We start from the raw sequence: 135,936 nt of genomic DNA on the forward strand, positions 1-135,936 counted from the left end.
AAGGGTTCTGCTGCTCTAGCACAACAAATCTAGTTTAAGAATATGATTTTTTGCAGTTTGGAAAATGCATTGAAAAAAAGGGTGAATGAAGTACTAATAGGAAGTTATATAAACAACCTACAAGTAAATAAGGGTGAATGCAGGACAAGTGCTTTGCAAGCAAATCAATATGGATGCTCAATAAACAAGTTGCTTGGAGTGGTCCTAAGTTCAGAACAGAGAAAAAGAATTTCTATGTTACACATAATAAAAGATAGAAATTAGTGGCCATCACCACATTCTCTGATAGTGAATTCTATCACTTTTTAAAGAGAGAGATGCATGAAATATAGGTTTATCAGCAGCTATTAGTCATAGTAGCAAAATGGAGCCTTCATGTTCAAAGCTCATGTACCACTAAATAACAAGGGGCTCAAGAGATACAACAGTAATGGCTGTTGCCCTTTTCACAGGATTCCTTGAGGTTGGTCTCTGTTGATAACAGGATGCTGGACTGTCTCATCCCCGTTCTAATCCAGCAGAGCTCTGCTTGTGTTGTTGCAAAGCCACAACTGAAACCTACTCTGAGGATATAACTGCAAGGTTCTCGCACGCCACTTCTGTTAAGTGCTTTGATACAAAATCCTTGTGGCTGCTGTGGGGTGGATGGAGGGAGAGGATGCAGGGAAGGGAGGAGGGACAGCTGCCAAGGCCCAATTTAAAGGACCAACGTTTTTTGAGAGTCGCGCCCGGCTGCCGGGGAGTGAGTAAGCCAAGGGAGCGGGTGCATGAGCAGGAGGAGAAGGTAATTAAAGAGGGAGGCACTAGCCACAGCAAGTTCCCACAAATGAAGGCCCCGGGGCTGTAGACACCAAACAACAAAGGACCAAGCAATTATTTGGCTCCAGTGGAAGGTGCTGGTCCCAGCGAGGAGCTGGTTTTAGCTGGCCACCCTGGGGCAATGCTGAGGTTTGGCGGGGTGTGTGTGTGTGTGCGCGCGTGCTTGGCTACGCAGCAGGGCCATACACAAGTACCCTGTCTACTGTGGGTCCCTCTGCAGCAGCAACCCAATTAGAAGAAGGAGGTGCCCCAAACTCTACGCCATACGAAGGGCATTCTGAAGGCCTCCAGGGTGTTTGCAAATCCACTGCAAGCTCCCAGTCAAAAAGATTTGGCGTTTTTAATTGTACAAACTTGCGTGCAACAGCGGTACCTCGGGGTGGGGGGTGGGGTGGGGATGGGACAGCAACTTCAGCACCTGTTTTATGCGTGTTTTGTTTTTACCTTAGATCTCACCCTATATTTTAAATTATCTGCATCACCACATACTTAAAACCCTTTTGCCAAATGCATGTAGCATATGCTTGGCCTAAATGGCCTAATGGGCAAAATGGGGAGGCCTGGCACTACTAATTAGCCCCCCACCTGCTGTAAATATATGCAAGGAGCACCTTCTCCAATACCAGCCATTTTGATGGTGGGTGGGAATTTGCTCATAGAGGAATTCTGATGAGGGGATATGTAGAAGATTATTCTCTTAATAGGGCCCTGACTTTGGAATGATCTCCATCTGGAGTTACATCTGCCTCACATGTTACTGGTTTCAGATGTCGATTTAGGATGTTTTTATTTACCCAGGCTTCTGTGGTTTGATGATGAAGAATTGTATTCATTTTCATACTGAGATGTTTAATCCTTAGCAGCAAAACGTGAGCCTGGGTTTTAATGGTTTTGTTCTTTAATGTTTAGCCTGCATGTGTGTTTTATTGAGGTTTGGTGTATTTTGGTTTTGTTCTTCTTGTATATTGCTCTGGTTTCCTTTTTGAGGAAGGGTGATTTGTGAATACCCTAAATGAGTAAAAAAAATGTGCATGAACCACCTGCCCCCCTGCAATTGCTTTGGATGATACATTCAAAAAAAATCTTCTTAGAACCAAGTGTCATTTTTCTGCAGGTTTTTGGCCTCACACACTCTCATATTTATATAGAATATAATATAGAAAAATATAACATGGAAACAGCAATGTATGATAGTACAAATGGGCAGGTGCATAAAATGAGAAATCTCAGTACAAGTTGGAAAACCCTTTGTCACCCCCCACCCTTAATTGATGGTGTGTGGATAAACTCTAATAGCTACTGGCACAGAGGTTATGTACCTCAATTCCCCACATGTACATAGCAAACTGTTTTTGACAGCAAACCTATCCCAGCAACTTTTCCTAGAATGACCTATCACAGCCTGCTCAATACTTCCTGCCGATTCCTCTTTTGATGCCATTAACCATGTAATTGTTGCATCCTGAATACAGCAGGTCAGACTTCCAAAGTCCCTTCCAATTCTACTTGGGTGGCTGTTTCTAGATTGTTATTCATAAAATTATTGTAGCTTTTCATATACTATAGATTTGAACCTGACTTAATTATAATGGCTTACTTAATGCTGGTCATTGACCATAATAATAAAGATTTGATTTGACACCAGCTTCTTCCAAGGAACTCGTGGGTATCCGGTGTTGGGAGATTCAGGATGGATGGAAGGAAGTGCTTCTTTATGTAGCTCATCATTGAACTGTGGAACTCCCTCCACAAGAGACAGTGATGGCCACCAACTTGGACAGCTTTCAAAGAGGACCTGACAGATTCATGGAGGGAGAGAGGGCTGTTGATGGCTGCTAGCCAGTTGCCGAAAATCGCAGGAGAGCATATGCTTATGGTCAAATCCCTCTTGAGGGTTTCCCACGGGATCTGTGAGAACAGGATGCTGGGCAGGCCGCAGGCCTGCTATATACAGGTACCTGCTGTGATTGACAAGACATATGACCCTCACCTGAATCTCATAGCTCTCCTGACAGGTGATTTGGTCTGCACTCTATTATTCAAATTAGGCCCCAGTGTTTTTCTTACAATCCCCTTCTCAATGAATTAATCAATTTTAATCTAGCATGTAAATTCTCAAAACTTTATTTGTTAATTCGAGCAACTACTGCTCTCACTTCATTACAAACAGTATTTCCACCTGCAACACATTTGAGAAAACCTGCTCCTCTTCCTTTCACAGATATTTTGTTTCCATTTGCAACTGTAGCTGCCTCTGACGAGTTATCATTTAACTCTTTGCGGAGGAATTACCATCAGAAGTCATGTGCATGGAAGTTGCCAAATCAATTAACCAACTAGAAGGGTTAATAGCACCAGTTTTCCTATAACTTGATATTGCTGGATAGTTCTGATGAACTGCAAAAGTATTTTTAGTTTGCTTTCTGTTGCCACCCTGGCAGGGGCGTAGCAAGGGGGGTGGGGGGTGGCCCGTCCCGGGTTCCAGGGGAGGGGGGTGACACTTTGGCTGCCCTACACCCCGCCCCGCCGGGCGGGCCCCGAACGGGGACATGCCGCCTTTCCCCCCCTTCCAGCGGCTACTTTTTGGCTCGAGGGACGGGCCAGCGAGGAGGGGGCATCATGCCAGGGACAAGCGTGATGCCCCCTCCTCGCTGGCTCGCCCCTCGCACAGAAAAAAAGCCGCTGGAAGGGGGAAAGGGGGAGGCAAAGCAGGCGCTTGAACGCGCCTGCTCTGCTTCCCTTCCCCCCAGTGGTTTTTTTTCAGCAGGGGGGTGGGCCAACAAGGAGGGGGCGTCATGCCAGGGACAAGTGTGACGCCCCCTCCACGCTGGCCCACCCCCCTGCCAAAAAAAGCGATGGAAAGGGGGAATTTTCCCTTTTCAGTGGCATCCACGTGCGTCGTGACGTCACGGCGCATGCGTCGTGCCCCTCCCCCTGGGGGGTGCCTCTGCGCCGCCACCATCCCCGGCAGCGCAGAGCCTTGCTACGCCCCTGCACCCTGGAACTTTTCTTTATTAGTGCCACTTTGTTTTGTACGATTCCTTCCAAATGAAGGAAAACAACTTTTCTGCTTGTATATGTTGATAATATAATTTTGATTACTGAGAACAAAGAAGGTTGTACAAAAACAAGATTGGGTGCAGGCCTGGCCAGGACATAGGCGTCCTGGCTGTGACAAAAGTGACCTGTGTGCTTGCTTGTTTGATTAACAGCTGTTGGGAACTTCAAGGTCCCTGCTCTCCCTCCTTATAGTCTTTGTATTGGACCTGGAGACTCCAATAGAGAGCATTCCATGTCAAAAAGGAGGGCAAGTGGGCACCCTATCAAGTGACAGGGCAGGAGCTACACAGAGCAAGGCCTTTTCACTGGTGGTGCCCGTTGTATGTCTCAGTCTTCCCAGACCTGCTCTCTTTTGGCCTGTATTTTGGAGCTTTATAATTTAGGAAGACTTTGGAAGAACTGATTGACAAGTTTTATTAGTCGCTGATGTATGAGTGGATTTTATTTGGTGCTATTCTGGGCTCTTGGTACACCGGCATAACAGAGTTGGCCAGGACACCAGAAGGGATACAATTCACAAGCTTTCTCCATTATCTGCACAGCAGGGGGTGTTCAGTCAACCGTGCAAAGGCTGAGCTGAAGCGTTTTCTGCTGGTTACCTGCTTTCAGCAATAGGGGTCGCTGTTTGGTAGTACCCGATTGGTTAGCTGTCAGATTCTAGAGCTCGCTATTGGTGGCTCTTAGGTAATTCCAAAAATACAGAGTCCATTAATAAAACACAGTGTTCATTCATAAAGCAGTAACACAAATCTCCATTGCTACAGAAGAAATGGCTGCTGGTGGGGGGGGGGAACAGTGTTGCTGCCTCTGGCATCTGCCACCTGAGATGATTGCTTCATTTTGCCTAATGGTAGGGGTGGCCCTGTACTGTAGATATAACCCTAGATACCCTCACCACAGCTGAGCAACCTGGCTGAGGCCACTGCTTGACTGCAAGAGAACCTCTTAAGGTTTTTACAAAAATATGAAACAAAGCATTAAAAAAAACAGGTGTTGTTTTTTTAATACATTCAAAAATTATTCAAATTAACCGTAGCTAAAAAGAGATAAAACATGTAACTTATACATGCCTGGACAGGCTTGCCTAAACAAAAGTGGTTTTAAGCAGGTCAACAGGCAGGGAGTTCCAAAGTGTAGAAAAGATAAAATTTATTACATAAAAAAGATAAATTTATTACAAATGTGGAATAAATATCACACGCCACCTGCACCAGTTCCGCAAATCAAAGCGGTCAAGTGTGTGTGTGTGTGTGTGTGTGTGTGTGTGTGTGTGTGTGTATATATATATATATATATATATATATATATATATATATGGGGTAAAGCGTTCCTGCAAGTAAACCTATTGCAAATAAATTTCCCAATCTTTCCAATATCTGTCACGGCAAACATGCTATAGAAATTATCCCTATAGCCACCATAAAGTTCAACTGCCCTCAAGGCCTCACAACAGCCTCAAGTGCTAATGGCCTAACCAAGCTAGGCCACACTTGTTGCCATAGCAACTTGGCCTAGTCTTACCTCTGCTCCTTAAAAAGCTTGCCTTCATTACTCCCATCAGCAGCCTTAAGCTACTTCCATTGCTTGTTATAGCAAACCATATGAAATGGTACCGTGTTATAGTTTATACTGTCCTCCCCTCAACCCCCACCCCACTTGGCTACTACTTATTTCTCTTGTCAGCTTGCCCCCCTGGTTCTCCCCCACCCCGAGCCCCACACAAGTCTGCTCAAGCAATTGAATATATTCCCATTCCTCCCTCCATACCCCCCCTTCTCCCTCCCGGCTGAACGGAAGCCGAGACACAGACAGATAAACACAGGTGCGGGACACAATGAGCACTGGTTTATTTATGGTATGGAATCCACCCATGGCGACGGGATTCCTACATTACAGTCCCTAATCTGTCCAGTCGGAAGCCAAGTATCCCTTCATTCCATCTTAACTTTTGAGCCAAACAGGACAAAGAGGAGGGACAGCAGCATCCTCTGCCAGCCCCAGTGTAACTGATGGGTTTCTTCCTCTTCTAAATCTCTCCCTAGCAAACTTTTCCTTGTCTGTGCGGACTATTTAATGTACAGACATTTTGAAACATGGAACTCTGCTTGGAAAGAACTCTGTTTTGAAAGGCAGAATTGAAATTCCTAAATAGATAAATGTGTTGAATGTTGATTAACGTCATTGACAACAAGGGCACTTGCAATAGGACACCATGAGGACACCCCCCCCCCCCGGTGTGGCTTTGTAGAAGTTAAGAATATAAAAAAGCTACTTTAAACCAAGTCAGACCACTGGTCCCCTCTTGCTCAGTATTCCTTATCCTGGCTAGCAGCAGCTCTTCAGTGTTTCACGTGGGGACTGAACCTAGGAACTTCTACGTTAAAAACAGTTGCTCTATCACTTTGCTTACAACCCTTCCTCCAACATTATTCTGTTGAGTTGGAGAGAGTGGATTAAAAGGCATCTAAACAAATCCTCTGCCCAAAGGACATAATACTGAAAAGGTGCTCATATGATGAAAAATAGGCCTAATGTGAGGAAACAGTGCGCAGGAACACAGTGCTTCCACCCAAGGTGGCTGAGGCCAAGCCAATAACTCTCTCTCATTCATTGGCTTATTTATATACAGCGGTACCTCGGTTTTTGAACATCTCAGAAGTCAAACGTTTCGGTTTTCAAACGCCCAAAACCCGGAAGTAAATGCTTCCGTTTTCGAACACGCCTCAGAAGTTGAACGGCTTTTGCTGAGGTTTTTTTTTTCCAATTTTCTCTATTGAATTTGCAGACCGCCCTTTGCGCCTCAGTTTTAAAACGTTTCGGAAGTCGAACGGTCTTCTGGAACGGATTACATTTGAAAACCGAGGTACCACTGTACTGCTTTTGAGACCAAAGGCCCCCACTTCACACCAGAAGTGGATAACATCAGACCCTGGGAGCCAAATGTGGCCCTTCAAGCCTCTCTGTCTGCTTCTCTGTTCTCTCCCAAACCATACTCCTCACCCACCCAACTCCCTATTTTCATTGGAGAAATGTTGGAGGGTATGTATGCCCCACCACCTTGAGCACTTTGGACAGGCTGGAATGTGTCCCAGAGTTGTGACAATGCCTCTTGCTTACATGAATGGATGACGGAGAGATGTGTGGGTGTGAAGAAGCCTCTGATGTTTTTGCATCATTCCTTGGCCCTGTCCACTCTGGCCTCTGGCTACTAATGGTATGCATCCCTTGGAAAGTTGCCCACAAGGGAAGGTAGTCCGCAGGCTTTAAAAGTTTCCCCACCTGTACTTCACACCTTGCTTGCCCTCCTATAGGCAAGCAATCCATAAAGGTATAGAACAGGTTGTACCTGAGGGGAAAAGGTGAAGCTCAGGTAGCCTTCCCATCAGCATGAAGGAGCAGCATCCTTTCTGCATTGCACACTGAAGAACTGTTGCCTTCAACAGCCCCCCCCCCCCAAAAAAAAACTCAAATGTGGGTGCATAACTCAAATGTGGGTGCATAACAGAGCTTATGATAGTTAAAACATAATAAGGCATAATACTTTGTGTCGTCACTTGCATGTGCCTGGCTGGTTACTTGCAAGTTCTGAGGCTGAGCTCTTGCAGTGAAGCTGGGCTCAAATCATTGCACTTCACTGCAAAAGAAATAAAAGTGTGTTGGCCATGGAAGAAGTCACAGGAGCTATGTGTGCAACCTCTTCCCTTACCCATCCATGGTCTACTGTCAGAGGACCAACCATTGCCCCCTGCTGGTAATTTTCAACCTTGAGTAACTTTTTCTAATCAAGGTAAACAGGAGGTACAGATTCTTAATTATAAATTTGCCACTGGCTTTTCATTATGGGGCATTATGGGGTTTCTCTAGTCCTTTGCAAAAGCAAGCCAGACTTAAGGCATGCCTGGAGGAAGACACAACAATATCCTTTGAAAGGACTCACGCCTAGCTTGATCTTATGGGTCAACTCCCCAACGTGCAAGGTCAGAATTAGGGGGTGGTTGCTACTTTTCTTCTGACAGGGCCTCTGCATCTTTAAAAACTGCATGAAATGCTAGTTTAGAGTGCTTCACCCAAAATAATGGCTAGTGCTGGATACAGGGAGAATGTGAGACACCCCCCACAACAGCACAATTCTTACCATGCATATTCAGACAAAAGCCCAACTGAATTCAGTGGGACTCACTCTCAGGGGTTAGGGCTGCAGCCAACTGGTATAGAACAGGTTACCAGTCCATTTCCAGGTTGGTTATGTTTTCACAGTTCAAAGAGCAGCTCATGTCCTACAATACTCTACATGTCTTAGGATGGGGTTATCTGAAAGGTTGCATTCTCCCATACAAACTGTCTGGGATTTAAGATGATTGTGAGATCCTTGGAAGCCATTCTGTCTGAAGCGCATTTGTTGTTTTATCTGTGATTTTTATTTGTTTTGTATTACTGCTTTATAGCATTTAATTAAATTGATTTGTATTATTGTTGTCATCTGCCTTGAACACCATGTGGTTCAAAAGTAGGATACAAGATTCCCAAATCAATGAATAAAACAAATAAAACCAGAAGATGTGTGGGCTTTGGCACACACATACAGGAGAGAGGGACAGGGAAAGGGTGTCCCATTTAGAATTTATTGCCAGAAGCAGAAAACAGAATAAATTCTGTTTTCACCTGGCTCCACTGGGCTGTGGATTCTATGTGTTCTAGAAATGGTCACAGTTTTGATGGAGCCATTCGTGGCAAAACCTGGCCTACAATCCCAGAAGCCTGGGCTGCGTACACGTGACTATACAATCACTTTGTTTTACATGGCAAAGGGAAGTGGAGGCAAGGCAGCGGAATCCTAAAGGGAACTTGGGGTGTCTTAAAATTTAGACAAACACCAACAGACAACGCTTACTGCTTATGCGTATGATTTATTGTTTCAATAAACACCAAGAGACAACACTTGTTGCTTATGCATATGATTAGTTGGTTTAATAAAAGTATAATCTTACTTGCTCTGTAAGATAAACACAGCTGCTAAGAACTAAGGCTCCGATCTACATGGAACCTAGTCAGGAGAAGTCTGAGAATTCCTTCCTGCTTTTCATTCTCTCTTCCTCTCTTTTCCTGAACAAGTTTCTAGCCCTTAGGGTGGGAGAGGAAACCCCAGAACCATATGAGCAATTTGAACAGATAGCTGGGAAACCACAAGCGTCCCCTGCCGGCAGTTGCTTGGTCTGGAAGGTTTAATCCACTGCCAAATCATCATTTCCCTGGAATATTAAGCGAATTATTCCAAAATTGCTTCTTACCCAATCCTTTTCTTTTAGTGGTTAGCAAGGGAGCTAGCTCTAGGCCTTAGAAGATCCTGGTGAAGTTCCACATTCTGCCGCCCATTTCCAAATGCAGCCGTGCATGCGCTGTCTTTAGTTGTTTTTCCCAGAAGAACAACAACCACCCTAGTTTCAAGGGTTAAACGCAACAAATGCAATCTCTTGAATATGAAAATAGCAACCGGGATCTGCTGTACGAGGGGTGGGGTGGGATTTAAGCTAGGGGTGGGAAGACTTCAAACTTGCAAGAAATAATTCCCCCACTCCCTAGAACTCCAATTCCAACTAGCTGGAGCTAATGTGAAATAGTTGCTTTGAAGGGCAGATATTGAAGGAGCAGGGCACTTCTGAGAATATAGCAGCCTAGGAATTTTTTGTTAGTGCCAGACCTGAGTTCACAGTCCTATCATACAAGAATCCACTCCTGATTTTCCTTCTAGATTTCTTTCAGTAGCCAAAATTTGTTCCTGCTGTTGTTAAACAACTGAGTCCTGCTTGCAATATTTTCCCTAGGATGGCCAGATGCAAGAAAGGACAGAGCTACTGCATCTTTTAACATCTGAGAAGAAGATGAAGGATCCTTCCAGTTGTCCTTTTTATTGTGCATTCATGTGTTGTGCTTATGAAAGTATCAGGACGGCCACATTGTTTGTGCCTGCAAAGTTTTTGAGGTGGTTGCGCTGCTTATTTTCTAACCAGTGCATACCTCGTAACCTCCTGCTGAAATCCCGTAGCTTTTTACACCACAAATGTGCAGAGGAGGCCAACCAAGATGATCAAGGGTCTGGAAACTAAGCCTTATGAGGAACGGTTGAAAGAGCTGGGTATACTTAGCCTGGAAAAGAGGAGACTGAGAGGAGATACGATAACCATCTTCAAATATCTCAAGGGCTGTCATGTGGAGGTTGGAGCAAGCTTGTCTTCTCTTGCTCTGGAGGGTAGGACTCAAGCCAATGGCTTCAAGTTACAAGAAATGAGATTCCAACTAAACATCAGGAATAACTTTCTGACAGTAAGAGCTGTTCGACAGCAGAATGGACTCTCTCGGGAGGTTGTAGATTCTCCTTTGGAGGTTTTTAAGCAGAGATTGGATGGCCATCTGCCACGGATGTTTTAGTTGAGATTCCTGCATTGCAGCAGCTTGAAATAGATGACCCTCGTGATCCCTTTCAACTCTATGATTCTGTCTTCTGGTTTGTTTTTGTTCTGCAATTTGTTGCACCACAGCTCCTCCGGACAGCAAGAAGTAGCATTGGGGGAGCACCACAGAGCAAACTAAAGCAGAACAAGTCTGCCGCTAATGCACTGTCATCGTGTCAAGATGTTGCAGAACACACATAACAGTACCAGTGGCATAGGAAGGAAGCTGCTCGGGCACCCGGAGTGGCAAACATGACGTGCACCCGAGGGTGGGGCATCGCTACGTAGCACGCATGCGTAGCGTCGCTACGTACGACACATGCGTCATACGTAGCGACGGCGCACATGCATGCTACGTAGCGGGTTGCTGGCACCGGCACTCCACCGACGTACGAACAGTGCCGGGATCCTCTGCACACAGCTGCAGCCGCATGTGGAGGATCCTCCGTTTGCGGCTGCAGCCACAAGCAGAGGATCCCAGCACCATCCGTACAGCGCTGGAGAGGCGGCATCGGTAACCCGCTATGTACAGCGCATGTACGTGGCGATGCCACACATGCGCTGTACATAGCGGGTTGCCAGCGCTGCTGCTTCAGCGCCATACAGACGGTACAGACGGTGCCGGGATCCTCTGCTCGCGGCAGCAGCTGCAAATGGAGAATCCTCTACATGCGGCTGCAGCATAGCTATCAACTTTTCCCTTTTTTAAAGGGAAATTCCCTTATTCCGAATAGGATTCCTCACAAGAAAAGGGAAAAGTTGACAGCTATGGGCTGCAGCCACGAGCAGAGGATCCCGGCACTGTCCGTATGGCGCTGGAGCGCCGCCAGCGGCAAACCGCATGCCTTGTCACCCCTGGAGATGTAGCACAGGGATCGGACCACCCCCCCCCCGCATTGCTACACCACTGAACAGTACAACACCAGTCTGAAGGTGCCCAGCATTCCAGTTGGTTCAGCAAGCTACACCTGCTGAAATTCTCTTTTCTACACAACAATAAAAGGTTCAGGAGCCCCACCCTCTCTTGCATCTGACCACCTTAATTACATCCATTTATTCAAATTAATCAGCTCCCACCTGCCTGTGCTATGATGGATGAGTGTGAAGGCACTGCAATAACTGGCAAGCACTTGGGAAAGAACGACAAGTACATTTTCATTCATTGAAATAACTTGGGATAAGTTAACAGCCCGGCCCCATGCATAACTACCTGGAAGTAAGTTCCCTTGTGTTATCTGAAGCCTTCTCTCATGTAACAGGACGGGAGCCTTGGGCTATGAAAGGTGGTGCCAATTGAGACTGGAATCCTGGAAGCCTACTACCTTTTTGCATGACCACCACATATGATAAAATGTACCCACTTTATCTTTACACTTCCAGCACACATTAGATAAATTCTTACACATTTTTGCTAGCTTTACTGGAGATAAATACCATTGGCTTCTGGGAAATGATTTATAATGAAATGAAGAAAATGTTTTAAAATGCTATAAAACCAGAGGCCTATTTATTAGGAACAGCAGGTGAAGACTATTTATATATGCAACTACTGTACAGCAGCAAGGATGCTACTTGCCCAGAAATGGAAAGAAGGGAAAGTTCCAATGAAGGAGGAATGGATAACTAAGATGATAAACTATGCCGAAATGGCAAAGATGACCGGGAAGATCCAGCATCAAGATGAAAAAAAGTTTATACAAGACTAGACAAAATTTATAGAGTACCTTAAGGTTCGCTGTAAAGATTAAAAAAAACATTAGCAGGATTGATATAACATCTGTGAAGTAATGTGAATGAAGGTTATAAATGGACTTGAATTTGAATGGAAAAGTTAAGATGTGTAAGGAAACAAAGGGGAGAAATTGGAAGGGGGGAGTCCAGAAGGGATAAATAACTAATTAGCTCTTAATTTGTGTTATGTTGAAAACTTTTAATAAAAAATATTTCAAAAAACAAAGAGGGAGAGACTGGAATCCTGGAGTAGCTACAGCCAAACCAATGACAGTTGGAGCTAACTAATTCCTGTTTTTGTCCCATCCTCCTCCCTGGTGAGTTCTCTAAAGGCAAAACTGAGGCTAAGGAGGCCGGAAGTTGACGGCCAGGAGGACCTGTAGGAAGGCAGGTGGGGTCTGGCTGAGGGCAGACTGAGGTCGATGGAGCAGTGTTCCATTTGCTCTAACAGACCAGCCTCCGCTAGTTAGCTGCACTTACAATTTTCATGTTTTGCATTGGCGATATGATTCTCTCCCTGCAGTGAACACTGGGCTTCTCCCTCACAACATTTCTGCCTGAGGTACACCTTGGATAGAGCAAAAAGATCACCATTTCAGGTGTGTACGCAGCCACACAGTAAGCTGCGTGTCCCACTCCCTGACGATTATTTCAGAGATGCAATGACTCTCGTCTGGCCTGAGAGCCAGCTGAGTCTCCCATGTAATTTGATAATTTACTGCAATTAAAGACTCGGAAAATATTTATAGCCAGCCCGAGATTTGCAGGGCCAACCCTGTTCAGCCAAGCACACACCGCACTGCCCGGCAAGGAGAGAGCTTATTAATAAGAGACGCCATGTACAAAACGCAAACGGGCAGGGTGCATGAGGCCGGGTTGCCTGGCTTTTTATGGGTGAGCCCATGGAAAGCAGGGTGGGGAGAGATGACAGAACAGCAGCAGTTTGGTTCCAAAGATACTCAACTGATGGTATGGGACTGGGTTCATTATGGGACAGCTTGAGTATAGTGAATCTCTCAAGCTTAGTTTCAATAAAGCAAAGTAAGCCTGCATGCACATCGTACGTTCAAAGCACACACACCCAAATCCTGGGAACTGCAGTTTGCACCTCACTGAACTACAATTCTCCGCACCCTTAATAAATTATTTGGGGGTGGGGAATGTGCTTTAAATGTGTGGTGTGTGAAAAGCCTTAGTTTCAATGAAGCAAAGTAAGGCTTTAAAATTGTTCTCCTTGAGGCTGGAAAACTAATCTCTCAAGAGTTTTCAGTGCAAAGAAAAGTGGGGGTGGGAATCCCAGGCTGGCCCTATTGGCTCTAAAGGGATGTCGTTTCAGTTTCCTGTGACGGCCCAGTAGTTAATCTGTGCTTAATCACGGAAAGAAAGAGCTGGCAAGAGGGTTTGATCTTGTCACACTGAAATTACTCTTAAACCATATGTACTACTGGTGACCATCTAAGAGACCACCAGTACCCAGAAGGGCTAACAGCGGCATCTGCTGGATGTTCTTTGTTCTCTTTTGCAGGCAAAATTAAGAGCCCCCAAATGGCCAGGGATCTGTTCTCTCCAAGACTTTGTACGCAATCCCAGTTCTTCTTTAAACGCTCTCATTCTGTTTGTTTGAAGGAATACCAGCTTTTAACAACAGCACTGTACTGAATGCTGTATTTTGTGTGTTGATTTCCCTCCCCCCTGCCCCCTTCAGAATTATGTGTACTGTATCTGAAATGATGGCCATCTCTGGCTATTTGCTTGGGCAACTTGCGCCTTCGAGAGGAGCACCTTTAACCCTAGATGCTGTGGCCAGTTACTCAATGGTAAGAGAAATGCAGTCTGTGCAGGGATGGTGACAGGATTTCCTGGGCTATGTACACTGCATGTGGATTGACACCCCCTGCCCTGCAATCTATTGGCAAGAACTTCTGCATATATTAATTTAGCCAAGCCTACCTTACAGGGCTGTTGCAAATATAAAAAGGGGGAGGGTAACATACACAGCCTTGATCTCACTGGAGGAAAAACAAAATGTAAATCTATAATGCCAGAAAATCAGCTCCTCTTGGTTTAACTGCAACATTTTTTTAGCCCCGATTCTTACAGCAAAATACCACCACCACCCCAAAAACAGTTTAACAACCCTGACAAATGAAAACAAACAACAACAATATATGTGCAGTTTTACAGATTTAGTATTTGCTCTATCATCTCTCAGCCTAGCATACTTCACTGGGCTGTTGTTGGGAGAAGGGAAACCCATTTGCACAGCCTTCAGGTCCTGGTGGGAGAGGCAAGCAAGATACAAATATATACTGCAGTGCCATTCATGTAAAGAAAAATAAATGTGCACAAGCTACAAAAGTAGCTCCCTCTATTCTGATAATTTACATCAAAATAGCAAAAGAAAACGAAAAGCATTCTAACACTGTGTATAATAATTCATTATCAAAACCAGTTGGTTAGTGCAGATAATATATCTACTTAAAACAGCATAATCCTAACCATGTTTACTCAGAAGTAAGTCCCATTGAATTCCGTGAGGTTTACTCCAAGGTAAAGGGGATTAGGATTGCAGCCCTTCTGGCAGAAAAATGAGCATTGGATGCTGGGAAGGACCAGATTCAATATTCAATATGAATCCCTGTTCAGCAACCCAGGACAAATTAAACTTGCATAACTCTTTATGTTTAGAAAATGACGATCAACACTCCAGTCTGAAACCCTGCCTGGAGAGCTCCTGCACACATTACTGAGCTAATATGTGTATGTTGGGAGCTAAAATTCCAATCACCCATACCAAACTACAGTTCCCAGGATTATTGGGTGGGGAATGTGCTTTAAATGTAGATTGACCAAATGATCTGATGGTATAAGCAGGCTGCTAATTACTTAAGGTCTCGAGACAGATTTGCATACGATTTGCAAATGCTCTTTCAGATGTATTAGCCTCTTGACTAATTAAAATGATGGGTAGCTGGGGTTTCGCCAGCACTGCGTTTTGCAGTTCACCCATCTGTCCTGTAAGTGAACTAATTAAAAAATTAATGATTTTTTATTTTTTTTTAGGAGAGGGAAAGGGGCAGGAGAGCCAGGGCCCATTCCCAAAGATCTGAGGCTTGGATCCCCTGGGCAAACATCTAATAATGCCCGCAGATATAAGACAGTTTCACATGTATATAAAACATGTACAGTACTGTATATAAAACAAGTTCTGGAGCTAAGCTCTGGTGAGCCTCCTGGCTCAGATCAAGGCAATGTGTGCATCATATATTTAGAGTACATTTAAAGTGCATGGCTTCTCCCCCCACCCCAAAAGAACCCTGGGAACCCTAGTTTATCCATCACATAGTTACCATTTCCAGCAAACTACAGTTCCCATGATTCTTTGGGTAGAAGTCTTGTGTTTTAATTTGTTTTGTTGTTTCTGTTTTGACTATTTATTTGTGCTTTTTATATTGTGTTTTTAATCTTGTGATGAAGGGTGGTATATAAATTTTAATAAACAAACAAACAATAAATTTGCGGTGCAAGCCCTGAACTTAGGTCTACACACTTTCTATGCCGCTCATCTCCGGGCATACAATATATACACCACAAACTTATTGGGAATTGTATATTGTAAACCTCATGTCGGATATCTGTTGGGCCCCCCGTGAAGGATATACTGCCCCCGAGTTCCCCAGAAATAAGGGGAGACAGTTAAACCGGCTTCGGCCTGTAGCATATTCTCTGCTCTGCGATTCCAACGAACCTCTGCCTTGCCTTCCAGAAGTGCTTCGGGGCATTGGAGAAGATTTATTGCCCATGCGACTTCCTCCCCCTCGGGAAGGAGAAAGGGAGAGGCAAAGGGTTGGCAGCTCTGTGGGTGGGGTCAAATTTATAGCCCCTTGTGCAACAAGCAGAGGATGAGGAATGTATTCCTCCTGGACTTCTACGAAAGTATTCAGGGCCAAAAGGGTCTTTAGAAGATATTTCACTTTTGGCGCACGTCCAATTCCACCCTACAACGAACCGTCAGCAGTGGAACTCCCCTCTGTTTTCTAGGCCCATATATAATGGCCCTCCCATGTTGTTCTTAAATGCAGAAGAGGAAGGATGTGGGCAGGTGGCGGTGGGAGAAGTAACTATTTCAAAGGCCCCTTTTGCTTAACCCTTCTCCAGGTGCTGTGCTCAGGAGCCTTTGAATCCAGGTATTTCCCCAGCTTGGGGAGGGGGAGAAACCTTAATCTGCCTGTTCCGCCCACAATACTGCGCCACATTTGAAACTGTTTCCCTCTTCAAGCACTTGTGTTTTTTAAAAAAGCTCAAGTTCACCAGTGTGGCATAAATGTTGGTATTTCCACTGTGACACGTCTTGCTGACTCCTATACACCTTGCAAAACAGACAACGCTCTTTCCAAGCAACAGGTGGCATCTACAGTATACAACTTAAAGCACTTTTACACCTCTTTAGCAGTCATTGCTGCTCCCAAGGAACCCTGGGGGCCAATGTGGTTTGTGAAGGGCGCTGAGAGTTGTGAGGGGAGGTATCTCACAGAGCTACAAGGCCCAGCACCCTTAACAAGCTACAGCTCCATGAGGCAAGATGAGGGGGCCGCCTCTGGTTTCCTCCTAACCACCCACCCCCAGATGTTGATTTTTATTACCCCCTTGTTCCTGATGCAGAACCTCACTCACCCCTTCTTCCCTGGCAGGGGGTGGCATTTTGTGGTTTGCCTCAGATGCTAAAATGTCTCAGGTGCCAAAATGGCTCCCAGGATTTTGTGGGGGGAGCCATGATAATTAAAGTGGGAGAAGAGTGGTTAAAGGTATAGGATGGATGCGACCTTATTTCTATGAAGAACATCCCCATGTAGTGTGAAGTGGTCTCGATGCTTTTACACCCAGTAATTTCACAGGACTTTGCAGAACTCTGCTGAGCAGAGTGGGGAATTTTTGTCAATGCAAGGGCCACATCCCCTTATGCGGGGGGCACATACCAGTGGTGGGTGGGGCCAGGGCAGCAATGAGTGTAAATTTTGCCTTTGTACAGTAGGCTAGTTTCTACATGTACTCACACACCCCTCTTCCATCCAAGCAAGCAAGAGTCATTGTCAGAGTTCAAGAATACATTCCAGCTGTGCTTTTTCCTCCAGGAAAAATAGGTGCCAGAACTCACCAGGACGTTGTTCGAGTAAGTCACCCTCTTCAAATATCTCAAGGGCTGTCACATGGAAGAGGGAACAAGCTTGTTTTCTCCTGCTCTGGACGATAGGACTCGAACCAGTGGCTTCAAGTGACAAGAAAGGAGATTCCGACTAAACATCAGGAAAAGCTTTCTGAAAGTAGGCCCTACCAGGTAATCGCTGTTTAACAGTGGAACGGACTCCCTCAGGGAGTTTGTGGACTCTCCTTCCTTGAAGGTTTTTAAGCAGATGTTGGATGGCCATCTGTCATGGATGCTTTAGCTGAGATTCCTGCATTGCAGGGGGGTTAGACTAGATTGCCCTCAGGGTCCCTTCCAACTCTACAATTCTATGACTCAGGGCAGCCCTGAACAGATGCCGGTTTCACAACAGCCATGTTCACCGCCTGTGGAGGTACTAAACAGTACGGCAAGCTGTCTGCCTAGCCTAGCTGGTTTGGGGGTCAACCCTGGTTCTGGTGCAGCTCAAATCAGTCGGCCCCTCCTACCTCCCTTGTTCTCTGACATTCAGGCAGATGGCTAGGGCAACTTGGAAGGGCCCTTGTGGAAATGTGCATGTGTGCAACGGTAGAGGGCCTGGCTGGAAAGCTTAAATCCTGCCACCACTACACAGGAGGTGGATTGAAGTAAAGGAAATATGAACTGGCCCCACTGCTTAGCTTAACACCAATCATGGCTAGGAGCTAGGTGGAGTCATAGATCTTTAAAAAGTGTAGACTCGCACACGCTGGCCAGCTTCCCTTTTGACTTGAAGGGTTCGTTTTAGGCTTCTCAGAAGTACGTAAATGCAAGAAGCAGGTGGGCGGAGCGTCAGCCTGCAATGGCGCCCATGTGAGAGGTGCCGGAACTGTGATCCAGCTGAAAAACAACAACACTGCAACGGACAGATACAGAAACCGGGAGGGCACTCAAACTCAGCTCCCATTATCTATTGCAAGGGTGTAAATTGCCATAGACTCTCATGGAAGAGCTGAAATTCAGCGGCAGGTCACATGGTTTGTACACAAAAGGACTCTGCTTCCATCCCAGGGAAAGAGGCCTGTCTGAAGATGTTTGGGGAGTTGCTGCCAGTTGACATAGAGGCAATATAGATCCACAGTCTGACCTGATAAAAGGCAGTGTCCTATATTTCTCTCCACCTTTGCATCTCCCTTGGCGACACGTGGTAGAAGGAACATGTGGCAACAGGACATCATCATTCCCCCGCCTCCTGCAAACTGCAGCTAATAAAGTGAAGCTGGGCTGGTGAAACAGGGAAGGCGATGATGCTGCCACATCTCCTCTGTCTTTCGCCAAATATTTTCAGGGAGAGAAATGTGGGAGCCGATGCCAGCCCCATACTGTGGAACTAGGCCTGAAGCTGCCTCTTTATTTTGCCTTGTCTCTTTGCAGTAGGCTGTATACCTGTAAAGCACATTCAAATCATACACACATACACTCCCCACCAACAAATTCTAGGCACTGTGGTTTGTCAAGGGTTGTTGGAAACTGTAACTCTGTGAAGTGTAAACTACAGTGCTCAGAATAATGTGCTTTGAATATGCTTTAAAGGTGGAATGTATTTTTTGTTTTTGTTGTTCAGTCGTTCAGTCGTGTCCGACTCTTCGTGACCCCATGGACCAGAGCACGCCAGGCACGCCTATCCTTCACTGCCTCTCGCAGTTTGGCCAAACTCATATTAGTAGCTTCGAGAACACTCTGTCCAACCATCTCATCCTCTGTCGTCCCCTTCTCCTTGTGCCCTCCATCTTTCCCAACATCAGGGTCTTTTCTAGGGAGTCTTCTCTTCTCATGAGGTGGCCAAAGTACTGGAGCCTCAACTTCAGGATCTGTCCTTCTAGTGAGCACTCAGGGCTGATTTCTTTGAGAATGCATAGGTTTGATCTTCTTGCAGTCCATGGGACTCTCAAGAGTCTCCTCCAGCACCAAAATGGAATGTATATGTAGCCTTATTAGTATATTTTCTAAATCTAGCAATTTCAGGTAAGTGCATGTAGAGTATTCTTTTGAAAACTCTGGGCTTTCCAAAGAATATGTGTCTACCCTGCCACAAAATGTGTAAACAACTTCAGGGATGGGAAGAAATTCAGTCCTAAATTGCACATCACGTAACAAGATATGAACTGAATTCCAGCTATCCTTTGAAATGCACACTACTTAGAATTTTGCATGCAATGCAGGGTTTTTTTTAATGTAAGAAGTGCATTAATTAAGGGAAATTGCTTGCAGAAATGTGTATGTTAGGCTGCAAAACTGCATATAAGGAGAAATATTAGGATGGATTTTAATGATGACTTAAAAAAAAAAAATTTAAGCCACCATGAAATGATGGTATATAAAGGAAACATGTAAATAAATGCAGTGAACTGAACTTAAGATTGGAGAAATGAAAACTGACAAACCTTTCCACCTGTACTTTAAACCCTTGTAACTGGCTGGCCCCACAACAGGGTCTTTGTCATGTCCACAATGCAACCTATCTCTCAACCTCATAGCTTCAGAGCAAGCCAGAACTCGCTTAGTGTTCTCTATACAGATTGTGAAGTGGGGAGGAGAGGGAGAGCGGTAGGTCTGTAAAAATAAGAAAGAAAAGGCACCCAACCATAGGCTCCTCTTTTTGTTTAAAGGCAGATCAAAGATTCTTAGTAAACTCTCAGCAACGCTCTGTGGTCTACATGAAAGAGCAACTGAAGCATCTCAAAGACTATAAAAGGGACAAAGATTCTCAGTGAAGCCACGCTTGTCAGTGCCCTTTCCTGGTTTGATGATGTCCTGGTTTCACATACACACCCCTAACGTAAAGGGGAAGCAAACAAGAGGAGGGAAATTCTCACCAATATTTGCACATAGACTCTCAAAATCCCAAAGGTTCAAAGCTTATATTTGTGTTTTGATGTTCAAATGTATAATCTGCCTGGGTGAGAACGCACAATTGCTTTTCCAAATCACAACTAGGACCTGCAACAAAATGCTGCAGTGAATCCTCACTTCACCTGCCACACATTTCTAGATTCCAGACTCCCCCCCCAAAAAATCATTATTTTTCAACGGACACTCAACATTTTGTGGCTTCCGAGCATGCTCAGTCCTTGCATATATCTCCCTCTAATTTCCCATTCATTCTATTTGGTACCCAGGGCCGTCTTAAGGAGATCGGCTGCCCTGGCGCGGCTATCCCTCCGGCGCCCCCACCATGCCGCCTCTCCGCCGCCTCCCTCCCGCGCTTGCCGCCCCTTGGGAGGGGGGTGGGCGAGCGGGGGATGAGGGGCGTGGCACTGGAGCGGCGCGGGGCTCTGCGCGCCCTTCAAGCGCTTCCAGTACGGGAGGTGAGGGCGGCCGGCTCGTGCTCCTGTGCTCTGCCGGGCAGCCAGAGGGCGTGGCCGGCCAGCTCCCTTGCTCTGCCGGGCAGTTGGAGGGCGCTGCTGGCAGGCGCTGCCAGCGGGGCTGGAGGGCGGAGGTGCCCTCCAGGCCATTGTGCCCTGGTGCGCCGCGCCACCAGCCCCAATGGATGAGACGGCTCTGTTGGTACCTGTGCTATTGGCACTCAGCATCTGAGTCTGGTATTAGAGGGAATGATATCAAGGCCCATCTAATCTAGCCCTCTGTTTTCAATAGTCGCCAGCCAGGGGGCTCTGGAAGCTGGGCATAGAGATGATGGCATGCTCTTGCAGTCTGTCCCCAGATAGTCAGAGGTACACCTCCTATAACTGCTGATAACTTTTAACCATTACAGTGGTACCTTGGTTCCCGAATGGCTTAGTTGTCAAACAAATTGGCTCCCGAACGCCGCAAACCCGGAAGTGTTCCAGTTTGTGAAAGTTTTTCGGAAACTGAACATCCGATGCTGCTTCCACTTGAGTGCTGGAAACTTCTGCAGCCAATCGGAAGCTGTGCCTTAGTTTTCGAATGGTTTCGGGAGTCGTACAGACTCCCAGAACGCATTACGTTCCGAGAACCAAGGTACCACTGTATTTAAAAAGCCATTTAAGGCCCTTCTACTCATACAACAGACTAAAGAGGGGTTTGTGGAAGAATGAAACGTACCAAAAGAAAACCAATTTGCCCAATCTTCTTTGTGACAGGCAGCCCATCATATATTTGAAGATGACTATCATATCGCTTCAAGAGTCTCTTTTAAAAACCAAACTGAATGCATAGGCTTAATACTCAGAGACCATAACTGCTGCTGTTCGTGATGCATTGCAATAGCCTCGATTTTCAAACCCTCTTGAGAACTAGCTGCGTACATACCATGCATTTAAAACACATGGCTTCCTGCAAAGAAGCCTGGGAACTGAAGGCTGCTGGGAATCGAAGCTCTGTGAAGGGTAAAGAATAGTTCTCAGGCTTCTTTGAGTGAAGTCATGTGCTTTAAATGAGGCATGAACACTCACGAGGCACAGGGCTGGCTGCTGTCTACAAATGCTGTCATTTGTAGAATATTTTCCACAGGTTGAACTCCCTCTGGTTTACTCTAGCAGTGTTTCCCAAACTTGGGTCTCCAGCTGTTTTTGGACTACAAATCCCATCATCCCTAGCTAGCAAGACCAGTGGTCAGGGATGATGGGAATTGTAGTTGAAGACTCAGCACTGCAGGCATCTTTGACTTTGCAGATTCTGCTTTTTGAGCTCAGTCCGGTGCTGATAAGCATTCCCTCCGTTTCTGATGCCAGGTGTTTATTGCCGTCGCTTATGTTGCCAAAACAGCACCACCCACACATACGAGGGAAATGTCAGCAGGCTGAGTGCCAGCATGGAGCAATGGTTAGAGTATTAAGACTACAACCTGGAAGACCAGGGTTTGAATCCTCACTCAGCCATGAAGCTCACTGGGTGCTCTTGGCCCAGTCACTGCCTCTCAGCCTAACCTACCTAACAGGGTTATTGTGAGGATAAAATGGAGAGAACCATGTACACCATCTTGAGCTCCTTGGAGGAAAAGGTAGTATATAAATGTAATCAATAAATAAACCCCAAGGTTTTCAGAAGTACGAATGTCATTTGGAGCCGGGGACCCAAACCACAACAGACCAGCAAAGACTGGCCACAGTGCTAAGTGGCTCCTGAAGAGGGAGCAGAAAGCTGGAGGAAGGGTGGAACGGAGCAGCTGGAAGCCTGAACCATGCTACCATAGGTCCTGGTTGCAATCGCACTACTACCAAATGCTAAATCTAGAATATGTTGCAGGACATCTGAGCAGATGCTGGCCTGCATTGTTCTCAAAAGCATTTGGTGCCCCCTAGAGTTGTAAAGCATTTTGAAGCCTAGAGGTTTCTGAATGCCTGAAGTGGCAAGGCAAGTTGGTGCAAAATAAATGCTTGCATTTGCTGTGCCCAGGTTGTGTTTTTGATGTGGGGATATTAGGTGGAGCACACTCACTGTTGGATAAAACTATTCTGTAGATCTATTTCAAGTGGGCTTCGGGCCTGGCTTTGGAAACGAAACAGCCTTGCTGGTCCTGTATGATGATCCTTTGGTTCTCCTTGATCTCTCAGTAGCTTTCAGGTGGGGAGTGGGTAAGGATGGGGCTTCAAAGGAACAAATGAGAGTTTAAAGTGCATGCTCCGGTTATCTCCCGCTTGGACTACTGCAATGCACTCTATGTGGGGCTACCTTTGAAGGTGACCCGGAAACTACAACTAATCCAGAATGCGGCAGCTAGACTGGTGACTGGGAGTGGCCGCCGGGACCACATAACACCGGTCCTGAGAGACCTACATTGGCTCCCAGTACATTTCCGAGCACAATTCAAAGTGTTGGTGTTGACCTTTAAAGCCCTAAACGGCCTCAGTCCTGTATACCTGAAGGAGCGTCTCCACCCCCATCGTTCAGCTCGGACACTGAAATCCAGCGCCGAGGGCCTTCTGGCGGTTCCCTCATTGCGAGAGGTGAGGTTACAGGGAACCAGACAAAGGGCCTTTCGGTAGTGGCGCCCACCCTGTGGAACACCCTTCCATCAGATGTCAAGGAAATAAGCAGCTATCCTATTTTTAAGAGACATCTGAAGGCAGCCCTGTTTAGGGGTGTTTTTAATATTTAATGCTGTATTGTTTTAACATTTGTTTGGGAGCCGCCCAGAGTGGATGGGGAAGCTCAGCCAGATGGGCGGGGTACAAATAATAAATTATTATTATTATTATTATGAAGTGGGCTTCGTAGGAAGGTCGGGATATAAACTGAATGAATGAATGAACGAACGAATGAATGAATGAATGTGACCACATAAAAATACTGAGTAGAGTGGCCTAGTAGATTGAAATGCCCTCAGGCAGGCAGTACAGGGTGATCCATTTAGGGCAGTGGTGGCCAAACTCTGCCCTCCAAATGATTTGGGACTACAATTCCCATCATCCCTCACCACTGGTTCTGTTAGCTAGGGATGGTGGGAGTTGTAGTCCCAAAACATCTGAGGGGCCAAGTTTGGACACCACTGCATTAGGGCAAGTGGAGGTACTGCCCCACCAACTTCAGGCCGCCTCTACCTGCCTTGCCTTACATCCAGTCCAGGGTTGGTGTGCAGGGGAGACCCTGCCTGTCAGGTTCCTCCTCCTCAACCCCTGTGTTGTCCTTGGAAAACTTAGCAGAATCAGAAGAATCTGTATTTGCATCAGCCACTAGCCATAGCAATAAAATAAAATTTACTTAAGACAAGAGGTAAAAACTTAACTATAGAAAATACATTGGGGGGGTTACTTCAATAACCAAATAATAGATCTTATTCTAATTGCCCCCGCTAAAAACCTTGCTGTTTTTGCTGTCACCTGATCTTCTTGATCTGCTAAAACAAAGGAGATAGTAGTAGCAATGGTTGAGCGACCCGCATGGACAGTAGTAGAGGGGTGATAGATAACCTCACTGCTCAAATCTTTTTTTTATAAAGAGTGCAAGCCAGAAGCACATGACTCAATACTGCCATCTCCACAGGGACATAACCGTTTTTCAAGTGGATTTTTTTTTTAATCGACCCTCAACTTAGCGAGAGGGATGGGGACAAAACTGGACTAAAGCTATTTCTGCCTGCCTTTGGTTCTGGCTCCACCTGCTGTCGGGCTCGCTGCCTGCCTGCCTGCCTGCCTAGTCCATGAATGCTGCTGCCATTTACATGATTTGGAAGACGAGCCGCTGCTGTTGTGGCGGACGCTGTGCGCTACCAAAGGCCCAGGAATCCACCGCCTCCCATTTTCATGAATCAAAACATAAATCAAAATGTCTCCAGCTTCCAAGATGGCAAAGATGAGCTTGGAAACAGTTTGCTTTGCAGCTGCTTTAAGTAACAGAAAAACTGGGTCTCGGTCTTCAGTCGCCGCCTCTCTTCTATGGCCGCCGCAGCTTCTGCAGGTGCCCAAATGCAGCCGCCTCTGGAGAGGAGCCAGCTCAGGTATAGAATCCAAACGCTCGTAAAAAGATGTAGCGGAGGAATCACCCCCGTTTTCCTATTGGCCTCCTGTGAAGCCACTCTTCCGTCCCTTGACCAATCAGACTTCCCAAAAAATAAAGCCCGCCCCTCCTTGATTAAGGTCTCTGTGTGGATGTGTTTCTCTTCTCTCTTCTTCCTCGCGGGTCCTTTGCCTGTCAATCAATCAAGCATAGGCGCAACACTGCCCTAAGCTCCAATTGGCGATTGGGCTAGTCAATTCGTGATTTCACGCCAGCGATTGGGCTCTGAAATGACGTCTGTCATTGTCAAAGCCGCTCTTTCCCATTGGCTGAGCCCGACGTACCAGGGGAAGGGCGGCGATTGGCCAGACGCCGTGCCGATCGGAACGGAGGCAGCTACGCAGGCGGACGACCCGCACTCTGATTGATCAAACGGCGTAGGGACCGCGCAGGGATTGGTCGCTCTACAGCGGAGTGGGCGGGCCTCATAGGGCGGTGCCCGGGTTGCTGAGGAGGAGGAAGATGGCGCCGTGAGGGGGGTCCCAGCCGCTGCCGCCTCCTCTTTCTATCCGGTGAGTGAGCCCAGCGGGGCGGGCCCGGGGTCGTGAAGAAGTGGGAGGAGAAAGCAAGGGATGGGAACGCGGGGGCGTGTGGAGGAAGAGGAGGGGTCTGTGCTGTTGGAGGGGGGCCTTCGAGGGAGGGGGCCGAGCGCGCGAGCGGGACTGAAGCAACTGGGACCGGAAGGGGGCGGGGCTAAGACGAGAGCCCGCCTCCTCGGGGGACCCATAAGAGAGAGGGGGGGAAACAAGGCATGGGAGAGGGAGAAGGGGCTTGTGGTCGTCGACTGGTTCCTGGGGTCAGAGGGCATGTGGGGAGAGGGAGCAGACGGGGTTTGTTTGTTTGTTTTTTTCCCTGGGCTCGGACTTTTAATAGCAACCTGATATCAAGCAGGTGAAGCTTTCTGCAGGTCCTCTGCTTTCATGTTAGCAAAAAAGGTGCCTGTCTCTTGATAAGCTTCTGTATGTCAGGTTGCTTTTGAAGGTACATGAGTGTTAGTGGTAGCTGTTGTGGTGGTCGGTTTACTAGCCTTAACAATGGACAGAAAAGGGGGGCACAGCCAAGGGTATTTAGAAGGTGTGCAGGAGATGGGCAGGGACTGAGCAGGGGTCAGAAGAAGATAAGCACTGGATGCAAAGGTAGCTAGCAAGGGAAAGAGGAGCAGGGCAGGGATAAGTGGCTCAAGGGCAGGCACTGAGCAGAGACAATCTCCTGATTGTGGGCATGGATAAAGGGGGGAACAAGGTGTACAGGGAGACACGTGGTTATTGGGTTAAGTGACGGGGGGGGGGTCCTCATACCAAGGGAAAAATAGGTGAGTGAATTGAGTTGGGAGGCACTGGATAGTCATGTAGTAGAAAACAGAATTTGAATGTGACTAAGGAAGAGCAGCGACCAGTGGAAAGGTGCAAAGATAATTTGGTGGCATGAAGAAGGTTGGGTCCCATATGTTTGGAAGGGCCTAGGTTGTGCATTCAAAAGAAGGAGGTTGATGGCTGTTAAGTCAAGTAGCACAAGTAAAAGGTAGGTATGAGATGGTGCTTGAGGGTCGATGTGTTGGTGGCTGACTACTGGTGCACGTATGGGCATGTGGTTATAGCATACAGGAATATAGTTTACAGGAGAAAGTGTGGGTGGCCCAAGAGCAAGAGAGAACATGTGGTCATAGATCCAGGAAGGTATGGAGAGAGGTGGGAATGACATACATGCGGGACAGTCAGTGGTAATAAGAGGGTGGGCACATACTTAAATAATAGTGGGGAAGCAACAGGCATAAACAAGCGTGGATTAACAAGTCCATTGATGTTTTTGAATAAAAGATTGTATTTTTAATTTGTTGTGAGAATTATGATGTGTCTTTTTCAAAACAACAGTGCAGCTTAAAATGAAACAAATTCTAACATAAGCAACAATTTAAAGTCTACACTAACTAAAGCAATACATCGCTTAGGACCCAGGTATTTGCTGGATCCTCTTCTCCCATAGCAACCCACAAGTTCATTATGATTGTCACTGGAAGGCCTTTATTCTGGTGCTCCTCTCTATCTAAAGTGTTGTGGGTGATGACTGTACAGAGCCTTTTCTGTGGTGTTTCCTGACTTTTGGAGCATTCTCCCAAAGGAGGGCTCCTCCTGCCCTGGAGACTTGATTAGGCACCAGGCAAAAGTGTTTGTTTCCACAGACTTTTAAGAACTGCTGATTTAAGCATTTTTAATTTAGAACTGTTTGATTTTGCTGTTTATTTGAATGAGCTATTGCTGCTATATGATTTATTTATTTATTATTAGATGTGTTGTTTCTTACTGTTGGTCACCAGTCATCACCATAAATGCAAAATGTACATTATATAGATAAAGTAATACATTATAAAATAGAATCCATGGATTGTATCCAATGCTAGTCAGACTAGAGCCACTGAAATGATTGGACATGACTAATTATTATTTTCAGTGGGTTTACTCAAAGTAGAATTTAGTTGGATACAATCCCATGATACACTCAGACATGCTAAATTATAGAGGCCCCTAGGTATACTGAAGGTATGCCTTCTCCCTTTCCCCCCGGTCCCATATACAGGTATAGTATCTATCCTCTTTGTTCACTTTTGATTTTGTCAGTTCAGACACATAAAAAGTACACAGTAATAAATTGGTTAGTCTCTATGATGCTATAGGACTTGTGTTTGATACAGAACTACCCATTTGGAATTTGCCCCTGGACTTCCGGCGGCGACGCCATCGCGGGCGGTCGTGGGTTGCCTCGGCAGCGAGGGGACCCAGGCTGTCCCGGGGGTTGGAGCCCCGCTACTGCAAAGCGGGGCTCCGGTGAGGCGCGGGAAGAGCGTCCCGCGCCTTGGGCTCCCCGGCGGGCCCACTATGGCTCCGAACCCTTCCCCCGTTCCCCCTGTAAAGGGGGAGTGGGGGTGAAGGGACTACGGAGCCGGGCTATAGGGGAAATGCCCCAACCGGGACGGCGAAGCGGCGGCCGCCGCTCGCGGTGAGCGACAACGTTCTCCCTGCAGAAAGAAAAAAAAAGGAAGCCTGGTGGTCGTGAGTACTGAGATTGGACTTATTTCTGACTTTTTCTGACATTTAACGACCCGGGAGGTATTACGAAAAGGAAGCCTGTTTCCCTCCCTTCGGTGGAAAGAAAATAACTGTATTGACAGACTGTTGCTACAGTGATGGTTACAATGTTTTAACTTTTGACAAGTGAGATTGTTTGAATTTCCCTTTGGGGGTTAAGACAGTGGAAAATATCTCCTTTTGGATTTGTAATTCTTGCGCCCTGGCTCCAGGAAAAATGTCTGCGAAGGCTTGAGACTGAGTGGAAAAGTACTGGCATTAAGAGGAAAAACATTGAAATCTGACACCTATGCCCACTTCAGCCATGCTGGGTTTCGTTTTTGAGCTGGTCCTGGACTCTGGACTAACTGATGAACAAAGGATTATTTTTCTGAGGCTTGAACTGAGCAACCAGAAACTGGTGTTGCTGAACCGGGATATGGCAGAAAAGGTATTTCCCACAGAGGAGACTTTCCAGAATATTGCTGCAATGGAAGAGAACCTTGGCAAAGAGCTGAAGGGGATCATGGAAGAACAGAGCAAAACGGCTTGGCATCTCCGAGAAGATTTACTAACAAAAGAAGAATGGGATGAAGAAACGGAGATGCTGGAAGGTGAAGAATTGTGTACCCTGATGCTTTATGCAAGGATTTCTGTGAACTGTGTCTGGATCTGTGGATGTACAAGAAAAGAGGACAATTCGAGGAGTGGTCTTCAAGTAAGAAGGAAAAGGAAAATGGTTAGAAGTGGGATAGGATGAACTGTATTGTTAGCCTGAAGCTGGTGGGTCAAGTTATTTTTCTTTTAAGCTTTTAAACTAGATAAGGGATATTTCGTTTTATTTCTATATTAGCAGCAGTTTTAGAGAAAGAAGCTGTTTGATATGATTTGATCCAAGAACAATTTGTTAAGATATGAAGGATAATTTGTTAAGATATGTTAATAATATGTTAAGATACAAAGAATAATATGTTTTGTGATTAACTATATGAAGTTGCAATATGATCTGATTTTATACAAGATAAGGACAAAAATATTATTGTAAACTAAAAAAAAATAAGATTTTTTGAAGAATGTTTAGTTTTGAATTTTGAAGTGAATTTAATTTTAGAGATATGAAGTTATTAAAGTAAATTTGGAATAGGAACCGAAGGAGAGAAAACAGGGGAAGTCATAATGATGATTCGACCAAGATTTTTTTTTTTTTAAATAAGAAGAAGAATTGTTAGTATGTATGTATTTGTTTAGTCATAGTGGTGGGTAAGTGTTGGGGTTAATGTTGGTGAAGGTGATGGAGTGTTTTGTGTTATGAAAAACTAATAAAATCTTTATAAAAAAAAAAAGGAATTTGCCCCTATTCAATTCACTGGGACTTGCTTCTGTGCCGCCACAGTTAGGATTCCCCCTCCTCAACCACTTTAGACTAAGCATTCCCAGGTCCTCAGTCCTTTCCTTGTGCCTTTTTAGAGTCCGTTTCCCACTCTTGTGTCTGCTGGCACAACATGCTCTAAAATTGTACTCCTTGCTGTGGGATGTGGGATGGTGCAAGGAGAATCTTGAGAATCCTACCAATTGAATCCTACCAATTGAAATAAGTGATGTTGTGGTTTTTTTTAAGAGTCTGAGCACTAGTTACTATGTACAAATACTGATTTCACACACTTGTTAGTTATTCCAGTGGAATGAGGGGAACCAGCTCTTAGAACTGTCATTTCCCACCCCCACCCCAATATAAATGCTTTATGCAGTATACACACTAGACTTTCTGGGGGATGCCAGTCTTTCCTCTGGGGGAGCTCAAAACTACTAGCTATTGAAAATTTGGGAGTATCTCCCATAAGCATGGACCCCTTCTGCACTTAGGAAATGGATTCAGTGGTGACTTGGCTCAGAGCCTGCTAGTTCAATTATTTTATTGCTTTTTCTGTCTGAAAGTGAGAGGGGGGCATCCAGATCTTTGTGGTGCTCAAAGAGAAGCTTTTTACATCTGCTGACCCGTACTGTTTCCATAGCCTAGTCAGAACAAAGAGTGAAAGAGGACTGTTGCCATGATCTTGCATTGAAATATAATGTGGCATGCCCTGTTTCAGTCCATCAAACACTTTTTGTGTTTGTTCTCCACTAACTTCAGTGATTTCTTAAGCTCTGACTTGGGGTTGGTAGCTTTTGCTCATCGGTAAGTAGCAGACATGTTAATCCTGGCCATGTATCATTTAAATCAGAATTCAGGTTGAAATCCTAACCTCACTTGCCTGGAAGTAAGCCCCATTGAATTCAGTAGGACTTCTGAATAGGCATGGTTAAGATTACACTTTCATCACCACCGTCATGCTTTCCTATATCAAAATCTGTTCACTTTCACTCAGTTTGATGCAAACAAATTCCCACCTACTCACCAGCAAGACTTGCAATATACTTTCCTAAGCAGCTGCTAACTACTCATAGTCCCACATGGTGCAAACAGCAGAAGTTTAAAGCAGGCAACAGAGCAACCACCTCCTGCAGAAAAAAGAAGGGGATGTAGTTACTGGTATTTTAACAATGTACTGGGAGTCTAGGCCATGTCAGCTTGCTCTGCTCTTGTTTATTTGTGTTTGAGACTAGGGTGGATGCTACTTTATTCATGGCTACCATGCCAGTTGGCAGAGGTACCAACTTGAATAAAATATTGTGGGGGCCCAGGGTAAGCCCCACCCCACATAATCAATCACATGACACAGTGCACACACCCCATTTGAACGGAAATGCCCATCAACTTTGTGGGTGCCTGGCCCCCTCAAATATATTATTATGGGGGCCGAAGCCCCCACGGCCCTAGGAATTGGCTCCTATGCCAGTTGGAAACCATGCCAAGACTTCCACCAAGACTTTTGATTCAGTGTACCCTGTAAGAGATTTCTGGACTCTTGGGCATTGGTCACTTTTTGAAATGCTAATCATGCATTTAGAGGAAGTCTTTATACCAAGGGTAGGGAACCTAAGCCCCTACCAATGTTGCTGGACTACATCATCCTTCACTATCAAATCATGCTGCTTGAGGCAGGCAGGACTTAGAATCCGAACAATATATGGAGGACCACCAATTCCCCACCTGTGCTTTACATGGACTCTTTGACTGATGTGGGATCCAGTCCTAGAGACAGCTGCAAAGATACAAGTTAAGGTACATGTAAAGGGACCTTAGTTAGTACTCTCCACTGAGCAAGCATTGGCCTATATGGCTGAACTTTTTCTTTACTGGGAGAGACTTGCTTAGCTATGATGCTTTCTGGGGCCATCCTTAGGAATGTTTATGCAAACAGATTTTTGCTATCTGGGAAGTGAATTGCTGCCCATTTGTTCTCCCAGCATGCATTTGGATGTGAGAAAACTATTAGCTTTCCACAGGTCTTGGGCAAATTGGTGTTTCTCAGCCTAACCTACATGACAAGATTGTTGTGAGTGTACATGACATAAGAAATATGAAGCACCTAGTTCAGACTGCCTCTAGTTGTCTGTGGTGATTAGTAAGTTCCACTAGATGAGGATAAGAGTGGCAAACTTCATTTGCACTGCCAAGCCTCATTTTCCTGGTTCCCAGCAGCAGGCAGCCCTGAGATGGATATGCCTTGAGAGTAGAAATGCTGGATGGGCAGGATACAAATTTGTTAAATAAATCAAGAACACCGTTCTCCAGATCTAGGCTATGGATAAGATTTTTTTCTTAAGACTTCTTTCCCATATTTTATTCCATCATGGAACCCAGCGCTGCATATGGGTTGGTTCCCAGGAGGTCTCCCATCCAGACACAGACCAGAGGCAGACCCTGCTTAGCTTCTGCAAGGTAGCACATTTGTGTGCCTTCAGACCATACCTTAGACCTGTGATCAAGAGATTTAAATATGCTTTAAAAATAATAATAATCCTAAGGCTCTCTGATTTTTGTGGATATTGCCATTGTGGATGCAGGCCTCAGTAAACAGCTAGCCATCTTTCCTTTTTGCAGATACAGAGGACAGCATGGCTGCCACTGCTGCTGTCAGTCCCAGTGAATACTTGCAGCCTGCTGCTTCGACAGCTCAGGTAGGTCTTTTAAATTTTTGTGGCTTAGTGGTGTCGCTGCATGAGGAGACGATGGATGTTGGTTCCAGTTACAGGACAGCAATGCTTGTGTGGTAGGGTCCTGGGCTGTAAGTACCGGGTAAAGAAAGGCATTGACTGACCGGCTTTTGTAGAACTGAAGCTCAAAGGCAGATGATCCATCTGCAAAGAAAGCCTAGCTGACAGTCAAGTCCTCACATGTTTCCTTGATCTTTGATTACTAACTTGCATGTTCAAAAAAAGCATGTGGGATATTACTGCTTCAGAATTCAGGTGGCAAATGCTATGTTTTAATGCTCTCCCATGTGAAAGTGGTTTCTGTGTAGAAAACATGTCAGGGAAAAGGCTATGTCAGAATGCTCTCCTCTTTGTATAAGCAGGAATTCCCCCATCTCCTGTCATTCTGAAGTGGTACAGACCCAATTTGGCTACTCCATGTTTTCCTTTCTAAATGTGTAATTGGTCCCAATACATGTTTAATGCATACCCACCCTTCAGATTGGGTTGGATGCCCTATATAAATATTCCTTGGGTCAAGTAAGCACAGTTCCTGAACATTTGCTTGATGAGCTGTTAACTAGCGGAGGCGCTTTTCCCAAAGCCTTTGCTCCTGGCAACCCTTTCTTTCCCAGATGATAGCCTCTGCTTTAGCAAAAAATGAGGCAGAGAAAGGTATTTGCATTCTGTACGTCAAAGAAAAGAGAGGGCATGTACACCACAGGGATTTGGAATCCTATGTGAAAGAGATAATTATTTCATTGGTTTCCTGAACTCCCAGAGCACTGGGAGCCCGGAGCCACCCACTCAAAACACACAAAGGAGGTGGCCTGAAAAAAGCTTGCACTGCTGTGATTTGCTGTAGAAGTTAGAAAGGCCTTTTAAACGTGGAACTTTTTTAAAGTTTTTTTTTTTTTACAAAGCCAAGTTTAAGAAGTCTTTCTAGCAGCTGTGGCAATGGCACAGGCATTCACCTGACCACCTCACCCAGATTGCCTGGCTCTGAGAGAGAGACGGCAAGCTTCTGGCAGCTGCTGTGATTAGCTCTTTGTGGGGTGCTACCAATCATACAGATCCATCATTGCCATGTGGCTTTTCTCCACTGTTAGTGGCATGGAGGAGACCTCATGCCACTTTCTAACCCATGTGGCAAGCAGGGGTACCAACTTGAATAAAATATGGATGGGGCAAGTAAGGCCCGCCCCAAATAATTAATCACAAGACACAACACACCATTTGCATGGCAATGCCCATCAACCTGGGGAGGGGCAGCCCCATCAAATAGGGGCACCTAAGGGACCTTGACCCTTAGGAGTTGGCTCCTATGGTGGCAAGCTACTGTAGAAGTGCAGCTGTTGGGGGAACGACATCTGCCATGTAATTTCAGTTTCGGGTGACTTCTTTCTTGCTTGATATTTGTGTAAAGTTGGCCTGAGAGAAGCATTTTAGGTGCAGAATGAACAGGAGCATAGATACCCTCTGAAGCACAGTTAATGTTCCGATTCCAGCCCTCTTCCTTTGTGTGAATGTTTCAGGAATCTCTTTTGTTTCCTCGCCATCATCAAAGAGCATCTCTATTTGCACACTACAGGAAGCAGAGGTCTCTGAAAACTCCAGAATATCCCCTGACCTGTTTTCATGTGCTCTCTTGGCGATGGAGAGAAATCAGCATTTATATGCTCTTGTTCTTCAAACGTGTGTTTGAGCAGTATTGAGGGCAATGCTCCTCAGTAACCCCACAAAAGCTTCTGGTGTTATTCTTGAGTCTAGTAACAAGTTGGTGGGTCTTGCCAATGGGACTGAGGTTATAAAGGGTTCCTCTGTAGATACAGCAGGAAATGAAAACTTTGTTCTTTTTTTTTGGAAACGTTATAATGAGGAGTAAGGCATAGTTATATCTTAGCTTCCATTTGGGCCTCAGGGAGCCTTAATGGAAAGCAGAGGACAGGAAAATGCCTGTAGTCAATTTATCTGCAATCAAGAGACAGGGGAAGTCTGCCTACAATGTGGAGATGACACTGACTTAGCTTTATAGGAATGTTGGATTTTGAGACTATGTAGGTGGAGCACCTTAGGCACTCAGAGTGCAATATATTGTTATTCTTAGAAACTACACTAGATTGTTGAAGTCAAATTCAGTGGTGAGATCTGCTTATTTGAGAATGTGATACTGTGCACCCTTAGAACAAAGCCCCATATATTAGTTGTGGAAATTAAGACACTGCCCACACATTGGGCTTCCTTCCTTTCCAGCTATGCTATGCTGAATCTGAAACAACCTGTTTGTTGCCAGCCTACCTGTAACACAACTCTTCTGTTCCTGTAGGATTCTCAGCCATCTCCACTAGCCCTGCTTGCAGCCACATGTAGCAAAATCGGTCCTCCAGCTGTAGAAGCAGCAGTTGCCTCTCCTGCCCCTCCTCAGCCTGCTCCTCGGAAACTGGTGCCCATCAAGCCTGCTCCCCTCCCGCTGAGCTCCAGCAAGAACAGCATTGGGATTTTGTCATCCAAAGGGAACCTCTTCCAAATCCAGGGGTCTCAGCTCGGGACATCCTATCCCGGCGGGCAGTTGGTGTTCACTATCCAGAACCCAACTGTGATCAACAAAGGGGCCCGCTCACCTGCCAACATCCAGTACCAGGCAGTTCCGCAGATCCAGACGGCATCAGGGCAGACCATTCAAGTACAGCAGAACTTGGGCAACCAGATACAGATTATTCCCAGTACCATCACCCCTTCTTCCTCTTCCTCGTCAGCATCCTCCTCCTCCTCCTCAACAACTCATAAGCCTGTGCCAATCAAGCCAGCACCCGCTCATAAGACACCACCAACAGCTGTCCATAACGCGAGCAACGTGGTCAAGTTAACTGGCACCGGCGGCAACGTCACTCTTACCCTGCCAGTGAGCAACCTGGTGAGTGCCGGGGACACCAGTGCTCAAACTCAAATCGTCCCAGACAGCCCCTCCAAACCGAGCAAAAAGGCCCGGAAGAAAGTGGTATCCTCACCCCAGGCAGCTGCAATGGCTGTGACAGAGCAAGTGGAGACGGTCTTGATAGAAACGACGGCCGACAACATCATCCAAGCAGGGAACAACCTGTTGATTGTGCAGAGCCCGGGATCTGGGCAGCCAGCGATGGTCCAACAGGTGCAAGTGGTCCAACCCAAACAGGAGCAGCAGGTGGTTCAGATTCCACAGCAGGCTCTGCGCGTGGTCCAGGCAGCCTCCGCCACTCTCCCAACCGTTCCTCAGAAGTCCCCGCAGAACTTCCAGATCCAGACAACTGAGCCAATTCCCACTCAGGTATTTGGGGCTTTCAGTTGCAGGTCAAGTATGCCTGGAATTATGGGGTGAAATTGGGGCTGGGGTGGGAGAAATTACAATCTCCTAAGCATAGTAAAGTACATACTCAATGGATTTTTTGCTCATTTGAGTGTGTCTGTATGCATGTGCACACACACATAATGCATGCATATAAAATTTAGGGATTCCATTTTCTCAACCAAGATATAAAAAATGCTAAGGTTATGTGCAAATTATTTAGCAAGCGGTCTGATCCAGTAATTTTCAGTCGGCGTGAAAAAACATATTTCTGTAGTGGGGCCTGCAGTGCTTGGAGGTAATTGTTGTCCCCTGCCCCCCAACATCCCCAGACATGGGTACTAAGCTCTGGTTCCCCCACCTCACACCAATAACTTTATTTGGATCTAGGTCTGTTGGTTATTTTTTCACTTCTAAACTGCCCCATCTCTTGAAAATAAGATGTCTACTTTCACCAAACTCTTAAATCACATTTAATTTGTTTTGATTTATTTTATTTTACTTATTTATAGAATTTCTTCTTCTTGCACCCGGTGTGGCTTACAAATAATTAATACATTTTTTAAATAAAGCATCCCAAACTTTTTTTACTGCAACTAGGAGGCAAAGAAAATCAGTGAAGGTTGCATTTCTGTTGTGCCATATGGCATGTTAAACCTTTTAGTAGTAGTAGTGGTAGTTTTGGAGCCAGACTTCTTGTTCAGGATTAAAAAACAATTGAAGTTATCTGGTAATATTAATGTCTATATTGCAATAAAGTGAAATAACTACATTTTTTTTTGAAATTGCCAAAAGTGGAATGGTGACAAGACAAGTGTATAAGAGAGTACGCTTGGCATAAGGAATTATCACAGTGATAGGGATAAGGTATAATATAGGGAGGTGGGTAGCCCATGTTCATTATGATGAAGGTATCTATATTAATGAAAGGATAGAAAATGTGTCTGTATTAAGAAAGTGTTGCATAATCTACAAGAAAGCTATAAAAGGGTAATGGGAGACCACCAAAATGGGAAGCTGCAGACTGCACGCTTTTTCCTTTTTGTGTCATTCGTTTAGGTCTATTTCAAGACACCTTCCGGTGAGCTGCAGACAGTGCTTCTGCAGGAAGCCCCAGGTGTAACTGTGGCACCTTCTTCCACTGCCTCCTCTGCCACTTCCTGCAGCAGTCCTGCACCCCGCAGCTCCCAGACAGGAGGAAGTACCAAAAAGACCGGGGCTCGCAAAGAGCGCGCCCTGCCAAAGATCGCCCCTGCCGGAGGCATCATCAGTCTCAATGCCGCTCAGCTTGCTGCTGCTGCTCAGGCAATGCAGACCATCAGCATCAATGGGGTGCAAGTTCAAGGCGTTCCTGTCACCATCACCAACACAGGAGGTAGTGTATGTGATATGTAATGAACCTGTGATGAGCAGCATATCCAGATGGATATAGCTTTCCTGGAGGGATATGTGTTTTGTGTGTGTGTGTGTGTGTGTGTGTGTGTGTGTGTTTGAGGTTTGGAACAACACCAGGGAAACATGGAGAGAAATGGCATAGAGACAAGGGAGACTAGGACAGCCATAGAACAAAACCGAATTTAAGTGGAATTAATTTCTGAGTACACTTGCTTTAGGAATGGGCTGCCTAAAGAATGTCTCTCTTGTGCCCTGCAAATCTTGTTGCACATAGTTTACGGCACATATAAAAGTTGATATGGTAGGCAATGAAACCCTTACTGCTTGAGGTCTCTGTTTCAAGCTGCTTTTCATAATTATCTTCCTGGGTAGGAGGTGCAAGCTTGGGAATGTATTGACCTACTTACCCAGAATGAGGACAAGTTGCCAAATGGACGCAGGAGAACGGCTACTTCTGATGGCCAAAGCAGCCCCAAAATATAGTGGCAGTGCTGTTATAGCAGATGCTTTTAGTCTTCAGCCCCTCGCGCGCGCCCCCCACATGCACACTTCAGGAGAGTTATGCTCAAGAGTGCCAGAGGACCTTCTGGCTTTTGTAAGGCATCCTTATGCTATCTCAAATGCATGCGTGGTGTGTCCTTGCACATACGGCTATAATAGCACCACCACCCCTTTCTGCTTTTGTACACTTGCTGACTGGGGAAATAAGGAGTCAGGCAACACTTATTACTTCTGCTTCTCTGAGACTGAAAAGGTTATTAGAGGCTTGGTGTTCATAATACAGCAAGATGTCAGAGGAAGCAGTGGGATGTGGGAAGCAGGTAGGGCTGTGAAGGAGAACTCCAGCGAGAACTAAAACCAGGGGTGATAGAGCTGATAAGGCTGGGGAGAACCTTGGTGCCTGGTCCCAGGCAGGAACGAAATCCTGGCATTCAGAACCTTGGGTAGTTCTTCAAGCCCAATGCAGTACTGACATGTAAAAAGGCAAAGGAGAAAAGTTTAAATGAGGGGCCTTGATATCTTGGCCTAACTTTCTATGGAGCTTTAGTGGTGTAACTGTACCTTCCCCACTGAATTTGGGCATATCTTAGTATTGGACTAAGCTTCATCCATCTTTCTTCCTGCAGGCCAGCAACAGCTGACGGTGCAGAACGTCTCTGGCAACAACCTGACCATCAGTGGACTGAGCCCCACCCAGATTCAGCTGCAGATGGAGCAAGCACTCCTGGGGGACCTACAGCCCGGGGAGAAGAGACGGCGGATGGCTTGCACTTGCCCCAATTGCAAGGATGGGGAAAAGAGGTAAGGGAAGAAGCCCCAAGGTCTCTCAACAAATTGCTGCTCTGGCAATAAATGCTTCTGTTCCTGCATTAGGATTTGGGTGGCAGCGACAGGGTGGAGATTATTTCCAAAGGAGCAGCTGGTTGCTACTTGGTACCAGTTAGCAGTGTTGCTGCTATTTAAGTCATCCTTGGAGAGCTAGCATAGCTGTCAACTTTCCCCTTTTTTGCGGGAAATTCCCTTATTCCAGCGCCATTTCCCACTGCAAAAAAGGGAAGGTTGACAGCTATGGCCGTTTCCCAACGCAAAAAAAGGAAGGTTGACAGCTATGGAGCTAGTAATCTGATCACTGAGGTTTCACCAGGGCACTCTGCTTTGAAGTCAAGTTTTCCCAGGTCTTTGCACACAAGTTAAGACCACACATGGTTCTCACCCCTTTTATTTCCCTCCAGGCTGGGGGATCAGGGGAAGAAGAGGCACATCTGCCATGTGCCTGAATGTGGCAAGACCTTCCGCAAGACCTCCCTGCTCCGGGCCCACGTGCGCCTGCACACAGGCGAGCGCCCTTTCGTCTGCAACTGGGTCTTTTGTGGGAAGCGATTCACACGTAGTGACGAGCTACAGCGGCATGCCCGGACGCATACAGGTTGGTCACCTCTGCTTCTCTCTCCCACCTGCACCCCTGCTCTTTGAGTCGTATAACACTAATGGGTAGGGAAAGCACTTTATAAATCCTAATTACTCTAGCATCTTCTCTGAGTCATCTGTATGACAACCATGTAAGGCAGGCATGGCCAAACTTGGCCCTCCATATGTTTTGGGACTACAATTCCCATCACCCCTGACCACTGGTCCTGTTAGCTAGGGATGATGGCAGTTGTAGTCCCAAAACATCTGGAGGGCCAAGTTTGGCCATGCCTGATGTAAGGCAAGCCTATGAGGCTGGTGTTGTTTCACAGATGGAGAACTAAGGCTTGAGAGGCAGTGGCCTAGCTCCTGCTTTGATGGTGAGCCTGTCTTTGGGCTGTACTATTGCGGAGTGGGGTTTGCTCACCATTAAATGCTTCCTCATACAGACATTAATTCCTCATATAGAAAATTAGATCTAAGGGAGAAGTGTTCTAGTCTAGCTTTCCCCAAACCCACTTGTCTTCTGCGTGCTGGAACTTTATATAGAAAAGTGTTGAGTTATATGTGTCCCCACCTGCAGGCTGGAGTGGTGTAGCTCAGAGATGAGAGTTTACTACCTTGGAAAGGACTAAGCTAGATTCTTGCTTGAGGCCACCCAATGAGAGACTCATGGGCTCACAGGTCATGGTTATAACTACCCTGCACCAAATTCTTCTCTAAAGCAACTTGCCTCTGAGCTCACCCAAGCCTTAAACATGTTGCTGTTCAAGCATAGCTGTTTGCATCATAACTATTGCACAGCTACAATGGCCGTACGGTGGCTGTTACAAGTGTGGTGAAGATTTGGGGCTCAATATGTTGTTGGATTAAAACTCCCATCATCCCTGACTGTTAGCCATGCTGGTTGGAGCTGAGGGGAGATGGAGTCCAGCAAGGAGAACCACAGGCTCCCCACAACCCTAATGTAAATATCTGTTATAAGCTTTGCTTAAAGAAGGTACCCCAAACATCAGGCTGAGACTCCTGTATGCTCCCTGTAGCATACAGGACATGCTGAAGGTGATAAGCCATTCATGTTATGAATGTCTGTATATGCGGTTTTCATTTACTTATAAAAGCTGAAAGCTTCAGTCCATCCAAGCCAAGCACCTATCACCACATCTCATGTCAGTGAATCCTACCAGTTAATTTACACGTTTGTGTAAACTTGTATCGCACATGCCGACGTCGCTCTCGTTTCCTTCCTTTCGGCAGGCGACAAGCGTTTTGAGTGTGCCCAGTGCCAAAAGCGCTTCATTCGAAGCGACCATCTGACAAAGCACTATAAAACTCACCTGGTCACCAAGAACTTGTAGGGCTGGGTGCAATTGGAAAAGGAAAGGGAGCAGTGTGGGTGCCAGCGACCCTTTGCCATGAAGGATGGTCTCTGCGAAAGGACAGCGAAATGCCCAAGCAACCCTCCTGACTGGGACAACATCTGCACAAAGAAGGGAGTTAACAGCCGCTGTTCTTTCCATCGGATGACCTCCGCCTCCTTGCACACTCTGTCAAGGTGCATCAGACACTGTGGTTTCAGTCTGGGATGAAGGAGAAACAACATCGCTTCCAAGTGAATTGGCTAAAAATCAGCACAAAGCCCAGTAGCGGGCAGCGAAAAGATGGGGGCGGGGTGGGGGAGGGGGGAACAAAGCAAAGTGCATCCACCCAGTGGCCTGAGGAGCCCACCAAGCGAATGCCCTGCTCCGCTGCACCAAAGGGCCTCCTTGTGTGTTTGATAGTAGCACCAGCGAAACTATACCCCACTTGTAATCTTGATTCCCTCTTCCCGCCCACCTCTATGTGCTTGTGAAGCTTTTGAATGGTGGGCAGGGAAGCTGCCCAAAATGGGACTCTCTCTGCACCCCCAGCACATTCCTACTTTATATTTAAAATTATAAATATATATAAATATATATATCTATATATATTAAAAAAAACTAAACCTTAGGAAGCCCCCTGTTTTTTCTACGGAGAAGGTTGCCTTATATTTTCCTCCAAATTATGTATTGTGAGCAGTTTTTATTTTTTATTTAATGATTCCTCCTTTTTTTAAAAGAAAGTCTCACTCCAATGAAAGATGCAGGCACAGTCCCAAGCCCCTGTGCTAAGGCAAGAGCTCTGCACCCAGGCCTATGAATTAGGGGAGTGGGGTGCTCTTGTGTGTACACACAGCTTCCTATGGTGTGCAAGCAGCAGCACTTTGCTCAGGAGAGTGGAGAAAGTCATATGTGTGAACGGGATTCCTTGTTTGTTTGTAGCAGAACTGATGGATCAGAGCCATGTGCCCTGATTCAGACAGCCACGAGGGCAGCAGAAATCTGCTCTTAACACATGGAAGGCATTTGGCAAACCCTGTGGTGTATAGCATGCACTTCAGCACTGAACGAATGATGCTGCTCCATGTGTGGAAACAGATTGTTTTTAATGCATTGGGGTGATGGGCTGCAACCCAGTGGGAGGTTGCAGACTGCCGAGCCCTATTGAAGTGAGCTAATTATTTGTGTGCCGAAATGCAAGCATTGTTCTTCCAGAACTGAAGGGTGTTCTCTCGCCTCTCTCCTTCCCACTCACCTTATGTTCCATCATATTTCTTTCCAGAAAACTAGTGTTTCCTCCTGCTTTTTTTTCTAAAACAGAAGTCTGATGCAGCCCCTTTTGTGTATTATAGTGTATATTGTATCATAGACTATATATTGCGTTATGTGTTTCCTACATGTTTCAGAAGCATACGGCTTGTTATTTTTGAGCTTTTAAATTAAAAAAAAATCCACTTTATTTTTTAGTTGTAACGGCTTGAAGTATGTTTTTCTTTAAGTGGCAATTCCTTGCTGTTGTTTTTAATCAATGCTATGAAATTCGGCTGGCCAGTGTAACGGCAGCCCAGAAGGGGAGGAGTGGGGAGGAGGGGGGGGGAATCACATTTCTTGATAAATCCAATTGTCGGAATCAAATCCAGCTACAGTTTGGGAACAAAGGATTCTTTTGCTTTGCTGCATTTTAAAGAATGAAAGAGCAAGCACATTTAGGTGGCTTGTTGAGGTATAACGAGGTTTTAGAGAGGTGTTTTGAGACTATATGGAGGTGATTGCAAGGGCAGCTCCAGACTTTGTCGTCAGTTTAGTTTACAATGCAAAAGCAAAGCTTAGTTGGCCAGGATGTACATTTTGATTTTAAGTTTTCTCTCTTTCCTACCATTCCTTTGTGTACAGCATTAACAACATTCACAGGTACGTTTTATTAATTTCATGTATTGATATGGCCTGTGGCTGGTGTATACGTTCCACAGGAACACACAGTGCTGATGTATTCAAAATGTTGAGCATGTTGTTGTTGGACTTTGCACACAGTAGCGGCAGGGGTAAGTCATCATGGGACTCCCATTTCACACTATCCCCTGCCTATAAAACAAGCCTTTGACTGCAGGGCAGGCAAGGCAAACTTGCTTATACTTTGTGGATTCTTTCAGAGGCTCAAACCAGCAGGAAGTTCTCCGGCATGCATCTCACTGAAATGAACAGAAGGTATATTTCAGTGGGGCTTGTACAGAAGAACTTCCCAATGGATTGTATGCTCCAGTTAGCTGACAGGAAGCCAACTAATCTTCCAGTGTGGGAGCTCAGAATATACATAATTCTTCCCACCAACCTGAATCTCCGTCCTGTTGCCCTCAAAGTCTTACACATCAAGGCCTTTCCACCAACTTGGGAAAACAGCCGTTTTGAGAGGTAGGCAGGAAAGAGAAATAAAAGAACCCATGCTGTTACACTCCAGTTTGAAACTTGTCTTATTTACAAGAAATATAACATTTATTAGAAGCTAGCGTCTTGCCATGTTTTTGCTTCAGTAACAAGTGGCTTCCACAGTTGGCTGTCCAGACCAGTTTGCAGGAGATGAGGGTTGCAGAGGAAATGGGTGAGAGCTCAAATTCCCCCAGCGGGTGACTCTTTAAATGGATATCTGACTTACCTTCCCACCTTCATAAAATAATGGTGATTGAGAGGACCGTGGGCAATTTACAAAGCTAGTAGCACCAAACAGTTTGCAGCTGAAGGTAAAACTGAGTGTGAGCTAGTAAACTTAAAAAACAAGTAGGAGTGAGGTGGTCCCATTTTGGGAGATGCTAGTGGATAAGAAATTAAAATTATGGTTCCCAGGTAACAGAATAGGGAAATCTGTTTTCAGATTGCTTAACTGTTCTAGACAAACACTTAGCTGAGAAAATACTTGGGAGTCAAGTTCTCATCCAGACTATTCAAGGCTTCCTGAAATGAAGAGTTCTAAGGTCATTCCACTTGCTGAGATTTCCAAGAGAGACATGACAAATTCCATCCTCTCTTCCCTGTCCCCTGTACTGGCAAGTTAAGACTCAATCCATAGGAACCTGGTCTCTTCATGATCTCCATCTGCCACTATTGCTGCACATGAAGGAACCCAAATCTGTGCCATCCTGGTCTCAAAATGGATTACTGTGCTACCCTTTGAGGGGTTCTTGGAAAATAGTGGTTGTAACGCCATTCGGTCCACTTTGACAGTCCGGGTCAATCATTTTCTTAACTGCCCTTCGGGAGGTCCCACATTTACTGTTGATCACCGCGTTGAAATTGCAGCCTCTGCCGCATGTTTTGGTGACGTACTCTGTAGGTGGGGGTGCAAGCACAGTGAGAGAACAGAAGCAGAGGCTTAGTTCAGTGTTATTCCTGGTGATATACACTGGAAACATCAGTTCAGCTTGTATGATTCCAAACTAGTCCAAATTCTTTTCCAAGAAGAATAAATGCAAGTGAAGCACATGGATCTTAACATGTTTTCATGATCAAAATTTTCAAAGAATTGGGAATTTTCTGCAAAAGCCAACAGTAAGGAAGGTTATACAGAGGGTTTTGTTTGTTTTAGTGCAGCCAGTTTATTTGTAAAGCTTTTTTTCTGTGACCTTTAAAAAAAAAATCTTGTATATTTAAAGAAAAAGTTGAGAGAGGTCACAGAAAGGAAGCACTGCACCAAATATTACAACACAAGCTTACAACCTTTTTGTCGCCCTATAAACTCCTGCTGATGATTCAATAATGATATAAGCCAAGTTCACAAATGTCCCAACGGTTTCCGTGGCTGCACATTATCTTGGACCGAAACACGACAAAAAAATTTTTTCTCAACAAACCTATTTTCTTGTCTTCCCTCATCCTAATAATAATTGCAGTTTCACAAACCAATTAATCATACAGCGTAAGTTCAAAGCCCAGTGTGTGCAGACTCCAGCTTTGTAGGAAACATTATTTTAAAATATAAACTAAACTACAAGTTGTATTCCATGCGAGCCACAAAGTAAACCCGCTGAAATTAATGGACACAACTTAGTTTGAGTCAGGCCTTTTCTGCAGTGGCTCCCTGTTTGTAGAATGCTCTCCCCAGGGAGGTTCGTTCATTATACATCTTTAGGTGCCAGGTGGAAACGTATCTCTTCAACCAAGCCTTGGTCTATGGCCTTCTAAATGTGTTGATGGGATGGGGTGGGGGGTTATTGTTTTATTTTTTGTTTTAACTACTTGTTTTGTGCTTTGATTCCTGCATTTTTATCTTGTGGACCTCCCTGAGTTCTTCAGATGAAGGGCAGCATATAAATTTAATAAAAAAATAGCAGTTGTATACAACCAAAAGGCCTTATATTTGTTTTAAAAGCATACTGGCTATGCTTAGGGGATAAACAGTGGTTTCAGATAATCATTGAGGTTGAGAAAGAGGAGGAAGTTTATAACAGAATTTCTAATCTGAGAGTAAAGCAAATTAGCCTTAACAGCTAAGATAAAAAAGGCACTGTCCCGCTCTTTACCAAAGAGGGAATACCGTAAACCTGCTAATACTTTGCTTTTCCCTAACAGCACTATTTAAGATCTCGCCACATCCCCTACCTTTGATAGCATTTACAACAGCAACCGGCAATGGGGTGGGCTTCTCCATGGTCATGTTGTTGTGGGCGATGCGTTGTCCAGTAGCCGAAGACCGGGCAAGAGTTTCACGAGAGAAGAAGTAATCCAACAAGCGTCTGGTCATCAGCTCAGGCTTGTCGGTGGAGACTTGGGATAGGTCGTCCAGCTGGTGGTGGGAAACGTAGACTTGCGAGTTGGGGACTAGTTCCAGCTTCGTCCTCCCATTCTCCTGACCAATGAGAGGAGGTTATGTTACTCTATAAAGCTGCGCTATGATGTTGAAGCCCCGCCCCCGTTCTCCCACTCTTGCATCTAAGGAGGCTGGATTGTGATGCAGCAGATCCCTTCAGAACCAAGCCGAGGAGTATTTAACCGGCTCAAACATTCACTGGCATGCAACAGCAGCAAAGCTACGCTCTACAAAACGTTAGCTGTATTCAGCCGAGTTCACACAAGCAAAGCCGCACTTGGGTTTACCTTTCTAGTATTCTGTTTGGGTCTTTGATTGGTGTTGAAACCTACCTGGCAGGAAATTGTAATGCTTAGCAGTTGTATAATCAGGGCTGAGAATACGAGGCACTCAAATCTGCACCAAGTTAAATGAAATTCGATAACAGCTTATACTCATTTTTAGAAGAGGAACAGGGAGAGGAAAATGCAAAATCTAGTACACTACCAGTATCTCTCTTGATAGCAGAGATGAAGGTTGATGTGCATGTTCAGGACAGCATTCTCTATTTTAAGGACAAATCCCAGCTCAACTCCTGCATCCATTTAAGACGGGTAGGCAACCTAATGCCCGGGGGCCGGATGTGGCCCAATTGCCTTCTCAATCCAGCCCATGGACGGTCCCGGAATTAGCGTGTTTTTACATGAGTAGAAGGTGTCCTTTTATTTAAAATGCATCTCTGGGTTATTTGTGGGGCATAGGAATTCGTTCATTTCCCCCCCCCCCCCAAAAAAAAAATATAGTCCGGCCCACCACATGGTCTGAGGGACGGTGAACCAGACACAGCAGAAAAAGGTTGCTGACCCCTGATTTAAGCAAGACAACAAGGGTCACACTTTGAGATATTGAAGTGAAGCATGTTGTGCACATATCTTGATATATTTCTCTCTTTGGAGAGCAAACATGCTTGACACTACAGGTGTAGTTAGGGGATGAAGAGGAAAATTTCAGAATATTATATGGTGTCTACCTTGGCGATTGAGATATTTGAATGAAAGCTGGTGTACACTACTGTCAAGACAATTCTATATTCTGTATTTAAAACCTCGATCTGTACACCTGTTTCCCAAAGGGCCAGGAGGATAGCTTCTCAAAACATAGGTCCTTTATTGTTTGATTCTGTTTACCGGAGTCATGAGGAGGTGAAAGGAAATGCAACACTGCAGTAGCATCAGCCACTGCCTGTGCACATCTCTCCTGATGTGGAAAGGCAAACAACTGCCACTACCTGACTCAGACTAGTAAAGTCCAAGTGTTTGAATGAATGGAATCATTTATTCCTATCCCCTTGAAAATGGGTGCCGAGTATGGTTTTGAACTTGATATGCAGAATGACACCCTGAACATGTGCACCCATTTTCTTTCCGATATCTTCAGGGCAGATGCAACATTGTATTGCTTTGTGTTTCCTGCCCGCTTTTTGAAAACGGGAAGGAGCGTCAAGCTAGAGTTGATTCTACATTTCAGGGATGGTGTCCGGGGGCCTGCTTAAATTGTGGAATTCAGTGCCACAAGATGTAGTGACAGTCGCTAATTTAGATGGCTTTACAAGGAGGTGGGCTACCAAGAATCATGATGTCTGTATGCTACCTTCGGGACCAGAAGGGAGTATGTCTCTTCTGTTTTCCTTATGAATAAGCACAGCGACTCTCATTCCACTTAATCTTCAAGGCTGATACCACGTTGCATTGTATTTTGCATTCTCCTTCAGTTTGAAAATGGGTTGAAGGACCCAGCTGCTATTAAAACATGAAATATAAAATTGTGCCCTGCATGGCTATTTTATTCTGTTATCTTAATGTCCCACGGATTTGTTCCTAGACAGGCACTGAGAATGTGGCATACCGTATCAGCCAAGTTAAACAAAAGGACTCATTAAATGGCCAGGCACAGGAAGCTAATTCATAAGGCGTCAGGTCACTGGCTCTCTGGGGGCCTTATCTGGAAATGCAAGTTACTGGTTGCACTCTGCCACAAAGCAGCAGCTCAGTGGCACAGTTCTGCCTGAGTTGTGATGCAGATGTGTGAACCGTTTCCTCCTGAATCAAACAGAGACAGATCTTGCTTCATGCCATCCAGTGTTCCCTCTGAATGAACGCCTTACAATATGTTTAACAACACTGCAGCGTCCGGTCAGAGAGAGACTTCTTCCCCCGTCACCCACCTCCATTGGCGATGCCCATACAGGTGACTCATCAGACAGTGTCTCTTGTACATGGTTGTCCCATGTGCTGGTGGCATCACTGAGCCCAATGGGACTTCCTGGCCCATCTCCTGCATTTATCCAGGGTGACAAGCCACCTGGTGAGATATGTGGCACAGTGGCTGGCGCGTGCCTCTGATCTTCCAGAGAAGGTGGTGGCTGCAGACCACTGACCTGAAAGAGATACAGATACCTGGGAGTAAAGAAGAAGAGAAACAGTGTGGTATACAGTATACACTTACATAGGAAGCTGCCTCGTAACAAATCGGAACCTTTGTCTACCAAGCCTGACGTTATCTACTCTAACCAGCAAGGGCTCTCCAGGGTCCTTCACACTACTTGCTACCCGATCCTTTTAAAAGAAAAACTAGAGAAGTCGGAAATTGAACCTGTATTCACACAACCAATGTCAGCTGTTGACCTGGAAAGAGAACTTTCTATTCTCGGGTACGTATATAGAGGCAGGAATTTTGTCAACTACCTACGGGCCGGTCCTGAACCACAAGCCTGAGACTTGGTTTTATACCAGAGAATTGTCATAAAGATGACAATTGTAGTGGAATACCTAACTATACCAGCTCTCATTCACAATTCCAATTTACTCTTCAAAGAACAAAACAACCAAGTGGGTGTTTTATATCCCCTTTATATGGCACCTTTACCTGTGAAGGTGTGACGTTCTCCAGTACTGCCACCAGGCTTTTGAGGAACTGAATATTGTTTTCATTGACATCTGGGGGAAAGAAAAGTACAGACAACAAGAACTGTACATCAGACAGGATTTCTGGAAAATTATCTCAGAAAAGGAGTATGTGCAGTTATCTCCCCATGATGTGCTACCTGTATTTGAGAGCAGACACCTGTGGCTGCTGTTTTTAAAAGCATAGCAAACCCACAACTTATGTGGGACTTACAATTCAGGGATCGTGCCTAAAGCCAAAATTGTGTATAGTCAAAACACATTGGGTTCAATGATAAGTGAGATTGCCAAAGCTTTTTTTCCTGAATATCCAGCCTCTTTCTTTTTCTCCTCCTCTTCCTCCTCCTTCTCTGCCAAGCTTATAAAACAGAATGTGTGCAAATTAAATGTACATAAGTTGCAGGCTTACTGTACTTCCTATCTGGAAGGGATCACATGGATGTCCCCCCCCTTCCCTTTTCTTGGCAGCGCTGTCTGCTTCACCTTTAGCTTCAACATATATTGAAGAGACAAGGCGCAGTGCTATAGGGACACCTCAATGGTAAAGTTCAGCAAAGAAGAAAAATGCAACATGCCCGATGCTTGCAGTCATTATCTAAGCACAGCTATGGCAGACCTCTCTCGTCTGCATGCACTTAATAGACGACACAAGCAAGTGATTGGAAGCGGCGGAATTTTCAACCATGTGGATTACATTGTAAATAATCAGGAAGTCATGTGGAAAACAATAAACGACTTCATTTTGCCCAGTGGGGAAGACAACAGAGGTACGGTATTTGTATGTTTCCCGCTGCAAGGCACATGGCAACTCAGAGCAGGAGGTGGCTATATGAAGTGACAAAAAGGCCCAGGGGAAAGGGTTAAATTCCCCAGCGCTGCAGGCTTGACACCACCTCCTGGGTCGCATTTTACACTTTATATAATTTGTGGAGGCCCTGTTCCCATAGCCATATTGGACACTACCCCTAGTATGCAAAATCTTCCCTTCCTCTGTTCCTCTCACACCACATTCCTTGTTGAGAAGTCCTCATGGACTGCTTCCTTTTGAAACTTCCAGTACAGACTGGAGAGAGCACTGGTGTAGAGCTCTAATCCCCCCACTACAAGCAGCATTTAGGTTGTCCATTGTTTTGTTTTTTTACCAAAGAGAGAGTCCCCCATTCCCAGCACCACCCTGGCTGGTGCGCCTCCTCCTGCACCGTTCCTGATGGACAGGAAGTCGTTCTGCTCCTCTAAGTTCTGGATGAGAGCTTTCAGCTCACAGTTCTCCAGCTCCAGCTCCTGGATCCTCTTCTCCTGCCGCACAGCAGCCTCCTCCCGAGACGCCAGCGCTCTCCTCAACTCTGCCACCTGCCGCTCCAGTTCTCTGATCAGTTCAGCATACAGACTCATCACTCTGCTCTTGTCCCTGACAGGCATGCATTCATGAGCGTTTTGATGACAGCAACCCATCACCTGGTGACTCAATGACGGGGGTTGTGACAAATCCACTCCTGGTCTGGCAGGGGCAGAGATAGACATGTAAGGGGCTGCATGGGCAGCCTCAGGATTTTCTGGAGTCCTCCTGCACTGTGGCATACTGAAAGGACACTGGCTTTGGAGATCCAAATTCTGGGAGACTTGTCCGTAAGACATCCCCTGTAGTTCCAGCATTGGAGGGAATGGAGGGGCAAGGCTTGGACTAGTGTGTCTTCTACCAGCAAGCTTGGCTTTTTTCCGGTTCTTGCCTTCTTTGAATGGGCATGTTAGGGGACAGCAGGCTTTTCCAGCGCTCCTTAGTGGTTGGGTGCTGGAAGCAGACAAAAAGAAGAAGGAATTTTCAAGGAAAAGGATCTTGCAAAGCCTGGAAGCAACTACCACAGAATGATTCTCTCTTATGAATCAGCTGTGCCGCTTTTAAGTTCCCCAGAATCTTCCCTGTCGTTCTTGCTGTTTCATTAAAAACAGTAACATGAAAGTGACTAGCACTCATTGCAAAGGAAATCTTAACACGGGAAAATTGTGTCCTTTCTAGAACAGAGACTTGAGTCGCTGAGTGTTCCTTAATTGCAGATGGCCCATTTGAGCTCATTAATAACCTGCATGGTCCCAATTTAGTTCTTAAAGATTAAGTAAATGCTGGCATTAAAAAACAAAACAATGCAACACTTGCTAGTGAGGACACTATCCCTCCAAACTGCTCAAAGTCTTGTTATCTCACCTAAATTGTACCCCACCTTCTATGCTGCATGGCTCTCCTACAACTTTTTTTCCTCTCCCATCCTGTCATTTTTGCAATATGAATTCCTACTGCAATTCAACATTACCACTGGAATGTCATTTTTCATTCTTCAGATGGCCCTTTACAAGCACATCCCACTAGAAAACACATGGTGACAGTATTGTGCCTGGACTTTCTCCATACCTGACACATTCTTCAGCCACTCGTTGCTGAGAGGTCAACTTGTGGGGCTGATGAAAAGTGGAACTCCCCAGAGCGTTGCCTTTCATTCCTGCTTCCTCCTGAAGATTATCATCCATACGTTGCTGCACAGCCTAGGATTAGGAGCTTGTTGGGTCTGTGACACCTTCAGCTATTGGTCCCCATCTTTGAAGAGGCCAGCACCTGCATCAGAAACTGTCCAAAACCAACCCTTAGTATGAGCCAGAGTTTGATAGAATTTGTTGTCAGCAAAGACATGGGAGCATGTAAATAAATCCAGAATGAAGTGTTTCAAAGCTTCTGCGAGGGTGCCTACCCTTGTCACCAACAGCCTTCTCCCACAAGTCTGAGTTTAAGGCTACATATACACCATTTTTAAACATGTTATTTCCGCCAAAGAATCCTGGGAACTGTAGTTTACCCCTCACAGAGCTGCAGTTCCCAGCACCCATAACACATCAAAGTTTCCACAATTCTTTTTTTTAATAAAAAATATTTTATTAACATAATTTTAATAGTACAAAACAATTCGCTCCTCATCTTGTAGAGGAGACAATGAGAATCTAAAGTAGTATAATAATAATAATAATAATAATAATAATAATAATAATAATAATAATAATAATAATAATAATAATATCTGCCAATATAGTCCATCAGGTTTTATTGTTCATTTATGCAAATAAAGACATATGAAATACAAAGATGTCTCGCGGTAACTTACAACATTTTTGGGCTGCTATGAACATTGTGGACTTGAATTTTGATACTTCCCATAATTCTTTGGTGGAAGTCATGCACTTCAAGTGTATGGTGTGGAAGAAAAAGGGTTTGCAGTACAGAACTTCCCTATCCTTCCCCATTATTCATACTGGTATATTGTTTTCCCATACCTTGCTTCCATCTCCCTCTCCCTCTCCCTCTCTCTCATAGATCCCCTGTTCTTTTTTGCCTTCTTGTTCCCCCTCCTCCTCCTCCTTGCCGTTTATATATATCTTTCAGCTAGGCCTTAGGGTTTTGAGGTCTGGGACACTCTTTTTGATGCCACACTGAGATGCCATCAAGCATCTTCACAACTGGGTAACCAAAACCAATCTGCACAACCTGGCATTAGGAGCACTGTCTTCTCAGTCAGGAAGGCATAAGTTAGAAGTAAGCTGTATCTAAGGCATACCATTTTACAAAACTTAAATGCTGTTAATGTTGCTTCAGCAGAGTTTATTTCTTTCTTTATTACATTTACGTTCCACCTTTCCTCCAAGGTGGTGCATGTGCTTCTCTCCCTCCCCCCCCCCATTTTTATCCTCCTAACAACCCTGTGAGGTAGGTTAGGTTGAGAGCCACTGACTGATCCAAATGAGCTGCATGGCTGAGTGTGGCTTTGAACTCTGGTTTCCCTGGTTCTTGCCCAACACTCTAACCCCGTGGTTCCCAATGTGGGGCACATGCCCCACAGGGGGGCAATTCAAGAATGAGTTATTAACAGTTAATTGACTTTTAGGCTTCCTCCACGTGCATAGGAGTTCACTTTTTGAATAATAAGAATTATATGTCACTGGAGGGGGGTCTTAGGTGGGGCATGGCCAAAAAAAGGTTGGGAACCACTGCTCTAACCACTAGAGGTTTGTGGATTTTTTTTACTGCATTTTGTATGCAGTTATATAATATACATGTCTAAAATTGTACCCAAAGTGGTGCATGCACACAGACACAGACACAGACACAGACACACACACACACAATTTTAGAATTCAATAAATAAATAAATCGCAAGAACTGAATTATTATTATTATTATTATTATTATTATTTGACTTTATATATCGCCCTATACCCGGAGGTACTACTCCGTTTCTTTCAAAAATCACAGCCCTGGGACCAGTTCCCAAACGCAGGTTTGACACCTAGGACATATTGAGTAGTCCGTGCAAAAAAAAAAAAAAGAGTGCCACTGGGCATGTGCAGACTACATCTCTCATTTCTAGAAGGAGAATTGCGTTGAGGCCCCACGAGCAGCCTCTTCTCACCCCAACTGCCGGGTTCTGCCTTCCCACCCCAAAGAGAGAAGGGACCCTGTACCTTTAACAGCACCTCCATAGGGTCTGTTTACAAGCTTGGTGCACCGTCCCCCGGACCTCACGCTCAGCTTTCCCCCGCCTTCTTCTGCCTTTCTCCTACTGGTCGCGGAGCTCTTTCCTTCTGCTTCCGCCGCCTTCCCATTGGCTGCCGAGGGGAAGCGCCTTCTCGCCTTCCCTATAGACTTTTCAGAAGGTAGACTAGTGACGCGCCGCCCAGCTTCCGGGCCGAGCTGGAAAGTTCATTACCTGCGGGGCGCGAGAGATCGTCAGTTCCTTTGCGTGGCGAGGGCGAGGCAGCGGAGCACGAGGCTTCTGCCGGCAGCTGACCGTAGGCGGCGGCGGACGAGAATCCTGTGGTTGTTTGAAGGAAAGGCAGCTTTCCCAGTCATATAATAAATGAATCATAAACTGGAAATTAAAATAGCATCAGAACCAGATTCGTGGGGGGGGGGGTGTTGTGGCTTGGGCAAGACACCCACAATAGGCCCCACTCTTCGGCTGGTATTATTGGCAACTATTGCTGCTTCATGCTAGCTCCCGCTTGCTACGGTAGCAAGGCAGCCAGTGAGCAAGCAGCCAGTGGCAACTGCTGCTGCTGCTCCTCCTCGCCATCATCATCGTTTACTTGCTCATCCCTTCTGGACCAGACCAAGAGGCAGGTTCTGACTCTTAGGGAATCATAGAACTGTAGAGTTGGAAGGGATCCTGAGGGTCATCTTCTAGTCCAATGCAGGAATCCTGCCCACAGCCATCACTAGGTGGGCTCGAACCACCAAACTTGGTCAACAGCCAGACACACTGACCCATTGCAGCTATAGTTCAGGGGTAGAGCATGTGCTCTGCATGCAGAAGTTCACAGGTTCAATCTCCAGTGCAGGCATAGGAAAACACCGGCCCTCCAGATGTTTGGGACTACAATTCCCATCATCCCTAACTAACAGGAACAGTGGTCAGGGATGATGGGAATTGTAGTCCCAAACATCTGGAGGGCCGGAGTTTGCCTATGTCTGCTCCAGTGGTTTCTCCAGGTAGGGCTGGCAGAGAACTCCCCTGCCTGAAATCCTGCACAGCCACTGTCTTGTCAGTGTGCGGAGACAATATTGAGCTTGATGGACTTATGGTCCGACTCGCTGTAAGGCAGCTTCCTATGCTCCTTGGTGAACAAGTAGGATGCCTGGTGAAGAAAAGAAGCACATCCAGGGTGATCAGGTCAGTCAGCCCCTGCTAGGGTGTGGGTCCTCCACAGATGCCCACCCATGGGGACAAGCCTTGATTTAAAACAAGGTTACCGTCCTAAATGTTTTCCTTTACCTGTATGGTTTGAAGTCAAACCATATGGGCAAAGGTACAGACCAATGATAGCCCATAACAGGGTGGTGTTTTGCTTATTATTCTTACCAATGATCAGGGTGGATTTGATTTAAATCAAATTGATTTAAATCACTAGTCAGTAAGACTTAATTAAAAAAAAATTTTTACAGAAAGACTCATTCTCGCTGGTATAATCTTAATATTTACAACCAGATGAAGGTTTCATTTTTGGAATAATAAATTTCCAGAGTAGTTTTCACAGTTATATAAAAAATTACTGATTTGGTTATACTATTAGAAATACGGTACATAGATAATTATGAAATTATTGTGAGGTTTCATAAGTTAACTGTTTGTATTTGGACAACTTTTCTGCTGTACTTTATTGGAAGAAAAATAATAATTTCCTTAACAACAATTTAAACAATTTATTTAACTAAAACAATAGCATTATATGTATCCATGTTTGTTAACTGATGTGATTAAACAATTAAAAAACAACAACTTAGACTGAGTTTTAGCACACATGAGAAACTTAAAACAAATCCTTATTTCCTGATGAATATCCTTTGGACTATAATGTAACTTAAATAGAAAACTATCTTTAGAAAGATTTTTCCTCCAAAAGCATTTTATTTTAAAAATCCAATTTAAATTTTAAAAAAACAGATTTAAATTAAAAAAAATCTGACTTATTTTATTTTATTTTTTAAAAATCATTTATTTTATCCACCCTGCCAATGATAGTCCATAATGGTCAACTTTTTATTATGATCAAGTCTCCATTTTGAAAAATAATTGTAAAGGTTGTTTAACACAAAGTGTTAAAACAAACCAGAAAACACAAGTGTGTTTTAATTAGCCATGTCTTGATTAGAAGATTAAACAACTTATTGATTCCCAAATAAATATTTTTTTATTGGATGGGGGAAGGATGTCGATTTGCAAATCTACAAAACCAATAAAATCAGGAGGAGGAAAAAATACTAATTGTCCTGTTCATCGTCATATTCCAGACCCTCTAGATGGCAGGTTCTGTGATGGATCCACGCATTCCTCATTTTCAAAACGATCTGCTCCAAGCGGGAGAGGCGCTGCTCAAAGTCTCTCACTGCAATGAAACAGCATGGTTTTTTACTCGGGCAGAACAACTATTTATTGCTTCAGCACACACACTCTGTGACAACTGGTTTCAAATACAGGTAACTCACATCTTAAGCGAAGGTTAAGTTCTGGGGGTCCACGTGTATACACAAATATATGTAAAAGCCACAAACTCCTGAATCTGGACCCCTTGCAAGGTGGAGGGCTGCTAATCCAGCTTTGGGAAGGCAGCGCAAAGGCTCTTAGATGCTGCCAGAGCCCTTGCTTTGCCTTTCCTGTACTGGTCCTGGTGTGTGTGTGTGTGGATAAATAAATGGAGAGTGGGATTCTCCTCCACTCTCCATCTATTTATCTCCCCCGCAAATTGCAAATCGGCAATCACGTAAGTAAAATAAGTGTCAAATGCGAGTTACCAGTAGTGGAAAGAATGATACAGAAGACAAAAAAACAGGAAGTATAGCAGGGTGCAAAGGAGGGAGCTTTTTTCTGTTGAGGGTTGCATTCCCTTTGGGGGTAACCTGTGAGTGGAGGTGCACACCAGCAGTGGGGAGGGGCAGAGACAGCAGTGGGTGTAGCCAAAGCCCACCCCAATCTCCCTTTGCAACATAATCAATATGCTCTTGACAGCCACACACCCTCTACTGCTTGATCAAATCCTATTATTAATCAATCCATAAAAATGAGAGGTCCTCCTGACTTACTTGTGTTACTGATGGTGTACTCGATCTTCTGCATTCCAAGCAGGATTTCATCCAATGTGATCTTTTTTGGTGATTTAGGGAAATAGCGTGGATTGGTTTGTGTCTCTGCCTCTGCCCCATCAGCATCTCTGGAGGTGCAGGGCCTTTCAATATCGTCATCTTCCAGGGGTGGGGTGGGGGAAGGAAAGGGGGGCGTTAGTAACATGATAGTCTCCTTGCTTTGTCGAAATCTCTTGATATGTATCAACACAGAGCTTGGAATCTATTCAATCATTGTGGATAATATTTAAGTGGGGTACAAGGCTAGCTGAGTAGCAGTTGTTTATTACAAGAGGTGTGTGCTGTAGCCCAAAGAAAAGCTGTAATGCGTAAAGGACACAGTGATTGGAACATATTCACTGACTCACTGTGGGTAATATGTACTGGGAGAGAGACAAGACTAGCTGGGTTGCCCTTTTCGTTGCAAGCTGGGAGTGGCATGCTATATACAGTGTACCCTGCATAGTTCTAAGGGAAACTTTAATGTACATATTGACACAAAACACTGTGTATTCTACACTTGGAACAAGTATTGGGCCAGCAGAAGTTGGAAGGTTGTAATATACTTTTCTTAAACTGATATATTTTATGCACCAACCTTGACCTTTTGATGGCCGCCGTGTTTTGTCTTGTTCTTGTATTTTTTGTGGTTCTTGTACTTTTTTTGCTTCTTGTTCTTGTACTTTTTTTGGTTCTAGTTCTTGTACTTTTTTTGCTTCTACTTCTTGTACTCTTTTTGCTTCTAGTTCTTGTACCCTTCGTTGTTCTTGTTCTTGTTCTTTTATTTGTTCTTGTTCTCGCTCCTTTTCTGGTTCTTTCTTTTGCTTTTGCTCTTCCTCTTCATCGTCGTCATCTTCCTCATGCTCCAGTATATAAGCAACTACCAAAACAGCAAGCATGCCTGAATAAGTTGCCCACCTGACCAGGTATGACTGTAAGAAGCTGCCCTCGGTTAAATCACCCCACGTGCATAGAAGGATTTGGAGGGAAATCGCTGCTCCATTATTCAACCCAACGCATCACCACAAAGCCATGGGTGGCAGAGAGAGGGCAGCTGTATTCTCAAACAAATTTGCAATGTTCAAAAGTGCTATGCTGGCTAAACAGCTATCTAAGGCAAGAGCTTTATTTTGCATCTTGTTCCACATGACACTTCTGATCCAGCCAACTGGGCTTCTCAGCCACTTCCCACAAGTAAATCATGTGGACACAGTAGGATGGCTACTCCTAGACAGTCTGGATGCACACTATATATTTCAAGTGCATTCTCCCACCTTCAAAGAATTATGGGCATTGTAGTTTGTAAATTATGGTGCCCATAATTATCTGATTGCTCTTTAAAGGTATAGCGTGTGTGCACAGCCAGAGAGAGGAACCCTGCTACTACTGTTGCATAATATCAAAAAATAATTGCCTTGATTCTTCCAAATTTAAAGCAAGCTTCAGTTGCCATCAACCTGAAGCCTGCCTGCTAGTCAGGCCTCCTTGCACACTTACGAAAATAGATGAGGAAAGAAGGTTGTTTCACATACTGTCTCTACCATGTTTTGTTATGTTTTATTACATTTTTATATGTGCTGGAATACGCCCACAGTGGCTGGGTATAATCATCATCATCATCATCATCATCATCATCATCATCCCCCCAGGAATAGACTCTTGCACAGATTGCCTGGAGCAAACTGCTCTTCCAGGCTAGCACCTGCAGGGGGGGGGGGAATAGGACCATGGTCAGCTCACAGGGACGTGGGTGGTGCTGTGGTCTAAACCACAGAGCCTAGGGCTTGCTGATCAGAAGGTCAGCGGTTCGAATCCCTACAACGGGGTGAGCACCCATTGTTCTGTCCCTGCTCCTGCCAACCTAGCAGTTGGAAAGCACGTCAAAGTGCAAGTAGATAAATAGGTACCGCTCCGGTGGGAAGGTAAACGGCGTTTCTGTGTGCCGCTCTGGTTCGCCAGAAGTGGCTTAGTCATGCTGGCCACATGACCCGGAAGCTGTACACCGGCTCCCTCGGGCAGTAGAGCAAGATGAGCGCCGCAACCCCATAGTTGTCCACGACTGAACCTAACGGTCAGGGGTCCCTTTACCTTTACAGCTCACAGAGGAGCCGGATTGAGTCAGGCTGAATGCAAGGCGCCAAGTGGTAGCAAGCTAACTGAGGCCACGGACACATTTCCAGCTTACAGTGCAAATGGCTGGTTCTTTTTCTAAATTTGGAGAAAAGCTAGTTTGAGGGGAAACACTTCAAAAAAAAAAAAAACCACACGTGTTTCATAAGAAATGATAGGAGATTGCAGCTATTGTAGCGTGTGCATGCTGCTTCGCAAACCAGCAGTGGGAGCACACTGGATCCAGGGTAAATGGGCTGGAGACTTTAAAGACTTGGATGCTCCCAACTCCACGGGAAACTGTCAGTGCTTAAGGGAGCCATGCTTTGTTCCTCAGGTCCTGGCTCTGACGGAGCTGAGGATCTTTCTGCTTTCCCTAGGCCACAGAGAGGTGTCTTTCTGTACTGCTGAGGGTCCTGAGGACATATCCTGAGGCTTGGAGGACAGGTCGGTCAGGGCTATCTCCTCAGGTTGTGGAGGAGGAGGAGGAGGAGGAGAGGAAGAAGAATAGGAGGAGGAGGAGGAGTTTGGATTTGATATCCTGCTTTATCACTGCCCGAAGGAGTCCCAAAGCAGCTAACATTCTCCTTTCCCTTCCTCCCCCACAACAAACACTCTGTGAGGTGAGTGGGGCTGAGAGACTTAAGAGAAGTGTGACTAGCCCAAGGTCACCCAGCAGCTGCATGTGGAGGAACGGAGACGCGAACCCAGTTCACCAGATTACGAGTGTACCACTCTTAATCACACCACCACACTGGCTCCTGGGGAACCCCTCTGCTGAAAATCTCCAGTGGGGTAGTGGCTCCTGGAGGTCTTTCAGAGGATGGGCCCTGTGTCCAAGTCTTCCCCAGCCCCCAGGGTTATGACTTCTGAGCCATGTCACCTGGACAGCCCTGTGTTGCATATGCTCCACAAGGAGCCACTGCAGCTTACTGGGAGGGAGAGGTGTGACTTACTGAGAGGGAGGGAGCACAACGTAAGCACATTGGAGGAGCCAATCCAGTGCTCCCGCCAGTATGTTTGCACCTCATTGACCTCACAATCTTTCACCTCTCAGTAAGCTGCAGTGATATCAGTGATGGGAGGTCAGGTAAATGCTGTCACCCCACTAACAGCTACTGCCAGAGTCCCATGGGGCAAACAACTGACATGTGAATTGTGCTGGGCTATCAGAGCATTCTGGGTTGACTGTGCCGGAAACACAGGGGTTTCACTTCTACAGCAGTGAGGAAGGGGATAGTTGTTTGTACTTATGACTTCTTGGTTCTTGTTTCTGGGGATTGCCTTTGGTACTTCCAGCCGCATAGGTGAGGGGCTAGGTCTGGGCTCCGGGACATCATCTTTGCAGCAGCTCCAGGACATTTTTAGATCTTCCCCATCCTCCGTAGAAACATCCTCCTTTTTCTCTTGGCAGAAAGGAAACCTCCCAGGCCCTCTGGTTCAGAGGCTATTGCCTGGTATCCCTCTTCTGCTGCGTCAGTGTTGGCATTCCTCTTTTGAATGGGGATCCGCAGCTTTTCCAGCCTAGAGAACAGAATGGGAGAAGAAAGTGAGAAATGAGGGTTTGCAGTCTTCCTTCCCTATCTGCCCACATGGACCCTTTGTAGTATGTAGTGTTTCTAGATATTTACTTCTCTATTTATTTAGGTCTGTATCCAGCCCTAGTCCTAATCATCTTAGACCCATTGAAGGTGACTAACATTGGTTCGTGTCGGTTGGTCTAGTCTAGTCTAGTCTAGTTTGAGTACAGCTTAGTTGAATGCAACCCTTAAGAGTTTTTCTATGCTGCTTTGCATGAGGCCATGAGCTCAAAGCAGTTTACATAAAGCAAACATAATAAGATTTACAGAAACCCTAAAAAATAAAAAGAAGACTCACAGTAAAACAAAGATAATTGCTGAAAAATACTAAAAAAAAGACTAGAGGGTGAAAAATAAATCTCAACATGGCTTCCAAAGGCTTGGGAAAACAAGGGAGCCTTCAGCATGTGCTGGAAACCCATCAGTGTCTTAACCATTTTTGCCTCCAAGGGAGGGAAGAACATAACTGCAGAGCCACCACAGAGAAGGCCCTGCCCTGGATGCCCATTTGACAGGCCACATCCTTTGGTGGGACCACAAACAGGCCCCTCCCTGCTGATGTCAGGGCTTGGGGTGATTCATGTATTAGGGCACCATCCTAACACCAGAGCTTGACAAATCAACAGGATTCGTCATTCTACTCCATTCCATCCCCCTTCTCCATAGTTTTTCCCCACCCACCCATTTCTAGTCAGCATTTCATGGCCTCTGGGCATGATCAGTCCTCATTACCCCCCCCCCAAGTTTTCCTACACAATGGGGTTTTTCCTAAATATTATTTTTTTATATATTTTGGCAAACCCAAGCCTGCTGATACATTTCTCTTGTGCGCAGATGGTGCCATTTTGGTTACATGAGGAACTGCACTCGCAGCCTGAACATTGGAAATAGAGGGAATCATATTTCTTTCTTTTCCTTTGGAATTATATTTCTAAGCACAGGTGGGAGCAATTTATGGAATTGTATAATATGCAATCAAAATCCTATTTCCTCAATATTGCCTGCTGGAGTTTTGAAGGTCCCCAAAAAGGAAAAGGCAAGCCATTTTAGTTGAAGCACTTAAAATGATTCCAATGATAATCTTTTGAAATTAATCCTTTCAGCGCTGAGGAGGGTCCCGTCCCCCCGAATAGCTTTGAACAAGCCATAAAGAGCAACAGAACCAGAAATCACTAACAAATCCTAGCTACACCTCAAATGTGTGTGTGTTTTTCTGTCTCTGTCTCTCCCTCCCTCCCTCGTTTTCTCCAGGAAGAGTTTACAGAATGCTTCATTGTCACAAGAGCAAGGTCTAGAAAAGAAAAGTATTTTAAGATTTAACAAATTTACTGTCCAGCACTTTACCAGTTTGGGAGCACAAACAACCTAACACTGATATGTTAGGTATTCATTTACATTACTTCTTAGCATGATTCTAAGCACACCCAAATAACCTATCATTTCACATTGCCTGCAATTTCTAGAGGATTCTGTGATTCTGTGTTTTCTATATTTCACCCTCCCTCTCCTAGCAGTTCTGCTCATGTCCGGCACTTAGTTAAGAACAGAAATAGGAGTTCCACTCTTTGGAGAGTTTAGTAACAGCAGCTGGTGACAAGTCCTTCTATGCAATTAGGGAGTCTCATCTCATCTAGGTCCTATACACCAAAAGCAGGTTTCCAGTCCTATTAGTTTATAGTCAAGTCAGACTAAAAATATAACAATTATGGAAATGTTAACAAAAAGAAAGAGAAAAGCATCAAACACTTACTCTCATAGAGGACCTCTGGTCATCTAATAGGTGGGCCAGCAGAGGGAGGTGTCACAATGAAGGTCATGTCACTGTTACCTTAGCAACCTGGCTCAGCCAGGGGCATTGTTACTCTTAATATGAACACAGGTGCTGTGGTTTCTAATTCATTCAGTTCGTTATGCATATTTTTGCTTTTCATTAAGGCAAGATTTGCCCATGTGCCTACTACTACACATAGCAGTTTGTTTGTGTATATGGGGCGTTTGCAGGATGTCACCACCACACATACTGCAAATGCCATTTTAAATGTCACTTCTGGCAATGCATATAGGGATTTAGAACAGCCCAAAAGCAGCTGCTGTGCTGCGTTGGCTGGCATCCGTCTGTCTCAGGAGAAAATGGAAGAGTGCGCCTTCAGGGCTGAAGTCAAACCATTGGAGAGTTACAGGGCCTGCTGTGTCTGTAGAGACCAATATGGGAGAGACATGTTTTGTTGCAGCTGGGGCAGATGAAGGCGTCTGGTTGTGCTGTTGCAGAAGCACCATGGCATTTCCACTCTCTGTGCTCCTCCCAGCTGTCATTCCTCCTCTGGACAATGTGGATACAGGACCTGACTGTCTCTAGGCACTGGGATTACCTGCAAGGGATTCCCACACGGCGGAGTTAATGTTGCCAGCATTCATATCACATCTGCAGACTGAAGCCAGCTCCCCATGCAACACACCCCTAGAGATCCTGCAATCTTCCACTCTGTGGATATGACCAAGCATAGACCTTGCTGAGACACAAATGCCAACATACAGGGAATGTGGGCTTGGGGGAGAACATATTTGAGATTCTGCCCTGCCATGTGACGCCCAAAATCTTCCTGCCACGCAGCATGTGGAAGGCGTTGAGGCATTGCTCCTGGCAGGTGTTAGTTACCCACAAAGCTATATGTTACTGAAAAATATAGAAAATGATCATTCAGTTATGCATCTTGGGGTGAGCTCACCACACACTTTGGGCAAAACCCCATGTATTTGTGGATAGTGGGTGCATGTATGAATCTACTACCATTGATGTGAGATTTCTGATGCCATTGGACCTCACTGGCATTTAATTTTTTTTGATGATCAATCAAATCCTCACTTGGCCATGAAGCCCATTGTCTCTTAGCCTAGCCTAATAGGTTAATTAAGATGCTACACAGATAGAGGCGAGGGATCCACAGCAGAGCTGCTTGAAGAAAAGTTGGGAAATAAGTAAGATCTCAGGAAGAGCCAAGAAGCCCTTGTCTTTGTTGCCACCATTTGTGAATAGTCGGGGGAGAACACACCGCTCAGTAGGGGCTTGAAACTGCGGACACTACGAACTGTTCCTTTAAAGCACATTCGAAACAGATTCCCCCCCCCTCAAATAATTAGGGGCGCTGTAGTTTAAGGGTTGCTGGGAACTGTAATTCTGTGAAGTGTAAACTACAAGATCTAGCATACTTTGAGAGACAAAATGCATGTGCTTTCAAAGTATAGGCCAGTAACTTACTGTATTTCACAGCCGAAACAACTTCATCAGCAGAACGTGGGACCAAAGAACTGTGTACACTCGCGAGCTTACGACCGCGTTTCCCCTTCGCGATGTTACAGGCAAGTCGCTTTCCATTGGTTTACGAGGGACGCCTTCTACCTTCTGATTGGTGGTGACTTTGTCGTTTCGTGCTCTTGATTTGCTGTGGTCGAAGAAGGGCCGAAGTGGAGGGAAATAGGGGCTCTCGCTTCGTTTCTGATTGGGCGCTTGAGACCTCGTTTCCTCCCGGCCTCTGAGGTTAGCGGAGAAGACACGAGCTACTTCCGCCCGCGTCGCTCTTTTCCGCGCGTGCGCACTGCAAGGGGGCAAAAGGGATATTTTGATGTTGAGCCGCGCAGGGCGCCTGGGGTCGCGTCCTTTGGGGTTTCGTGGTTCAAGCCAAGCGGGGAAATCGTTTCGTGCCATGGATCTGACGCACCTTCGGAAAGACTACAGGGGGGACGAAGAGGTGAGGGAGCAGCATTAAATCTCAGAAAATGTTTTTGCACTAGTTTCGGGGCCGGGGAATGCTGAAGGGCAGAGTGCCTCTGCGCTTGTGCAGAGTGCACTGCGTTTCTTGGGTCAGCGCTTAGCCTTGCAGTTTGACTTTCGCTCCGAAAAGAATCGTAGCGTAGTAATACAGTAAAGGTGTTGTTTCTGAGCATATACAGAGTGGCTGAGCATATATAGAGACGCTCACTTGTCTTAACACAAACAGATGCTGGAGGTATAAGAGAGTTGTGGAAGAATAAATGCCCACTATCTATTACACAATGGTCTGAGGGCCTCACTACCCATTTTGTATTTGAATCTAACCTATTTCATATAGATATAGGCGTCAATTTCAGTTGGATGTCTGTGTGGACATCTAAAGGGCTTCTGTTAAAATTTGTATACTGATGGTTACTGTACGTACCTGCAGTGTAGTGTATCATTATTGGCATATTATCATTTGCTGTTTTTATTTTTTCCTCTTCTCTTTTTCCAATTTTCTTTCTTCTTTCCTTTTCCTTCTTACTAAATTTGCAAATAAACTAATAATAGAATCTCCTCGACATTTGAAGCTGTAAACAAGGGGTTAGATCAAGTTGAAATTGCATTTAGAATCCCTTTGAAATCACTGGGGCTTACATTAGTCATGGCTTCACATCTAATTTAGGCTGGAATCCACCCAAGGCATCTAAAGCAAATATTAAGAGACAAGGTAGAGAGCTTTTGCTTCAAATTAAGCACTATGAGACTGGGTCCAAAAGGCTGGGTGGATGTGTCAGTTGATAGATGCAGGCAGGTTTAGAGGAAAGGGTCAGGTGATGATTATGGAATCATGAAGGTTGGGGGGATGATGGAACATTTGGGGAATATCAAAAGGAGGGAAGGAGGAATGGAAAGGGTTGGTGAATTTACAAGAACACAATAAGTGAGGGAGAAGCAGTAGGATATGACATACTGACCACATTTTGGAAATGAGAAGTGATAGGTGTGTGACTGAAAGGGGAGAACAACTGGCATCAAACGGTGCAGCCACCTGCTAAAATGTGGATGTTTTTTGTTGCCATCCCAGGCCTTTGAGGAGAAACATCTGACCTCCCTTAACCCTATTAAGCAGTTCTCTGTATGGTTTGAAGAAGCTATGAAGTGCCCATCTATCGGGGAAGTCAATGCCATGTGCTTGGCCACCTGTACTAGGTAGGAATCATTGCCTGGTGGCTTGTATTCTTGTTGCTTTATGGGTTTGGGGGACCCGGGGCCAAAGTAGAGAAGAGATAATTTGCCTATCTACAAGCTGTGTTTATCCCTTCCCAGAGATGGACGACCTTCTGCTCGGATGCTGCTTTTGAAGGGGTTTAGCCAGGAAGGCTTTCGCTTCTTCACTAACCATGAGAGCCGGAAAGGAAGAGAGCTGGTGAGTGCTACTTACACAGAAAGATTATCGGAGAGAAGTTGAACCTTTGTAAACTGGCACCTCAGATTTACTTCTGTGGAGCCGATACAGTGGTACCTCTGGTTACGAACGGGATCCGCTCCAGAGCCCTATTCGTAACCCGTGACATCCGTATCATGAAGCGCCACGTCTGCGCACGTGTGTGACGCGATTCGGCGCTTCTGCACATGCGCGTGGTGTCATTTGATGCGTCTGCGCATGCGCGAATCGCCGAACCCGGAAGTAACACGTTTCGTTACTTCCGGGTCACCGTGGTGCGTAATCCGAACGTACACATTCCACAGTGTACGTAACATGAGGTATGACTGTACTTTGAATCCAGGCATCTTCTTTTTTTAAGTGAAACAGCAACAATCCTTTAGGATATCTACATTTTGTGACCAATATCAATTATGTAAAGTAATGAAAGTTGCAAATATTTGCCTATTTTGCCTATTCTCCTTCCGTTTTGCTGTGAGAACATACATAAGCACCTATGCAAGCTACTGAGGAGGAACTGGAAGTCTCATAGAAGCGATCTATGGCGTCTCAGTTTTTGGCAGCTCAGCAACAGGTGACACTGAGCTAAACTGGGCCAGCCAAAGGGTTATGAGTACAAATTCCTCTTCCTTCTGCAAATAGACAATTCAAGCAGCAAGGAGCAGAGAGAGAGAGGCTGACTGAAAAGAAAAATATGACAAAAAAAACTCTTCAGTCTAAGAACCTCCTTCCAGATCATCCTTGCCTTCTAAGCTTAGGGAATCCAGGTGTCTCTGTGTAGACACCATATGTTTAAAGCACTTTCCCCCACCTCCAGAGAATGCAGGGAACACTACCTCTCGCACAGCTACAATTCCCCACAAACTACAGTTCCCATGATTCTTTGTAGGAAGTCACATGCTTTGAATACATGATATGTACACAGCCTTAGTCAGCGGACACGGCAACTTTCTTTTCACTGCTGTTTTTCCTCACCATTTGCAGGATTCAAATCCATTTGCTTCCATGGTCTTCTACTGGGAGCCCCTCAATCGCCAGGTAAACTGTCTTCTCTGCATCTACTGAAAAGAAGTCCTGTAGTCAAACTGGAAACCTCTGTAATACATGGGTTGGGTGACATGATAAGAGGAGCTTCAGGGAACTTTTGTCATGGCTGCTCGTTTTCATTTTCCCAGTTGCTGCTTATATACTCTGAGTCTTACTATATGTAGCCAGGGCTTGAACAGATGGACAAGGGCATGATCTTGCTGTAGCTGGAGGCTCTTCCTCTCTGGCCTGTTCTGTGGAAGATGCTGAACTCTGATCTCAAGTATGGAAGGGATTGAAGGGTCGGTACTTGAGTTTGCTTCAGCTCTTGTATCTAGTGAAATTCAAATAATCCCTTTGGAACAGCTCGGAGGGTGTACTGTAGTTATCCTCTCTGGTTTGTAGCAAGTCTGAATTTTGGAACCAGAAACTGCTGCTATTCATTGCGGTGTGTCTTGTTCTTTCAGCCACCTCCTCCCTACTGTCTTTCAGCTCCCTTTCCCAGCTCAGAGATCCACCAACATGAGCAGGGCACCTTAAAATGTGGCCATGGGAAAGACTCCCATAGAGACTAGAAGTCGTGTTGTCTGGCCATCTCTCTATGCCATAGAGAGGCCATAGAGTCTGTGGGGTGTGAGTTTGCTATTCCTCCTCCCTTAAGATCTAATGATAGACAGCTGTTCCCGCCACTGCAAGGCAAGAAGCAACATACTAGATGGAACAAGGCTATGGGCCACATCTGGGCCACAGGCATCCGGAGGTGTAGGGTGGGAGAAAAGAACTCTTAATTCATCATATTTGGTTTCCTGGACAAAAGACAAAAATATGGCATGGAATAGAAAAGTTTGGAATGAGCCTATTTTTAACTTGGCAATTTGATGGGTTTAAGAAGTAAGAGGGAATGTTTGCCTATGCAAGATTAAGTAGGTTGGGGAAATTCCAACATGTGGAAGGGGAAGAGACTTTTTTTGAGCAGTGCTTCACACAGAAATCAGAAGCAAATCAGAAGAGTTGGAATTGTCCAATTAAGTTTTAAAAATTTAAGTTTTCCATCTCCACCCCACTTCTCTTTTCTCAGTTAGTCCCGCCATATTGGAGAGGAGCTTGGGGGTAACTATGATTTGAACTACACAGCAAAGCCCCCTTACTAGCAAATCCTCACTCTGGTCTTGTGCTTCACATGCTTTGAACTGAATTGCTTTCAGGTACGGATTGAGGGCCCTGTAGAGAAGCTTTCTGAGCAGGAATCGGAGAAGTACTTCTATACGCGTCCAAAGAGCAGCCAGATCGGGGCTCTAGTGAGTCATCAAAGCACAGTGATTGCGGACAGAGAGGTGAGGAGCTTCAGTGTTGGGGCTGCCCTTTTTTGAACCCGCCTTGGGAGTTCCTTCTTTTCACAATAAGCTGGAGAGCCTGGGTCTACATTGTCAGACACAGTAACAAAAAAAAAATCTGTAAATGGGTATAAAAACTTAACATAGAAGGTTCTCAAGGTGGACTGCGCGTCATCAGGGATATTGAAGAACAATTTCAAACATGGTTCTGCACAAAAGTTGAAAGCTCCTCCGTAACATAGGCATCCTGTAGTATAGGGGTGGGGAATGTCTGGCCCCTGGGCTTCATCATTTGATTTGCCGGGCCATTTCAGCCGATATGATTTCATATGACATTGGATAATGGTAGGGCTCAGCCAGAAGGCTCTCTGATGGCAGTGCCTCTATACCCCCTGTGCAAAGCGCTATGCAAGTCGTGATTTAAGAACAGTTTCCAAAGACCCCTGCAGTCAAAAAAGCTCAGGCGATTGACAAATGGGCAGCTCAAACTTCGTGCAGGAGATGACAGTGTGTCCCACAGGGCTAGAAAGGTTCCCCAACTCAACTACATCAACTACAGTAAATATCTAGTGTGTATTGACTTGTTGTAGATGAGCTCGAGTTCTTAACAGCCATTTTTAACACAAATAACTTTTAGATTTGTCTATAATAGGTATAGGTATCAGGGTATAGGTGTTTGGTTTTTGTTGTTGTTGTTGTTTGGGGTGGGTCTGAGTATCACCAGCCTTTCCTCTGTGAAATGGGGTTTTTGTGTGGCCATGGCAGTTCCTTAGATTTCCATATGAGTCCCTGGGCCCCAAAATTTTGGGGATTCCTGGTATATATCATTACAGCTCACCTTGCAGATCATTTGACTGGAAGGTGGGATATAACACCTTCAAATAAATTAATAGACTAGCTCTAACACCACCCATTATCCACTGAGCTTGTCCCTTGGCATCCCCTCCCTCCAGTTCTCAGCAAACGACATGCTCGTTAGCCATCCTTACACAGTGCAGATTATCCGCAAGCCTCTCTACATGGCCAAATCAGCTAGCAGATTGGAGTTGTTACCAAGCTCCCAGGTAGTTTCCTTTTGACGAAAAGCTTCACAGCCCTTTTCCTCTTCTTGTTAGTATTTAAGGAAGAAAAACGCAGAGCTGGAAGAGGTGTACCGAGAGGCTAAGGTGCCTAAGCCAGCATATTGGTGAGTCAGGCCTCGGTGTGCATTCTGGCCATTTGGTTTTCTGTATGTTTTCCCCCCTCTCATGAAGTTGGTTTCAGAAACTTGTGATCTTTTTTACAGTGGTGGATTGGGCTGGTTGGGATGGGATAAACTCAAGCCAAAGGAAGTTGAGGAACATAGGTTGTGGCAAACACCACAGCAGGGATTGGAGAGTAGCTAAACCTCTTGATTTATTTCCGCACCCCCTGAGGTTTATTTATATAGCTCACACAGCCCTATTACCAATTGACGAGTTGGTGCTTTGTTGTTTTAGGGTTCTTTCTTTCAGTCTCTTTATCTGTCTCTCTCTTTTATCCCCTCCAGGGGAGGCTACATCTTGAAGCCAAAAGTCATAGAGTTCTGGCAGGGCCAGACAAACCGTTTGCATGACCGCATTGTTTTCCGGTACCTCCAAGACAGCAGTGCACCCTTGAAACCTATGACCCACAGAGGAGAGGCCAACTGGATCTACGAGAGGTTGTCTCCTTGAGAAGCTTGTAGAGTTCACCCTCTTTTTTTTAAAGTGCCAAATTCTTTGTTCCCCCACTTGCCTCTCAGACAGAGCACCCAAAGAACCACTGGACGAAGTCATAGACTGGAGAGACCAGGAATTGAAATCCTTGCTGTTCAATCAGCTGCTAACTCTCAGCCTAGCCTACCTTACAAGGTGCTGGTAAGGATAAAGTGGTGGTAATCTCTGTGTAAACCATTGGAAGAAAGGCAGGTTGAAGCAGCCTTAACATTCTTGGCGGAGAAGGGCAGTACAAACCTGTAGCAAGGGGTTTCCTCCTACACACAAAGCACAATCCCGACCATTCTTTTTTAATTTTGAAATTGTTCTTTTTTATTTTTGGGCCTGCTAACAGCACTGGCTCCTACAATCCCTGATATCAGTGTCCTTGAATATTTTGTGTGTTTGTCCATTCCACCAGCATTCTCGTTCTTGCATATGCACTAAGCATTCTAGGGCTGGTCATTCTTGAGAGTATATCACATTAAGGAAGCACAAATCTCTCTGTCTCTCAAAATGCATGTTTTACTTGAACTGTACAAGCATTCATTCTGGTCTAGAGAAGGACCTGAGCCAGCAACTCACTGTTTCAGGATGTTGCTTGTTTGACTAGCAATCTCACGAGATCTGGACAACAGATGCATAGGAAACAGGGAAATAAGTTGGCATACATATATCCTCTGCACTTTATTTAGCCTCAGTAATTTTCCTTGTAATTGGGTTGCAGCCTGGGCGAGGCCCTCATGGGTCTCTGAGCCCTGTTAAAAGGTACCTGCCTAATAATAATAATAATAATAATTAATAATTTTATTATTTACACCCTGCCCATCTGGCTGGGTTGCCACAACCATTCTAGGCTACTTCCAACACATATAAAAACATAATAAAACATCAAACATTAAAAACTTCCCAGTACAGGGCTGCCTTCAGATGTCTTCTAAAAGTTTAATCTCCTTTTACCCATCTTATATATTTGGGCCCTGGAGGTAACAATATTTATGTTCAGGGTATGACTACGCTGCAGATTTTTAAACTATTCACACATTTAGCTAACATTTCTCCCAAAGCATAGAACCTTGGGGATTTTCAATCCCCATAAGCTATACTTTCCAGAGTTTTGAGGTGCTGGTGGGAGATCATTGTTAATAATAATAATAATTAATAATAATAATAATAAATAACAACCTGTCCTTCAGCCAAAGGTCGCAGGGTAAGTTACAACATTAGAACACAATATTTAAAGCAGTTTAAAACAACTTCTTGACTTTTTCAGACTGGCTTAATGCTGTTGCTAGCAGATACACCTGTGTGCTTCTGCATTAGAATAGAGCAGATAGACTTAGTTCAGTTTCTATGAATTCACTGTATCAGGCATGATTAGAAGAGGCTTGTGCTCTGTGTTGAAGAGGACCCGGATTCTGAAACCAACAAAAATGAAAATTGGGAGGTCTGTTAAATTGGCAACCAAGATGGAGTTGGAAGGGACCTCCCAGGTCATCCAGTCCAGCCTGCCCAGTGCAGAAAATGCAGTAAAACAACATTGGCACACATATGTGGATTCTGGTGTGAAGACTGGGAGTGGTGGAAGGGGGAAAGACCAGCACTTATTAGGTGCTTGTAAAATTGCAACCAAGGGTGTGAAAGGACTATAAATTCAGGAGCTTAAAGGGGTGGGGCTGTGGTAGCACATATACCAGGGGTTCCCAAACTAAGACCTGGCGGCCAGATGCAGCCCAATCGCCTTCTAAATCCAGCCCGCGGACGGTCCAGGAATCAGCGTGTTTTTACATGAGTAGAATGTATGCTTTCATTTAAAATGCATCTCTGGGTTATTTGTGGGGCCTGCCTGGTGTTTTTACATGAGTAGAATGTGTGCTTTTATTTAAAATGCATCTCTGAGTTATTTGTGGGGCATAGGAATTCGTTCAATTTTTTTTTCAAAATATAGTCTGGCCCCCCACAAGGTCTGAGGGACAGTGGACTGGCCCCCTGCTGAAAAAGTTTGCTGACCCCTGACATATACTTTGCATCCACATTCTAGATTCAGTCTGGCTGAAATTGCAGAGAGCTGCTGTCAGTCAGCGTGGACAGTACTGAGCAAGATGGGCTAATGATCTGACTTTGTATAAGGCAGTTTCCTATGTCCCCACAAACTAGAAAGGCTTAATGGGGAGGAAGACAGGTGGATGTTCTGTTCTGTCTTCCCTTCCTTTTTGCTTCTGATTTCACTGCCCCCCCCCCCACATCTTTCCGACCTTCAATCTATAAAAGTTGGAACTCTTTAAAACAAAAAAGGCCTGAGATACTTGGGATGTGGAAATCTGACCTGGATATCAGATTCCATGCTTACCTGACAGTCCCTGGGACAATAAAAGAGTCTGGATCCAAAGTTGATCTTCCATTTATTTAAAGAGGGAGGTTATTTCCACCAAGCTCTTGCAACTGCAGCCCTTCCACATCACTTGCCAGGCCTCCCTAATCCATAGCAGAAGGGTGTACGGTGGGAAAGAGGCAGGAAATCCCCATTTCAGTAACATTAATTTTAAGGAGCTCCTGTTCCTGCCTTGAGGTGTTATCTCCCAGTGTGACAACTTACATGTGCTTTGTGGTTCTTCCGTAGACAAAGTGCAGCAGTAAATACATTAGTCACTGATCCTAATGGGTCAGAGATGTGCTTTGTTTTTGTGTGTGTATGTCTTGTGGGTGTGGTGCTATGTTAATGTTCTTTGTAAAGGTCTTAAAAGCACTGGATATTGTCCTGATAATTCCTGTTGTTGCTCTGTCTGGGCAGTCAGGCGTCTTAAGTGCTGCTGTGTACCAACTTTTGAGTCTGTGCCTATGTACATTTGGACAGTAAAAGTTCAGCCTGGTGAATGATAGTTGAAGGTGAATATGGATTAATATTAACTTCTGTCCTGATTCCCTCCCCCCCAAAAAATGTGTCGTCTTTCCTGCCTCCAGAAGTGCTCTGCTGGGGGACATGTCATGCTCCTTTTGGGGTAGTTTGCCTATCTTTGGTCCCCCCCCCCCACTCTGCCCTCATCTCTCACCTGTGGCTCCTGGAACTGTCAGCGTGCGACAGTGGCCACACCCTGGGAAATTGTGTTGACTGGCTGGCTAAACCAGGTGAGGGTAGCCATTGAGTCTCAAGCCCTTGCTGAGTTAGTGAGGGGCAGAAGTGGCTCATCAACCTGGAAAGTTAGCCCATCTAGGAGAAGGAAAACTGATCCTAAACCGATACTCATTCATGAGAAAGACTTCAGGTGTAAACGCAGAGGGGAAACCTGTACCCATTGCCTTGCAGTACATCTTTAGGAGAAGAGAAAGCGCTAAGGAGCAAATGCTTCACAAATTGGAAGTGATAACTGCCTACGGTTGGTGAAAATCATATGCCAAAAGCAAGCAATTAATCTTGGCAACTTTAAAAACGTCTCCAAAGAAACTCATAAGAGCACTGGTAAAAGAGGTTTGGATTCAGCTGAGGAATGCCTGAAAGGAGGGAATTCCAAAGGGAAACCCCTGTGTTTGTGGCCTTATTACATAAGGCACAGTGGGTGAAAAGTGGAAATACTGGATTTCTCTTCTCGTTTTTTACCTTGTCATCCACCCTCCAAAAAGCATGCTGTTCTTCTACATTCCACCAGGGGGAGTTAAGCATGGGCTTTTCTCTGGTGTGCAGCCCAAGTCAAGTACAGTATCGGTTTGCCCTGTGTTCATTATTGGGTTGCGTCCCAGTGAAACTGCATCCTTGATAACCTTTTGCCCTCTCTCAGCTCCGGGCACATATTTGCCTTTTCAGTCATTGCTCCTTCGCTTGCTAATCGAGGGGTAAGATCTCCCAGAGCAGTTCACGTTTGATGATGGGATTCCCTAAAGCCTGGGAGAGCCCTCCGCCCGCCCCCCGCCCCTGGAAACACCCCTTTCTGGAATGCTCCTGAACTTTCACTTTCCTTGTTTTAGCCTGAGGCTTCACGTTGTCATTGCAGTGCCTGGAGAACAGAAGCATATCTTGAACCATGCAAAGCAATAAGCAAGAGAACAGTGTCTCTGATCACGCACAGATAGCTTGTGCATTTGTGAATTAGCAAAGAGGTCCCAAGTTGGAAGGTGTGGGTTCCAGTAAAACTGAGCCTTAGTGCATCAAGTTTTAGAAACGTAGGATACTTTTATTACTAAAAAGTGATGTGACATCTTAAGAGAACCGATGTAGTGTTGTGCACATAATTGTTAACTATGGCCTGGAGAACCAGGCTTCAGATCCCCATCCAGCCTTGAAGCTCACTTAATGACCTTCAGCCAGTCACCATTTCTCAGGCTAACCTACCTCACAAGATTGTTGTAAAGATAAAATTGGGAGAGGGGAGAACCATTGAGGTCTTTGCAGGAAAAGTGGGATAGACATGTAATAATTGGTCTCTTAAGAGACCAGTCAGGCCATTCTGCATATTTCTGACAGAGGGTTGTGCTGCATCTATTGGCACATTTATTTAGGTGTAAATCCCATTGAACTACATGAGGTTTGCTTTTGAGTAAGCCTACAATGGGCACTGATATGTATGTCTTGCTTTCTCCTTCCTGAAAAAATGTAGTGTCTGGATTCCACACCCCCCCACCCTGTTAAATGTGTTATAAATACGTTCCCACTTTGTGAACAGCGGTGTAGCCAAAGTCAGTGGGCTCTGAAGTACATTGCTAATGAGATACTTGAGCCCTATAGAAGCCAATTAAATCACAAAGGGGTAGTGATGTGATGTTCAAATCTGTGCTGGATTTGATTGTAGCAGACTCCACATCAGATTGCTGCTGAGCCAGACAACCTTGGGCCTAACCTCTACCTCCCAGGGTTGAGCTGAGGGCATAATGAGGTGAACAACGTAAAAGTACCTGGTACACTGTAAAAATGTGCCACAAAGATGATTATCCTTTGCCCTTGGGCATTCGAGGGGGCCTCTTAATTTTGCTTCCTGCTTAGCTGGGACCCTGGAGCAGAACTGCAGGACTCTTGGCTTCTCCTTCAATCTACACAGAGAGATATTTGCAAAGAGGAAATGCTGGGCCTCTTAATATCAGAGGAGAGGGACAGGAAGCTGGTAGTTTAATTCTCCGCCAGGATTTGCATCTCATGCCTGCATTCAAACAGAGCTGTTAAGCCTTGTGACTATACCTTGGTTTAGGTTTGGGAGCATCTGCTAGTGGTTCAGACTAGAGCCAGGAAGAAAGAAGCTTTCTCTGCTGCTTCTGGAAGACAAGCAGTAGCAAGGGGCCCTGTCTCTCCCCAGACACCGAATACAAACTGCATAAGAAACAGATGGAGTAACAAATGTATTGGTTCTGTACTGCAAGGTCATCCTTTGAGTGAGCACCCAAGTAGGCCCATTTGCCAGGCAAGACAGTGTCATGCTGAGGGCACAGGGGTACACACTCATTTTCAGTGTTTCCCTGATCCTCAAATTCTTGTGTACAATAGCATGATGCATACCACAACACCCACAAATGCCTGGTTATTAAGCCTAGTACATGCAAAGAGTGGTGCAGAAGAGAGAGAATGGGCTGAAAATACTTTGGATTGCAGGTAGGTGATTGCCCCTCTGTTAAAACTTCCTTCAAACAGAAATCCACCACAGCAGGCAAAGGGCTGGATCTGTCTTCCTGCTCTGCTGACTTTCTGTTTACAGGGTTGTATTTTTAATGTTTTTGAGGGCTTCAGGATGCGTCTGGGGTCAAAAAAGTTTGAAGAAACCCTTCTGTATAGAATTTTTAGGTTGCACCAATGTGTTGGTATGGTCCTGCCTTCCCCAAAAATGGTAACCTCCAGATAGTTTGGCCTACAACTTCCATCAGCTCCAGCCGGCATGGCCAATGAGAAGGAATGATGGGAGTTTTTAGCTGCATACGTGCCACACTTTTAAAGCACATCCCCACCTCGAAAGAGTCCTGGGAATGGGAGTTTACCCCTCACAGGGCTATGATCCCTAGCATCCTTAACTACAGTTCCCAGGATCCTTTGGGAGGGAAATGTATGGTGTGTACAGTTGCAGTCCAAAAGGTCCAGGCAGGAGGGCATGCCAGGTTGTGGAGGACTGGCTTAGGAGTTGTTTCTTATTTTGTAGTAGTTACCAGATGCTCAGCTATGAAGCATTATGACACATCCCAGTGAAGAAGAAGAAGAGTTTGGATTTGATATCCCGCTTTATCGCACCCGAAGGAGTCTCAAAGTGGCTAACATTCTCCTTCCCTTCCTCCCCCACAATGAACACTCTGTGAGGTGAGTGAGGCTGAAAGACTTCAAAGAAGTGTGACTAGCCCAAGGTCACCCAGCAGCTGCATGTGGAGGAGCGGAGACACAAACCCGGTTCCCCAGATTACAAGTCTACCGCTCTTAACTACTACACCACACTGGCTCTCAGTCAGAGTTGTGCCTTGTACCCCTGATGCTGCCATTCCTGTTGTTGGGAGAGCAGTATCCATGCACACCTCTTGTTCGAAGTGCATCAGGGATCATTCATTTATTAACCGAACGGTTAATTCTGTTTACAGGGAGTTTTCCTCATATGTTAGGTATCTTTCTGCTATAAACAAGGGCTGTAAATAAGACAAAAGCCTCTCTGTTCATTTCTCCTCATATTTTTTGTGCCCCTAACACAAAGAGGAAATAAAGGTAGATGGAGGGGATTGAAGATGCATCTGGACGTAACTGAATAAACCCTTTTGTAGCCTCTAAATCAGGAATAGCTTCATAAAGAACCTGTTTGAAACACACACACACAGCTGGGTGGGGTCATCTTTGAAACTAAACAGAAATAAAATGGGGACATTTCAGTGTAAAGAAAGGCTATATTGTATGGACGTGCTCTGTATTGAATTCTCGGACGTACAACCCTGCCCAAATCTGCCCAAAGGGGATTGTATTTCCTGCAGCTGCCACTGTCCTTAGAATCTATTATCAAAACAGAACACAGTAAGTTCTTTTGTCCCAGGAGGAATTGACCTACTACACTCTTTTGATAGCATTGGGGAATCAAGGTCTAAGGATGAGCTGACCATGGAAACAACTCATCTCTCACCCATGCCATTGGGTGTGCTGCTGTCACAGAATAATCACAAATTAATTAAAGAGAAGGCTATATCATATTAAATAATTAAATAATATGAAAGGTCAGTGGGAGAAAGAAGACGAAGAGGAACTAGGGGGCAGCAGGGATTCCTAAGAATAGATAGGTCTGGGGGCTGATGATATGAAAGTTGGTCGGGGAGAGCTAACATACTGGCTCAAAATACTGTAGGTAGTCAAAACCTAGCTGTTGATCTTAATCATGTAAAATCAGCCCTTCCCTTAAATCACATAACATTGTTTCCTTCTCATGTTATGATCACAACCCTGTCTTGGCCTGTGTTTGCATGCAACTACTTACTAGGGAGACACTTTGTGTATGCTCAGAGACAATCTCATCGCTATAATTAACTACAATTCCCAGTGTGGTTTAACAACCAATCCCTCTTCACAGGGTTTCCTAACAACTCTCAGAACCTTTAACGAATGATAGCCCCAGAATTCTTTGGGGGAAGCCATGACTATTCAAAGTGGTATCGGAGTGCTTTCAATGTGTGTTTGCCAATGTGGCCTAATGCTTTCTGTTGAGTTGTGTGAGGGTGGGAGAAGTTTCTCCTTTTGAAACCCAATATATATGGGGCAACGGTGGGGACAGGTTTTTTGCAGCAAGCAATTCTTGCCAGTTAGGAAGACAAACTGTGATGAAATTCAATGAAACTAGTGTGCAAAGTTCAGCAGAACAGTAGGTTTTTATGAGTATAAACTGAGGTTGATAGGTGAGTTATTAATACAGTTCTTCACAGCAAGTGTTCACCTGACTTACCAGACAGCCTTGGCAGGGACTGACTGGAGGCAACTGAACTGAATGTGGGAAAAGGACAACCTTGAATTCAATGTGTGTTGCCGTCATTTTCAGAAGTCCTTTCCTTCACTGAGTTAATATGGTTTGGATTGAATTGGATGTTTGCTGGCATTTAGGCGCCACTTTGAGCAAGGACCCTTGAACTTCGATATCAGGCTATGAAGTAAATATGAACCAAACAGTCTCTCTGTATGTATCCCCCAAACAAGTCATGCACAGAGAAGCGGCTGGTACCAGAGGCAGGATCTTTTTGTCATAGGCTTTGAATTTCTGGAACTCTCTCCCTTAGGACCCCATCTTTGGAAACTTAAGAAACAAACCCATTTTTATTCCAATCTACTTTTTATTAATCATTTCATTTTTTATTGATTGCTGTTGACGTTTTCACCTCCTATTGTTCAATTTTAAGGAGTGTGTCATTTTAACTGGACATATTTTTTTTTAATCATTAATGCACTTTTTGAAATTTTGTACCCTGCCTTGAAGAAGCAGTTGCGCCCCAAAAAGTGGTATATAAAGCAGGTGGACAAATAAGAAAATAAGAAAAAACAGCTTCTGACGACTCAAGCTAGTGAGACATTCCACACGTTAGAAGGAAGGTCTACAGGGCAGAGGTGAGGAACTTACTTCAACCTGGGGACACATTCCCTCTAGGAGAAACTTGTAGGAGAACACATGGGTGATGGGTGGGGCCATAGGCAAAAGTGGGTGGGCCACTTTGTACACTAGGTTACATTCCAGCAACACAAAGATCAGAGGTTTCCACTCACATATACACAAACATTTCCTCTTCCTTCATCAAGGCAAGCAAGAGGTGTCATTACAGTTCGGAGATACGTTCCAGCCAGGCAAAGGCACTCAGAGAGGGTGTGGAGCAGGGCTGGTGTGCTGGGTGTCACCAGGGCAGAGGGGTGTGACTTGGGGAGAGTTCACAGTGTGAGATAAAGAGGCCCGGAGGGCGACACTTCGCACCCAAGCCTGAGGGATCCCCACCCCTGCCATGAGGTTTACTGTTCAGTTTGAGCTGGAGAGAAATGACCTTTTGATCCCCACACAGATCAGTCATAAAACAAAAAGTCACAGATGATGGTGAGAGAAATGCCCATTTTGCAGTCCAAGTAGATGAAAAAGGGAAAGGTTTCATGTAGGGCTTATGTGACGCATTGTAGCTGGATATTTCATCCCTTGGAGGAATGTTAAGGCTTCTGAGCAAGGGCATGTCCACAGTTTCACATTATTATTATTATTATTTTATTATTAGTCTGGATTGCTGACTCCGGAATATCCATTGGATCAAACCTGCACAAATTGTGGCCCATTACTGAAAACACAGCCCTCCAGCCTTATCTGGTGGTCCTCGATAAACCTGTTTTTACAGCATTCTCCTGACTGCAAAATAGGCGTAGTGGGATGTTAATCATATGCCTGACTCGCTAGAATGCATGCCTGTGGGTCTGTTGAGCTTGGTGGGTCACAATTGTGGAGGCTGGCACCATACAAGGAAGATTAGACTCTCCAGCTTTAGCAGGGCACACCGCACTCAAGAGGTGACAACAAGGCTGGTTTCATTGCTGAGCAGCCCCTGAGCAAGGTGCCTCCCCACCCCTCAGCCATGATATTACATTGTACCAGTAGCTTAACCTGGGAACCCACCTACCATTTAAATTTCCCACAATGCCTGGGGGGTTCTAGTGTGGCCACCAGTACTTTCTATGGTGCCCGTGAGAAGTCTTACTAATTTTTGATCCCACCCACCCCCCATATCCGCAGTGCAAAAGAGATTGCTCTTGCAACTCAGTTCCTGTTTGCACTTGCTTTTTCTCTCCTGCATTAATTGCACATTCCCTTTTCCTCTTTGATTTGGGAGGGGGAGTTGATGCGGTGGCACACCTACACTATTTTGTGTTCCTGTCTCTTTCGTTCAGATGTGGTAGCTATTTTGTTATGCCATGCACCTACAGCAGGCCCTCCAAGTGTCCCTATTTTCCAGGGACGTCCCTGATTTAAAGAAGCCGTCCTGGTTTCTGATTTGATTCCGGAATGTCCCACTTTTCCTTAGAATGTCCTATTTTCATTGGAGAAATGTTGGAAGGTATGGAATTATCCAGTGCTTTTTTTCTTTAAAAAATGTTTAGGGGTATTTTCATTTTCCTACTCATAATGAAATACTGCCCCTAAATGAGGTGAAACTTAGATTTACAAAATGTTTAGGGGTATGCGTACCCCCAGAAAAAAAGCAGTGGAGTTATCCAACCCCTGAGCCTTGTAAAGGGAAGTTTTTTTAATGTTTCGTGTTTTATTATGTTTTTTATATACAGTGGTACCTCGGTTTAAGAACGGTCCTGTTTACGAACTATTTGGTTTACGAATTCCGCAAAACCGAAGTAGCGTTCCGGTTTGTGAACTTTTCCTCGGTCTACGAACGGTGGAAAGGAACCGGTGGTGGGAGGCCTCATTAGGGAAAGCGTGCCTCGGTTTAAGAACGGATTTGGTTTAAGAACTAAGAACTGACTTCAGAAACGGATTAAGTTCGTAAATTGAGGTACCACTGTGTGTTGGAAGCTGCCCATAGTGGCTGGGACAACCCAGTAAGATGTGTGGGGTATAAATAACAAAATTATCATTATGGAATGGGACGTCTGTATTTTCATCGGAGAAATGTTGGAGGGCATGCCATGCTCTCATAGCACCAGTTTTGTGACTTGTGTCCATGACACTTCCTCAAAATTCCAAATTTGTCTACTGGCCAAAAAAGATTGGTGACCCCCCCCCCACAAAGTTCTGCTACACTGAGTGTTCTGGGGCATTGTGGGAAATTTTCAGTGGTGGGCAGCTTCTCAGACCGAACCACTGCAACCAGATAAACCTATCGCCAAGGGAACAGTGGCTGAGGCGGCCATCAGCACTGATTGGCACAAATGGAGTCCCAGCTGTTGCCTGAGGATGCCATGTGCTGATGCTAATCTTGGGTGGCAAACATGTTGACTCAACTTGCACCCCAATTATGAGGGTCACATGGTGATACACTATGGTAATTTTAGACACTAGACTTTATGGTTTAATGGTGATTGTGCTGGCCCCAAGGGTTTGTCCATGAAGCGAGGTCCAAATCCAGTCCTGGGTCTAGGGGTCCAAAGGAGGTCAATCCGGCAGGGAGCGAGGCAGGGAGCAGATCAAGGTCCAAGGCAGGTTCAGGCACAAGGTTGCAGGTTGAGCACACGCTTGCAACTAAGTTGCTCACGCAACTTGGGCTGGGTCTGGCTGGCTTTTATCTGGCCCTATGCTTAGGGCGGTCCCGATCCTCCGGAGACTCGCCTCTCCTCCGGGCCTGGAGGCGAGCACTCCTCCTGCAGACACTTAACTCCCTTCGCCTCTCTGCCCTGAGCCTCTGTAGCTCAGGAGAGGATGGTGGGTTACTGGACCCAGGGGATGCCTCAGCTTCCTCTGAAGAGGCTGGGAGTGGAGCACCTGCAGGCAATGGGTCCTCCCTCCCATCAGGAGCCAGAGCAGACTCTGCTGATGCCTGCACCTGGGGATCCAGCACAGGTGGGGATCCTTCAGGCTCAAGCCCTGGCCCCGGCTCAGCTGGTTCTGGAGGCGGGGAATCCCGTGCAGGCTGGGATCCCTCAGGTTCAGCATCAGAGTCTGACTCCCAGGCCATCACAGTGATTCTCCTTTATAGGTAGTAAATATGTATTCTCTTAACTTCAAAATATGGTAAGCTAGCCCTACTGAATTGGGTGTGTGTGTGTGTCTAATTTTGCTGAATGGAGCCCTAAACCTTAGCCCTAAAGTCCTGCCCTGATAGCACCACTGGGATGATAGGGTTCCTAATGGTATCCAGGGGTGACTGGTTACCGGTAGTAAACAATTCTGAATATGACCCTTGCACCACACATTCTCTGCTGTGCCTCTGGCTTCTCCTGTCTTGCATTTTAAATACTATTAGCTTTATTCCTTAAATTAAAAAAAAGACTAGCAACATTAATAAAGTTCATCTTCTTCTGAAACTTTTCTTTTCAAGTGAAAATCAGGACCCAATCTCGAAAGCCCAGGTGGTCCCTCGTTAAACTTCATTTGCAAATGGGTTGAAATGCATGTGCCGTATGCTTCTCTCAGACCAGAGAAGCATCCTCAAATGAGGGCATGTGAAGAGAGCGTCTCTCTTTCATCCACCTCCTTAATTCTCGTCCCGTTCGCTGTCAGCAAAAAAATTGGGGTTTTCTGACAACGTGGCCCTTACTTTCTTCTTTTCCTTGAAGCGCCCTGAATTAGAGACTTTGACGTGTTTCCCTTTGGTGCTCTTGTCCACAATCTTCTCTAGCCGGGCGTTGAATTCGCGCTCGCTGCTCCCACTGTTGCCCCCGTCGGCAAGCATACCCTCCTGTTGGTTCTCATTGTTGGTGACAGCGTAGATATCTGGGCTTTCATACAATACTTTGGGGGTGGATTTTTTTTTCCGGAGGAAAGTCAGCTTCCACCAGCTATAATTGTTTTCCGCCATGGTGGCCAGGAATCGACACCCTTGAATGTGGGGGGGAAAGCAGATCTATTATTACCAGGAGGTGCCTCCAGACTGCCAGCCATTTTGCCTGCGAGATTCAAGCGCGTACTGAAAAAAATTAGGTTTGCGCAACTGAAGCGGATTAAAGTACTCTGTCGCACTAGTGCAACAAACCCACTTTTTTAAAAAAAGAAACACTCTTCTAGGAAAGTGACAGAGGAATGCAAGGAAAAGCGTAGAATGAATGAGCAATTGACAGAAATATGTATAAACACCCCGCAGACAAATAGGATGAATGTGAATTGTTCTTTGTTTTATAACTACCCCATAAACAAATCAGAACAAATGCTCAGTAAAGGCTAGACATAGCCTAACCTCCAGGCAAGCTTTATGCAGATAAATCAGGATGAATGTTTAATAAACAGGTCATCTGCAGGAGCCCCAGGTATTTGTGGCTTGGGCTGGTTATTTCCCCTGAGGCTGGTCACGGATTAATTCCTTAGAATTCCAAATCTTGTTTTTTTCCCCCACCCAAAAAATAAATAAATCCCAATTTCTAGTAATAGATTATTCAAGGCAAATAGTTATCCTGAAGCCTCGAGGCCTTAGGCACTAACAGCAATAGCCTTGGCCTGTGAGCTCAGCAGAATGGGCACTTACACATTGGTAAAAAGGAGGAAACCCATTACTTAAAAAAAGGGGGGCACACATCTGTATGCAATTTACATTGTGCTAATTTATATCCATAGGTGCAAATTTAGAAAGAATAACTGTAGTTTGACTGGAAATATAATACATCTTGCCATGGTGAAGACTAAGGGACACCTGTGTGCCAGCTCAATCTCATACCCTCCAAGTGTCCTGATTTTCCAGGGACAGTCCCAGAATAATGAAAGCCATTCTGGCTTCTGGATTGATCCCAGAATGTCCTTATTTCCTCCGCCAGTTCCGCCCTTGCCAGACTAGGGGAGGGGAATGAACTGACACTTATCCCGAGCAATGGTGGGTGTGGCTTCAACAGCTGCGAGGGGAGTTGCCTATCCATGGCTGCCACAGCCAGCCTCCTCCATTGGGCAGCTCATAGTGGCTGCTGGAGAGCAGGCAAAGAGGGGGACAGGCTGCGGCCGCTGAGGCCCAGCCCCGTGTGACACACTGGCTCTGAGGGTCAGGGCATCCCTGGGCAGGAACAAAGGGGGAGCGGAGCCAGGGGTGGGGAACATGTAGCTCTCCAGCTGTTGTTGGCTGGGTCTGATGAGTTGAGGTTCAACAACATCTGGAAGACTGCAAGTCCCACACTCTTGTGCTAGGACTGCAACTACTATGTGACTTAATCTGCACAACCTTCATTGCCGTAGGTCGATAGGAAGCTACCTTTTACCAGGTTAAGCTGTTTGTCCATCTATCCCAAAATTAGCTACAGTCACAAGTTTGCCAGGGCCTCAGGTAGAGGTCTTCCTGACCACCTGTTAACCTGTTCCTTAAAAAAGAGAGAGAGAGAGATGTTGTGCGTTGAACCTAGGACACAAGGCATGTGCTCTAACTAGTCTTCTGCCTGTCCAAATCAAGGTTTGACATTTACTTTAATATCTTAATCCTTGTGACCCACTTCCCCATCTTCTCTCACTCTGTTTTTCTCTTGCCATCTATTTCCTTATTAAGAAAGAAAAGAGAGAGAGAGAAAGAAAATGGTTTAACACAGTGGTAACCCACTCTAGAATCTGTTATGGTCCAGTTGTGAGTTATGAACCACAAACACTATGCTACACAGCTGCCTGTGTTGCCCCAAGAAGATACAGTACTGTACATGATCATATCCACACTATATATATATATATATATATATATATATATATATATAACCTTTAAAGTATATGGTTTCCCACAAAGTATCCTGGGAACTGTAGTTTACCCCTCACAGAGTTGCAGTTCCTAGCACGCTTAACAAATTACAGCTCCCAGGATCCTTTCAGGAAAGCCATGTGCTTTAAATATATGGTATGGATGTGACCTCTGTTGTCTGACGCAGTTACAAAAGGTGCCTCTGCTTCTCTCCCCATCTACATAAACATCTTGGTAAATAAATAAAAAGGAGGTGCTGCTTATGCTGATAAAAGTGCTGTGGGTGCCAGCACAAAATGGCTGCAAAAAGAGAGAGAGAGGTGATGGTATTGCATGCTGGTGACTAGATCAGGCAGAAAATTTCACAGGTGCCTTACCCCCTTAGTGGCAGTATAATAATAAATGAAATAGCTAACATTTCCCTGCCTTTTCAATACATCTAAAATCAGCTGCCTGAGGCAGCCACCTCACTTTGCCTAATAATAGACCCAGCCTTGAGTCAGCCCCTGAACCTAACCTTGTCGCTATGAGAACAAAATGAGCTCAAGGGTAGAGTGTAACCTGTTCTGAGCACTTCAGAGATGGTTGAGTAATATATGAGGGCTTACACACACACACACACACACACACACACACACAATGTCTGTGTGTGGGGGGATGGGGGAGAAATTCTATTTGGCTCACATTTAAAGGCAATTTTACCTAATTTGCACCTTCCAAACCAATACTGTACATAAATCAAAACAGCCATCTTTCGAAAACTGTACCTCTCAGAATTTAGCAGTGGAGTTCTCTAGACACACTAGGGTAAAGTGTGCATATAAATGCACATATTCATGAAAATAATTCACAAAATGCTTTTCACAAATGGGTATACTGTAATAGACAAAAATGCAAATAAAAATGTGTGTACAGTGTATTAGGAGAAATTTGCATTGAAGTACTGATGAATTATTATTATTATTGTTGTTGTTATTATTAAGTTTGCAAACTGGTGTGGAAATTGGAGTGCTGAACTGATCAGTACCTGAAATACAACTTTCACTCCGTTGTTATATTTCCCCGGCAAAGCACAGATAACTGGGTGTATGGAGTTATTCTAACGCAGTGGTTCACAAATCTCCCCAATCCTCCGGGCCTTGAGAAAATGGTTGAGGGTGTTGGTGAACCATTTAATGATTTTTCTGTCTGTTGTTTAGTAATTATAAGGTGCTGTGCTAGATGCTGTAGAATTATGGTGGACTGTGAGCTACACTTTGGGAACCCGCTATTCTAGGGTGCAGTCTCAATTCATGTGAAACAATGGTGGGACCCAGTAACCCTGACAGGCACTCTGCCTTTACTGAGGGCACTTCCAGATGATCTGTTTACTGAGCATTCATCCTGATTTGTTTGTAGAGAGATTCAACAGCAGCGGCTATTAGATGAGCATTCATTCTGATTTGTTTGTGATGAGTTTAGACGACATTGCACCAGCGCAAGGAGGTTTGTTGTGCAACACCTCCACATCAAGTATAACTGCACAACCTGAGTTTGCCAGTACGTGATTGAATCCCATTCAAAAAAACAGTGAAAATCTGGAAACATCCTTAGACATAGAACACCTCCCAGAATTCTCTGTGGCACATAATGTTTCCATGCAGCTCTTTCTCAGTAGACCTATTCTGGTTCTAGAACGTTTCAGAATCTAGAAAGTTGAAACAAAATAAAAAAAATTCCTTCCAGTAGCACCTTAGAGACCAACTAAGTTTGTTCTTGGTATGAACCTTTGTGTTCATGCACACCACTTCAGATACAGTGTGCATGCACACGAAAGCTCATACCAAGAACAAACTTAGTTGGTCTCTAAGGTGCTACTGGAATGATTTCTTTTTATTTTTTATTTTGTTTTGACTACGGCAGACCAACACGGCTACCTACCTGTAACTAGAAAGTTGAAAGATAGTGATGCACACTCCTCAACTGTCCCGAGACATCTCGGAAATTACAGAAGCTATTCCGGCTCCTGATTGGCTCCTAGGATATCCCATTTTGGCTTCTGCAAGAACACAGCCCTGAAAGACATGTGTTTTTGGACGCCATGCTCTCATGCAAGTCACGGGACTCGCCCGGGAGCACAGCCCCAAAAGACTTGCATCCCAGTTTTCCACCCAGGCATGTCGGAGGGTGTGAGTCCAAACACCCAGTATTTAAAGCGTCTGCAGGGGTGAGTGAGTGACCATCATTTGCTTGAAATCATTAATGTTATTATTTATTCGTTTGTTGGTCACTTGATCTTGCCCAAGGCAACCCAAGGAGGTATAGGTAAAGGTCCAGTCATGGACAACTCTGGGGTTGCGGTGCTCATCTCACTTTACTGGCCGAGGGAGCTGGTGTACAGCTTCCGGGTCATGTGGCCAGCATGACTAAGCCGCTTCTGGCGAACCAGAGCAGCACACGGAAACGCCATTTACCTTCCCACCAGAGCGGTACCTATTTATCTACTTGCACTTGGATGTGCTTTCTAACTGCTAGGTTGGCAGGAGCAGGGACCAAGCAACAGGAGCTCACCCCGTCACAGTGATTCGAACTGCTGACCTTCTGATTGGCAAGCCCTAGGCTCAGTGGTTTAGACCACAGTGCCACCCACATCCTTACCCAAGGAGGAACTTAAGTTTTCTTTAGGTTTTGAGATCAAACACAGGCCTCCTGAACAATCCCTATAGGAGTACCCAATGCTGTTTTGGGTTTCTAATAAGGCTGCTACTACCTCGCTCTACCTCGAAAGCAGACAGGGCTCTTGCAGGGAGACAGTTCTAATGGATGTGCCATTGTGGCATTTCTGACCTCTGTTACCACCACAGACACTCGTCAGCCCATGCTTCTCTTCACACATGTAAACGCACACTGATCCTCTATGCTGGAAAAGTTATGCTCTTCCTACTTTCTCAAAGTAAGTCCCAACAATGCCCACGTTCCACTAAGTCACGTTGGCACAAGGTCTTCTGCAGCTATATCTGAGGTAATCTGGAAAATGCTTCCCCTTTGAAACACCAACCATAGACTTTCCCATGCAGGTGTGCCTGAAGAGCTTATGGCTCGTCCACATTGGAAAATGGCTCCTCCCCATCGAAGAGCTGTCCCTAACCTTTCCGCCTCTAAATGCGGGGTTTTTCGATCCTGGCCTTTTCGGACTTTCCAAGGATTGAAAAACCCCACATTTAAAGGGAGCGAGGTAAAGGGCAATACAGGAATGGGGAGGATATGATGTGGATGCCCCTAAATTAATGGGGAGACAGGTTGGTGCAAATCCACATTTTGCTCTGATGTGGACGATCTCTGGTGAGCAACTCTGTTTACTGGCAGGTCCCTCCGAAGAGGAGAAAGGGGCTAGTGCAGGTTTTTCCAACCAGGTACCTTCCAGAAGTTGCTGGACTAAAGTTCCCATCATCCTTGGCCATGCTGAATGGGGCTCCTGGGACTTGGAGTCAAACAACATCCAGAAGGCATCAGGCTAGAGGGTCAAGCATCCCCTCCACCCCCCAGCTCTCCCAGAAATGGCTTGCTGAGTAGGAGTGGATGGGAGGGGTCCTTCTTTTGCACACACACCACCTGCCTTTGGGCAGATTTACATTACAAATTTCAATGTGGCTCGAAACTTGTTTGAAATGGGTTTAGCGTCATGGCTGCCTCCACCTTCCCTGCACTATGCAAATTGTAGTTTTATGCATGCCAGATGGCATGAATTTGCTGTTATAAGCCCTAGTATTTCTTGCAAAAATACAGTTCCTACGATTCCTTGGTAAAGAGAGGTACGACAGTTAGACAGCCTTGGGAACTGCCCTTTGGGTATTTCCACGTATCGGTTTATTGTGGACTTGGTGCTGCACAGGCATGTACGTCTTTCACTGTGTCACCCGCATCAAAATGCCAACCTCAACAACGAGAGCCAACATGGTACAGTGGTTAAGAGTGCTTGGACTAGGACCTGGAGAGACCATGCTTCAAATCCCCATTCAGCCATGAAGCTCACTGGATGATCTTAGGCCTGTCGCAGTATCTCTGCGTAACCTACTTTGCAGGGTTGTTGTGAAGATAAAATGACAGGAGGGGAGAGAGAACCTTATGATTTCTGTGGAAAATCCAGTACATAAAAAAAAGTCATGGAAACAGTAACTCTGGATTAAAACGAGGGAGGGGTGTTTTGACGTGGACAATATTGTAATAAAATAAAATAAAAACTTGCAGGCATAAGTAACGCCAGCTTTCCTTGTGTTTTTATACTACTGTGCCAAGGGCTTATAAGAGAAGGGAGTATTCAACTTTAAAAGCATTGCATAGATTTTTTTAAAAAAGCCACAACCCCACATGAAACAGTGAACTCAGCTAGATTGGCAAAGAAAAAGTGCTTTATATGTGTTGTTTATGCATTCTAACACTGTGACACCAGATGGTGCTGTGGAGTCTCGTTTTTGCTAACCCGATTTCTCATACATTACAAAAGTTTGCAATGCGTTTAACTGAAATGCTTCTTTCATGTGTCTAGATATCCAGCCAGTGTTGTTTTTTAAAAAAATAATAATCAGAAATTAGTACAGGCATTTAGGACAGGGGAGAAGCAGCTGAAGTGCTCATTGCCATTCGCGTCACAGGTAACAACATCCTATTGGACCCTGCAGGACTCACACAACTGTTGCAGTAGCAAGGGATGCATGAACTGTAGGGGAAATTGTGTTTCCCCCAGTAAAGAGTGCACTTTGAATGGTGAAGAAATGTGCTATGTCTGTCACAAAAGCACCACCATGAGGGAGGACATCTGGATCCTGGGCAACAAATCATATGGGCAGCAACTGTGCTTTTAATGTGCAACCCTCCTCCCCCCAAAAAAACAACAACACTGCATGGGAAGGATCTTAGGGCCATTTATCACCTCACATTTTAAAGGTGTATACCTAAGATAAATATACTGGAAAGCACAGAGTGAGTACAAGTGGGGAGGGGAATTGTGTATGCCAACACACCTGATATACATATTGAGGAGTCAGGATTGGCTGTACAGTACCTCTCTATCAAATGTACCTTATGGGGTTAATCCGGGTTTGCTGATGTGGAATATATTGAAAAGGCCATTACGTAGTTATTTTTGTTTTCCCATTTTATCTCAAAAGGTCCCACCCTCACAACAACCTTGCATGGTAGATTATTAAATTGTCAGTTCCTCTTCTGAAAGCTATTGTGAGTGATTTTTTTTAAGAGTTTAAAGGAACGGGGATAAACATCGTGTTATTGTGAAATTAGTATATAAAAGCAGCATGGCGAAAGGAGTAAATGGCCACTGTGCAGATGAACTTTTAGAAAGATGGAAATGCTAAGAGGTGTTTCTAGATGTGAAATTAATTAAATCATAGGTGATTCGCTTTTATGTTTAAATTATGTACACGGTGATGTGTAGTGTTTCATTTTGCATGTTTGTGTGTGTACATTTTTGTCATATATTTTGTTTCCTCATCTTATCTCAAAGGCAAGATACAGGTGTTATGTTGTCCTTATCTCAGGCTTTACAACAACCCTGCATAGTAGATTAGGCTGGAAAAAAACTGAATCATCCAATACCACCCAGCGAAGTTGAGGAGCTAGCAATGATGAGAAACCTGTGCCTCCCAGATCAAGACTCGGCACTCTGTCCACTGCAATACACTGGTTTTCCATCTGTTGCGGTAATCAATAAAACATTTGTGGAGGCACAACATCCCAGCAAGCTGTTCAAGTTTCCCTCTGCCTTCAACCCCCACCCCCACCCCCACCCCCGTGCCGTTACAAACATACCTGTTCTCTTGGACTTCTGAACTTCGTCCCTCACTGGGTAGCAAGTTCAGCCGTTATGGAGAAAGACCAACATGAAGAAGGGATGAGACGAGGTCCTGACAGTGAGGCAGGTCTCCGTGGCAAAACAAGCAGCCTTAGCTCCAGCAGCCAGTAGCAAAGTGGTTCTCACATCTCAGGTGTGCTGAGGTGCAACATACCTGTTCATGCTGCGCCCCTTTCTCTCACTCTCTCTCTCTCTCTCTCTCTCTCTCTCTCTCTCTCTCTCTCTCTGTCAAGGTTAACCGGAGACTCAGCCACTCCTGTCTAAAGTAAACAGGAACTAACAGAGAGGCCGAGCTGAGAGAGTTCTGAATATTCATGATGAGAGAAATCTAAGCTAAGACATTTTGCTGCCGCTTTGTTGATGTCACCTGAGGAGAACAGGGGAGCACCAGGCCCTTTTGATTCCAGAATGGCAAATATGATAGCCTGTTGCAGAGGAGAGAGAGAGAGAGAGAGAGAGAGAGAGAGAGAGAGAGAGAGAGAGAGAAGGACGAGGCCTGTGGCACTTTAGAGATTAGTTTATTGGGGCAAGACTTTCATAGGTAAACACCTTCCTTCCTCAGGTGCATGCTGTTGACTGAAAAGGCCAGAGGCAATATAGATAATATACATACATATACAGGGGCTGAGATGCAGTGGAATGTAAGGCACTGGGTTTGCAAAGATCACACCCTGATAACTGGGGTGTAAAATGGAGATGTTATTGGCTGGAACATCAAGGTCTGCCTAAAAATTATATTTTGCAGCAAGGGAAACACCTGTGAGTATCTTCATTCACAGGGATGAGGAACCAATGTTCTTCCAAGTGTTGTCAGACTTACAGCTCCCATTATCCCTGACTTTGGCCATACTGGCTGGAGTTCAGCAACATCTTGAGAGTTACAGGTTCTCCATCCCTACTTATTCATGACACAGTGCCCACGTTATTTAGGGTTGATTCACCTGTGCATATACATCTGAGGGATAGTTCAGTCGGTAGAGTGTGAGACTCTCAATTTCAGGGTTGTAGGTTTGAGTACCATGTTGGGTGAGAGATCCCTGCATTGCAGAGGGTTGAAATAGATGCTCTCCCCATGGTCCCTTCCAACTCTACAAATCTGTGATTCTGTTAATTTTATATCTTGACACTTGATTGCTGGCAGCCAAATGTGTGAACCAACATCACTGAAAAATACTGCATCCAAGAGACACTGACAATAATAATACAGTGGTGCCTCTAGTTGCGGACACGATCCGTTTCAGGGTGCCGTTCGCACCCTGAAAAGTCTGCAACTAGAGTGGCACTTCTGCGCAAGCGCGAAGCGCAATAGAGTGCTTCTGCACATGTGCGACGCATGCAGAACTCTTCTGCACGCTTGGCAAAACCTGGAAGTATACACTTCCGGGTTTGCCACGTTCGCAACCTGAAAAGCCGCAATGTGAAGCAAACGCAACAAGAGGTATGACTGTAAATAATAATAATAATAATAATAATAATAATAATAATAATAATAATAATATATTATTTATACCCCGCCCATCTGGCTGGGTTGCCCCAGCCATTCTGGGCGGCTTCCAACCAAATATAAAAAACACAAAACAGCATCAAACATTAAAAACTTCCCTAAACAGTTTTTTTTTAAAGTAAGATAGTTGCTTATTGCCTTGACATCTGCTAGGAGGGCGTTCCAAAGGGCAGGCACCACTACCAAGAAGGCCCTGCCTGGTTCCCTGTAACCTCACTTCTTGCAGTGAGGGAACCGCCAGAAGGCCCTCAGCGCTGGACCTCAGTGTCTGGGTTGAACGATGGGGGTGTGTGAACATTATGAATGTGGGAGTCTAACCAGTGCCACTTCATACATGCATATCCATCACCTGGTGTTTCAGAGATCAAGGGACAAATGCGTACATGTGAACGACCACTTACGTCGATTCCAGTGGTGCAACTTCTCATTCCAGCTGCCTGCTATGTGTTATTGATCTCTTACCTCTTTGTTGCTGCTTCCGATGAGGTTAAGCTGGCACGCATGTGAGCATCTAATTTTTATCCTCATAACAACCCTGTGAGGTAGGTTAGACAAGGAGATGGTAATTTGCCAAGCAGCCAAATACTGTGTATATTTACTAAGAGGCATGTCCTACTGAGCTCATTGAGCCTTCGTACACCCATGTAAATGTGCTGCATGGCTGCAATCCTAAACTTGCTTCTGAAGTTACCTCCTTAGGATTATGATACACAGGCACTATCACAGGTTGCTGAGCAGGGATTTGAACCCGGGCTTCCCACATCAATCCCAGCACTCTACTATGCCACACTATCCTCTGGACTTGTGGGCTAAAACATGGATGCATGTTTCTAGGGCTTATTTTTCAGCCAGAACTCACTGGAACTCCGTCCCGGCACCTCTCAGGTGGGTGCCATTGCCATTATAAGAGAACCAGGAAGGCGTTCATGGTGAGTTCTGGCACCTCTTTTTTCTAGAAAAATAGTATGTGGATTTCATTGAGTCACAGCCGAGTGTCTGAATGGCCTCCGTTATAAACAGCAATGGTTCACGACGGCAAGTGAGATTAGATTTTGTTGCTCATGGATTGTGACCTTGGACAATGGATTTACACAGGTTAACTCGCTGTTTGGTGTTGTAGAAATGGTGAACCTATTTGTGTGGAATTTGGCCAGAGTAAATGTAGAATGTCTAGGAAGATTGGAATCCTCTGCCACAGGTATTTCTGCCCTTCCCATTTTCAATGTCAGGTTTGTTTGTATCTATCCCTTTTCTTCAATAGAAACCAACCTGATTTGCCTATGTGAAAGGCTGCAGGGCATTGCAGCAGGCGACAGCATTTATAAGACTGGAGGGGTAATATCACCATGTTACTACATTGCTTTCAAGACCACATCTCTTGGCCTCCAGACGACGTCCCCAACCAGAGGCACCCCAGAATGGCAAAGGACCACATTCCCCAATTCATCCGTTTGCCTCTGAGACATAAGACAATGCAAGCTGAAGGGTTTTTTTGTTTTTAGGGCAACAAACCTGCTTACCCATACCAGCAATGACATGTTTCCAAAACCTGAATGCCCCTTAACTATTATTTATATAATGTCTTCATTGTATATAATATATATTTATATTAGATAAATATAGATATCAGTTGTACTGTTAGGGCAGGACTTCATTATTTTTAAATTTATTATATGTATCTAATAAAATGTAGAGACCATTTAATCATCATCATAATAATAACTTTTATCAGTTTACATAAAATAGCACAATATAATTTTTGTAATAAAAAAAAATCAACAAACTTCAAAAACAAGTAGGCCTAAGGAAGGCACTTCCAGACGCACTGTTTTCAGCTGCAATTCAAGAGCACACTGGGAAATTCAGGTTGTGCAGTTAGAAATGATTGGGAGCTCCTGCGCGACAATTCCATTCTCCTCCCTGCTCCCCCACCCCAAAAGATAAGGCTTTTTGCCATAAGGAAAGTGACTGGAAAATGCACTGGAAAGTGTGGGATAACACTTCATTTGACACAATGTCATCTAACCTCCCTGCAATTAAATCAGAGTGAATGCTCATTAAACAGCCAGCATCGTCTAATCTCCCTGGCAAACAGATTGGGATGAATGCTCAATAAACAAGTCATCTGGAAGCACCCTAAGACGATCAAAAATATAAGATAAAAAAACCAATGGAATTTAAATCCAAACATGCATCAGAAAATTACAGGTCTGTGTAGCCTTGCCCCAACAAAACATATCTTCCAGGTTCCCACTCATGATGACGATGAGAAGGAGGACCCACAAATGAAGCAGGGCTGGCTTAATACATTTCGAAGTAAGCAAAATAATACACTTCTGTTTCAAAAGAGGGTGTGGGGTGTGGGGAAGAGAGAGATCACTTTGTCCAGAGCCTAAAAAAACCACTGCATGTGGCCTTGGAATAATTTGAGCCATGGCTCTCCAGAATGCAATCAGATTGTGCTTGGGACATTTGTGGTCGATTTTGTATTATTTTGTCTCCATCCTTTAAACCTGAGACTCTGCGACTTTATGCTGTAGCATGGAGGACCCACCAGCCAGAGGCGCAGGAAGGTCAGGTGGTACCCGGTGTGGAAAATTTCTTGTCCCCCCCCCCCCCAAAAATGGTTTTACGTTATTTCATATTTTCTTACAAAGGAATAATAACAAGTAATAATAATTAAAAAAATTTATTTATACCCCGGCCGAAGTCGGGCTCAGGGTGGCTAACACCAGATACATAACATTGGTATAAAATCAAACAATAATTAAATTACCTCCTAAAAACATCTCAAAATCAAATTAATGTCTAATTAGATGGCTTTCCACAGGGTTAGGGTTGGGAACAGTAAGTGCTCCACTGAACTGAAATTTCAGCCTTTACAACATAGGAAAACAGCCAAGTAAATAGCTATTTTGGTGGAGGAGGGTCAAGATATTAACCGATATGCATGAAATTTCATATATAGCTATATAATCCCTAGTATAGTAAGAGAAGACCTTTGGCGCAGGCATTTTTTAAAAAAATAATAATTATGAACCGCCCTAGTAGAGCAGTAATTGTTCCTTGATAATTATGGAACCTGGGTCGGTATGCACCCCTACGCACCCCCCTTGCTACGCCCCTGCCACCAGCCAGCCCAGATGGGAGAGAGATCAGATGCAGACTGGAGGGTATTACTTCCAAACAGGCTTGAGTCCTTTCCTAGCACCAGTTAGAAATAAAACAAAGGTAGTGGAGGGTAGAGAGAGTCATGGAGGTGTAGTGGCTAGGAGTGTCAGACTAGGACAAGCGGAGCAGGGTTCAAATTGGCCATAGAGCTCACTAGGTGACTTTGGGCTAGTCAGGATCTCTTAGCCTGATCTACAGGGTTGCTGTAGGTGTAAAATAGGGATAGGGGTGATGCATGTATACCACCTTGGGCCCCTTGAAGGAAAGGCAGACTATAAATGCAATAGATAAATAAAATAGCTCTTTAAAAACTCTCTTTTCATGGGTTTGGTCCTCCTGACTGGTTCTTGGGATAGGTTGCTGCTAGTGGAGTGGACATTTCTCTTTACATCCACTTTTCTGCTCTTCTTTGCCAGTAAAGAGTTAAGGCTTCCAGCTCTTGCTTGCCTGCTTGGACTATTGTCCTTTTGAATCTATTATTTCCTTCTGAAGGATTAGTGAAACTAGGCTTTGGCTCAGCCACTTGCCAGACCGGTTCTTCACCTACCTTTCTTTCTTTCTTCTGTATTTCTGTGACTTAGTCTTTGTTTTGAGGATACAGTGTTACCTCAGGTTACAGACACTTCAGGTTACAGACGCTTCAGGTTACAGACTCCACTAACCCAGAAATAGTACCTCGGGTTAAGAACTTTGCTTCAGGATGAGAACAGAAATCGGGTGGCAGCAGAGGGAGGCCCCATTAGCTAAAGTGGTGCTTCAGGTTAAGAACAGTTTCAGGTTAAGAACGGACCTCTGGAACGAATTAAGTTCTTAACCGGAGGTACCACTGTACTAGTTTCCTCTCCTGCTTAGCACAAATCTTCATTTCAATGTTGGAATAAATAATTCTTCTCTTTCAGGAGTCAGCAACCTTTTTCAGCCGTGGGCCAGTCCACCATCCCTCATACCATGTGGTGGGTTGGACTATATTTTTAAAAAAATAATGAACGAATTCCTATGTCCCACAAATAACCCAGAGACGCATTTTAAATAAAAGCACACATTCTACTCATGTAAAAACACCTGGCAGGCCCCACAAATAACCCAGAGATGCATTTTAAATAAAAGGATACATTCTACTCATGTAAAAACACGCCAATTCCCAGATCGTCCGTGGGCCGGATTGAGAAGGCAATTGGGCCGCATGTGGCCCATGGGGCTTTGGTTGCCTACCCCTGCTTTTCCAAGACTGTCACTATTTTCAGGGTTGGATTTACCGGTAGTGACAAGTCAGGCAAATTCAAACTGCACAGTTGATTGGGAGGTTATGCACAACAAATCTGCTTCCCCCAAAGGATCGGGCTTTTTTGTGATAAGGAAAGTGACTGGAAGATGCACTAGAGAACATGCAAGAAAACACTTTGACCTCTTGACTTCCCCCGCAGACAATCAGAATGAATGCTCATTAAATAGCCAGTGTAGTCAAATCTTCCTGCAAACAAATCAAGGTGAATTCCCAATAAACAGGTCATCTGGAAACACCGTCACTGAGTTGTGCTAGGGCAACAGGTCTTTCCAACAAATAGAAGTCACCCTATGTAGAGCAGAAAAAAACTGGGATGTGTGTGTGTTCTAGCAATAGTGGATGCTCATGCAAATTCTTCTAAATTGAATCTGCTTGCAAATAATCAAATTAATATCCATCCTCAAATTATGTGGAGGGAGGAAGTGTGGGGTGCCTAACGAAATCTACAAGTTCCCTTTATCTCCTTCCCAATTTTATTGAAATCATGCCCCCCATAGCCTTCAAAAATAGTAGCTAAGAGGGTTGTCAAAATAGGTAAGGTGCCTACGGTTAGGAATAGGTTGGGATTCCTAACTAGTGATACAGCCTGAATCTTACAAAGCCTCCTTTATTCCAAAGAAATGTATGAGGCTCAATCAACAGCATGACTAACATTCTCTGGGTTTAAACCAATAAGCATTTGTACAGCAATGGATTTGGCAAGTTCTTATAGGCATTCTGTAATATCCTCTTTTGAAAAAGTCTGCTACCTTCTTTTTTGACTACAGATTCCTTCCGATTCTGATCAGGTTGTGAGTGATGCTGTATGTGTAGTCCAGGCATAGGCAAACTCAGCCCTGCAGATGTTTTGGGACTACAACTCCCATGATCCCTAGCTAATAGGACCAGTGGTCAGGGATGATGGGAATTGTAGTTCCAAAACATCTGGAGGACCGAGCTTGCCTATGCCTGGTGTAGTTAAATGACACCACCCTCCAAAAGAGGGAGATATCAGCACGCTTGGGGGAAACTAGGGGTAAACTGGCCCAAAGAGAACTGAATATGCCTGCTGGTCAAGGAATGCTGACTGACTGTTGAGGGCAGGGAGGGGGGACAGAATGAACAGCTAGGGAAGAGGGACAGAATGGACTGAGTGGGATTTTGAACAGGGTGCACTACACACGGCAACATTTTGTTGCAGGACTCACTTATAGGACAGTGTTATTTGCAGTAGCCTTTCAGAATTTAAGGCTTAAATATATTCAGACAACTGCCATGTTTTTTCCAGGGTGGTCACCTGATTTGGAAACAATTGTGAGAATGTGAGATTTGGATTGGTACTTTACGATTTAACTCTCCTGTGTGTTATCACTGTTCATAATGAATACTTTTATATGGTGCGCAGTGGCAGTACATGTGATCCAGGGAGCCCTTTGTGTTTTGCACAAGTTTAAACACATGGTTTAACTTTAAACAAATAAATGAACCAACTGGAAAGTTATTGTTTAACATTAATGCCAGCACAAAAGGTGTACATTTTAATATTCCTGCAAAAAAAGACAGCTCCCTCGGTCAAATTTGAAAACCTTGAAGGTCTCCAAAATTCAAAGGAATTTGAAGTAAATAATGTGCTTTGAGTGTATTTTAAAGTGTATTGATACAGGGGGATTATGGAAGAGACAGGTAAGTAGTGAATTTAAAAAAAAAATATCTGGAAGTAAATTCTGTCTAGAAATAAAGCCTAATTCCGTCTGTGTAGAAGCCTGCTTTCTAGTCCCAGGTTTGTGGGAGTTCGCTGCAGCAGGTATTCAATAGTGAGGCTCACGTGCTCAGAGCACAGTATTTTTTCCATAGTTTGTACTAACATGTTCACATCTATCAGTGTTAATCGGTAGCAGACAGCCGTTCTGGTTTGTTGTCACAACGGAACTGGGCAGCCTTGGTGGGCTTTAGCGCATAAGAAAAAGCAAAAATGCAACAATCTTTCCCAATCATTGCATTTTTATGCAAAGGGGCGGGGAGAGAAGCTCTGGCTTCTGAATTTCTGCCTGCTAAGCCTCAAGGGCCGATGCTAGAATAAAAGTATTATTTACTGGATTAATTGTGGTTTGGCTTAAATCTTCACCCCATATCCAACCCTTTCAAGGCTGATCTTGCTCTCCGCTGAACGGATCTGGTTGATCTTAATACACCTCTATATGCCACGCGGATGAACACGTCAGTACTAACCTAGCACGCATGCAGAAACCAGTGCATGGTCCTCAGCCTGCGGCATTCAAGCGCCACCTGCTGGCAAGCAGCTGCCACTGACCCTTTTCTCTCCCGGACTTCCCCTTCTTCCTTATTAGTAAATTTCCGCCAGCCAATCAGAAAGACGGGTGCGTGGCCTTGTTACAGCTCCCTCATTTGGTTTCGCAAAACGGGTGGTCGTTGATTGGCTGCGGCGGAGCAGCACTAATGCTACGTCCGTGCCGATTGGCTGCTGGTGGCGCGGAAGGCCGGCGTTACGAAGAGGGGGGCCGGTGGCACTTTCACGTCGGACGCAGTAGAGACCATGCAGGTGGGAAAGACCATTTAATAAATGAGGAGGGGAGGGGGGAGTCGTTGCTAAGCGACCAACCGCTTCGCGTGGTTGCCAGGATCCTCCCGTGGTTCCTTCCCGGGCGAGAATGTCCCCGACTCGTTGATCCTTAGAAAATTCCCTTTCCCCAGACCCAGCCACCACACCTCAGTGCTTGCCTCCAATATGAAAGGCACAATCTCTTTCCCCTGGCAGCCCTTTCTCCTCATCCCAGGCGTGTAAGGAGGAGTCTGGGTGCAATTTCTTAGCATTTGGGGGAAATAAGAGTGCCCCTGGGTGCGTGCAAACTGCCGGACTCTGCACATGTTTAGAGGCATTCCATTCTTTTAAAAAAAGCAACAACTCCAGAGTTGAGCCCTACCTCAAATTATGCCACTGCCACTGACTGAAAAAGACCTCACTAATTAGGGAGACACTCCCACCGTCACCCCAACAAGTTCTCAAAAGCTTTCTTAGTTTTGTTGTAACCCTGTTTATCTTGTACGTTATTCCAATCTGCACCCCTGTTTAATTATCCCCCCCACCCCAATATGATAACGTTTCCTGTGCGTAAAGGAGAATGTGATGCTAATGACCCCATACCAAGATGAAGGTCCATGCTGCTTTGTGGAAGTGAGTTGTGGGTAACTTACACCTGACAGGAGCTATGCCTCAACGGCTTCCACATGCCAGGAAGATTTTGGACATCACATGGGGTGGGGGTGGGGGGCAGAGTCTCAAGATGTATTCTCCCAGTGGACACACATGTCCCATGTGTGTTTAAAGCAGTGTTTTTCTAAACGTTAAGAGTTCTCCATGTGACCACACTATGAATGCATCGACTGTATAATGTCTGAAGCATCTCTGCTTGTCTGAGAGTTAGGAGAGGATCCGATTCAAACTGCTGGTTTTGACTGGTCATGCCCTAAACTGTTAGTACATGACATACCTGGAGTTCCACATCCATTCCTGTGTTCCACTGTCGTCTCTTAGTCTACTAAAAGTAGTTAGGAATTATTGCAGTCTTCCTATGCATAATGTAGACCATTGCAACCATTGTCTTTTTAAAGTTCTTTCATAACTGGAGCCAGGGTTAAGCAGGTACAGTATATGCTTATTTTAGATCAATATAATGTTTTAGTAAGTTAATATATAATTGCATACTGATGCTTATAGACGCTGGTTTTTATATTGTTACCTTCAACCGGGTCTCTAGAAGGTGTGTGTGTGTTTATGTAGAAATTCAGCAAGTCAGTAAAGTAGGTGACTTCATGGGTCTTTAGTTTTCCTTGGGGCTTCTCACTCTCTCTTTGTATTTCAACAGGACTATCAGAACTTGCCAATTGACATACAGACTAGCAAGCTGCTTGGTATGTCTCTTCTCAGTCTTTCATATCAAAAAGAAAAGAGGAGGGGAAATGGAGGGCAGCTCTAAAAGTTGCTGGGCGGTCACTTTTTAAAAGAGCGGATATTTATTTTATTTTAAAACCCTGCCAGTTACAGTGAAGTAGTTCCTTTGGGATAGGAAGTGGCCCTCTCATATGTTTAATTCCCTTCTGCAGATTGGCTAGTGGACAGAAGACATTGTAGCCTGAAATGGCAAGGCCAGGTTCGCACCGTACGTGAGAAGATTGTCTCGGCCATGCAAGACATGCCTGAGAATGAAGAGATCAAACAGCTTCTCTCTGGTTCCTGTGAGTATTTGTGATAGCTAGCCATGGAAAAAAATTCCGAACATAGGAAGAAGAACATATGCCCATTGAGAGTGTCATACAGGGAACATTCTGAGCCCTATCTGGATATGTGGTTTGTCTTCATTCAGATTTCTCAGCGCTGAGCACGTACATCAAGTGCCTGGGATTTTCCTAGCCTTTTGGGGGGAAAGAAGATAAGACTCTCAAAAAGAGATATAATTCATCAGAATCTCACAGTCCTCTTCTCTCTCTCTCTGATTGCAGATATTCACTATTTTCACTGCCAGCAGATTGTGGAAATCCTTAAGCGGACAGAAGCCTCCACGAAAAACATATTCGGTCGTTACTCTTCTCAGCGTATGAAGGTGAGTGAGCATGGAGGGAAAGAGTTACATCTCTGATTAGCCCCTCTTCCAAGGACCATTCCTATGGGGTCTATGTGATGTCTGCAGTGTGGATATCTGAGGAGAAAGGGGGGGATAGAAAGCCTAGACCCAGGGGTAGTGCTACCCTCCAGATGTTGGTGGGCTACAGTTCCTGTCATCTCTACCATGCTGGCTGGGGCTGATGAGAGTTTGAGAGTAAAGTGTGCGTATAAATGCATGTATTAATGGAAGCAACACACCAAATGCATTGAATTAGGAGAAGCTGCATTGTAAAAATGGGTATATTAGGTGAGACTGCTTACAAAAATATGCATGTTAGGAGAAATTTGCACTAAAATGCTGATGAATTTTCACGGAAATGTGGAAATGTAGAAAACTCGGGGGGGGGGGGAAGACTGGAAAAAATAGAAATGGGAATTAACATATTCCCTAGTTCCTACTCATCCCATCTCTCTTATTCTGTCTCACTTTCCCAGGACTGGCAAGAAATAGTATCGCTGTATGAAAAGGATAACACCTACTTGGGTAAGACAATCTGCATGTGTGGCACAGACACACACACACACACACACACACCATCTGGACATAGTAGTAAAATAGAGGGAACTCATTTCTGTGAGCAGTTTTCTGTGACCAGCGTCCTTGTCAGTTCTGTACTTGAACTATTCCATACCACTAAATATCCTCAAATTAGAACCATAGAATTGTAGAGTTGGAAGGGACTCTGAGGGTCATCTGATCCAACTCCCTGCAATGCAGGAACCTCAAGATGCGGTCCCCCGTCCAACTTGAAACCATATTGGACTTGGAAAACAGCAAACTCAGGCTCTAGTTCTTATAATGACCAGCTGGAATGGAAAGGCATTCAAGGAGAGGAGGAGCCAAAACTTGCTGATCTCTTAGCTCAGTGGCCCTGCTTCCCTTCTCTTCCTCCTCCTGCTACAGCCTGGTGTTATGATGAGGTGGCAGTTGATGGCAGGAGAAGCCTGACGGAGCTGACTTCTCAGCAGAAACGAAGGTGGCTCTGCTTCCTCTGCTGAAGCCTGATGTACTGGATAAAGCTTGTCCGTTACAAATGGGGTGCGGGATTTTATAGGGTGCGAGTTAAGCCGCGGTGAGCTCCCCTAAGTCCGCTAAAATGTACACGTAACACTCAACCTGCAGTGTCTTTTCTTCTGCAGTAGAACTGGCCAGCCTCCTGGTGCGGAATGTCAGCTACGAGATCCCATCCCTCAAGAAGCAGATTAGCAAGTGCCAACAACTGCAGCAGGAATACAGCCGCAAGGAGGAGGAGTGCCAGTTGGCGGCCGCCGAGACGAGGGAGCGCTTCTACAGCTCCTGCAAGCAGTATGGCATTACGGTACAGAGCGCGCCGTTCCCCTCAGTCCCTCCACTCTTAATCGCTTTTGTGATTAATGGCAGAATGCCAGTACTGGTCAGAGCCACGAAAGTGCCCCTCAAACCTTTTTTGCTGCCTGAACAATAGTCATCAGGACAAGCCTCAGGAGTCAGTATGGATGAGTACCTTGATAAGGTGCGCAGCTCAACATGTGGACATGTGGCCCCAAGCCATTTCCTGGCTGGCAATCTGAGTTGTTTGTGGTTAAACCAGCCCTGGGTTTTGCAGCCAGCGCTGTCCATGCATTCTGTCAAAATATCCCGTTCTGTGCCTTGAAGCTTCAAATGCTGCATTGAAAATGAACAACACTAAACAAAATCAGTGCAGGTGTGATTGTTCTGCGATACTTTCCTCAATTTGCCTCATTCATTCAGACTCAGTAGTGCCTAAACTATTTTATCTGGAGATGTTAGAAGAGAAATGGTGGCAAGAGGGAGGCTGGGCTTAATGTGAACCAGGCCTTAGGCCTGAAACCCATTCTCCGCCCTAGCAGAGAATGGAAGGATATAAAGAAGGCTATGTTTCTGAGTGCCTTTTTCTCATCGCTTGGTGGCCATTGCAAGACCCTGCAGATCTAAGTTTAAGGAGAACAACTTCCAGGGTACGGAGCATTACTTGCAGGAACCTTTGAGCATCTCTTATCGAGAAGGAATAGAGGGGATTCATAGGTAATATATAGGAATATAAATTCTAGCCCTCAAATGCTGAAGCATCATGTAGACATTGCCTGTTTTCAGATATATTTTGCCACCATAACGGCTAGGAAATTGCTTTTCAACAATCCAGACCAAGCAGAATTATGCTGTGCACAGAATCTCAAATGATTAACAGCACTGTCTTTCAATTTCTCCCAGCACTGCCATGCTCAGCTATCTAGCATATCTTTTCCTCTCTGCATTGTACTGCCTTATTGGTCTGTTGATTGTTCACCTTATTTTGCTTCATATTATTGAGATTCTGGACTTCCAGTTCTCCCCCCCCTTTTTTTAAAAGCAAGTTTCTATACTTTTTGGATAAAAATGTGGAAATGTGTTGGCAGATCATATTGAACAGTGTCTGATTGGTCTTATATCTCTGTTATTTTTTTCAGGGGGACGACGTACGCCAGGAGCTTCTGGCTTTGGTGAAAGACCTGCCATCACAGCTTGATGAGACTGGGGCTGGTGCCAAGGGGCTTTTGGAAGCCATCAACCTATACCAGGCCTGTGTGCAGTTTGTGTGTGACAGGTAGGGGCTAGTAAGCTGAGAAGGTTTCAGAATCCCCCCCCTTTTGGCTTGTCTTTGCATGCCAAAGGTCCTGTGGGTGTGACGGGTGTGCAGTCCTCAGGATCTCTGGTTTAAAAGGATCCGAGAATGCAGGATTGTGAAGGAGTGCTGCCTGAACCCTTGAATTGCAGCTGCTGGTTGGAGTAGACAGTACTGGGCTCGGTGGACCAACATCAAAGCATCCAGTACTTGTAACAGGCAGGGATGGGGGAGAACTTTTATTCCTGCTGCATTCAGGGGTCATGGGCCACATAGCTGTGGTGGGTGGGGTCAAATCCAAAAGTGGGCAGAGCCCAGAGCCAAAGGTGGGTGGGATCTGCAACCTTGCAGGATTCCATAGCAATTGATCTCTGCTACCATCTTCTATAGGGTGGCGCTGTGGGTTAAACCACAAAGCCTAGGGCTTGCCTATCAGAAGCCTGCAATGGGGTGAGCTCCCGTTGCTCTGTCCCTGCTCCCGCCAACCTAGCAGTTTGAAAGCACGAAGTGCAAGTAGATAAATAGGTACCGCTCGGGCGAGAAGGTAAACGGCATTTCCGTGCGCTGCTCTGGTTCGCCAGAAGCGGCTTAGTCGTGCTGGCCACATGACCCGGATATACACCGGCTCCCTCGGCCAGTAAAGCAAGATGAGCGCTGCAACCCCAGAGTTGTCCGCGACTAGACCTAATGGCCAGGGGTCCCTTTACCTTTACCATCTTCTATGCAGGGCTGCTTTCAGTTTGCAAGCATAGGCAGCCACCGATTTAGGCATAACCAAATGACTCACGATTGTGCGCACGGCACAGAACCCAGAAGTAGCCCTCAAATACCACAAAGACGTCACAAAAAGGTTGTGTGTATTTGAAACTGTGGGCAGCATTAAGATAAATTCAACAGTGTAAGTAAGTTTTGATGGGTATCATAATGGAATACTGAATGGTTTAGTTTATATAAAATATGCAGGGATTTATGTTTTGCAAAATGAACCGTGGAAAGAGAAGAAGGGAATCATTGATATTTTAAGGTAGTTTGAATGAATATTCTAAAATGCAAAACAGAAAATTTAATAAAAATTATGGAAATAATAATAATGAAGACGTCACAAACAAGAGGCGGGGCGGGCTTACGAGTGCTCCGCTGACGGACACAGGGGTCTGGAACATAACCCCCGGGCAAAACGAAGATTACCTGTTTTCCCAAGGGTCAAGAGATATTCTCTAGTTTGCTAACTGCAGCAAGTTGTAGTCACTATAAGGCAGTCTTGAGCCAGGGACAGACGTCTTGACTGCCTGCATTTGCTTGCTGATATCTTGCCTTTCCAGTTCTGCAGAACAGGTTGTCCCCTTACTGAGGCACGTGCAGGCTCTGGGCAACACCACCGTGTACGAGTGGAGGAGAGGGGTGAAGCCAACCGCAGTGGAGCGGCCAAAGGTTGCGGAAGTGAAGGAAGCCGTCGAAGAGGATGCGGTATGTCCATTTGGGGAAGGGGGGCAAAATGAGCACGGTGGAATGTAAAACAATTTGTACCCCACTGCCAGCGGGTAAAGGTAATTAATGGAGAGCTCGTCCAACCCATTGCTTGCTTAGGACGGCAAGAATACAGCGCTAGCGTTCATAGGTAGGGAACATTCTGACTATGGAATAGTCTTAGCCTATCCCCACAGATTTGGGACTGAGCTTACGAATGCAATAATTGCTTTGTTGGGTCAGACAAAACGCTGCCTAATCAGGAATATGTTTTCTGTCAGCAGATTGACTGGGGTGACTTTGGAGACGGAGCAGAGTCTGCGTCTGCCCCTGAAGTGGTTGATTATGGGATCTCCGTTGGAGAAGGAAGTGAGGAGATAGACTGGGGTATTTCTCTGGAGTCAGATGCCCAAGTGAGTGTCTACCATATCTGCCTGCCTCTATATGCATACAATGCTTGCATGCAGTTTGATTGTACATGTACAGGGCACTGTGGAGACGAGCAGCTACCTTGCTATGATATTGTTACGTGTTGCCCGTATCTCTGAGTGGTGAAGATTTCAGGGGTGCCTGCACTTTACCCAGGGCTCAGTTTCCTTGGAATGAAGGTCAGTGGAAACTGTGGTGTCTTTAGGATATATGGTTTAATTGACACATTTCTACAACCTGAGCATAGGACGTTGGGGCTCACAGGATTAACACTTCCATAGAACTTAGGTTTCAAAGGTGGGGAGTCCCAAAGTCCAGCACAGAGCAGGGCATATGTCTGTCTCTGCAACTTTCTAGCATCCAGCTTTGACTCACACACAAAACAACTACTGTTCTTCTACGCAAGTGACAACTAGGTGAGGGATGTTGGGGAAGTCTTACCCATTTGTCCTATGGCACAGAGCAACTTCTTTGGATATGCTAAATTGTGGTACTTAACTAGCCAGCCGAAGCCGTTTCCTTGACAGGAACTGGTTTGGCAGTCTTCCTCATATGCATTCTACCCTCACAGATACAGGGTCCCCAAAACTGGAAGGGACTTGGGGTATCATCCAGACTGACCCATCAAAACAATAGTTTATAATCATTATAAGTCAATAACATATTTTTAATATGTTCCTTTGCAAATGTATGAACCAGAAACTTGACACACACACACAGAGAGTGAGTGAGAGAGAGAGAGAGAGAGAGAGAGAGAGATGAAGATTGTGACCTGCCTGGTTGACATACTGTCATATATCGTGATCACAGCTGTCCTGACTTCAGGCAATCATGCAGATACTAGCCACTGAAATATTCCCCTTCTACAGGAGAGCAGCACTGCAGCCATAGACTGGGGAGATGGTAGTGATGACGCAGCTCAGATCGTGGTGTTGGATGCTGGCAGTGAGGGTAAGCACCATCAGCTCCTCCTTTCTGGAAGGAGGTGAATATGCGCACACGCTAAAAAGGGCTGGGGTGAAATTTGTCGGGAAACAAGGCTAAAAGTCTGATAATGAGCTGCGTGAGGCAATTGGAAAAGCGGACTCTATCTCGGGACTCCTGCAGGACGTGGCGAGTACCACTTGTTGATTTGTAAAAAGAGAGTTTCTGGGGATCAGGTCTGTCTGGAAGCCACACCTCTTGGCACAGAGTCCCTGCTCTTTGACCCACTGATTCTCCTCTAGAAATACCCTCTAGTCCAGGCTTCCTCAAACTCGCCCCTCCAGATGTTTTTGGCCTACAACTCCCATGATCCCTAGCTAGCAGGACCAGTGGTCAGGGATGATGGGAACTGTAGTCTCAAAACATGTGGAGGCCCGAGTTTGAGGAAGCCTGCTCTAGTCCATATTAAGTGTTTCTACCCCCACCTCCAAACCGCTCTCTAAAGTGGAAGCAAGTGTGAGCAAGGGGGGAAACAGCAAACAATGAGGGCAGCTGTAGGAGGGGTTATGTTTCTCGCCCTTCAGCAGTTCCCTCTTTCTAACGTTCCTTCTGCCCCTGGCAAATAAATATAACAGGTTGTTTTGCCCTGAGTCGGAGGGAGTGGGGGAAAAGGGGAACAAAGCACACACAAGAGGGCGCTGTTGGATATGTGTTTTCTGCTCCTGCAATGGGATTCTTGCACACAAGCCAGCCTGTGTTCACCCTAATATACTCTTTCCTTGTTGTATTTGTTTGATTTCTTTTTTCCAGTTGTCCTTTGTTGTCTTAGTAGTTCCCCTCTCTGTGCATTAGCGGCCTGACATGTACCAGTTGGTACCATTTATACTCTAAGGTAGGCTCCGAATAGTGGACTGCAGCAGCATTGTTGTTTGCAAGTAGGTTTTCTTTTGCAAGCATATTGAAGTTGACCATCTAAAGAGGAATGGCAGGCGAAATTATTTGAACATGTGGAATTGGCGAAGTTGACAGCAGAAATTAGGAATCAGTCAAACCAAACATTTAACAAGGAATGAGATGTTACCAGAACGTATTTGAAAGAACATTGTTCCCACATGAAATGTTTAACATGCTTCGGTTAACTATTGCAATATAATATCTTATGTTAGAAATATACAATTAAAAAAATAGCTCATGCTAAGTCAAACATTATATAATAGGCAGTTACTAAGGAATCAGAGGACTCATGTTGAGGTTGACGGAAGTCACAACATAAAGAAGAAAGTGATCTTATGTTTATGTAACAATTTTTTGTATTGGATGTTATGTTTCATTTTCGTTTTTGTTTGTTTGTTTGTTTGTTTTGTATAGTGTTGTTTGGCTGTTATAAATAAAACTAATAAAGAGTAATTGAAAGAAAGAAGAAGTTGACATTTTAAAACAAAAGAAAACAAAGGATTGGAGGCTGCTGGATTCAGTAGTCTGATTTCCGTTTTATATGAGGCAATTCCTCATAGCAAGGGAGGAGGAATCAGTGCAGAGGCCCACTTGCAAGTGCATCTATTGTATAGTTTGCCTCTTGAAACAGCAACCTGGGTTGGCTTGGGATTTGGCACTCCTGCCTGCTCTTGTAGGTGGGGAAATCAAAGGCGAGGTTGGCAGGTCAGTTCACCTTCTGCGTTGGTGCAGCAATCAGGAAGGACTTTGCCAGGAAGTTAATACTTTTCAAATAAGGCACTGGCTTTTTCAGTCGGGAAGTTGAGTCTGAGTTAAGGGCACTATCCAGGACCAGGTAAAGACCGCACCAGCTCTTTCTAGTAGGTCCTGGGACATATGCAGGGGCTGGGAACAAGGGAGATAGCTGACGAAAGTCTCCACATCCTATGCTTCCAGGCCCAGAATTTTCAGATGCACCCCTGACTTGTGGAACATGGGTGTGAGGATGGTTCATGGCAGTTGCTGCAAGTAAGAACCGAAAGCGACTTGCTGGTGTGCTGCCTCGCCCTGATACATGGAGAAATCCTTGCTGCTGTATAAAATGCTGCCCCATTGTTACTTAATAATTGGACCCTTAGGAGAGCATCTTCCCTATGACAACCTAGGATTGCCTGTTGTAAAAGAACTAACAAAATCAAAGTTCTGCATTTTAAACCTAGTTCTTGATGTGCCAAGGAAAGCTAGATTCTGCAACCTATACAAATGGTGCAGAATTAAGCATATTTGCATGTATTATTTGCTTAATCTTGCATCATTTCCTCTTGGTTTTCCCCCCTAGCTGTTGAGAATGGAAAGAACTCTGGGGTCTACTGAAGTCTAGCTCATCTCACTGGTCTTGTGGTTTCTGAGATGTACCAGGCGTTTCGCAAAATTTCCAGTTGGCTTTTGTAGCTATAAGGGCTGGCTGGTTGTGTTTTTGTTTTGAGATGAAGGCTGCAATTCTCAGGATGGAGGATTCTGCATCCAGCACCAAGTCCCCTCCTTGTGCAGCATTTCCCATTTGCAAATCCTGCTGGCGGCGTGGAACTGTATTAAATTATAACATCATCTGATTTTTAGCCTTGTTTCCCAACAAGCTTCGCCCCAACCTTCAGAATGGGATTTTTCCATTCTATTTCTAGAGGGTGGGAGTAGAAAGGGAAAGGAGAAGCTGAATTGTTACTTCAGAACTTGATATTCATGTGTAAATTAAGTCTATGAAATTTATTTGTAAATTAAATCTACTTTTCTTCCCCCTCCGTTCTCTGCATCCAGCCCCAGAGGGAATTGCACGAGGACCTGATGCTCTCACAGTCCTGGAGACCCCAGAGACCAGGAATCAGTTCATTGATGAGCTCATGGAGGTAACAGGAGCTTATGCAGTGCTAAGTTTAAAACCAGGGAGTCTCTGTCCCTTAAGATGTTGTTTGACTACAACTCCCAGAGGTGCTGAACCCCAGTGCTGAGCCAGGAGTCAGCCAGGAGATTCCCCCTAAGCTGGGATGCCCAGAGACAGATTCCTGTGAAGAAGTGGCCCTCTTTACAACAGGGACCTTGCCCTCTCCGGCACAGGCAATGCACAAAGCAGGAATGGCTGAGAGAGGATGCAGAGCTAGGTTGCAGGCCATGGGACTCCCCCTTTAAGGCTCTCCATTCTGCAGGAAAGGTGAAAAGCTTAGGAAGGATAGTATGGCCAAGCAATTCACCTGTGTGGAGTTATCCATGGTCCTGAAATTTAAGCCTGTCTCTTTCTGCCAAGTGATCCTTGGGCATCAGTTGCGCCCCATGGTCAGGGCAGGACAGCTGCACCCAATCTCAGGCGATTTTGAATACAGTCATACCTTGGAAGCCAAACGCCTTGCAAGTCAAACGTTTTGGCTCCCGAACGCTGCAAACCCGGAAGTGAGTGTTTCGGTTTGTGAATGTTCTTTGGAAGCCAAACGTCCGACGCGGCTTCTGATTGCGTGCAGGAAGCTCCTGCAGCCAATCAGAAGCCGCGCCTTAGTTATCAAATGTTTTGGAAGTTGGATGGACTTCCAGGAAGGATTCCTTTCGGCTTCCAAGGTATGACTGTACTACGTGCCATCTCTCCTGCATCTCAGTCCTCCGACACATCACTTCTAAGACTTGTCTGGCACGGTGGAGCAGGGTAGAGATTAAAAAAAAACAAGAAACATAAGTGGTTAATTTCTAAAATGAGATGTCCTGGAGCTCAAGCTTGGGTGGTGCTATCTGAGCTGGAAACTGGAAAATGAATGGGAGCTAGCTGGCCTTCAAATAGGAAGGTAGTTTTCTGCACATAGGATCATAGAATTTTAGATTTGGAAGAGACCTCAAGGATCATCTAGTCCAAACCCCCTGCAATACAGGAATCTCAGTTAAAGCATCCATGACAGGAAGCCATCCAATCTCTGCTTTAAAATCTCCAATGAGGAGGAGTCCACCACCTTCTGAGGGAGTCCGTTCCACTGTCCAACAGCTCTTATTTCCTGGTGTTTCCTCCTGATGTTTAGTCGGAATCTCCTTTCTTGTAACTTGAATCCATTGGTCATGTAGATGTACAAAAGTGTTCTTCTTTATTGCTGTACATGTTCCAGAATCGAGCCTTGATACCTAGTAGGATTTGGTTCAGATGAATCCCTGAGAACTGTCAGCCGCTATGACCCCCCCCCCCACTGCCTTCGTCTTTGTTTTGAAATTGAAGGCTTTTTGACAGGCAAGTGTTTGTGCCCTGCTTTCTCACTGCCCTATGTCTCCTCCTGTCCCTCCCTCACCCACCAAAAGCTGGAGATATTCCTTTCGCAGCGCATTGCTGAGACAAGTGAAGAGGCAGACATCCTAGCTGTGAGCCAGTTCCAACTAGCGCCAACCATTCTGCAAGACCAGACCAAAGAGAAGTTGGAGGCCATGGTTGCAGTCATCCAGAATCTTCTTGGCCGGTTGACCAGCTTGAGAATGCAACATCTTTTCATGATCCTTGCCTCCCCGAGGTTGGTGAACTTCTCCTGCCTACATAACTCCTTCCCTTGGGTAAGGCCTTCCCTTTCGGAGCACACATGAGGAATCCTTTCTTACCCTTGATGGGCTAAAGCAGACAGGTTTCTTTTTGTCTCCAGTCCTGATCGTAACAGTGCCAGTTATTTGTATAACATCATTCTTGTTTATAAAACCCAATAAATAAAAAAGGAAAAAGCAGCGCAGAGCCCAAGATTAATCCCCCTTGGGTTGAAACGGAGGGGAGACAAGGAAAATATTGGTTGGGTCAGGGATTTCAGTGGTATGGCGCTTGCCTTAGGGAAAGCACAATTTTGTAGTGCAGTTGAAAGTTGGAATTGGACATGGTTGGAAAAAAACATTCAGGGCTCTTAAGAAGAGTCTTGTGCTTTATTACTGGAGTTTCTGTGACCTGCATGGTCTTGTGGGTCTTTTTTAAAGTCTTTCATGGGGAAGGTTTCATTGTACGTTTTTGGTGGGAGAGGGGTTTCATTGTTTTGATTTGGTGCATCTAAAATGCATAACAGCCTGTCTCGATCCACTCCTATCTGTGTGTGCTTGCTGTGTGCCACACCTTAGACAACAGAAGATGCTATATTTATGTGAGAAACTTTGCACTGGAGCATCCCCTCTTCCCTTTGAATCAGCTTCTTACACTTCCTGCTCATCTGCTTAAGCACAGTCTGGAGGCAGTACTTTGCCGAGACTCCTTTTCAAAGAGGAAAACATGCTAGAATGGAAATAAATTCCATTTGGTCAAGTGGGGCTCAGTTTTTCTGTAAACGTATTTGCTTGTTGTTGGAGGTTGGGCCATATGTTCTTTTTGGTCCGATGCCAGTCCTGTGATGCCAGGATCTCTGAGCAGGATCAACATGTGCAGTGCTTGAGGGCTGCAATGGACAAGAGTTTGCTTGAAGGCGATTCATGGGATTCTCTTGGACTTCAGATATGTGGACCGTGTGACCGAGCTCCTCCGCCAGAAGTTGAAGCAGGCTGACCTGCTCCTCCTGAAGAAGGAGCTGATGGTTCAGAAGCGGCAGGAGGCACTGGAAGAGCAAGCCAACCTGGAGCCAAAACTTGACATTCTTGTGGAGAAAACCAGAGAGTTGCAGAAGCTGGTGAGTACAATGGAGGGCACAAAGAGCGGGGGGGGGGGGGGAGAGAGGCGGCTCCCACCTCCAAGTCCAGCTGCACTAAGTCCTGTAGGCCACTTCCATTTCAGATGCACGAAAACACAGTGTGCCTGCTGACCGAGTATGATCCAATGCTGTTGTAAATTGCCTTGGGTCAAACCCACAGCGGATTGCATGGTGGGGGCGGGGTGAGGGAAATATGAGCAAATATCACCCGGAGTTTGCAGGGAAGAACTGCAGGTAGGATTTTGCGTGATCTGGGAGTTGGGCTTAAGTGGTCTACAAGGCCCTTCTCCATCCATGCCATTCTCCATGTGTGTAAGCTGCAGAGTTCATTTCTTTTTCTTAGGAAAATGTGGTTTCAGTTTGAATCAAAAGACTGGGGGTGGAGGAAGCAAGGCTTCTGCTGGTGTGTGTGTGTGTATAATTATTATTTTATCAAAGTTCACAATAAATCTGCAATAACTAATAAGTTTACAATGCTGTAAGAAAATATCCAACTTAAACAAAGTACAGTACAACAAATGGAGAACAACATACAACTGTACATTACCATTGTATTTACTATACCAATAGATCAGAGAAAAAATACAAATTTCACCATAAATTTATTTGGTTGATTTGCTCATATTCTCCTATAATAGGTTGATATTATTACTACTACTACCACTACTATTCTATTTAAATTTGTATACTGCCCTATACCTGCAGGTCTCAGGGCGGTTCATTTGCACCACAGTCCAAATATTTTCGTGCTCCCCCCGTCCACCCCCAGTTCTTAGCTACTATTATTTTTGCTGCAGAAATCAAACTGGTTGCCGCCTCTTGATCACTGAGATAACATCTTTTAAGCTCTCATGCTGTTTTTTAAAACTGGAAATGTATTTATTTATGTTTTTGCATTAAAATTATCCCTTTGGGACACAGCTATAGTACAACCAAAGCTGGGACCCACATTCAGCTTAGCGACTCACTTTTAAAGACTTGCGGTTCCTGAACATTTACCTGGCAACAAGCATATGGTCTACCTTTGTGGGAAATGGACCGGTACAGATATAAATCAGTAATTCCCAGCCTGGTTACACGTGTGGCCTCTATAGATCAAAACAGGAAGGGTTAGTAGGTTTGAAGATCTGTGCAAACTACAACTTCAGTTTTCTCAGGTGTGCAGGTGCCCAAGGAATAGCTTCCACGTTCCCTCTGGGGCTGTGTGCAACGGCAGTACCGACATAGAATTACAGCATTCAGTGCACAGTTCTTAAAAATCTCTCTCTCTTTCTTTTTTTGATAAAAAAAATAAAATGAGTTTCTAGAACTTGCAGCTATGCTATAAACTTGAAACTAATAAGAGTGATATCTGGGATCATCCCAAAAGATGATTCCCACCCCACCACCAGCAATTTATTAATATTTTCCAATGTCTACATTAGGGACAGTCACACAAAAGCTGTGTTTCCTTTTGGTATAATTTTCTGCAGTTTGGCTTTGGGGGCGCCACTGACAATGGGTATTCTGTCTTTCAGATTGAAGCAGACATCTCTAAACGGTACAACCAGCGACCTGTGAACCTGATGGGTGCCTTCGTCTGACTTGTCCCCACATGCAAAATATACCTTGGACATCCCTTGTATGGTTGCAGCAGATGGCATCAACCACACACCCACAACCAAAGGGAAGGGAGGCCAATTGGTCTTCAGATTCCAGGAGCGAGGGGCGGCTGGTTGGGGCGGCTTCCTGGACTTGTCCCGCATAGAGCTTTTAACGCTTGTTAGCAGATCCCCGATGGATAAATAAAGCTGCTGTCTCCATTCCAGTTCCGGTGTTAACCTTGCATTGCCCTTTGGCCAAGGAAGGTACAAGATTCCCCGGAGACACATCCCATCTTAAACCTTTCTGTACACCCCAAGGAAACCAACTGCACCCACTAATCTGGTAACAGTGACCCCTGGCGTGGCACTGCAGTCGTGGATCTTTGCTTGGCCTTGGAATAGACGCTGCAGCTGTAGGAGAAACCTCACCACTGGCAAGTTGCACACACTGTCCTTCAAACAGCACTGCTGGGATGCAAACCCCTTTCACAGGATTCAACAAACTGTAGAGTTCGAAGGGACTGCAAGGGTCATCTTTTCCAACTTCCTGCAATGCAGGAATCTTTCGCTTGAACCCACAACCCTGAGATTAAGAATCTCATGCTCTACTGACAAAAGCTGAGGAATCTTTTTTTCAGCTTGAGGGCCTCATTCCCTTCTGGGCAACTTTCCGGGGCCACATGGCAGTGTAAGAGTAGCTGGAGCAGGGGATGTAAGTTTTGTGGGAATGTTCAGGGTGGCAGGAGAGGATATATTGTTTATTAATATCCTTCCTAACTTGCGCTAGACAAGTTCATTTACTTACCAGAGTTCACATTCTCCTCACGCACAGCAGATAACTGGTTGCAGGCTCGTGTGAGCCTCTCACTATTATACAATTCAATCTGTCTCAGATTGAATTGTACGTTCCTGGTAAGTCCCCTTGAATCTTCCTTAAAAAGAATAAATATGTCACAATCTTATTTAAAGATGATAAAAGAAGTTTACTCACATCAGTTCACAGTTGGATTCCTGAAGGCAGACTTAGTTACAAATATGTACATGTGGATCTACCCCCATATGAGGGATTAACCCCAGTGCTCCTGCTAGCTGAGAGCTAGCAGAGCAGTCCTAGCTAAAACCTGCTCGAAGAAGGAAGTGAAAAAAAGAGAGGTGTGCTGCGTGACTCGTTCTTTTGTTACCTGGACAGGTAAGGTCATGCCCACCTTCTATCACATGCAAAAGGAAGGATGATCAAGCCAGGAGGAACAGGAGGTTTCGACTGGCTGGACCAAACATTTTCCCGCATGTCGTCTCTAGCATTACAAGGAATGTTGTACTTGACTGCCTCTCATGGATCACATCCCACAAGTTTTACCTGTGCATGGCAGGCCAGTTCCCCACTTGCACAGGCTTCTCTACCCTCCATCCAGCAAAGCAAGAGGCACGATCAAAGTTAAAGGGCGGATTCTAGCCAGGCAAAAACACTCGAGGAGGATTCAGAGTAGGTCCAGTAGGGGGTGTGGCCTGGAGTGAGTCCTGAGGGCCAGCCAGAGAGGCTTGGAGGGCCGTGTTTCCCCCCAGGGCCTGCTTTATTAGGGTACTTCTTTCCAAGCTTTCTTTGGGGAAGAAACCTCCTGCTATGATTCAGACCTCTTTGTCTCCAGACAGACACTGATTTCACTTCATATTGTAGTTTCTGATACCGTAGCTCCAACCTCAGCTGCGAGAAAGTTGTTCCCCCTTATCTGCCACTCAGCTGGCTCTGCCCCTTAGATCACTCTGTGGGGCTGCTGAGTTTGTTGCATTAGCACACATTTACAAAGTTTGCATGCCTAAACATGTAATGTGTGAATGGCTGCTGTATGTTTTTAAAAGTCAGAGCCTGCCCACAACCTTGGGGCAAGAGGTTCGTGCTGAGATGCCTCCTGTCCTTGCATGCTTCCCTGAAATATCCTCCAGGCAGGGAGTAGGACAAATACTTGTCTTGTAAGCATCCCGTTTCCATTTGTTCCCACCAGCAACCCAGCTTTGAACAACAAGAGCATAGTAACATATATTATATGTAATATAAACCAGTCCCTCCCACTACCCACCTACCCCACAGCTGGCACCCAGGAAGTAGCTGGATCAAGTCATGCCTAAGGTAACGATGAAAGGCGAGGTGGGCAGTTGTGCCAATGAATAGTTTCTCGTCTGGCCTTGGATCTGCCCCCCATTGTCTTTTAGCCTGGCAGAGGATACCACCCCTTCTATCCCTCTTATTTGGGGGAGGGGGGAGGCAAAGAGTGGGTGATCGGTTTGGGATTGGGGGGGGGAGGTGATTCGATTTTAATTTCATAGGAGAGCAGTTGATTCATTGCTCTTTGTCGGTGGTGTTGACTCTCGTAATGACTTTCCATCAAAATGAAAAGTGGAATGACAGCGTTCATTATTCCTGCTGCTTGTTATCTCGGCGGCGGGGGGAGGGGCTCCCCCTCCCCCCCACGCCGCCTTTCAGCCATCCTGGACAGTGAGTGATGGGCCCTATTAATCACCGACCCCGCGGACTCTGGCGGATACACGCTACCCGGCAGAGAAGGGGAGAGAGATAAGGCACCAACAGGCGCTCCAATCAATTAACGTCAAGCGGGACTCTCCTGCCCCTCCTTCCTTCCCTGCTTTCACCCTCTTGTGGCTGCAGAGGTGGACATCTCTGGGGTGTGTGTATGTGTGTAGGGAGAGAAAGGGCAAATGGGGGCTCTTCTCCCATGGACCATTAGTTGGAATCTTCACAATGCCTGGCTTCTTCCATCCAAACCCAAGTGCCTTCTGGGCTGGGAGAGATTTCGAGCCAAACCTTATGATGGGATTGCTGCTGCCACCAGCCGCCAAGAGCGAGCGTTTCTCTTCTCCACCCCATTCTCTTTTGACACCCTCTCTCTCTCTCTCTGAATCCATGGACCACTTGCTGACATATTCCACCCGTTAATGATTCATGATTCACCTCCTGGTTAGTTTATTTATCGCCTTAGTTGTTTTTTGTATTCCCACCCATGCCCCATAATCTCTTTGGGGATTCTGCCCACCCTCCACATAATCCTGTGGATTTTATTTGGTGGCTATGACCTCTTAAGAGATTCCCTAGCTCCACCAACACAGAACAGTTCTTGGGGTTCTCTGAGGAAGAGGGCACGGCTCTGAAAGCAAATTATGGTACAGATTTGAGGTTAGAGCCTATGCAAGATTCATAGTTCTGGAAAAGGAAAAACAACAACCAGGAGCAAGCAGGATTTTCTGGCCCATGTGTGCAGGGCTAGGTGCACATCCAGTTTCCCCAACAAGAAGAAGCTGCCTAGCTACTCTCTATACCCTTGGAGGGTAACTGAATGCCTCTATAACTTCATTTATTTATTATGACAGTCAAATGAGAAATGATATGTAACAGAGAGAAAGTACCAAGTAACAATGTGATAAATGAGTGCGGAGAAGCAGGTGCATATAATGATTATTATTACATAGGGCCTGCAACAAAATGTTGCAGGGTGGAGTCCTCCCGTTCAGGAAACTCCCATTTCCCCTCCCTTGCAGTTTTCTGCTTTGCTCCCAATAATCAGCCTTCTTCACCCTCTGAGCATGCTCCATCCTGTTAAAGTGTTCTGCTTCCCTGCCACTTAGGTCCCCACCCCACCCCAAAGATTGTTAGTACTTTTGCAAAACTTGGGGTTTCTTCAGGCCTACTGCTACCTCCCTCTGGAGTGTGGATGGTGCCGTTTTGGCTGCATATGGACATGTGCATAGTTGAGTTCACTAGTTAGTATATATGGCAATAATAAATGCTTAACACTTTGTTGTTCAGTCGTTCAGTCATGTCCAACTCTTAGTGACCCCATGGACCAGAGCACGCCAGGCACGCCTATCCTTCACTGCCTCCCGCAGTTTGGCCAAACTCATGTTAGTAGCTTCGAGAACACTGTCCAACCATCTCATCCTCTGTCATCCCCTTCTCCTTGTGCCCTCCATCTTTCCCAACATCAGGGTCTTTTCCAGGGAGTCTTCTCTTCTCATGAGGTGGCCAAAGTACTGGAGCCTTACATGGTGTTTTTAGAGTGTTCATAGAGCTTCACGTACATTGTCTTGGAATTCTTACACTAGGCAAGTAGCCATTATCCTCTCTTACAGCGGCATCTTTCTGCAGAGGGGGTGGAGCAATTAAGGTGGCAAGACCCACAGAAACCGATGGATTCCTAAGGGTAAAGTTTCCTGCCCGTATAGCAGGAGTTCCTGTTGAAGCACCTGTTCCCTTTATGGCATTCAGAAACTGCTTTCCAGGTTGTAAACAGAATTGCTCCTAAGTGCCCTCTCCAACTGAATAGAGCCCGTGGGAGGGGGGGGTCACCACTGCTGTACCCAGAAAGTGGAGGTGATTAAGTGGCTAAAATTTTAGTAGAGGAAGTCTTGAAACAGATATAGTCACCGTAAAACACCTAATAGTTTTCTGAGTTCTGCACAAAGATTAAAGAAGCAACGCAGCCTCTGCCTGCAGGTTTATATACAGCACACAGAGACGTACCTTCAAAAGTGGCTTACAAATGCATACAATTTTGTGGGAAGAAGAAATGAAAGATGCGCTGAGACTTTTGAGTAAAAAGAAATATGGTTTAACAGAAAGTGGAGGAGATAAGATGGTGCCTTAAATAGTCATTTTCTAATGCAGACGGAGATAAAGAAGAATAAAGTTTTTAAATTCTTCTTTATCTTTATATCTTTGTTCTCTCCCCCTTTCTCCCTTTTCCATTCTTTCTTTCCTTGTTATCTCTTTCTTGCCTTTTCAATTCTATTTGTTCTAGATATTATTGTATTGTGAAAACTTTAATAAAAAACAATTTGAAAAACAAGCAAAGATCTGATAGGTATACTTGAGGCATGTATGTATGGCAGACTCTTCTGAATCTTGGAGTACAGAAGGACTCATGGTGATGACAGTTAAAATGTCAGTCTCTGGGAGCAGCTCATTCAATTATCTACAGAACCTTTTTGTCCCGAGCTATTTTGGGTGGTCATTCAATAAACTTCCTCAGGTGGCTCTCAGTTGTAATACTACAAAACTCTACAGCCTACTGAGACCTAACCTATTTATCAAAGTGTATAATTTTAGTCACTATGCTAAAGCCAACCCTCAAAAGTGTGGCATCACATTTCAGATGCTATTTATTTGATTGACTTCATATAGAGTTACCAATGAACATGATGTTTGACAGTGTTTCATAAGGGGCGGAGGGGAGACAGGCTGCTGTTCCCTAGGAGCTGACAGTCTCGGTGTAATGAGTGGGAGCTGCTACAGAGAAATAGAATCAAACATCCCATTCTGTGGCACAAATTATCACAATTTCGCTACTTCTCCCTCCCATTGGTTGGGTTTCACATGCACTGTGGATGACACCATAACAGAATTTCTGATCCTCTGGCTCAAATTACACCTGCATAACGCCAGACGCCCAAAACTAGCATACATTTTTCCTGACTCCACTGTTTTTACATTGTGGTTTGTTTGTGTTTCTTCTCCCTGATTTATTTTGCCATTATCTTGTTTGTAGCTGGAGATTGTCTTCGGGACTGTTGGAAGTTAGCCTGGAAGTTGTCAGACTGCAGAGCGATTTGTGACTACAGTAAGTAAGTAAGTAAGTAAGTAAGTAAGTAAGTAAGTAAAGGCAAGACTGTCCTTTTTGATTCTTCAATTTAGGATTTGGAGAACCTCCCTTTGAAAGGCAGCTGAAATATACTCGGAGTCAAGTGTGAATTTCATGCTCTTTATTCAGCTCATAGTAGTGAGGAATGCAGTTTCCCCAAAACGTTTGCTTTATATACACTATTTACACAATGGGCCCCACATGATTGGCTAATTCCGGGATACTCCTGTATGCCAATCGGAGTGCGGATTCACTTCCACCTTGAGCTGGATTGGGTGGCTCCTGTGGACCAATCAGACTGCTGCAATCTCAATCCTATTGTTCTGGGACCAACCAGACTGCTGCAATCTCAATCCTATTGTTCTGGGACCAACCAGACTGCTGCAATCTCAATACTATTGTTCTAGGACCAATCAGACTGGTGCATTTTGGATCCTATTCAACTCAGTACATAACAGCAGCTTCACAAAGAAGCCACTGGACATGCCTGTGTATATACTGCTGTCAATTGCACTTGGTCTAATCGCTGCATTGCTTAGAGGGGGAAAATTAGGGAATGAGTGGAAGTTGTGGTACCTTCTGAGTATCCAAGCAACCCCACACTGTATTCTCACATCTATATGTTCAGCAAATGGGGGGGGTATTTATTTATTTGGTGTATTTATAAACTGCTTATTGTTTCACAACAAAGGTATAAAAGGTTAAAACATAAATATAATAAAGATTTTTTTAAAAAAAAATCAGGGAACAGAAAACAACACTATGAACGATTGGAATCACACCTGCTTGAACAAAAAAGTATTGAGCAAGTGTCAGGAACCTAGTATTATTGTCAGAGCACCTCTGATGTCAAAAGGGGAAGAGTTCCAGAGGGCTAATGCTGCAACACTAAAAGCCTGGTTCTTGATGACCATGGAGTTTCATGGAGGAGCATGTGGTATCGCTAGGAGGGACTCCTATCACAGAGATGGGACAGCTATGTAAGGAGTTATGTGATCCCTCACACAACGCGGTCCCAATATGTTTAGGACTATATATGCTCATAGTAAACTTGACCTGGTAGCATTCTGTGCAGTTCCTTCAGCACAGAAGTGACACATGCTGTTGGTAAGCTACATCGTTCAGCAGCTTAGCCACCGTGCCCTACATTCTATTATTAATTACACTCTTTTTCTTGAAGTAATTAATCTAGAGTAATTAGTACCCCTGGTCTAGTACTCAGAATCACTAATATGAATTAGAACCCCCAGTCTGCTTACAAACACGCACCCAATGAGTAGACATCTGCCGTACAACTTTAATTTAACTCCTCAACTTTTAGTACAATTGAATGGTTTGCGTACATTAAAAGGAGACTCATCTGTATTAACTAATCTTCCTATGTGCCTTGGGACAGCCTTCTGCTAGGACTCAAAGATACCCCCAACCCATCAATCTGGTCTAACAGCACTACCTAAAGCCTTATATTTTCACAGAACAAAAAAGCTGGTCTTTGATTTACTGTCCAATTTCGAAGTCTTCAGATTTATACATATTTTGTTGAAAGGGCTATTTTGCAGGTTGAAAGGGCTATTTTGCAGGTTAGCCACTACAGATAAAACATTTGATGTCACATCACACAAGACTTGGAGAACCAAAAGGTGGCAGTTTTGGGGTGGAGAGCTTAACTCATGCAGGCACAGAGATCTTAATTGTGACTTGAGTCTAGAGACTTCAGGATAAGGTTTAAATTTTGTTCCTATCCCTATTTTCCCTGGGTCTCATCAGGCATGTTATGCTTACGCACCATACTTCTGGGAAGTAAGGATCTTTAAATCTTTAGGGTAGAGTTTATGAACGTATTAGTAATTATTTGTTGCCTGGCACACATATAACTGCTCTGTAACTTAAGCAGCAGATACAATCTTTACTTTTTCCTTGTAATAAACCAATCTAACTCTTCCTCTTCCTCTTTGAGTGACTCTTTATTTGTATAAGAGTTAAGTGCACACACATTCAAACAACACATGTTCTGTCTCTATGTAAAAGGTTCCATTTCTCATAGAATGGTATGCTGTGGTTCTTATGTGGGGTAGACACTCATGTGGGTTCAGAGATACATGTATAACAAACCTTGGGAGAGAATTCTCACCATTTGTAAATGTTGGCATTGGACCTTGTCAAGCTTTTTCCAAAACTTTCCCATGAACTCCACAAAAGTTTTGCTCCACATCCAGCTTGCTCATGACTGTGATATTTTGGCTGGTTCTAATAAAAGGGGACTACCACACACGGGTGGAGGAAGGGGTGTGTGGTGGTGGCGGGACACCCCGGGTGTCACCACTGGGGGGGGGGGAGTGACAAAATGCCAGGCAGCACTCACTGCGGGGTCTGCAGCGCGCCCAAGCCACATGTCTCTCCTGGGAGTGAGCGCGGTGGGTTGGGCACCTGCAGCCTCCACACTGCCCCAAACGGTCTGCCCACTGCCTCCCCCTCAGTTGTAGGGCGGCTGAGTGGGAGGAGGCAGGCAGACTCCTTGGAGGCCCCGCAGAGCGTCCTGCCCTGGCTCGCCCCGCCCCGCAGGCAGCTGGCCCCGGGCGCAGGGCACGCACGCCACCCCAAGTGCCCGATCGGCTTGCTCCGCCACTGAACACAGTAACTTTTGAACATTTTTTTATATATCTATCCAATACCTTTTAAGTACACACTCCAAAATGTGGCATGTAAAGGTGGGGAACCTCAGTATAATGTGTGAAATGGTCCTGACCTGCAACTTGGAGCATAACCTATGCCATGTTCAACAATATATCAAGTTCTCCATGTCTGCACTCACCTCCTCCCAATACAGGGTCCACCGTTGAACCCTGAAGCTCCCTGGTCCTCCTCCTCCTCCTTCTGCTCCACCTCCTCGTTGCCTATTCACCTGTCCTCTCTGAGCATGCGGGCAGTGACAAGCGCAAGGAGGTACATCTCCTCCTCTACTTGCCCCATTCTCCCTCTTACTGTTTGGGTGGTTCAGTCCCAAAGGGAGAGGGCAAACAAATGGGAGTGAAGATGCAGTGCTCAGAAGGAGCAGAGTACATTCAAGGATAGCTGTCCATTCAGGGGCCCTCAGAACCCGGAGCCAATATGGACTGCATTGCTGGCATAGAGTAACGGCGAGAGAGTAAGCAACAAACCAGGAGGTCCCTGGTTCAAATCTCACCTGTGCCATCAGCAATCTTAGGCAATCTACACACCCTCAGCCTCGACCTTCTCCATCAGCAATATGGGGGACAATAATGCTGATGTGCCTTGCAGGAGTGTTGTAGGGCTTGCAGCTGGATAATGTATGTAAAGCACTTTGAACACGTAAAAGTCCAGTCCTAATGCAAAGTATTATTGTCATCACTCCTGCTGTCTCATAGTTTCTGCGCCAAACTCTAGCTGTGCATATGTGTCATTTATGCATTTATGTTGTTAAACAAGGGAGTGGTTGGTGGGCTCTGTTTCCTATGCTATTTATATTGTAATGGGAGACGAAGCACTAATTTGTTTGAATACAGAATAACTTAGCCGTGTCATGGGTGGGGGGAGAGCTTCTGCAATTTACCAACCTCAGCTATCCATTAAAATGTCTCCGAAACATCCCATTTCTCCCAAGTACACTGTCCACACCTCTGCATCCTCCCCCCACTTCTCAGAGAAGAAAAAAACACACACTCCAGTGCTGCAAAGCCATTTGTCAAACATTCCCGCGAGCTCTGCTTGGCTGTGTCTGAAAGGACACAGTGCCACTGCAGGGGAAGGTGAACATGAATAAAGGCGCTATGTAAATTGGTGTTTAATCTGCGGAGAAACACCCAGGCTCCAGAGAGCTACTCATCACTCCTCTTAACTGTGATTAACGGATGAATTAAGCACCACCTTTAACGCTTTCTTCACAGGCCGCAAATGCCACACCACACAGAACACCCTTGCAGCCATTGGCGAGAGCCTGTGTTCACACAACCGTCTGGTGTGAGGGGATCACGGGCAGAGCCTGCCCCTTCTGGCTCCCAAATGTGGAAAGCTGGCTGGTGGAGAATTTGGTCTTTCACCAAGAGTCAATGCGGTGAAGGAGCTATGGGCTCGTTGGTGCATGCATGTTCCTCTCTTGAGGGCTTCGTCCTCAAGTGGCGACTTGAATGTGTGAAAGGGCTTCACAAACTTTCACATAGCTTCAAGGGCAATGTTCTCTTGTGACCTAATGTGAGAACTGACTTCCCTGAAAAACACGGTCCTTAAGGAGGTGTGAGAGTCCCCTGTGATGTCCATCCCCGCTTTCAAGTTGCCACTTGATACTGAAGTCCTCAAGACTTCATGTTTGGAACCTCAAGATTTGTAGAAGTGCAGAAGGAATCTGACAACAACGACAGCACCAAGGGAGCAACAGCCCAAAGAGGATTGAGCACTCTCAGTAAGCAAAGATTGTTGAGTGTCAGTTGGAAAAAGTAAATGTGGGCGATGGAGAGAAGATTTGGATGTCCTGCTTGAGCACTCTGTCCTGCAAGAGGACATAACTGAATGACAGGAACCCTGAACAGGAACACTCCTACCAGAAGGATATACAGATCAGTCTACACTCTACAGGCCCATCCAGACATCCTTTTTTATTGCACATTCATGATGATTTGTGCTCCTGGTGGTATTGTGGAGCTTATATGCAATCCCACTTTCAATAATGTTAACACCTGCAAAAGTTTCGGTATGGACATGAAGATTTGTTTCCGATCAGTGTACGTCCCGTTGCTTCCTGCTGATATTTTGTAACATTTTATACCAAAAATAGTTTGTTTGTTTTTTTGTCTCACTGTTGTCACCCTACACTGCAAGGGTGCCACTCCAGACGATAATAATGCAATAACATTTGGGGAACTGTCAGAAAACAATTAGTAAAGACGAATGATGTGTGGATGGTCCAGTATAAAACCGCTACTAATGCAGTGCTTTTGCATCAATTACATGCTGCCGAAAACACCCACCCTTCTGGAGGGGCTCTATATCTGATCTTTGTCAGATTCACATGCAATCATTTATAAATCCTTTCCATTTTCCACATTATTATTATTATTTAAATATGCAGGAATATTTGTAATTAAATACTATGTGTGCATCTGTATGTACTGTCATTCAAAATATGAATTTCTAAACATATTTTATCTTAAAATACTTTTTTAAAAAAACCACATTTGGCATCTTCCTTTTAAGTTTAAAACTGAAACACAAAATCTAGAGAGTGTTAACATCTGAAAGGTAACTTGAGTTCCTGTCTGCATTATAGTCTGCGATGTGTGGAGCTGGCTGAATTGCTTCAGAATTCCCAAATAAATTCCTAAAGCATCTGTAGCTGCAGATCCCACTTGTTGCTTCTAATAAGGAACCTGGATGGGTTAGTGCCTGCTTGGAAGCAGAATAGGCTGCTTAAAAATAAGATTGCCATTTTACTATATTGGTGGTGGTGGGGTGTCCCTAACTATTCAGATGTATGTATATTTATTTAAATACACGCACCCGTCCTGACAAGGACCTGTGAACTTCAAAGTGGTCAGTGGAAGGCAAATCCAGTGGCGCAGCGTGGGTTGCCAGTGCCCAGTGCTGCACAGAGGGTAATTCTGATGATACTTTAGGGGAAAGCAAGTTTATTTCAACTCTAACAAATTTGAGAGCTGAGGTTAGGTGAGCCCTGGCTTACATTAAGTTCTCAGCCAAAAACTTTGAACATGGGTTCACACAAACCACACGATTAGCAGGGCAAAGACTGGCTAGTACGTATTAGGAGCCACCTGTCCAAAAACAGCCTGGGTTTCAGAACTTCATCAGCAATGTGGAGATAATGGTAGTGACCTACCTTACAGGGTTAAAGCTAAGACTTACTGTACCCAAAGTGTGTTGAACCACTAATAAATACACTGTTATTATTAATTTGTTAATTTTATTAATTTGTTGATTTTTGCTTTGTTTAAATTTTGAGTAGTCCCCATTTGCCGTACGAAGTGGTACAGCCTTGTCACAGGTCTTACCAGTTTTATTATCATAATTACGCCTTGGGGTCTCTGGCTACGTTCACACCATGCAAATTGAAAGTACTATGATACCGCTTTAAACAGTCATGACTTCTCCTAAAGAATCCTGGGAGCTGTAGTTTGTGAAAGGTTGCTGTGAGTTGTTAGGAGCCCCCCTGTTCTCAACTCAGAACTACAATGCCCAGAGCTCTGGGAATTGAAGCTCTGGGAGGGGAGCAGAACAACTCTCAAACCAATCATAAACCACAGCTCCCAGAATTCATTGGGGGAAGCCATGACTGTTTAAAGTGGCATCATAAATATTTCAATGTGTGCTGTGAGCCGCCCAGAGTGGCTGTGGAAACCCAGCCAAATGGGCAGGGTATAAATAATAACAATAACAATAACCATGATGGTGATGTTGATGGCCTTTGAGGGCAAACCAAACGTTTTCTTGCACAAATGCCTCAAACCTGTGTTTTTTTGTTTTTGTTTTTTAAGTGCTCCCATCAATTTCAATGGGGCTTGCACAGAAGGTCTTTCGAGTGGATTTTGCCCTTCTTCCATAAGTGCCGTCAGACTATCGACACGAGTTAGATGTCCGGAGTTATGCTGTGCAATGGTGCACAGCACAGTTATGTCACTCCGTAATGGTTGGCAGCTCTTTCAAAACCTGCCAACATTTCTGACACCAAGGGGAGTGAAAAGCGAATGGGGAATCTATGACAGCTTTGGCACGAGGCAGAAACGAACTGTTCCACTGAGGGCACTTTTGACACTGCATTATGTAAAACACATGAAAGGTACAGATATAAATATTAATCCCCAATGTCCCATTCGTCAACTGTACACGCCGGCCCTCCGTAATAGGATTTTCAGCTGTGGTTAGAAGAAGAAAAAAAAAACATGCGCAGGAAACACATCAGGGATCCCTCATTGGCCCAGAGGAGGTGGGTAACGCAGGGTGGCAGTGAGAGATGATGGACAGTGCATCAAACTGAAGAGGAAAAGAAAGGATCGTGTCCCATCTTTTATATTGTGTCATATTGTCGATTGAGGGAACTGTAAGAGAAAGCCGGCTGTGACAGTTCAGCTTCTCCCTCTTCTCCATCTCCCCAATCTATTAAAACAACCAAGCCTGTCAGGGATATTAAAAGGCCTTGTCACTCCTCCTTAAAACACTCATAAATACCTATTGGATACCGAGCGATTTCGGCAGGGGGCAGGGGAGTGGGGCTGCAGGTGCCGCTGCCAGTCTTGGCCTGCTGCCAGGGATATATCCTGTCGCCAAATGGGCAAGTGCCAAATCTGGATGATGGCTCAGTGCTTCCACAGGCTTCTCTTGCTGGGGCGAAGGTTCCCTTGCACAAAAGGTGCTGCCAGCGATGCTTTTTGGTCCTTGAAAATAACATTTGTGCAGTGCATAATCTCTTGTCGTTTTAACTTGCGAATTTAGGCAAGGCGGAAGCAAATGAGACCACAGGATCTGTTTTCAGGGTCAGGTTCACTTGCTGGAACATGGAAAGTTGTGTGTATGCGTGTTAATGGTTTCTGCCTATGTAAGGAGTGTGTGCTAAGGGTGTGGTGTGGTGTGATTACGTTTGTGTATTAAGCGTGTGTTAAGGGTCTGTAAGGGTTTGGCCCCACCCACTTTTGGGTTTGCTCGCACCCATTGTTGAAATGCAGCCCCAGACAGCTTTCCACCAACATGATCTACAGTGGTACCTCGACTTATGAAATTAATCCGTTCCGAAGGCGCGCTCGTAAGTCGAAATCTTTGTAAGTCGAAGGCACCATCTCGGAATGGGGAAAAAAATTCAGAAGTCGGAAAAAGCGCATTCAAATTTTCGTAAGTCGAGGTATCGTGCCGCCACTTTCCCTTCGCAAGTCGAAAATTTTGGAAGCGGCGGCCATTTTTTCGCTTCCGGAGGTCATTCGGAAGTCGAAAAATACGGAAGTCGAGTCACTCGTAAGTCGTGGTACCACTGTATTTCAAAGTCTTTATACAACTCTTGACTTTTTTTTTTTTACAAATAAAAACTCATTATAATGAGAACCTCAGCCTGAAAAAGGCTTCCCAATAGTGTGTGTTTTCCTTGGGACTATGTGGTTACAAAACAATTGGGGTTAGAGAACATGGAAAACTAGCATTTCAGGGAGAAGTGTTCTAGCCTAGCAGTTTCCACACTACTTCATATGCACTGATATTATTACGTTGTTGTTGTTGTTGTTGTTTGAATATGATTATGTAAGCCTTCAGATGCCCAGACACAAGTTCACCTCCTTAATAAGAATGAGCCTGCAGGGATAATATTCTTTATTTTATAATATTCAGATATGCAACCCCTCACCTGCAGGCTGAAATGATACATTCCACATTCCATGCTCTGAAACACAGCATGCATATGTTCAGCTGCATATGTGAGGTCTGCAGAGCTTTCTTCCATGATCCTGCGAGAGCACAGACAAGCTACAGAATGTTGTATTGTATACAATATTTGGCGACTTTAAACTGAGCAACTTTCTAGTCCTTATGGCTGTCATGATAAGCTTTGGATGTGGATGGGCAATGCCTGGTGAAATTAAATCCCAGAAACCAGTGGAGTTGATGAATAATATTTCTAGTGCTACAGTGTCTTGCATAGCATCTAGTCTTCCTGAGAGCCAGTGTGGTGTAGTGCTTAAGAGCGGTAGACTCGTAATCTGGGGAACCGGGTTCGTGTCTCCGCTCCTCCACATGCAGCTGCTGGGTGACCTTGGGCTAGTCACACTTCTTTGAAGTCTCTCAGCCCCACTCACCTCACAGAGTGTTTGTTGTGGGGGAGGAAGGGAAAGGAGAATGTTAGCCGCTTTGAGACTCCTTCGGGTAGTGAAAAGCGGGATATCAAATCCAAACTCTTCTTCTTCTTCTTCTTCCTGTAATTCACAAAAAAACTGAATAAATTGTGATGAATAGTAAGTCTGCAAAATAAATTACCGGTAAACAGATTTGCTTAATTTGCATAATCGACACAATTAATAAAATCCAGCTTTTCTTGTTTCAGAATCAGGGTTACATTGGTGTATAATGCTGAGATACACACACACACACACAACACAAACATATATTAGGATAGTTTAAGAAGACTGTTCTCCTGGTATGTAATGTATTTAATACCTAGTTTGCCTTACAGAAAGAGGTTGCTTGTTGTATTTCCGCCATTTTTACCTTAACCTGGAGTTTCCAATAAACTGATGCTATTTTGGCTGGCTAAAGACGGTCTGAAATGTTAGTACTGGGTGTGTGAGATAAAAATGGATAGATGGCCAACATCTGGGCAGTGGTGGAGGAAGTGGTGTGTGGTGGGTGCGGTCCACCCCGGGTGTCATCCCTGAGGAGGGGTGACATCGCCACGCTGCTCCCCTGGGATGCTTGCTGCTCGCCATGGGTGGCCCCCCCCGGGATGCTCGCCACACCCCTGCAGGGCAGCTAGCCCCGCCCCCAGGTGTACAGCATGTGCGCTGCTCCGCCTCTGCATCTGGGGTGCATTCACAGCAACCTTTTCAAACTGAAGCATTCATGTGCCTTACAAAGTTTAGTGGCAAAGCAATCCATGTCTGAAATTTTCATATTTTCCTTTAACAGGGAGTAAACTACCACCGTTCCTTTCTGCTTTACCACCACCACAACCTGTTGAAAAGTAAGGATATACTGGGCAAGAAAAGATACCACATACCATTTGAGAACCATTATAGTGCAGTGGTTAGAGTGCAGGGCTAGAACTGGGGAGGCCTGGGTTCAAATTCCCACTTAGCCATGACTGTCTCTGAGGAAGCCACTATATATCAGCTAGGCATGGATGAATGAATGTGTCCGTTTCTCATTTTTCCAGTTTTAGGTTCAGCGCTCCTCATCACTTTCTACATCAGTTTGCAATAATAATAATAATTATTATTTTACTGAAAATTCATGAGCATCTTTGTGTGACTTTCTCGTACTATACAGTGGCACATCGGGTTAAGAACTTAATTTGTTCTGGAGGTCCGTTCTTAACCTGAAACTGTTCTTAACCTGAGGTACCACTTTAGCTAATGGGGCCTGCCGCTGCCACACGGTTTCTGTTCTCATCCTGAAGCAAAGTTCTTAACCCGAGGTACTATTTCTGTGTTAGCGGAGTCTGTAACCTGAAGTGCCTGTAACCTGAAGCATCTGTAACCCGAGGTACCACTGTATACATTTTTATATGCATTTTTGACTAACATACAGGTTTCTGCAAAGGAACATTCCCTAATGGAATGTATTCTTGTATGTTATTTTCACTAACATATGCATTTATATGCACACTTTACCGTAGTATGTGCATTCTTGCAACCCATCATTTGGCTGGAGAACTGCACTGAAAAAATTAAGTACGTGCAGCTTTCAAATGATAGCTGTGTGACGGGTTACATATTGCTTTGGAAAATATTAATTTGATAAGTTCACCTTTAAATGTGACCTGAATCAAATTTCTTCCCCAACCCTAATCTCATCTTAATTTACCTCACAAAGACATTAGTGAGGATCAGTTTGGAATGAGGTAACCATGCTCACTGCCTTGAGTTCTCCGGAAGAAGGGGGAAATAGCAAGTTAAATGATAATAACTATTTCTGCCCTGAAAGACAGAAGTGGTGATATAGCTGCTTTACTCCCCAAGTCACCCAAATGTTCTCTCTCAACCCCTCCCCGGGGGGGGGGGAATAAACAATTAGAGATGTAACACCAAATGACTACCACCAATGCTTAATCCCAGGGTAAATAAGTGGTCAGTTGCAAATTCAGGGCACTATAGTGTAGTTAGGGATCGATGATGGTACATGCTGCTGGACCTCATGGAAGTATCTCGCTTGGCCGCATGGCAAGTTTTGTCAAATATCAGAAGATAGGATACAAATCCCAGCCCGGGACTTTTGCTGCTTCTAACAGATAGGAAAAGGCTGACCAATGCATCTAGCTTGGATTGTGTGTTGGAAGGTGCTGGAAAGGGCACAGAACAGAGAGGGCTTCATTGTTAGTTTCTCATCCCCCTTCCCGATCCCTTTCGCAGAGCCTGGAGAGAGCCTCCTAGTCTCCATGGCAACCCCAAGGGGGGATGAATCTAGAAGACTATTTCATCCCTATCTATAATAGGCCCTTTCTCCTCACATGCAGTGGAACTAATGCAGCCCCAGCTGCTGGGCTCGCGAAAGGGACAGGGAAGAGGAAATTTCACACAGCCCCGCGTGCCACCCCCAGTGACCCTGCGCCGCCACTGCCAGCCCCTGAGGTGCTGCAGCTGCTCCACCTGGGCCTCTTCCTTGAGTCCTGAGGTCAGGCGGCGACCTCTGAGGAGGGGGTGGGGCAAAGGGTCAGGGCTTTTCCCGACAAGGGTCAGCCAGCCCTGCGACTGACAGGGAGAAAAATGACAATCAGAAAAGGAACGGGGGTGGGGGTGGAGTTGTGTGTGTTGTGTGGTAATAGGGAATTAAAAGGCTCTTTGTACATTTGCGTAGGTTGAGAAGATCGCTGGGTGACAGCTCAGGGCCTCTGCCTGACGTCCTATCTTAGCTACCTTTCCATTCCTATCTCATTCTCTATCTATCTGCCTATCTTTTCCTCTCCTCATATTTTGTGAAAAGGTTCCTTCCTTCTTTCCTCATTTCCTATCCTTCCTTGCCATTCATAGCCTGCCTCTTTTCCTTTTGTCGTATGTACATCAAAATACGCATGAAATCTGCTATTTTTCCCTTCCCTTATCTACCCGCTTATTTACTTAGTATATACTTTTATCCTGCTCTTCATCTTACAGTCTCATGGTGGGCAACCCATCATCTTTGTCCATTCATTCTTCATTTCCCTTTATGTATAAAAGGAATCTGTGCGTGACTAATTCTGATTTGTGGTCCCTCCTTCTCCTTCTCTCTTCTTAATTCCTGTTCTTCCTACGCTTCTATCTATTCCATCTCACAGCCGCTTTATCTCTCCCTCTTATCTATCTGCCTATTTCTTCTTTTCCTTATGTTACTGCTATCTATCTGTTCCTCATCATTCTGCCTTCGTATCTCTTGATCCTTCGTTTTCCTTATCTACATCTGTCCGTTTGTCATGCTCGTCATCCATCCATCCTTATTTCTATCTCTGTTCTTTCTTTTACTTCTTTCTAGCCATCCTTCCGCCCATTCTCATATATGTCTATTCTCACACTGTGTGTGAGTTTTATCTGTGTGTTCGTCCATCCATCCATCTATAATGATGGCAGGTTTGTGCTCTCTCTCTCTCTCTCTCCCTTCCCCCACCTCACCTAATTAATGCTAATTATTATCTACTTGCATAATATACTCTACAGGCGCAAACTGGACCATATATATCCTCTGTTCATCAAAATTGTAACTGGGGACTTGGAGGTGGGGAGAGACGTATTATATTAGAATGCTGTTTGGTTCTGTTATTAATATAACTGTCTGAGCTGCATCCATGAGATCTGATAGCTCATGAAATATCAACCTCTAATGCCAATTGCTGTTAGCATCATTTCAGATGTTACAGGGTGATAATGACAGAACAGTAAAATAAGCACCTCCCCCATCTTGGTGTAATTAGACATCCGTTCCTGGTTCAGGGACAAGGGTCTGGGAAAGAGAAATGGCTGTTTGCATACCGGTAGAAGACTTGCCCATTCAGTAAACAACATGGCCATTGTAAACAAGTTGTGGCCATTGTCATAGACGAATTCCCCCCGCCCCTTTAAGCATTAGATAATTTCAGAGGAGACAAGTCTGTCAATGGATGCTAGTCCAGATAACTAAGAAAAGAACCTCCATGTTTAGAGACAGACTACCTTTGATTAACAGTTCTTGGGGCAGACAATGGGATGTTTATCTCCACCATGCTCGCTTACTTGCGAGTTTCTCAGGGGTATCCTGCAGGGTAAAACAGAGGGTAGGGTTAGATCTGTAAGAATCTCTAAGGCTAAGATCTGTAAGAATGATTAAGTCCAATTACATTACCATATATATATATGAGAACCAATTACATTACCATATATATATATATATGAGAGAGAACCAGTGTGGTGTAGTGGTTTGAGTGTTGGACTGGGACCAGTTCAAATCCACACTCAGTCACAAAGCTCACTTTGGGCCAGTCACTGCCTCTCAGCCTAACCGACCTCACAGGGTTGTTGTGGGGATTAGATGCGGAGGCCCACTGTACATCACCTTGAGCTCCTTGGAGAAAATGATGGGGGTAGCAATGCAATAAATAATAATTTATAAATTGCATTGTAAAGAAAAGCAGAGTGTAAATAATCTACCTCCCTATCTGTTGCTCTGTCACAACTGCTACCCAATACCATGCTTTCTAAACTGCTTTTCAGAGCAAGGAAGAAGCCCAGAATTTGGCGATGCAAAAGGCTCTCGAGACAAATCTGAAAGGTATGGCCAATAGGGGAGAGGGTTTCGTAGACTCTTTGGGGCTGAGCCCACTGGTTTTGCTTCCATGCGCACTCAACCTTCTTTTTGCAGGCCTCAGACTTCCCGGGGAGGAAACTCGTCTTGCTCTTTCGCTTCTCCACAGCTGGGTCTGATGCATTCTTGGTGCTCCTCATTTGCATTCGGCTAAGCACCCAGCGTTTCATCCTCATTTCTCAGCTTCTCTCCCCCCCACCACCACCCCGGTGCGCCCCCCCCCCCCGGTTCTTTTCCCAAATGAACCGCACAGCCGCATGCCGGCAATGCATTATCTTCGCAAGATTGAGGAGCTAATGGAGAAGATCACCGCCCAGCAAAGCAAAAACTCCCCCTCGGACGAGCTGGGAGAGGTTGAGCTGTCTGCATTCCCTCTTGGGAATGGGTATCTCTCGCCCCCCCCCCTCCCCTTACAAGGTGTAGGTTTTTGGTCCCTTAGCTGCCTAGGCCAGGATGATGAACAGTCCAAACCCTCAATGTGTCTTGGGGTCTTCTTCAGCGGGAATAGCCTAGGAAGCGGAGGCAACATTTCTCACCAGTTGGCACTGGCCCCCTCCCAAAGGGATCAATCTCCTCTTTTGCCACTCTGTTTACATGAGGCTCCGTTGGAACAATATAGGAAGCTGCCGTAGGTGAGTCAGATCATTGCACTGTCTGTCTGGCAGCAGCTCCCCAGGCAGAGGACATTCCCAAACATACCTTGAGATGCTGGGGATTCAACCTGGAACCTTCTTCATGCAAGGGACACGCTGTGCCACTGAGCTACAGATACTGTGATATAGCTGGTGTCTAGAATGACCATGTCCCTTGCTTTACAGAGGCCCTTAATGACTCAGTCAGGCCCCAAATATCTGATAGACTTTCTCCTTCCCTACAGGCCCTCTATGCAGAGGCGAGGGGAGGCAGTTGCCTTCAGGCAGCAGATGTGGCTTTTTCTGCCCCCGTTTGCCTCCCCCTCCCCCGCCTCCCCCTCCATGAGCGGATGCCCCCTTTGCCATTGCCCCCTGCCATGCCCATCTCTTTTGCAGTTGCTCACCTCCTCCTCTGCTTTTGCTCTTGGAAGCTTATATGGGGGGCTGTTTGGGGTATGTGCTATGAAAGCAATAAACGCTTTATATGATTTTTTTTCTTATCCCCTATGATGTACAGTTGTACCTTAGATCCCAAACGCCTTGCGAGTCAAACATTTTGGCTCCCGAACGCCGCAAACACAGAAGTGAGTGTACCGGTTTGCAAAAGTTACCGGTATTTGGAACCCGAACATCTGGCGCAGCTTCCGTGGCTTCCGATTGGTTGCTGGAGCTTCCTGCAGCCAATTGGAAGCCACGCTTTGTTTTCTGAACGTTTTGGAAGTTGAACGGACTTCCGGAACGGATTCCGTTCGACTTCTGAGTTACTACTGTAATGCATTTTTGTTTTCAAATGTAAGTCCCTTGGAGACATTTTAGGTAACAAGTGACTAAGAAGTTTCATAAATAATAATATCACCTCACATGCCTTAACTGAGTCGTCCAGAGGTGAGCGAACACTCTTGCAAGGCAGTCTGGTGTTAGCGCCCAAAAGGTGGCAGTGAGAGAGTGGCTTGCTGACACCCAGTGGCGTCATCCCTGACTGAGATTAGAACCATGGATTCCTAGCTCTTAGCTTATGTCTACAAGCATCACATCACATTACGGTTGATACACAGACCACTGTCTGAAGAATAATGTAGACATTTGCAATCCCTGCCTTAAAGAGGCTGCTTCTCACTTCTCCTCTGGCCCATCACAAACTCTGTACAGTACTCTGCCAAAACCGTGATTATTATTCAGTTATTCCTATTGTAAAGGGGGGCCCTCTCATGAGGCACCGTTAGGGGCAGCAGAGTGGGAGGCAGCTCTCAGCCTAATCCCCCAGAAAGGTCTCCTCCTGCACAAACACATCATTGAATGGACAGGGGCCTGTGCAACGAATGGGAGCTACTTCTCTGGCTCTCTCTCTCCCTACCCTAAGACACCCTGCCGTTCCTCTCTGTAACCCCCCCTTTCCTTTTTTTGTCCTGGAGGAGCTGAATTGTGTAGTTGTGTGCTCAACAACAGCCTGTTATCAGCCAGCCGCTGCTGTGGCTTCCTGATAAACCAAAAACAAAATATCTGACCCTCGTGAACAGAGATCTCGTTAAAGGGCAGCAGGGACGGATGGCTGATCGATCTCGGGACATCCGACTCGCAGTGGCAGATGATGGATGGGAAGAATGCCCTGCATTGGATTGGGGTGGGGGGAATGAAAGAAGCTAGGCAGCTGATAGTGGTAGGGAGTTTGTTCCTGCCCAGACAGTGTCTCACTTGGTGTCCTGCTGTGCCAACCTGTCTTTTAAAACTAGAATATGCCTAGGAATCAAGAGTGTCCTGAAATTGTGCCCTCTGTTTACATTCCTAGAAGTGTGAACAGTGATGGTGGTTATTAAATGGAGGGGGAAAGGTACTTTTCACATGTAAAGAAGCACTCTTTAAATACTTTTAGGATTTTTCAGGGTTGTATACTGTCAATTGGAAGCAGCTTCCAAGGCTGAATCCTAAGCGAGTCCCTCTGGCCCAGATCAAGCCCTCTCCAAAACTGGCTGAGCAGGGAAGAGCAATTTCTCAGGATCCAAAGGTTTGCTCTTGGCAACATTGGTTGAAGGGATGTAGATGCCAGCAGTACATAATTTATTTAACAGCACGGAAGGAGTGTGGGTATGTGTCAGGAGGACATCCCTTGATACTCCTCTTCCTAATACCAAATCTTTGAGAGTTTGTTGTGATGATTTGGTGATGAACACGCATGTTACCAGACTGTAAAAGTACAGGGAATTCAGCAGTAAATTATAGGGTCAGCCCCCCCCCCCCACTACAAGCCACTCTCACTGGACATATGGTCAAAACAAAGTCCAGATATTATTGTCTCTCAGATCAGATCAGATCTTCTCTCTCTCTCTTGCCCTTAATTTTTTAAAAATATTTTTTTATTAAGGATTTTCTTGTTTTACAAAGGTATGTGCAATGTCTCTCTCATATTTTTCCATGTAACATTTTTACACATCAGTTTCGTTTGTTGAGACATTAGGAAGAAAAGGGGGGAGAGGTGGGGGGGGAGAGATGGGTGGGGTGGGGTGGCGATGTTTCTACTTTACTTAATATATGTAGGGTTTGGTGTCAGCGTCGTTTGTGCAGGTTCTCTGTTGTTCGCTTGTGCTCCTTTGGTGGTGAGAGAGGTTGGGGTTGGCGTAGGGTGTGATTGTTCATTTGTGGTTGGCTGTGGTGGTCTTTGGTTTCCTGTGTGAGTGGGGTGGATGAGTGTTTTTGATCAGGTTAGCCATATTGATTTGTATGCTGTCGGTAGATGTTTCTCATTGTCTTTTTGGGCTTTGGCCAGGGTGAAGGTGTCTTCTTCTATTTGTCCCCGTGTCTGTTTCAGCTTACTTGTTAGTTTTTCTAGTAGGGCTGTTTCCCATACTACTTGGTACCATTGGTCCATGCTTACTCCTGACAGGTCTCTCCAGTGTCTGGTTATGATGTTTCTGGCTGCTGAGAGTAAGTGGGTTATGAGTTCTTTGTGGTGAAAGTGGGCATTGTTGTCTTGGAAGATGTTTAGTAAGACCAGTTCTGGGGTGCTTTCTAGCACTTGCTTGGTTATCTTACCTATTTCTTGTATGATTGTTGTCCAGAATCATTGGATTTTGGGGCAATCCTACCACATGTGGAGGTAAGTGCCTGTGGAGGTGCACTCTCTCCAGCAGTTAGGTGAGGTTCCTGGGTGTATTAGCGCTAATTTTCTTGGCGTTAGGTACCACCTGTGGGTTAGTTTCAGGGCGAGTTCTTTTCTTTTCATTGTTATGGATTTAAAGGGGGGTTTAGACCACATTTTGGTCCATTGGGTGGGGATGATTTCATATCCTATGTCCTCCTCCCATTGTTTTTTGATTGCATCTAGGGAGTTCGTGGGATTTTTGAGTAGTATTTTGTATATTGCGGATACCATCCCTCTGCCATGTCTCTTTGTTGTTAGGATGAGGTTTTTGAAGGCTGTCAGGGGTCTAGTTGCTGCTGATTTTACTGCTGGGTTGTTTAAGAGGTCTCTTGCCCTTAATTAAACCACTATCTCTCAACCCCCTTCTGGTGATGAGAATCAGACTGATCTACTTTACAATGTTTTTGTAAAGTTTACAATGTTTGCTGATAGTAGAACTGAAGCTTCTTGCAACTGTTTTCAAACAATCTTAAGGAACTGGAAAAATTGTGCGCACACATAGCAGTTCAAAGTTGATTTGATGCATCCCATGTGTGCAAGTTTTTCCACACTGTCCATCCTAATCCAAGTGGGAGCCCCCACACTTCCACACACCCCCATTTGATTTTGATTTTCCTGATCTGCAGATGATGCTGTAAGTGGGAAACATCCAACATAGAATCACACGTTAACCAAGTGTAGAGCAGTGTTTTTCAACCACTGTTCCGTGGCACACTAGTGTGCCGCGAGATGTTGCCTGGTGTGCCGTGGGAAAAATTCCAGCCAGAATATCAGCTTTGTGTTCAGCCAAACAGGCCCTGGTTGCGCACTGAATAAAGTATTTTATAATTTTCCATATTTCTGTTTACTTACTATTTCCTAATAAAGTAATTATAAAATACTTTCTTTGTGTTTATTTGATTCCTATTCAAGAGAATTACTTTATATATAGTCAATATAGGCACAGAGTTATTTTTTTTTAACATTTTCTAATGGTGGTGTGCCTCGTGAATTTTTTCATGAAACAAGTGTGCCTTTGCCCAAAAAAGGTTGAAAAACACTGGTGTAGAGACACTGAAACCCTTAATTCCACCTGCTCATTGACAGAACACAATCTAGCCATCAGCTCAAAGGAAAGGATGTAGTCTGCCTGTCTCTACCAGTTGCTGCTGAATGTACATCTGTAGTAACTGCTTTTGCAAAAAAAAAAAAAAAAAGCAGTATTAAAAACCAAAATCAGATTGGCCCTTGCAGGTACAGGATAAAAGGAAAAAGGAAAACGCTGTGTCCAAATAATCCCCCCCAAATCCTTAAATCAAATCTGTGCACCCCATGTGCATATTAACATCCTGATGTGTACACAGTGTACAAGGAAAATACAATTAAGCACTTTCTCTTCCTTTCGTTGCTAACTGGAATGGGCTCTGCTTTGATTATTAAAGGGGTTGCTATACACAATGCCAGCCCCAGAGGAGAGGAAAACTTCACCTGCTAGGAAGCAATTAAATTACCAATTAAGGCCTTCCATTTGGTTGAGGCCTGCCAAGGAACATGCACTGCCCTCTAATTGCATTCCCGACAA

General features: G+C 45.1%; 6 protein-coding genes across 10 annotated transcripts; 3 read left to right on the top strand and 3 right to left on the bottom strand.

Moving 5' to 3' along the window:
* Positions 1-25,047: 25,047 nt before the first annotated feature.
* SP2 (Sp2 transcription factor) lies at positions 25,048-40,415 on the top strand. 2 transcript variants are annotated; one of them, XM_033171290.1, is made up of 7 exons: positions 25,048-25,190; positions 31,726-31,802; positions 34,144-35,121; positions 36,199-36,514; positions 37,662-37,836; positions 38,268-38,461; positions 39,700-40,415. In XM_033171290.1, exons 2-7 carry the CDS (start codon positions 31,740-31,742, stop codon positions 39,798-39,800), a joined length of 1,827 nt encoding a protein of 608 aa, XP_033027181.1. In that variant the 5' UTR covers positions 25,048-25,190; positions 31,726-31,739; the 3' UTR covers positions 39,801-40,415. The 2 variants fall into 2 exon arrangements, with proteins under 2 accessions (XP_033027181.1, XP_033027182.1); XM_033171291.1 differs by lacking the exon at positions 25,048-25,190 and adding an exon at positions 25,978-26,199.
* Positions 40,416-42,244: 1,829 nt separating this feature from the next.
* LOC117059490 lies at positions 42,245-52,118 on the bottom strand. 2 transcript variants are annotated; one of them, XM_033171293.1, is made up of 7 exons: positions 52,041-52,118; positions 49,945-50,145; positions 48,683-49,329; positions 47,503-47,573; positions 46,802-47,014; positions 44,391-44,637; positions 42,245-43,119 (listed from the first exon to the last, which is right to left on the bottom strand). In XM_033171293.1, exons 2-7 carry the CDS (start codon positions 50,058-50,060, stop codon positions 42,956-42,958), a joined length of 1,458 nt encoding a protein of 485 aa, XP_033027184.1. In that variant the 5' UTR covers positions 50,061-50,145; positions 52,041-52,118; the 3' UTR covers positions 42,245-42,955. The 2 variants fall into 2 exon arrangements, with proteins under 2 accessions (XP_033027184.1, XP_033027183.1); XM_033171292.1 differs by having other exon boundaries at positions 49,945-50,157; positions 52,041-52,109.
* A 2,122-nt stretch (positions 52,119-54,240) lies between these two features.
* Positions 54,241-62,190, bottom strand: LOC117059429 (vicilin-like seed storage protein At2g18540). Of its 2 annotated transcripts, none has more exons than XM_033171171.1 (5): positions 62,140-62,190; positions 58,554-58,827; positions 55,793-56,074; positions 55,156-55,314; positions 54,241-54,461 (listed from the first exon to the last, which is right to left on the bottom strand). In XM_033171171.1, exons 2-5 carry the CDS (start codon positions 58,663-58,665, stop codon positions 54,337-54,339), a joined length of 678 nt encoding a protein of 225 aa, XP_033027062.1. In that variant the 5' UTR covers positions 58,666-58,827; positions 62,140-62,190; the 3' UTR covers positions 54,241-54,336. The 2 variants fall into 2 exon arrangements, with proteins under 2 accessions (XP_033027062.1, XP_033027061.1); XM_033171170.1 differs by lacking the exon at positions 62,140-62,190 and adding an exon at positions 60,634-60,853.
* A 283-nt stretch (positions 62,191-62,473) lies between these two features.
* PNPO (pyridoxamine 5'-phosphate oxidase) lies at positions 62,474-68,933 on the top strand. The gene is made up of 7 exons (XM_033170468.1): positions 62,474-62,629; positions 63,722-63,846; positions 63,964-64,063; positions 65,066-65,119; positions 66,313-66,441; positions 67,557-67,627; positions 67,970-68,933. The coding sequence occupies exons 1-7, from the start codon at positions 62,504-62,506 to the stop codon at positions 68,133-68,135; spliced, it is 771 nt and encodes a 256-aa protein (XP_033026359.1). The 5' UTR covers positions 62,474-62,503; the 3' UTR covers positions 68,136-68,933.
* A 10,888-nt stretch (positions 68,934-79,821) lies between these two features.
* PRR15L (proline rich 15 like) lies at positions 79,822-88,439 on the bottom strand. Its single transcript, XM_033170723.1, has 2 exons — positions 88,218-88,439; positions 79,822-80,593 (listed from the first exon to the last, which is right to left on the bottom strand). Exon 2 carries the CDS (start codon positions 80,571-80,573, stop codon positions 80,250-80,252), a length of 324 nt encoding a protein of 107 aa, XP_033026614.1. The 5' UTR covers positions 80,574-80,593; positions 88,218-88,439; the 3' UTR covers positions 79,822-80,249.
* Positions 88,440-96,649: 8,210 nt separating this feature from the next.
* CDK5RAP3 (CDK5 regulatory subunit associated protein 3) lies at positions 96,650-111,716 on the top strand. 2 transcript variants are annotated; one of them, XM_033169851.1, is made up of 14 exons: positions 96,650-96,759; positions 98,084-98,129; positions 98,322-98,453; positions 98,718-98,818; positions 99,316-99,364; positions 100,021-100,199; positions 101,329-101,465; positions 102,806-102,950; positions 103,235-103,363; positions 104,249-104,330; positions 107,052-107,140; positions 108,561-108,766; positions 109,717-109,888; positions 111,427-111,716. In XM_033169851.1, the coding sequence occupies exons 1-14, from the start codon at positions 96,754-96,756 to the stop codon at positions 111,490-111,492; spliced, it is 1,539 nt and encodes a 512-aa protein (XP_033025742.1). In that variant the 5' UTR covers positions 96,650-96,753; the 3' UTR covers positions 111,493-111,716. The 2 variants fall into 2 exon arrangements, with proteins under 2 accessions (XP_033025742.1, XP_033025741.1); XM_033169850.1 differs by lacking the exon at positions 96,650-96,759 and adding an exon at positions 97,327-97,392.
* The last annotated feature ends 24,220 nt before the right edge of the window (positions 111,717-135,936 follow it).

Source organism: Lacerta agilis, chromosome 14 (assembly GCF_009819535.1).
Source record: "Lacerta agilis isolate rLacAgi1 chromosome 14, rLacAgi1.pri, whole genome shotgun sequence".
NCBI classification, from domain to species: domain Eukaryota; kingdom Metazoa; phylum Chordata; class Lepidosauria; order Squamata; family Lacertidae; genus Lacerta; species Lacerta agilis.

Excerpts from the sequence above, each read along its gene's own strand:
- SP2 (XM_033171290.1), top strand. The coding sequence starts at position 31,740 with ATGGCTGCCACTGCTGCTGTCAGTCCCAGTGAATACTTGCAGCCTGCT. Across the intron at positions 35,122-36,198 it reads CTGAGCCAATTCCCACTCAG|GTCTATTTCAAGACACCTTC; the intron begins GTATTTGGGGCT and ends TCATTCGTTTAG. Across the intron at positions 38,462-39,699 it reads GCATGCCCGGACGCATACAG|GCGACAAGCGTTTTGAGTGT; the intron begins GTTGGTCACCTC and ends TCCTTTCGGCAG.
- LOC117059429 (XM_033171171.1), bottom strand. The coding sequence starts at position 58,665 with ATGTCCTGGAGCTGCTGCAAAGATGATGTCCCGGAGCCCAGACCTAGC. Across the intron at positions 56,075-58,553 it reads CAAGAACCAAGAAGTCATAA|TTGCTTATATACTGGAGCAT; the intron begins GTACAAACAACT and ends CTGTTTTGGTAG. Across the intron at positions 54,462-55,155 it reads GTACACCATCAGTAACACAA|TGAGAGACTTTGAGCAGCGC; the intron begins GTAAGTCAGGAG and ends GTTTCATTGCAG.
- PRR15L (XM_033170723.1), bottom strand. The coding sequence starts at position 80,573 with ATGGCGGAAAACAATTATAGCTGGTGGAAGCTGACTTTCCTCCGGAAA.
- CDK5RAP3 (XM_033169850.1), top strand. The coding sequence starts at position 97,345 with ATGCTAATGACCCCATACCAAGATGAAGGTCCATGCTGCTTTGTGGAA. Across the intron at positions 97,393-98,083 it reads GTCCATGCTGCTTTGTGGAA|GACTATCAGAACTTGCCAAT; the intron begins GTGAGTTGTGGG and ends GTATTTCAACAG. Across the intron at positions 102,951-103,234 it reads AAGCCGTCGAAGAGGATGCG|ATTGACTGGGGTGACTTTGG; the intron begins GTATGTCCATTT and ends TTCTGTCAGCAG.
- LOC117059490 (XM_033171293.1), bottom strand. The coding sequence starts at position 50,060 with ATGGATGATAATCTTCAGGAGGAAGCAGGAATGAAAGGCAACGCTCTG. Across the intron at positions 47,574-48,682 it reads AATGGGGGACTCTCTCTTTG|ATGTCAATGAAAACAATATT; the intron begins GTAAAAAAACAA and ends TCTTTCCCCCAG. Across the intron at positions 44,638-46,801 it reads TATGGGCATCGCCAATGGAG|GAGAATGGGAGGACGAAGCT; the intron begins GTGGGTGACGGG and ends CTCATTGGTCAG.
- PNPO (XM_033170468.1), top strand. The coding sequence starts at position 62,504 with ATGTTGAGCCGCGCAGGGCGCCTGGGGTCGCGTCCTTTGGGGTTTCGT. Across the intron at positions 65,120-66,312 it reads GGGAGCCCCTCAATCGCCAG|GTACGGATTGAGGGCCCTGT; the intron begins GTAAACTGTCTT and ends AATTGCTTTCAG. Across the intron at positions 66,442-67,556 it reads CAGTGATTGCGGACAGAGAG|TATTTAAGGAAGAAAAACGC; the intron begins GTGAGGAGCTTC and ends TCTTCTTGTTAG.